Source organism: Hordeum vulgare, chromosome 3H (assembly GCF_904849725.1).
Source record: "Hordeum vulgare subsp. vulgare chromosome 3H, MorexV3_pseudomolecules_assembly, whole genome shotgun sequence".
NCBI lineage: Eukaryota > Viridiplantae > Streptophyta > Magnoliopsida > Poales > Poaceae > Hordeum > Hordeum vulgare.
In genome coordinates, this window is record NC_058520.1 from 281,270,768 (window position 1) to 281,414,946 (window position 144,179).

Below are 144,179 nucleotides of genomic sequence, written 5' to 3' on the forward strand. Positions count from 1 at the left end.
TTTGAAATTAGTTTTGACAACTTGATTTCTCGCACACGAGTCCACTAACACCACAACAATACACTGTCATGGAATCATTCTGTCTCCATACGGAAATGTCGTCCACGACACTCACGCTTATCTTGACAATTTTATGAGTAGCTATTGAAGTTATCTATGAACAACATATGTCTCCAAGTAGTCCATATCCGCGGACGCGGCTATTCGAATAGATCGTAACCCTACAGGGGTGTATTTTGTCACACACGCTTTCGCCACTTATCGCCGTGTCCACGTCATGCACCTCGGCAACCTTCAAGCGGAAGCCCAGAGAGGGAGTCGGCCACGACCGTTAACCACACCAGTACCTAGTCCAGGTTTATCGCCTATCTGAGAGTAACCCGTACGGAAGTCCGGCCGAGGTTTCCGCCATGGCCTCAAACGATGTGCGCAGGGTTCCCAAGCCCACCATCCGTGTGCCACTTGGTACACCGTGCCACTGCCTACCGCATCACGGTCCACCTCTCAGGTCAGCACCATGCACGGCCTCCAGCATTTCTATAAACACAAGAAACTACTTGCAACTCCTGGACCGAGTACTACGCGATTAATAGGCCGAGCGGGGTCATATTTCAGGGCCCAACATGTGGTAGTATCTAGACTTGGATTACATACACGGAACTCAGTTCCTATGGACGGTTCCAATGAAACAACCCGCCATGTACTCCTACACAGCCTTTCACCGGTACCTTTACCAAATCAAGTTCAACACACAACCTTTGCTCACCGAACACATTCCACATTTCTGTTCATCTCCTAGATGACAGACCATACACAACTCTAAGCATAGCATGCATAGCAGGATAAGGCACATCATAGCTCAAGCAACTACCAGGTATGCTAGGTTGCAAGGTTCGGCTATTTACTGTGACAAGGTTAAGTCATGCAAAGGAAGTGGGTTCAACTATCGTGGCAAAAGCAGTTGAAGCATTTGATCCTAAATGCAATAAATAGGTGCAGGAGCAAGAACATAGGAGTTATCGGGATGATCAAAAGGGTTGCTTGCCTTGTTGCTCAGAGCAGGAACGATATCCGTCAGACGGACATTCGGTGGAATCCGGGGTTGCGTAGCCTACCGAAATGAATGGCAACATTCAATAACAATCATATGCGATCAAAATGATGCATGAGCATGGCATGAGAATGCAAGGTGATAAGTTATTATTTTCAACATGTATTAGGTTTAGAGTTGATTTGAATCACATTCGAATAGCAATTAAAACGGGGTATTCTCGGGTACCGTTTTAATTGATTCGACCTGATGCTCAGATCAACTTGATATTAGCATGCATGAAATGTCATGTTATGGTACTGATTTGTAAGTATGACAGTGTGTGATCATTGTAATCATAATGAAATTTGAATAATCTTCCAAATTCCATTTAAAAAGTAATTATAAGAATTGAATTATTCCTTATTCCACAATTTAGGGTTGTGTAACTTTTTCAAACATAGTTGAAAATAGCATAATCAGAATCCTTGAATTTTTCTGATACTTTTTTATATATAAATTATTTTCATTGGAGTTACAATTAATTTCTATGATTTTTACAATTTTTAGCAATTTCCTGAATTAGTTTTATACTGGAAATTCTAATTATTGCATCAGACTGACGTCAGCAGGTCAGCCGACCTGTTCAGGTCAAACCTGACAGGGGGGCCCCACTGGTCAGCCTCTCTAGGACTAATCCCGCGCTGACCAGCCCTAACTGAGGTTTGACTTGGCGTTGGGCCCACTTGTCAGCGAGTGATTAGGTCACTAAGCTGCTGGGTTAGCTTGCCACGTCGACCCGCACCGGAGGGTGGTCGCCAGCGACCAGGCCCGCGGCGGAGGGCTCGCCGGAGGCGACATAGACGGCGCTGCACAGCACCAAAACGCACGCGGTTTGCAGCTACAGCATGCTCGCGAAGTGGCCGATTTGGCAGGACCATCTGGGGAGGCTAGGGTCGCCGGAAGAGGCGTCGGCGACGAGCCGGAGCGGCGGCCGAAGCTCGGCCTTCTATGAGGGGCGGTTCTAGGGCACGGGGAGGGCAGCTGGAGGGCTCGACACGCCCCTGGAGGCTCCAGGAGCTCGAATCCTAGCTCGGGCGCGTGGATCAGTCATCACAGCAACGATAGCGACATGGCCGGCGGCGAGAAGCTCTCGGCCTTGGTGGGGAACTAGGATACGATGCACGGGAGAGCGTGGGGCGAGAGGGAAAACGACGACGAGCTCACGGCGGTTCCGATGGCGCTGAAGAGGGGCTCGGGGATGCGCCGGAGGAAGCGAATCGACGGGAGAGGTCCGGCGGCCGGAGGAGGAAGACGACGGCGTTGCGAGCGTTGTAGGGCTCGAGGAAGCTTCGGCTTCTTCAAAGATGACCAGGGCGACGAGGCGGAGCTAATGGCGTGCTCTGGGAGGGAATCCTATGGCCATGGGCACGGGCAGCTCGAGCTCGAGCTCGGGTCTAATGGCGACAGCAAGGAGGAGGAGGAGATCTGGAAGGAGGAAGAGAACCGAGGCGGGGAATGGATAGGGGAGACTCTGGGGAGCTTATCCCCGTCGTCGCCAGCACGAGGCGGCGGCCAGGCAGGCACGCAGGTGCGTGGCCGCGCCGGAGGGGGCGGCAGCCACCTCCTGCTGCCTACCGGCGCGAGGGAGGGGACGAGCCAGGGATGGGCCGGGCCAGGCTTAGGCGATAGGTAAGGTTTTTTCCATTTTTTTCTGTTTTTGTTTTTCTGTTTTGCTAATTATTGTTTGGCTAATTAATTCAGCTCCAAAACAAAAAGTAAAAACTATTTTAGACCTCCTGAAATATTTGTTATAATATCCCCAACCATTTCCAAGCTTTTCAACATTTTTGGAAATTTATAGTTTCTGATTTCAAATTTAAAATTTGAAACCAGTAGCCTTTTTCATTTATTCAAAAAGCTTAAGGTGTCAAGAAAATAGTTTTCTCCAATGCTCATTTACTTTCATGATTTATCAGAAAGTTTGAACATTTCTTGAGGCCATTTTGGGTTCATTGATTTTGAACTAGTTTGAGATTTCCTTTAATTGAAATGGTGGCTAGGGTTTTGAGTTTTTCCTTTGCCACTTTGTTGCTTTTGTTGAAACTTCTTAGATGCAAATGCAAAGAAGACATGAGCACAATGCTATCTTGCTTAAGGGTTAGGGATGTGACAACTCACCCCCACTCAAAAGAATCTCGTCCCGAGATTTAGAAGTCGTCGGAAATAACGCAGGATACTCAAGTCGGAGAAGATCCTTTCTTTCCCAAGTTACCTCCTTTTCAGAATGATTTGACCATTGAACTTTAAGAAACTTGAGGTTTCGACGTCGAGTGGTACGCTCAGCTTGATCAAGAATATGCACGGGGTATTCTCAGTATGAAAGGTTATCTTGGAGATCAAGAGTTTCGTGGTCCACTTCACGGATAGGATCCGAAAAGCAACGCCTGAGTTGCGAGACGTGGAAAACATCATGAACCTTGGAAAGAAGCGGAGGAAGTTCCAACTGGTAGGCAACTTCTCCTCGTTCGGCAAGAATGCGAAAAGGACCAATGTAACGAGGAGCCAACTTGCCCTTGATACCGAAACGATGGGTACCCTTCAAAGGTGTAACCCGAAGGTAAGCCTTCTCGTCAACTTCAAAGGTCACAGCCTTATGATGACGATCATATTGGCTGTTTTGACGAGACTGGGCTGTTTTCAACTTTTCACGAATAATGCGAACCTGCTCTTCTGCATCCTGGATCATATCCGGGCCAAAGAGTTGCCTCTTTCCGGTTTCTGACCAATTAAGAGGGGTTCGACATCTTCGTCCATAGAGAACTTCAAAAGGGGCTTTGCCCAAGCTTGATTGATAACTATTGTTATAAGCGAATTCGGCAAATGGAAGGCACTTCTCCCAATTCATACCGAACGAAATAACACAAGCTCGGAGCATATCTTCTAGGATTTGATTCACTCTTTCTACTTGACCACTTGATTGAGGATGGAAAGCAGTGCTAAAAGATAAGTGAGTCCCCATGGCATTCTGAAAACTTTCCCAGAAGCGAGAAGTAAAGATACTTCCACGGTCCGAGTTAATTTCTAGGGGAACACCATGAAGAGACACTATTCAGAGATATATAACTCTGCTAGCTGGCTAGCTCTTATACTCTCACGAACAGGAAGAAAATGAGCCACTTCGGAAAGATGGTCAATGAAAACAAATATAGCATTATTTCCTTTCTTGGTCTTGGGAAATCCGGTAATGAAATCCATGCAAAATTTATCCCATTTCCATTCAGGAATAGCTAGAGGTTGAAGGGTGCCATCAGGCCTTTGATGTTCTGCCTTAACTCGACGACAAACGTCACAGTTAGCAACGAACTCAGCAATTTCTCTCTTCATCCTAGTCCACCAGAACATCTGGCGTAGGTCCTGATACATCTTAGTACTACCAGGATGAATGGTGAGAGGAGAATCATGAGCCTCCTTAAGGATTAACTGCCTTAGATGTGGGTTCTTAGGAACCACTAAACGATTCTGGAAGAACACAACACCTTGATCACTCATGGAAAATTCTTTAGCGTCGCCACTAAAAATATTCTCCTTGATCCGTCATATTCCCTTTTCACGCTTTTGGCCAGCTATAATTTGATCCTTAAGAGTGGGCTTCGCCACGAGCGTAGAAAGGAATCCTTGAGGAACAATATGAAGATTCAACTTCCGAAAGTCCTCATGGATATGTGGTTGACCTTGCTGTAGCATCAAATTGTTACAATAAGATTTGCGACTTAGTGCATCGGCCATAACATTGGCCTTCCCCGGGGTGTAAGTTATCCCTAAGTCGTAATCCGAGATCAACTCAACCCACCGTCTTTTCCTGAGATTCAAATCCGGCTCGGTGAAGATATACTTCAGACTTTGGTGATCAGTGAATATTTCGCAACGATTACCTAGAAGGTAATGTCGCCAGGTTTTTAGTGCATGGACCACAGCTGCAAGCTCAAGGTCATGTGTGGGATAATTATCCTCATGTGGACGCAACTGTCGAGATGCGTATGCGATCACATGACGATCTTGCATGAGAATGCAACCTAATCCTTGTCGCGAGGCGTCGCAATAGATAACAAAGTCCTTAGAAAACTCTGGTGGTAGCAACACAGGTGCGGAGGTGAGGCGTCTTTTCAGTTCCTGAAAACTATGCTCACACTGTGGTGTCCACTCGAACTTTTTATCCTTCTTAAGGTGTTCAGTTAGAGGCTTTGCAACCTTGGAGAAATTCTCGACGAAGCGGCGACAATAGCTCGCTAGACCAAGAAAACTCCTAACTTGCTTAAGCGATTCAGGTTGAGTCCAATCAAGGACAGCTTGAACTCTCTCGGGATTGACAGCAATACCCTTACCAGAGATTACGTGGCCTAGATAGGTCACTTCTGGTAACCAGAATTCACATTTTGAAAATTTGGCATAAAGGCGATGCTCTCGAAGTTTCATCAATACCAGCCTTAGATGCTCGGCATGTTCTTGTTCATTCTTCGAGTAGATGAGAATATCATCGACGTATACCACGACGAATTTATCCAAATACTCCATGAAGATTGAATTCATCAGACGAGAGAAGGTGGCTGGGGCATTGGTTAAACCGAAGGACATAACGGTGTACTCATATTGGCCATAACGGGTAACAAAAGCCATTTTTGGAATGTCCCCGTTCTGAATCTTGATTTGATGGTATCCCAACCTCAAATCCATTTTAGAGAAGACTGAGGATCCAGCGAGCTGATCATACAGATCGTTCATCCTGGGGAGCGGATACTTGTTCTTTATGGTGACCAGGTTAACTGGTCGGTAATCTACAACCATCCGATCCGTTCCGTCTTTCTTCTTGACGAAGAGGACGGGACAAGCCCAAGGAGAAGAGCTAGGACGAATGAAACCTTTGTTCAAAGCCTCATCTAGTTGCTTCTTAAGTTTGGCTAGCGCTAGGGGTGCCATCTTATAAGGTCTTCGGGCTATTGGGACAGTTCCCGGAACAAGATCTATCACAAACTCTACATCTCTGTCAGGTGGAATTCCTGGCAGTTCCTCTGGGAAAACATCCGGGAAGTCACGGACTACCGGAATGTCTTCAAGTTCCGGAAGAGGTTTGGCATTTAGGGAATAGAGCTGGCATTTTGCAACTCGAGTAGACACATTTACTATCTCACCCGAGGAATGGGTAAGCTGGACATTTCTAGAGTGAGTATCAATCTTGGCATAGTGAGCTGACATCCAGTCCATGCCCAAGATGATATTAATATCCGAAGATTTCAAGGCTATCAATGAGGCTAGAAAAACTAGCCTGTCTACTAGAATTTCATTGTCATAGGTTATCCTAGAGGTTTGCCATTTACTACCAGGGGTTTGGACAACCAATGGGATTGGCATATCACAAAATGACATGTTATGCAACTGTGCATAACTTTCTGAAATGAAGGAATGAGAAGACCCAGTGTCAAAGAGAACGGACGCTGGGTGATGATTAACAAGAAGCGTACCCAGCATGACGTCGGGATCCTCTGCAAATTCTTCTGCTGACACATAGTTCACATGGCCACGTCCAGGAGTTGGCTTCACATAATAAACTTTGCCCGACTTGGCCTGCCCGACGGACATTCCGGGTTGCTTGGCACCCACATTCTGAGGACACTCACGGGAATAATGCCTTGTTTCTCCACACTTGTAGCATATGACCTGGTTGGCATGTGGTACAGCATTGCTAGCTGGACCACCATAAGCTTTTGCTGGGGGGTTGGCTTGATTCGTCTGAGGCGCCACGTAGGATGGCCTCGGAGTGTATCTTGGCGGCAGAGAACTGTTTGGAACCCACAGCCTACGTTTTGGAAACGCGGAACCAGAAGATGAGCCAAAGTCATGGGAGTGCTTCCTTGTGGCTTCGAAGTCAGTATGACCAGTCTCCGCACTGATTGCTTTGTTGACCAGGGCTTGAAAACTTGCACACTCATGGAGGCGCAGGTCACGACGGAGCTCAGGGCTCAGACCCTTACGAAACCTTGCTTGCTTCTTGGCGTCAGTAGACACCTCCTCTATTGCATAGCGGGCGAGGTTACCGAACTCGCGGCTATAGGCATCCACAGACAACTTGCCCTGAGTGAAGGCACAGAACTCCTCGCTCTTTCTGTCCATCAGGCCCTCTGGAATATGGTGCAGACGAAAAGCTTCACTGAAGTCTGCCCACGTGGCCACTGGTTCAGCGGGACGCATAGCTTCAAAATTCTCCCACCACAGATTGGCGGGTCCCTCCAGGAAATACGCCGCGAAGGTCACCTTGTCGGCCTCAGACACATTCGCAGAGCGAATCTTGCGTGAGTTGCTGCACAGCCGGTCATCAGCGTCGAGGGGATCGATGGAATGATGAAACTTTGGAGGATTCAACTTCACAAAGTCATTGAGGGACACTGCAGCATTCCTAGGTTGTCGAGCCGTATTCTGCTCAATACGCTCTAGCAGTCGGTTGGTCTCCCTTTTGTTTCTTTCTGCCTCAAGCATCACTTCTACCAGAGAAGGTGGGTGAGGCAGGTCTTCCTGCGACGCTTGGCTACCCTCACCTTGCTCATGAGCAGGGGCACGGTTCAACCTGGTGAACACCATCCTCACAAACAAACTCATAGCTTAGACCAATATCATATCAATACTAGCTATGGATTAAGAATGTACTGAACACACGGAATGCGGAAATGAATATCCGAACAACATGGTAACAAGCAACCGCTATATATACACCATGGTTCATACACACCCTTGCATAACTTAGTACACCCTTAACCGAAGAGCAAACTACTGAAATTGTGAAACTACTCATCAGAGGCTTACAAGCTGCCTATACATTATTTATCTAGGCCTCCGGAATTCATTTCACATTACAACCATACTTCACAAGTCACACAGGACTGTGAACGTACGGCTACTACCATACTATCCTTCCGCTCACAGCTCAGGCATCCGCATAGAACATCTCGTAGAGATTACCTCCATGACCTGGAAGCTCAACCTGCGGATCAGGAAACACTCTAGCCTGAGATCCCTGGGATCCATAAGGACATGGATGTGGCCTTGGTCCCCTGACTGGTGGTAAGAGGGGTCCCCGAAGAGGCGTGACTCCACCTATAGCTGGCCAGTCAACGTGGGCCGGAAGATGGTTCCTAACAGGGTTCCGCATCTCCATCTCTCCGTACCCTGTCTGGACTACCGGTGCCAGCTGCGTCAAAGCCGTCCACAGACGGGCACGAGTAGCATAAAGCTCCATACGGAGAGCACGAGCATCCCTGTCTCTGTTCACTAGCATCTCAACCGTGGACTGCAGAAGTGGATCCTCCATAGAAGAATCAAAATAGACTCCACTGAGGTATCCCTCTTCACCAGACTGAGAGGCCGGAACATAGCAGAACTCTGAATTCTGCAGCAGTGCATGTCTCGCTCTCATAATAGTCAGCATTGAATAGGCAGCATCCTGTACTACCATGTCAACGGTGACCCCCAACCCATAGGACCAATGGATTGGCTTCTCAGCTCCAGGGTAGTCTGGAAATACCCTAACAGTGCAGAGGTACTGGCTCTAGTTGAAGTCTCGGTACTGTTCCTCCACTGTGTACTCGGGGTACCAGCGGTAACCGCACACCGACATCACCCTGACCAGCATGGCCGTATGACCCGGTACATCAATGCACCTGGTCAGACGTACCACCTAACGAGAAGGACGGCCAGGCATCTGTAAATAGAGAGTAATGCAAAAGCATTAGGGCTCTGAATGCAAAATTGGGCAGCATAACGGCTGTAAATGCTCAAAACAAATTTGAGACAACCCAAAATGGAATAGTGTAACCACTCAACTATCAAGTTCAACTCTCTGATCATCAAACTTACTTCCTGCTTCCTAGGAATAAAAGAAACCCAATATCTCTCGACCCGTAGTCCTATAATCTACCGATCAGAAACACGAGCCTAGGAGAAGATGAGTAACCTAGTCCTTAATTCCCGCAGAAAAGACGAGGATGACCAGAATAGAATATCTCGAGAAGAGAACAAGAGTGTTACGTTCCCTTCCACAAACAATTACCTTATATATAACTAAGAAATTCTAGACTCAACTTCGACCAGTTTGGCTTAGTAATCCTACAGTCAGTCAGGCTCTGATACCAACGCTGTCGGGACCCCGATCCTAAGCCATAGGAATCCAGCCTGTAACACATGGCATCGCTTTGTGGTCTCACGCACGGATAACTCCACGGCTGCAGCCTTACCTTAGCCGGGACCGTTTGCGTCTTTTGACTCACGTATGCGATAGTGTCGCTAGCAATCCAATGTCAAAGAACCCGGATCGACATGTCTAGTCATAAACCAAAGTGGCAGTACCGCACAAGGACAGGCATACATGACCCAACAAAGCAGGTGTCGGTCATCAGCGAATGTAGACGAGTCGTAGCAAGCTACAAGGACTCCATTACATCGCGTGACATTTTCCCAAAGGGGACAGACACAACAGCTAAGAAGGACACATGCCGGTCAACCAATGTGTCCGGAGCAGTAGCGAACTACCAAGGCTCGTTGGATCACAAAGGGGCATTTCCTTGTAAGGAGTGCTACTAAAGTTCACGACTAGGTAATCGAACCCCATACATATCAAGTACGACACACGTACGCATGGCATACCGATATGTATAGATACATCGATGGCATCACAACATAACCATAAATATACAAACTTTATTTAAGAGGCTCGGAAGAGCCACACACATAATATTACACATCAAGGGTCTCACGACCCATGATAGCAGTCATTCAATTACAAGCCAGCGGAAGAGTTATAAACTGTCTGGGTACAGACAGGGCAACTAGAAGGCACATGGCCTGACTATACTACAGAGCCGACGTAGGGCCAGATCGTAGCTGGGACACCAGCTACTCGTCGTCGTCGATGTCTACGAAGAACCCTCCATTAGGGTCATTAGCAACCTCTGCAACATTTATTAAGCAAACATGAGTACGAAGGTACTCAGCAAGACTTTAGGAGAACTAACTACTCATGCAAGGTATCAAAAGGTATTGTGGGGTTTCATGCGGAAAAGCCAGCATTTGACTCGTGGCTAGACAACTTGCATTTTGAAATTAGTTTTGACAACTTGATTTCTCACACACGAGTCCACTAACACCACAACAATACATTGTCGTGGAATCATTCCGTCTCCATACGGAAATGCCGTCCACGACACTCACGCTTATCTTGACAATTTAATGAGTAGCCATTGAAGTTATCTATGAACAACATATGTCTCCAAGTAGTCCATATCCGCGGACGCGGCTATTCGAATAGATCATAACCCTGCAGGGGTGTACTTCGTCACACATGCTTTCGCCACTTATCGCCATGTGCACGTCATGCACCTCGGCAACCTTCAAGCGGAAACCCAGCGAGGGAGTCGGCCACGACCGTTAACCACACTAGTACCTAGTCCAGGTTTATCGCCTATCTGAGAGTAACCCGTACGGAAGTCCGACCGAGGTTTCCGCCATGGCCTCAAACGATTTGCGCAGGGTTCCCAAGCCCACCATCCGGGTGCCACATGGTACACCGTGCCACTGCCTACCACATCACGGTCCACCTCTCAGGTCAGCACCATGCTCGGCCTCCAGCATTTCTATAAACACCAGAAACTACTTGCAACTCCTGGACCGAGTACTACGCGATTAATAGGCCGAGCGGGGTTATATTTCAGGGCCCAGCATGTGGTAGTATCTAGTCTTGGATTACATACACGGAACTCAGTTCCTATGGACGGTTCCAATGAAACAGCCCGCCATGTACTCCTACACAGCCTTTCACCGGTACCTTTACCAAATCAAGTTCAACACACAACCTTTGCTCACCGAACACATTCCACATTTCTGTTCATCTCCCAGATGACAGACCATACACAACTCTAAGCATAGCATGCATAGCAGGATAAGGCACATCATAGCTCAAGCAACTACCAGGTATGCTAGGTTGCAAGGTTCGGCTCTTTACTGTGACAAGGTTAAGTCATGCAAAGGAAGTGGGTTCAACTATCGTGGCAAAAGCAGTTGAAGCATTTGATCCTAAATACAATAAATAGGTGCAGGAGCAAGAACATAGGAGTTATCGGGATGATCAAAAGGGTTGCTTGCCTTGTTGCTCAGAGGAGGAACGATATCCCTCGGACGGATATTCGGTGGAATCCGGGGTTGCGGAGCCTACCGAAATGAATGGCAACATTCAATAACAATCATATGCGATCAAAATGATGCATGAGCATGGCATGAGAATGCAAGGTGATAAGTTATTATTTTCAACATGTATTAGGTTTAGAGTTGATTTGAATCACATTCGAATAGCAATTCAAACGGGGTATTCTCGGATACCGTTTTAATTGATTCGACCTGATGCTCAGATCAACTTGATGTTAGCATGCATGAAATGTCATGTTATGGTACTGATTTGTAAGTAGGACAGTGTTTGTTCATTGTAATCATAATGAAATTTGAATAATTTTCCAAATTCCATTTAAAAAGTAATTATAAGAATTGAATTATTCCTTATTCCACAATTTAGGGTTCTGTAACTTTTTCAAACATAGTTGAAAATAGCATAATTAGAATCCTTGAATTTTTCTGATACTTTTTCATATATAAATTATTTTCATTGGAGTTACAGATTAATTTCTATGATTTTTACAATTTTTAGCAATTTCCTGAATTAGTTTTATACTGGAAATTCTAATTATTGCATCAGAGTGACGTCAGCAGGTCAGCCGACCTGTTTAGGTCAAACCTGACAGGGGGGCCCCACTGGTCAGCCTCTCTGGGACTAATCCCGCGCTGACCAGCCCTAACTGAGGTTTGACTTGGCCTTGGGCCCACTTGTCAGCGAGTGATTAGGTCCCTAAGCTGCTGGGTTAGCTTGCCACGTCGACCCCCACCGGAGGGTGGTCGCCGGCGACCAGGCCCGCGGTGGAGGGCTCGCCGGAGGCGACCTAGACGGCGCTGCACAGCACCAAAACGCACGCGGTTTGCAGCTACAGCATGCTCGCGAAGTGGCCGATCTGGCAGGACCATCTGGGGAGGCTAGGGTCGTCGGAAGAGGCGTCGGCGACGAGCCGGAGCAGCGGCCGAAGCTCGGCCTTCTATGAGGGGCGGTTCTAGGGCACGAGGATGGGCAGCTGGAGGGCTCGACACGCTCCTGGAGGCTCCAGGAGCTCGAATCCTAGCTCGGGCGCGTGGATTGGTCATCACAGCGACGGCAGCGACATGGCCGGCGGCGAGAAGCTCTCGGCCTTGGTGGGGAACTAGGATACGATGCACAGGAGAGCGTGGGGCGAGAGGGAAAATGACGACGAGCTCACGGCGGTTCTGATGGCGCTGAAGAGGGGCTCAGGGATGCGCCGGAGGAAGCGAATCGACGGGAGAGGTCCGGCGGCTGGAGGTGGAGGACGACGGCGTTGCGGGCGTTGCAGGGCTCGAGTAAGCTTCGGCTTCTGCAGAGATGACCAGGGCGACGAGGCGGAGCTAATGGCGTGCTTTGGGAGGGAATCCTATGGCCAGGGGCACGGGCAGCTCGAGCTCGAGCTCGGCTCTAATGGCGGCAGCAAGGAGGAGGATGAGATCCGGAAGGAGGAAGAGAACCGAGGCAGGGAATGGATAGGGGAGGCTCTGGGTAGCTTATCCCCGTCATCGCCAGCGCGAGGCGGCGGCCAGGCAGGCACGCAGGTGCTGGCCGCGCCGGAGGGGGCGGCGGCCACCTCCTGCTGCCTATTGCCGCGAGGGAGGGGACGAGCCAGGGATGGGCCGGGCCAGGCTTAGGCGACAGGTAAGGTTTTTTCCATTTTTTTCTGTTTTTGTTTTTCTGTTTTGCTAATTATTGTTTTGCTAATTAATTCAGCTCCAAAACAAAAAGTAAAAACTATTTTAGACCTCCTGAAATATTTGTTATAATATCCCCAACCATTTCCAAGCTTTTCAACATTTTTGGAAATTTATAGTTTCTGATTTCAAATTTAAAATTTGAAACCAGTAGCCTTTTTTATTTATTCAAAAAGCTTAAGGTGTCAAGAAAATAGTTTTCTCCAATGCTCATTTACTTTCATGATTTTTCAGAAAGTTTGAACATTTCTTGAGGCCATTTTGGGTTCATTGATTTTGAACTAGTTTGAGATTTCCTTTAATTGAAATGGTGGCTAGGGTTTTGAGTTTTTTCTTTGCCACTTTGTTGCTTTTGTTGAAACTTCTTAGATGCAAATGCAAAGAATACATGAGCACAATGCTATCTTGCTTAAGGGTTAGGGATGTGACAACTCACCCCCACTCAAAAGAATCTCGTCCCGAGATTTAGAAGTCGTCGGAAATAACGCAGGATACTCAAGTCGGAGACGATCCTCTCTTTCCCAAGTTGCCTCCTTTTCAGAATGATTTGACCATTGAACTTTAAGAAACTTGAGGTTTCGACGTCAAGTGGTACGCTCAGCTTGATCAAGAATATGCACGGGCTATTCTCGGTATGAAAGGTTATCTTGGTGATCAAGCGTTTCGTGGTCCACTTCACGGATAGGATCCGAAAAGCAACGCCTGAGTTGCGAGACGTGGAAAACATCATGAACCTTGGAAAGAAGCGGAGGAAGTTCCAACTCGTAGGCAACTTCTCCTCGTTTGGCAAGAATGCGAAAGGGACCAATGTAACGAGGAACCAACTTGCCCTTGATACCGAAACGATGGGTACCCTTCAAAGGTGTAAGCCGAAGGTAAGCCTTCTCGTCAACTTCAAAGGTCACAGCCTTATGATGACGATCATATTGGCTCTTTTGACGAGACTGGGCTGTTTTCAACTTTTCACGAATAATGCGAACCTGCTCTTCTGCATCCTGGATCATATCCGGGCCAAAGAGTTGCCTCTCTCCGGTTTCGGAATGGCTCGGAATGGGAGCCGCTATAGTGTGTGTGTGCATTATAGCATACTCTAGAGCACGCCAACTGCATGCCAGGGCATGTCCACTTGCGTCTGAGCGCGACTAAAGCCGTCCATTAGACCTAGGAGTGAGTAAACAAGGTATGCATTTCCTTGGTTGCCCTCGGGGTTCCTTGAGTGAGAAGAAAAGCAGAGAGGGAGAGAAAGGGGGTGCTGTCTAGGGTTGAAAATGTGGAGTTTTACCCTTCCAAGGTTTGCTCGAGGTAAATGGTGACTACAAGAGACTATGGTAAAAATTGGAGGCCAAAGAGAAGTCATTTGGGGGCTCTATTATTGTTCTTTCGATTCCACTAGAAGGAGTTTGATCACTAGTTAGGCTAGCTCTGTTGCTCCATTGGTTTTGTAAATTAACACAATCAAATGGTGATGATAAATAAGGTTGCACACCAAATTTGGGATTTGTTGGAGAAAGTTCCAATGTAGACTTGGAAAACCTTGGAAATGGGTAGAAATGGCTTTCTAAAGATAAACCCTTGCAAATTAATTCCCACTAATGCACCACCTGGTGTGGTGACATTATTTGAGTATTAGAGAATACATAAAAAAGTTTGGGATCAATTGAAGAAACTTCACAATGCAAAACTTCCCAATTCTAGAAATTAGCAAAAGTAGTTTTGAGGGGCTTGGGGCAAGTTCATTTGTTCTCCTTGGAGACACTTGGTGTGGATGCATTATTGGAGCATTAGAACATGTCCAAAAAATTTGAGCACCGTTGGAGACACTTGGCAATGTAGAGTTGCTCAAATTTGGATCTGTACAGACGAGGTTTTTCAATATTTAGGTGAATCAAGTCATCTTGGATAGAGATGAAACTTGGCAAGATCATCACATACATCATGTGTGACTTGCTAGAATTTTCTTCGAATCTATTGAGAATATTTCTTGTATAAATATTTCATTTTCTTGAAATAGGCAGAAAGGGTTCTGAAGGGCTTTGTCCACCGTTTTGAACTTGACCATGTGTTGAAACTCTTTTATATAGAATATATATGTCCACTAAGTTTCCTTAAAGTTTCGCAAATATTTCTAAAGCAAGAAAAATAAATTTTCTTAATAAAAGATCATTTCAGGTTTCAGAAAAAGGTATTCAAATAAAATTGGAAAATAACTTTTGAAATAATAATTTTGGGGTTTTGGGAAATCTTTTTGATAATAGGACCCAAATAAAATATTTGGGGCAAAACAACTTCCCTAATTTGAGGACTTGTAGTGCAAATCCCAACTTAGGGGTTTTTGAAAGCTTCGATTAAATAAATGCTTTTGGTTAAAATAATATTTGTTAAATATAGTTTTTGGTCCTATACACATGGTATGGTCATTGGACAAAGGTTTGGGACAAGGAAATGAGTCTAGAGAGTAGGAGGGAGTTTTCTGATTTAGAACGCAAGCAAGCAATTACCAATTAGTTCAAGCATCACATCACACATAAAAAGTTTTAATTGGTCCTAATTTTTGGTCTATGTTAACTTAGCAAAGAAGGAAAAACACAAGGTGTGACAACACTCAGACAACTATGACGACAACATCAATCCGTCAGACTTCCTATGCATCTACATCATCGCGGTGCAGGCTTCCGAGGATGGGAGGAGAAGGCTCTCGCCAACTACTATCCGTTGGCATTCAAACCCAACGTGAGGGCTTGGTTGATAAACTGGCGGGAGGGGTCCATCTCCTCCTCGTCAGACCTATGCAACCAGTTCGTTGGGGGCCTACCATGGGAGCCACAAGCTTCCAAGGCATCCTAGCAATCCACACATTTCGCCCCAGCGGGACGGTGAAACCCTCCAAAAATACATCCAGAGATTCGACCGAATGCAACACAACATCCTGAACATCCACCCCACTGCGGTGATTGCTGCATTCCATATGAATGTGTGCAATCTCCGCATGAAGGAAGAGATGAGCATCAACAAGGTGTGGGATGTCGTCGAGCTTTACGCTCTAGCCGACAAGTGCACGCGGGCAAAAGAGGGAAGAAGGCTTCGAGGAGAAGACGCTGGCACGGAGGTTGACTCCATGACAACGAGGGCACGTCTGCCTCCTCGAATAAGGGATGAAAGCACAACAAGAAGTGCAAAGGGAAAGCATCGATGGCTGTCAAGAGCTCCAGAAAGCCTAACATCGGCAAGAAGGCCAAGCCCGAGGAGCCCGACAAGGATGTTGATGTTTGCTCCGGAGATGACGAGGCCGCGGTGGACGATAACACGAGCAAGCCATATTGCAAGATCCACCTCACCAAGGGCCACGACATCAATGAGTGCTGCCAACTAGAACAACTTGCTGAAAAGCGTAAGCAAGAGTCCGAAAGGCGTAACAAGGAGAAGGGCCTAGATGGTGCTGGTGGGTCCGACAAGAAAAACTGCGACGGGTAAGGTGACCGTTGCGGCAAGGCCAAGCAACAAAAAGAGAAGCACACCAGGGTCCAAGACAACCAATCAGCCAGTGATGATGATGAGGATAGAGAGGAATCCCACAGGAAGGAGTTCCAGAATGCTATGGATGGTATGTGCGTTGACGGAGGCGCATCTTTGCACTCCTCCCACATGCAGCTTAAGCAATGGGCCCGCAAAGTCAATGCACATAGAGCCAGCGGCAGAAGCAAGGAAACCTCTCATGTTGTCCAACACTCCAATCATCTTTGAAGCTGAGGACCACCTTGATCGCATCACCATGGTCGGGTGCGTGCGCTATTTGTCTCGCCAACGGTGTGCAATATCAGTGTCATGAAGATGTTGGTCAATAGTGGGGCTGGCCTGAACTTGATATCGCCAGATGTGATCAAGAGACCGTGAATCCCCGATTCAAATCTTAAACCCATGGTATCCTTCCAAGGAGTGGACAGGTGGAGATTTCAGCCAAAGAGTAAAATAACCCTTCCGGTCACATTCGTTAGGGAGCTCAATTTCACGATGGAGAAGGTCACCTTTGATGTCACCAAGATGGCGCTGCTGTACAATGGAATCATGGGCGTCCCACGCTGGCTAGATTCATGGCGGCGTCTCACCACGCCTACAACACGCTCAAGATGCTACGGCTGATGACCATCATCACCATCCGTGCAAACAAGAAAGACGAAGTCCCTTGCATCAACAACATCTACCGAGAGGTAGCCACAGTGTCCGCCGAGAAGGCACCTGCTCCTCCCAAAAGCAAGCCCAGTACCAATCTGTTATGTGCACCACTGAGCGGAGCGCACCCGTCGATAACTCGCGTGAGACCTCTGCCATTGGGGGCAAGAGAAACAAAGTGACCGTCCCCAAGACAAAGTAAGTGGCTGCATGATAGGATGATGAGGAAGATACTTCCACTATTAGTGCCACCCTCAACAACAAATAGGAACGCACGCTCGCCTCCTTCCTATGGGTGAATGTCAATGTGTTTGCATGGAAACCGTCTGACATCCCCGGTGTTCCCACGGAGGTGATCGAGCACCACCTTGGTATCTTCCCTCACGCACGCCCCCTCAAGAAGAAGGTCCAAACGTAAGATTAGGAGTGGCAAGAATTTATCGCTGAAGAAATCAAAAAGTTGGAAGCAGCAGGGCTAGTCAGGGGTGTGCTTCAGCCGACATGGCTCGTGAATCCCATGGTGGTGCACAAGGCAAGCGGGAAGTGCACGCTTTGCATTGACATCACATATGTTAACAAGGCTTGCCCGAAGGAGCCCTTCCCCTTGCCACGCATCGACCATATTGTGGATTGGACTGCCGGGTGCCACCAATTGTCGTTCCTCGACGCATACTCTGTTGATCACCAGATCTTCATGGCCAAGGAAGATGAAGAGAAAACAGCCTTCGTCACCCCTTGCGGCACATACTGATTAAGGCGCATGCCATTTGGCCAGAATAGTGCAGGATCCACGTTTGCAAGGGTCGGCCGGATAAGCCTTGGACCACAGTTGCATAGAAACATGGAAGCCTACATCGACGATATCATAGTCAAGACCAAGAATAAGGCCATGCTGGTCCACGACCAGGAGGAGACCTTTGAGAACTTGCGCAAGATCAACTTGAAGCTTAACCCCGAGAAGTGTGTGTTCGGGGCCCTATCTGGTAAGCTCCTTGGTTCTTCATATCTTCGCGTGGTATAGAAGCCACTCCCGCCAAGATTGAATCCATCGAGAAACTGGAGGCCCCGAAGCACGCTAAGGACATCCGTCGGCTGGCAGGCTCTGTCACCGCTCTTAGTAGATTCATCTCCCAGTCCACAGAATGGGCCCTGTCGTTCTTCAAAATCTTGAATAAGGAGGGACCAATTACATGGACTCCAGACGCAGAAGTAGAGCTGCAAGATGTGAAGAAGTACATGTCCTCGGCCATGGTCCTAGTAGCGCCCAAGCCTAACAAACCATTGTTATTGTATTTGGCAGCGATGAATCGGGTGCTCACTGTCGCACTAGCGGCAGAAAGGGAGGCGGAGGACGGCAAAAAAGTGACCGCTGGCCCAGTGGTCGCCAGCTCCAAGTCAACCCCAATGAGCCAAGAGCCCGACTCGGAAGTGTCACGGGCAGCAAAACAACGGGCAACACAGAAGAAGAAGGTGGTGCACCAGCCCCGTATACTTTGTGAGCTCCCTCTTGCAGGGGGCTCGGACGAGGTATTCTCAGATCCAGGAATTGCTCTTTGGCCTCCTCATGACCTCCCGCAGGCTGCATCACTACTTCCAAGTGCACCGTTTGATAGTTGTTACCTGCTTCCCACTTCAACAGATCCTAAGGAACATAGAAGCAACCAGGCGGATCATCGAGTGGGCCCTAGAGCTTGCAAATTTTGATATGAACTTCGAGAGCACAGGAACCATCAAGATGCAAGTACTGGCAAAGTTTGTTGCTGAATGGAAGCCAACACGAGATGAAGAGATCGTGGACACAACCCTTCATGGAAAGCAAACACCCCAAGGTTGGGTCATGTATTTGACGGAGCTTTCTTGCTACAAGGCACCGGTGCCAGAGTGCTGTGCATAGCACCCACCGGAGAACACCTTTAGTATGTTATCCATATGCACTTCCCCTCGGAGGTATCGACCAAAAATATGGTAGAGTAAGAGGGTTTTCTTATCACGATGCGAACGACAGCAGAACTAGGGATCAAAAAGCTAATAGTCCGAGGGGACTCACACCTGGTAGTTCGTCAAGTCAACAAGGGTTATCAAAGCCCCTTGATGGAAGCGTATGTGGATGAAGTGAGAAAGTTGGGCGAACACTTCAATGGTCTACACATGGAACATGTCCCAAGCACACAGAACGGCATCGCTGATGACATGTCGAAGCAAGAACCTCAGAAGTCGCTTGTGGAACGAGGCACCTTCATGCTCCTTCTCACTCAGCCATTAGTTACACCGTCACGATGGCAATCCAAGAAAAGGAAGATAAGTAGCGGTGACTATTTCCTGGCAGAGCCACTCGCGGCCGCCAAAAAGGTTGTCGGGGGCGATGAAGGGCTCGAACGTGAGCACCAAGCTCCGGAAGGACAAGCAATCCCCATCGTCGAAGCTAGCGCTCCCGCAGCGGAAGACACGCCTTTAGTTCATGTTGCCGATCCCCAAGCTCCGGCACGGGTGCAGCATGATGTCCGATACTTCCAGATAAGATACCTCTGTGAAGAACAAGTGGAAGCCGAAAGAGTAGCCCGACGGTCGAGCATGTACAACTTCATGGACAATGACCTGTACAGGCGGAGACCCAATGAGGTGAAATTGAGGTGCATCACCCAGGAGGAAGGACAACGGCTATTGGCAGAGATACACGAAGGAATCTATGGCTCCCACGTAGGATCACGTGCACTTGTCAGGAAGGCATTCTGGGAAGGCTTCTACTGGCCCACAGCCCTGCAAGACGCCTTGGCGATGGTGACAACATGTGAAGCATTCCAATACCACGCCAAGCAGATACACCAACCAGCACAAGCCCTTTAAATTGTACCACTCTCCTCGCCATTCTCGATCTAGGGGCTCGACATAGTCGGCCCCTCCCCCGTGCTACTCGGGGCTAGGAATTCTTATTCGTCGCCATCGACAAGTTCACAAAGTGGACCAACATGGCGATAGTAAGAAAGGTGAGGGCGCTGGCAGCAGTCAAGTTCCTTAGAGTGATTGTTTGCCATTTTGGTGTCCCAAACATGATCCTCACCGACAATGGTACGCAGTTCACCAGCAACACTTCCATGTGATATTGTCAACACATTGGCGCCAAGGTCTGCTTCGCCTCTATTGCTCACACCAAGAGCAACGGGCAAGTGGAGAGGGCAAATGTTGAAGTGCTACTGGGCCTCAAGACAAGGACTTTCGACAAGCTGAGCAAGCACGGCAGGTGCGGGATTGATGAAATCTTGGTGGTTCTTTGGTCGATCAGAACGGCACCGAATCGAGCCACTGGTGAGACACCCTTAGCCTTGGTGTACAGGTCAGAGGCGATTCTCCTCATGGAACTCTCGTATGGGTCACCAAGATTGCAAGCCTTTCTCAAGGACCAACAAGAGCGGTTACGACATGATGATGCCATGCTCTTGGAGAAAGATCGTCTCCATGTCGCACTGCGCTCCTAGGTACCAATAGGCCTTGTGCCGCTACCATAGCCACAAAGAGCTCTCCAAGATTGTCGAGGAAGGTGACCTTTTTCTCCGATGGATACAGTCCGTGAAGGGTTCAAACAAATTGACGTCAATGTGGGAAGGCCCTTACCAGGTGGTATGAGTCATCAGGCCCGGCCTAGTCTGCCTGGAGAGCGAGGATGGCTATCCGATGCAAAACTCGTGGAATATCAAGCATCTTCGCAAATTCTACCCATGAGGCGCGGTTGTTGGGCCCCCCGGAAACCACTTTTGTACAAGTTTCAGAGCAATGTGTGTAATCAGTTGTTCAAAGCCAGGCAATGACCTCGAGGGCCGTTAATAAGACTAGAGAGCATGCAACTCTTTTCTTCTTGAGTTGCATATTTACGTTATGTCCATCATGCAGATTGTTGCGGTATATTATAACCGATGTACAAACATTGCCGAACCTCTAAGGACCCGAGTACATCCTATTTTCACTTCTATATTTTTTTCTCAAAGGATAGCAGGGCACCCCGGAAGAGCGTTCCCCGCGCACAAGTCATCCCAAGGGATGAAGGAGGAGCGGGGCAGACTAAATGCGTCAGAGGCAACCACCTCACAGCAAGCAAGTTGGTGGTGGAAGGAAACGATAAGTGAAACCCTTCCTTCTATTTAAGTCACCGCCCATATGAGAAGACTTGCACGCGGTTGAGCCCTTTCCAAAATCATTGCATGCTCGGAGGGGCTGAGGGCATGCCCAACCCCCAGGGTGATTGCGGCGTGGATGACAAGTTAGTCTTGACGAGCGTAATGCCACTAAAGGAGTGCTCAGGATATATACTTAGCAGCGCCGTGCGGCAATACGACACTGACTGGCAAGTATTCCCATCACACGCTAAACATAGAAGGGGACTCGGGCACAACCTTCGCATTTGAAAGAAGGTTGATGTAAAAAAGAAGGAGAGAGAAAGAGGCAAGCCAGGCCATTGACACAATAGTAGTACCCAACATTTTTCTTTGATTTTCTTTCAGGGTTACATTGGGCGCTATTTAAGGATAAAAAGAATCCACTCTGAGGTCAGTAGCGGTGGTGGCGATGGTGTCAAGTCGGAGTATGACTTCCTATAGCGCCGCCACTGGCACCTCGGAGAAGATCTGCCACTATGATGGGGCGATCGATCCAGAAACGGCCCCGTAGAACCGGTCCATGTTTTCCATATCCCTCCATGACGCCACCCGTGCTACTTGGAGTCATCGCCCCCCTACTTAATGCCAAAGACATTGTTATCCTCATCGCTGTTGCTGGAGTGTCAGCGTCGCTGGCTCTTGAACTTTCGGTGCAACCTTCCAAGCAGACACCGCTCGCTCCGAAGAACTTCACGAAGAGGGTGGTGGAGCTGTCGAACCGGAAGTGGACGAGATGCCCAGGGCCAATCCCCCGGGAGCGGTGCGAACGACTTCCACCGTCATGTCAAGAGCATGGTGCTTCCTGGGATGAGGTCGACCACCGCCTACACAGGCCCATTGCAGCAACCGTCTGCCCAGAGCCACAAGTCACGGTATCGACTGCACTCCATGGTCCTGACAAAATGGTTCGGGAGTTGCAGTCAGCTCCGGTACTCCCGGGAGTCACCACAATGAATTCATGCACCTCTTCCCCCAAATGAATCCCCGCATGGGGTTACGGGGTAGGAGTGCCACTGCGACAACCACGGATCGACGGGGCCGCCCTAGCACGGCCCCTGGATGTCGCCTGTTCATGGGGCTAGAGCCGGCCCCCTCCGTCATTACCATGATATGCATCGGACTCTCGGGGATGCCCCTTCCAGCACCCCTGGAGCTTCGGGGCCCGTCTGTGGCCCCTCGCCATTTCGGGAGGAGGGGCACACCGAAGGAATGGAGAAGGAAGAAGATGGAAGTGCTAGGAAGCAGGGAGGAGCAAGAGGCAGTGAGTGAGTTGTGCCCTCCCTTCGGTCCTCCCCCTATTTATAGGGATGGGTGCGAGGAGAAGGGGAGGGTCGCTCCTTATGGTCCAAGACGAGCGTGCATTCACAAGCATGAGGCCCCAGCAGTCACTGTTGGGGATATTACCTGCGGTGTAACCCGCCCTAACTAGGCCTGGTCACTAAAGGGGCGACTCATACATGGTTAATGCAAGCCTTAGCCCAAGGGCCCATGCACCGGATGGCGGTTCAGGATTGATGCAGAAGATAAGCCGCCAAGGAGGTTTCCATTCTTGGAAAGCACGACAACTTAGAGATATGGAAGACCACGATCTGTAGCGTGGCTAGGACTCTTGTAAACCCTAGGGCCTCGATATGTATATCAAGGCGAGTCTGTGGAGCAGATAGGGCAGGTTGGAAATAACCGAGAGCTAGGTCAGGCGATTTACGCCCTCCTTGTAATCGAATCCATCATCAATCTGCACAAAGCAGGACATAGGCTTTTACCTCCACACGAGGGGCCGAACCTGGGTAAATCGGAGGCTCGCTTTCGCTCACCCCCTTTGAGTCTCCACAAAGGTGCGATGGCTCCTTCACTAAGTCCTTTCACGAGGACATCTGCCGTGACAAAACCACGACAGTTGGCGCCCACCATGGGGCTAGCGCACGGTGGAGTTGAGTTCTCAAAGGGAGCCCTTCCAGGGTCAGGAAGCTATGCGGTCGGCATCATGAGAAAAGCTGTCGTGGGAAATACTACATCGACAACTCGTAGTGGGGGCCTGAAGCCGATTTAGTCGAACCCGGTTACAGGGTCCCCTTCGGCAAGATCCACGTCTTCATCGCCAAGATTGGGGAACCCGTACCTAAGCGGGACACCTACACTAACATCATCGAGCCGGCCCGGTACGCCCACCCCATCACACGTCAGGACAAGAAATGACACGTCTTTGGCGATCCAGGAGGTCACCCCGTCAACTCCGATGGCGAGTCATCCATGGGCGACACAGATTCAATCCACCTTCTCTATGAGGCGCAACTTGGAGGGTTGCCACGGGCGGCAAACTACGAGGACTTTGCAGGACCCCATCGACAAGTCGCCATCTACATGGCGGAGGCGGCACCGCCTCAGCCAAACCTGGCGGGCAACAATGAGACTAGCGGCTCGTCGAAATCTCCTGTTCAAGTCATGGCGGACTTGGTGGCGGAAAACACCAAACTCATGGCAATTGTTGTAACGGTGGAGAATCAGGGAATGATCAATGCTGAAATGGCGAAGCTGTGGGTAGAGATGGCCAAGTCTGAGCGGGACGTGGGAGTGGAAGCCGCCAGGATGGCGGCACAGCAGGCCCAGATCACTGAGGAGACACAGCGGCGGAACACCGAAGGCTGGCGGCTCGAGCGACAACAGCGTGCGTCCGATGCTATTCACCAGAGGAGGCATCATGGTCGCCTCCCGGCCGATCTACATGTGACTCGCCTCTTCGACACCGCATACACTTCTGGGATGCGACCCGATCGGCCTTGGCAGGTTGCTCCAGGGGAGGGTCTGGTTCAAACGCCACCTAACCTACCACCACCTCAGCCAATAGAGGCCCACACACCTCGCTTCCATACACCACAAGGCCACTTCTCGTATCCCATGGATAATGTGCTGGCGGCAACCCGCCACTTGGAGTCCCTCCCAAACTATGGAAACTCCCCGGCCGAAGTGGATACGAGAAACGCCATCAAGATGCTCAAAACAGCGATGGTCCAACATGCGCAATAGTCGCACAGCCGTGATCGGCTACACTCTACACCCAAGGCGAGTCACACCAGGAGTCTCCATGAGGATCATCCTGCGGTGACCAGCGAGCAACTGCGTCCACCGTAGACCAACCCGCCCGGGATGCACGATACCCGAGCCCAATACATTGTGGACGCAGCATCAGCCGCCTGCCTGATGGGGACGGCGGTTGTGGAAGGTCAAGGCTATCCGGCTTATACCCAGGCCCCTCCCGCATCGATCGATACAGGCGGCAGGCAAGTTGTGGTGCCCTGTCAAATGCCTGCTCTCCGAAACAAGCGAATGCCAAAGGATTTGAAGGTACCAAGGAATGTACCGAATTACACGCCAGATCTCGAGCCAGGGTCATGGATCGAGAATAATGAGCTTGTAATGGATACGCTTGACGTGAATGAGGCGGTCTGCTCCAAGTACTTTACCATGATGCTTGAAGGAACGGCGCGCACATGGTTGAATAACCTGCCGCCTAACTCCATCAACACTTGGGGAGAGTTGAAGGAATGTTTCATCAAGAATTTCCGGGGGACTTGCAAACGACCAATGACCATCGTCGACTTACAACACTGCATCCAACGACCGGACGAGTCGGCCCATCATTGGACGCGGCGAGTTGCAAAGGTCGTTCATTCGTCAGACGGCATCTCGGTGGCTCATGCAGTACTAATTCTGGATAAAAATTGCCATTACGAGCCTTTGGTGCTAAAGCTTGGGCGACTGAAGCGTAAGGTGCAGGACATGGGCGAGTTGATGGACAGCTTGACCAGATATGCCGAGTCAGACGACACCAAGGACCCCGGCGAAGATGATGACAAGGTTAGCACCACCAGGAGAGGCGAGTCATCCAAGGGTCACTCCCAGTTCTAGGGGCGGGGCAACCACAACCACGCCGGGCAAAGTAAGAGGAGACAACAAGACAGTGTCACAGACTTTGTCGCCAATACAAACGTCGGCAACGGGAACCAACGCCAGAAGAAACATAGCTTCGGCGGGAAGAAGCCACGCAATTATCACGAGATGCTCAAAGGCCCATGCCCGCAGCATGCCACCGCCGAAGGACCATCTACCCACTCTTGGGAGGATTGCTACGTGATGCAGGAGTTCCGAGCTGAGGCGCTCAAGAAAGGCAATAGGATCAATTCGACACACCCGGGTCACAACGAAACCCGTTCGGTGGGTTCCCTAACCCAGGTCCGAGGGCGGGTCACAGCCTAATACTGGATAGTCCCAAGTTCACAACCAACAGCGGTACAACCCACAGGGCGTGTTTCAGCAACCACCCCCACAAGGAGATCCCCCGCGACAGGATGACAATAGCAGCTTTCAGAATAATCCTAAGTAGTTGAATAGTGGACATTATCATGTGTTCACCACCAGCACTTGCAAGCAGGACCAAAAGTTGAAACATAGTACTTTCAGTGTGGTTGAGCCGTCACTCCCTAGGTACCTCCATTGGTCTGAGCAGCCCATCACCTAGAGTAGGGAGGATCACCCGCCCTGAGTTGATAACCCTAGCGACTTAGCTTTGGTCGTGGCTCCCCAAGTCGGAGGTTACACCCTTTCCAAATTCCTTATGGATGGTGGCAACAGCATAAACATCTTATATTTCGATACCTTTCGAAGGATGAATTTCTCAGGGAAAGACTTGATGCCATCTTCCACAGTTTTCCATGGTATCGTTCCAGGTAAGTCGGCATACCCCGTAGGGCGGATCAAACATAACATAGCTTTTGGTACAGAGTCCAATTACAGGAGCGAGACCCTCATGTTTCAGGTGGTCAAGATCAAGAGCCCTTACCACGCATTGTTAGGAAGGCTGGCTTATGCTTTGTTCATGGCCTGCCCATGTTATGTTTACCTCAAACTCAAAATGCCTAGTCCTAGGGGGCCTATCACAATCAATGGGGACAGGAAAATAGCCCAAGAATGCGAGGAAGGAGACGCAGCTTACGCCGAGATGGCTTGCGCAACCGAGGAGCTCAAGTTTCACAAAGCCAATGTTGACCCGGCGGATATGACGCCGCTCAAGAGACCAACAATTGACTCAGAGCCGCCCCTCAAGTTTAAACCCATGGATGACACAAAGGTGATAGACTTCACGCCTAGCGACTCAACCAATCAGTTCACCATTGGAACGGGTCTGGATCCCAAATAGGAAAGCACGCTCATCGAATTCATCCATGAGAATCGGGACATCTTCGCATGGAAACCTTCAGACATGCCAGGTGTACCGAGAGAATTTGCTAAGCACCATCTTAATATTGACCCCAAAGTGAAGCATGTCCGGCAGTATGTTCGCCGGTTTAACGAGGAACGGCGCAAGGCAATCGGAGAGGAAGTCACCCGGCTTTTGGCCGCCGGGTTCATCATTGAAGTTTTCCACCCTGAATGGTTGGCTAACCCGGTCCAGGTGCTCAAAAAGAATGGCACGTTCTATATGTGTATTGACTATACAGACCTCAACAGGGCGTGTCCAAATGATCCCTTCGCCCTTCCCCGCATCTATTAAATTATTGACTCTACGGCGGGTTGCGAGCGGTTGTGTTTCTTGGATGATTACTCAGGATACCACCAGATCAAGATGGGTGAGGCCGACCAGGAGAAAACGTCCTTCGTAACACCCTTCGGAGCTTTCTGTTACGTGTCCATGTTGTTCGGGCTCAAGAGTGCGGGGGCAACTTACCAGCGTTGCATCCAGAATTGTATGCATAGCCAGATCGGACGCAATGTTCACGCCTATGTTGACGACATCGTAGTCAGGTCCCAGAAGAAGGAATCACACTTGGAGGATCTCAAACAGACTTTTGATAATTTGCGCGTATACCAGATGAGGCTTAACCATACCAAGTGTGTTTTTGGTGTTCTCGCCGAAAAGTTATTGGGTTTTCTGGTGTGAGAGCAAGGCATTGAAGCTAACCCGGATAAAATTGAAGCGATCACTTCGCTAGGCAAGACGGCCAATATCAATCAAGTTCAGCGCATGGTGGGTCGCATCGCTGCTCTAAGTCGCTTTATAAGTCGCCTTGGGTAGTAAGCCATCCCTCTTTATCAGTTACTCAAGAAAACTGATTGTTTTGTATGGACGGATGAAGCCAACGAAGCCTTTGAAGCCCTGAAGCAACAATTAGCTAAGCCGCCAGTATTGGCTGCTCCAACGGACAAGGAGCCTATGCTCTTGTAAATCGCGGCTAATTCTAAGGCAGTGAACGTGGCAGTGGTCGTCGAGCGAAAAGAAGAAGGAAAGGAATATCCGGTTTAGCGACCAGTACATTTTATCAACGAAGTCATGACTCTCTCCAAACAACGCTACCCGCATTGGCAGAAGATGGTCTTTGGGGTGTTTATGGCGAGCCGGAAGCGGAAACACTACTTTCAAGAGCATCCCATCACGATGGTCAGCTCTGCCCCCCTTGATGATATTATACAAAATCGAGAAGCGAGTGGACGGATTGCTAAGTGGGCCATCAAGTTAGGACCTCACCATGTGTGATATAGCCCTCGTACGGCCATTAAGTCTCAAGCACTAGTGGATTTGATCAACGACTGGACCGAGTTGCAAATTCCAGAAGATAGGGCTGATCACACATACTGGACCATCTATTTTGACGGTTCTAGGCAGTTGGAAGGCTCGGTGGCTGGCATGGTGTTAACTTCGCCTCAAGGTGACAAATTCTGTGGTGTCCTCCGACTCATGTTTCCATGTACCAACAATGCAGCAGAATATGCAGCTCTGCTCCATGGGTTACGACTCGCAAAAGAGATGAATCTCACCCGAGTCAGATGTTTGGGCTACTCAGATTAAGTGGCACAACAGGTTTCTGGCACTTGGGATTCCAGAGATCCCTTGATGGCGGCTTACAGGCGAGCTGTGTTGGACGTGGCAGGTCATTTTCATGGTTATAAGGTGGATCGCGTCGATCAACGACTTAATGAAGCGGCAGATGTCCTTTCACGCCTCGGTTCACAACGTAAGTTGGTTTCCCCCAATGTCTTTCTTGATGTATTACATGACCCATCGGTAAGGCTGCCTTGAGAGGAAGATTTGGCGGTGCCAGATCCAGAGTCTCAACTTGTGGCGGCTCTTCGTGCGACCCCGGAATGGGCGATTCCCTACATGGCGTATCTCACACGAGGCGAGTTACCCACGAATGAGTTGTTGGCTCGCCAAATCGTCTGTCGATGCAAGTCCATGGTCATACATAACGGCGAGTTGCATAAGCGAAGCACTTCAGGAGTATTTCAAAGGTGTGTCTCTTCCGAGGAAGGATGTATTATTCTCAATGAAATTCATGCTGGCGATTGTGGTCATCATGTCGGGTCATGCTCCTTGGATTCCAAAGCTTTTAGGCATGGGTTTTATTGGCTGATGGCTCATGCAGATGTTGAAGATATAGTTTGCTGATGTGATGGTTGCCAAAAATTTGGGCGTCACATGCACATGCCGGCTCAGGAATTACAGATGATTACAATCACATGGCCGTTTGCGGTCTGGGGGCTGGACATGGTTGGTCCCTTCAAAATGTCATCCAACAAAAAGACTCACCTATTGGTGGCGGTTAACAAGTTTACTAAGTGGGTCAAAGCAGAACCAGTTAGTAGCTGTGATGCAGACACGGCTGTCAAATTCCTAAAAAAGTTGATCTTCCGTTTCGGATATCCTCATAGTATCATTACTGATAATGGTACTAATCTATCAAAGGGTGCAATGCAAGAGTTTTGCGGAAGGGAGCATATCCGGCTTGACGTTTCTGCAGTCGCACATCCCCAGTCTAATGGACAAGCAGAAAAGGAGAATCAAGAAATATTGCGAGGAATCAAGCCCCGGCTTATGGTACCTCTGGAACGTACCCCATGGTGTTGGGTTGAAGAATTTCGCTCAGTTTTATGGAGCATCAGGACCACCCCAAATCACTCTACGGGTTTTACTCCTCTTTTCCTGGTCTATGGGGCAGTGGCAGTATTGCCAAGTGACATCAGACACGATTCACCACGAGTCGCCGCTTATGTGGATCAGGACAACGAGTTAGCACGTCGAGACTCATTGGATGCTTTGGAAGAAGAGAGAGACTTGGCTGCATCACGATCGGCGATCTATCAACAGGACTTGCGATGCTATCACAACTGACGCGTCAAGAGCCAGACTTTTCAAGAGGGCGACATAGTGCTTCGGTTGATTCAAGACCATATTGGTATGCACAAGTTATCACCACCATGGGAAGGACTGTTTGTCATCAGCAAGAATCTTCGAAACAGTGCATACTACTTGGTGGATCTTCGCCCTAATTGGCCAACGACATAGGTTGAGACAACTCGCCCCAGGAAAATCGCCCACTTGCGGCGTTACTACTCCTAGAGTCTTGGACTCCTTTAGTTTTTACAATCTCAAATCTGTAATCTTTTATTTATAATGCAATAAAGCCGGCACCCACAAACTTCGGGGTCCTTTGCCGTTTTAGCTTCTTGAAAGCACGAGTCTTTATTGTTTCATAAGCTGTCCAAACATGGACGCTATCAGTATCAATAGAGCATAAGTTGCCATGCTACACTTATTTCAAAACTGGGCACTGGTAAGCCAAAGGGGGACCAAAGTTGCCACGTTGCACGGTTCAAACATGGGCGCCTTATATGATTTTGAGAATTAAGCCGGCTTACTTGGGGGCTACTAGTTCCCAAGTCGATTTGCAGTAAGAGCGGATACGCTTATGCAATCCTATGTCTGGTTTTTTCCCTAATCATAGGTCACTTGGGGGCTTCCACTCACTGAGTTCAGCTTGAATACCCTCTTGGCTAGCAAAAATTTACCGCATTACAAATGGTTAGACTGGACTATGTGTTGGATGAGTCTCCCTATGGACCCATGTACTCTTGGTGAGTCAATCCGCTTTTTAGACCCTGAACTCGCCTTGGTTAAAACATGAAAGGTACCGGCCAAAGCCACACATGGAAAATAGAGAAACCATTGGTTCACTGAACCTGCTTTACTGAAGCTTGACTCACGCGTGATTAGCCGGTCTAAATAACTTGGGCTGTTGGAAAAGCCTTCTTGGGGTAGCACTCAGACTCGTCCTATCCTGTCGTAACTCATCGAGCCGACAAATTTTTATGACTATCTTCGTGGCACTGCCGCAAGGTTTCGTAAAACATTTTTATGACTTGCCGCGACTCACTGAGCCGGCTCCTTGTTTATAACTCGCCATGACCCACTGGCTGGTTCATCGCTTGCCGCGACTCATTGAGTCAGCGTATGATGTTTTCCCTTGTAAAGAGGTTGAAGAAACTTTTTGTCAAAACTATGACACTTCCAAATTTTAAAGCATAATGATTGGGAAAGGCGATTCATGATTCACAAAAAGGATGGCAATTCAGAACTGTCAAGCATACGGCATGGGTGGAAGATTGTTTCCCTGAAACCTAAAGACTATTAAATAGCTCACTCGGCCATACCGGGCATCATTTGTCAGTCAGAAAAAGATCAGATTGTTTTTTGGCGAACCGATTACATGCTGAGTAAAGCTCAAGTCGCCTCCGGGTCACCCTGCTTTGAAATTTCTCCATCTACGATCTGTAAGTTGCCCAGTTTCCAATTGCACTTGGACAAGGCGACAAATTCATCCTCATCGCTCAGGAAGACAGATAGATTAGTTTCAAAGTCAAAGGGTTTCTTACGCCGACGGGGAGTTAGGCTGGTAACTTCAAACGAAGGAGGAGTCACCTTTTTATTACTGTCATCATACGCAGCCTGGTATTTGTTCAAGTCTAAGCTGGCCGCTAGCTGAGTCGCCGTAGAGCATGACTCTTTCACACACCGGTGGTAATCTTCTTCAGTGAACTCTGACTCGTCAACCTTTAATTCTGGGAAACTAGCAGCTACATCCTTTGCCTTTAGCTCGGGAGCATAAGCCAGACACCAGCTTAGGGTGGTCAGTGCTCCCTTGCGGGCGGCTGATCTCTTCAGTTCTTCTACTTGAGGAGGTAATGTCGACATGCAACCCATCATATGCTTGATGGATTTTATTGGCTCCTTGTTGCCCATCACCGCCTTCATCGTCATCATGCCTCCTGTATACATCTCCTGTGTAAAGGTGTAAATCGTCTTCAGCTTCAGCATGCAGTCATTTTGGGGATTGGCGGCTCGCGGACCTACAAAGGACAACATGTGACAGTTAATATTTGCAAAATGTTTTGTGGCGATTTACAGATGAAGGGAATTGACCCTTACCAAAGATAGCTTGGGTCATGTTGGAGATGTGCTTTTTCAAGACGGAGAGTTCTTGCAGGGCAGCTTCTAGCTTCTCCTCGGCTTCTTCCGCCCGCTTCATGGTGGCGGCTTGATCAGCATGGGTTTTCTTCTCAAATTTTTGATGATCCACCTTCATTTTCTCCATGTTAGCAAGGGCCAACCGATATTTCTCTTCAGATTCAACCCGAGCATCCTCTTGTTCGGCTAAGTTTTTCTTCAAATCAGCTAAAGATGACTCGGTCCGGGCAAGGATTCATGCAAACAATTTTTGGGGAGGCAAGTTTCAGAACTGTTGCAAGCAACATCCCTGATACTTGGGGGCTAATGTATCATTCTTTTTCAAAAGTCATACAAAATTCAAGACCCGGCTCATCTTTCAAAAGATGACCCGGCCCTTGGGGGCTACAGGTTGAAGTTTTTATCTAATTCAAAGACCCGACTCATCTTTCAAAAGATGACCTGGCCCTTGGGGGCTACAGGTCCAAGTTTTTATCTAATTCAAAGACCCGGCTCATCTTTCAAAAGATGCCCCGACCCTTGGGGGCTACATGTTGATGTTTTTATCTAATTCAAGACCAGACTCATCTTTCAAAATATGACCCGGCCCTTGGGTGCTACAGGTTCAAGTTTTTATGTAATTGAAAGGCTCGGCTCATCTTTCAAAAGATGACCCGACCCTTGGGGGCTACAGGTTGAAGTTTTTATCTAATTCAAGACCCGGATCATCTTTCAAAAGATGACCTAGCCCTTGGGTGCTACAGGTTCAAGTTTTTATCTAATTCAAAGACCCGGCTGATCTTTCGAAGGATGACCCGACCCTTGGGGGCCATAGGTTGAAGTTTTTATCAAATTTAAGACGCGGCTCATCTTTCAAAAGATGACCCGGCCCTTGGGTGCTACGAACAGATATGGGTCTCCCAGATAATGCAACAAAGACAATTCATAAAACAAAACTAGTCTTTTGGAAGGCTAATGGGTGGAAATTCAAATAACAAAGGACGTACCTCATGTTTGATTCGCATCATTTTGACCAAGCTCTTCTCTATTTCGTAGCTTGTTTCTAGGCGACTTACGAAGCCAGAGTAGAGTTGCTCAAATTCAAGCTTCTCATAATTGGGAAGCTTCAGCTTGGTGATGTCTTTCTCTGCAGAAGAGTGGGTCCCTTTGTATGCATGTTTTGTTAACACCGTTGCTACAGGATTAGAGTAGCCAGTACAATTAACAACTACGGTATGTGGGTCTTGAGCCATCTTGGAAGAGCTTGGCGGGTTAACATTTTCAGTGGCCTCCTTCAGACGGCTGGAGGATCAGTCCGGACATCAGGGATGTCATCCACAAGGTCAACATCAGTCGCAGCTCGGTCTTCGTCAAGGTCTGGGGTAGAGGTTCTCATACCAAACACCTTAGTTGTTTTAGGAGCAGAAGACAAGTCGCCAGTTTTCCTCTTCTTTGCTTGTGCTCTGAGATGAAAAGACACGGAAGTTAGGAAAGGTATCATTATTGGTAAGGAAAAAGGTTAATAAAAGAACTTACCCCTATACACGAATCATTGGGGGAAGAGCTGACATTACTGAGTCGCCGGAAGAAGGAGGAGATACCTGATGGACAAGAGTTGAAGGAGCGAACGGATTGTGAATAACATTTTTCACAAGAAGGGAAAGGTGTTAACAGGAGTATACCTCACTTTGTCGCTTCCGACCAGTTGTCTTTTCGGGGAACCTGGAAACTAAGTCGCCAGAATGGCTTCGAGTATGACATTTGGGGGTATACCTCACCTTCTTCAAAAGGAAATCAGGTTCCAGATGAGCATTTCGGTGAGACATGGGAACTTCTACACAAATCTGCATGGCCGGCATAGGAGAAGAAGAAGTTGATTCAGAAGAAATGGAAATTACCTTGACGATGTCATCTTGGCTCTCATAGTCATCCTCCTACGAACAAAGGTAACGAGGCATAAGCATAAATCACAAGATAGTGATAACAAGCAAAAGGGTAAATTTTTACCTCTGATTGTTCTTCGCCGGCTCGAGACTCGCTCACGACAGATGATTCCTTGTCGGCGGCTTTTCCTTTGTTCTTATTTCTCTTCTTAGGAGGCGGTTTGGTTGTTTTCTGGAGAGTCACCTTGAGTCTTCGAGACCAAAATGCTAATCCTTTCTGATTGATGTAATGACAGTTCAGATCAGGAACATTGGAAAATGTATTGAAAGAATGAAAGGAGGCGACTTAGATTGTTACCGGTGGAGCCGGGTTGGAGAGGCAGAAAGGCTTGAGCCCAATCTTGGCGCAGTTTTCCAAGGGCTCGCTAGTTAACTTCTTGATCATTTCAACAATGTCTTCTTCGGTGAGTCTTGTATGCAAGAAATATTGGGGGTGGTTCATGCTTCCATCATACTCGCACATCAGGCCATTCCGACGACTCAAAGGAAGAATCCTCCAATCCACCCAACAACGGACTAGGTCAGCCAGTAAGACCATTATTGGTCAAAGTCCTTAGTTGGGAGAAGACGGGAATAAAGGTTGATTCTTTTTCTTCAGTAAGTTTTTCTGGCAGCTTGAAATCCATGGGTAAGCGATCCTCTCTGTAACCCGGAAGTGGGTTCTCGCCTAGAGGAGATGTGTCACGACAATAGAACCATGACTCGGCCCAGCCTTTGGGACGGTTGTGTAGAATGACAGATGGGAACCCACATTCCCGAAGTCGTTGGATGTTAACGCCCCCGAGTTCCAAGCAAGGCCCGCTGGTGAATTTGTTTGGCGGTTCAAGTAGAAGAAGTTCCAGAACAGTAGCATTGTGGGTTCTATCTGCAGATAGGGCTCAGAAAACACCTGGAATTGGCATAGGTTGCTGATGGAGTTTGGCCCCAAGTCTTGAGGGTGAACATTGAGGAAGTGCGGAGCGTCTCCGAAAAACTTTGACCCAGGAGGCTTGAAGCCTCGTTCAAGATGATCAACAAAAACGACAACCTCCCCCTCGGCAGGATGGGGAGTCGCCTCGCCTAGGGCAGTCCGCCAGCCAACAATTTCTTTGGGATCAAGATAACCCGCCGTTACATATTTATCAAGATAGGCGTCATTGCTTTTGGTTGCTAACTAGTTCCTTTTTGAGATATTTCCCATGACTACAAAAGGAAGGAACAAGGCGGTTTATTAGAAACCATGTAAGTGATAACTCGGCAGTTCGGTGATCTACAGTATGTCTACAGGGACATTATGACTCGCCATTCAGTAATCAAAGGCGTAGCTATGGGAATATTCTAACTCGCCATCGTGGAAGAATGTGAGTAGCAACACTAAAAGGGTTTTTTCCTTAGGCATATTCTCGGAAGGAGGATATACATGTTTCTAAAAAAAAGCAATAAATTACGGATCTACAGATGGACCAAATTGAAAAGATAATGCCTATCGAAATTACGAAAGCTATGAATGCAAAAATGCGACAGGGATGGCATCTGGATCTATGAAGTAAACATCAAATGGTCGGGAGATGCGGTGAAACTACCGTGATTTACTACTACGAAGGATCTACCATAAGCATGTTGACGGATCCAAGATAGAGGGGAGATGTTCATCGCATTCGGAGGCTGACCTAGAAGAACATGGGGTTCGAGGTCTAACCCTAATGGAGGAAGGGTGTTTACCTGAGAGAGGAGGATGATGCCAGGAGATGGATGCAAAAGATCCGCGACGGAGACCAGGCCTTCGATTGGCCCGGAGACGGCCGGACTACAGTGGCTAGCGACGGAGCTTCGGGAACGGCGAGAAGGCCGAAGCGCAGGTGCGAGGAAGAAGAAGCTGGGGGTAGGTGACAGCGCCCCCACTCCCCCCTGTGGTTATTTAAAGGCCAGGCGCTGGAAACGAAATGTCAGGCGTGGGAATAGAGGCATTAGACACTACTGAAATTCAGAAATTTGCCATCTGCCACAGCGGACGGCAAAGGGGGGAACCACGGACGACAAAGGCTTTGCCGTCGGTCTGCAAACGGCAAACTAGACGGTAAAAAAGAAGAGGTTCTTTGCCGTCTGCTTTTGTAAAGAGGACGGCAAAGAATCTTTTCCATGAGGGGGTAGACGACAAATTAACTAGGACGACATATCTACAACAGCGTCGTTAAGTGTTAACGGCAGGCCTCCTCTCTTTGCCGGCTGCCATCCCCCCTTTGCCATGTGGGGGCAGACGGCAAAGAGGGGAGAGAGAGGGGGCTGATTCACCCCTTTGCCGTCTGCCTACCCCCCCTTTGCCATGTGGGGGCAGACGACAAAGACGGGAGAGAGAGGGGCAGATTCCCCCTTTGCCGTCTGCCTACACCCCTTTGCCATGTGGGGGCAGACGACAAAGAGGGGAGAGAGAGGGGGCAGATTCCACCGTTTGCCGTCTGCCATCCCACCTTTACCATGTGGGGGCAGACGGCAAAGGGGGGAACCAGCCATATTTTAAATTATTTTTTATTATATCCAACATTTTTAACAATAATCACGATATATATATAGATATATATATTTGACATAAATAAATTTCTTTTCGTACTCATAACCATATTAAAATAACTCTCATCCATAGTGCATACATATTATGCAAGTTGCATCCGTACCAAACCATATATTACACGAGTTTCATCCACATGCATACAATGTTTCATATATATCCATATACTACAATAGTTTCAATGCAAGCCATGGTACAAGAAATCATCTTCAAGCATTCCATCAATATAATCCAAGCTTCCCGTGAAGTGAAGGTAATCTGCAAAATGAAAAATAAGAAAGTTAGAAGAATAATACTAGACGAAGAAGTGTATAGGTTATTATAGAGAGAAATTAGCTAAGTATAGAACATTTAGGAGCTAACTAAACTAATTCTGTCATTTAGGTGGAACCCTAGCTAACTATAGGTCGTTTCGGAGCTAACTTAGGTAAAATAGGTCATTCCGGAGCAAACTATGCTTATTAAGCCATTTTGGATATAGCTAGGCTAATTATAGGCCATTTAATACCTAAGTTAGGGGGAATAGGTCATCTTGCAGCTACGTAAGCCTTATTATGTCATTTAGGACATAACTTAGCTAACAGTAGGTCATTTTTTATTAAATAGGTCAATTTGGAGCTAACTAAGCTAATTATGTCATTTCATAGGATAATTAGCCAATTTAGCCTTTCATGGATGAGTCTAAGCTACTTAGAAGAAGAGAAAGAGAAGAAGAAGTAAAAGAAGGAGGAGGAGCAGGAGGAGGAGAAGGAGAAGGAAGAGGAGAAGAAGAAGAAAAGAAGAAGGAGAGGCGAAGGAGGAAGAAGGAGGAAGAAGAAGGAGAAGGAGGAGCTCCTTCTCCTTCTTCTCCTCCTTCTTCTCCTTCTTCTTATCCTCCTCCTTCTCCTTCTTCTTCTTCTCTTCTTCTTCTCTTCTTCTTCTTCCTCCTTCCTTTCATTTTTCCTCTTTCTTGTGCTCTTGTCCCCTTCTTCGGTCCAAATTGGCTAAGAATGCCTTTTTGGAGCTAATTATGTCATTTCGAGGATAATTAGCTAGTATAGGTCATGTTTTATTAAATAGACCATTTCGGAGCTAACTAAGCTAATTATGTCATTTAGGTGGAACCCTAGCTAACTATACGTCGTTTTGGAGCTAACTTAGGTAAAATAGGTCATTCCGGAGCAAACTATGCTTATTAAGCCATTTTGGATCTATCTAGGCTTATTATAGGCCATTTAATACCTAAGTTAGGGGGAATAGGTCATCTTGCAGCTACGTAAGCCTTATTATGTCATTTAGGAGAGAACTTAGCTAACTGTAGGTCATCCTTTATTAAATAGGTCATTTTGGAGCTAACTAAGCTAATTATGTCATTTCATAGGATAATTAGCCAATTTAGCCTTTCTTGGATGAGTCTAAGCTACGTAGAAGAAGACAAAGAGAAGAAGAAGTAAAAGTAGGAGGAGGAGGAGGAGGAGGAGAATGAGAAGGAAGAGGAGAAGAAGAAGAAAAGAAGAAGGAGAAGGAGAAGGAGGAAGAAGGAGGAAGAAGAAGGAGAAGGAGGAGCTCCTTCTCCTTCTTCTCCTCCTTCATCTCCTTCTTCTTTTCCTCCTCCCTCTCCTTCTTCTGCTTCTGCTCTTCTTCTTCTTCCTTCCTTTAATTTTTCCTCTTTCTTCTCCTCTTGTCCCCTTCTTTGGGCTAAATTGGCTTAGAATGCCTTTTTGGAGCTAATTATGTCATTTCGAGGATAATTAGCTAAGTATAGGTCATGTTTTATTAAATAGACCATTTAGGAGCTAACTAAGCTAATTATGTCATCTAGGTGGAACCCTAGCTAACTATAGGTCGTTTCGGAGCTAACTTGGGTAAAATAGGTCATTCCGGAGCAAACTATGCTTATTAAGCCATTTAGGATCTTGCTAGGCTAATTATAGGCCATTTAATACCTAAGTTAGGGGGAATAGGACATCTTGCAGCTACGTAAGCCTTATTATGTCATTTAGGAGAGAACTTAGCTATTTGTAGGTCATTTTTTAATTAAATAGGTCATTTTGGAGCTAACTAAGCTAATTATGTCATTTCGTAGGATAATTAGCCAATTTAGCCTTTCTTGGATGAGTCTAAGCTACGTAGAAGAAGAGAAAGAGAAGAAGAAGTAAAAGACGGAGGAGGAGGAGGAGGAGGAGGAGAAGGAGAAGGAAGAGGAGAAGAAGAAGAAAATAAGAAGGAGAAGGAGAACGAGGAAGAAGGAGGAAGAAGAAGTAGAAGGAGGAGCTCCTTCTCCTTCTTCTCCTCCTTCTTCTCCGTCTTATCCTCCTCCCTCTCCTTCTTCTTCTTCTCCTCTTCTTCTTCTTCCTTCCATTCATTTTTCCTCTTTCTTCTCCTCTTGTCCCCTTCTTCGGGCTAAATTGGCTAAGAATTCCTTTTTGGAACTAATTATGTCATTTCGAGGATAATTAACTAAGTATAGGTCATGTTTTATGAAATAGACCATTTAGGAGCTAACTAAGCTAATTATGTCATCTAGGTGGAAGCCTAGCTAACTATAGGTCGTTTCGGAGCTAACTTGGGTAAAATACGTCATTCCGGAGCAAACTATGCTTATTAAGCCATTTTGGATCTAGCTAGGCTAATTATAGGTCATTTAATACCTAAGTTAGGGGGAATAGGTCATCTTGAAGCTACATAAGCCTTATTATGTCATTTAGGAGAGAACTTAGTTAACTATAGGTCATTTTTTATTAAATAGGTCATTTTGGAGCTAACTAAGCTAATTATGTCATTTCGTATGATAATTAGCCAATTTAGCCTTTCTTGGATGAGTCTAAGCTACGTAGAAGAAGAGAAAGATAAGAAGAAGTAAAATAAGGAGGAGGAGGTGGAGGAGGAGAAGGAGAAGAAAGAGGAGAAGAAGCAGAAAAGAAGAAAAGAAGAAGGAGAAGGAGAAGGAGGAAGAAGAAGGAGAAGGAGGAGCTCCTTCTCCTTCTTCTCCTCCTTCTTCTCCTTCTTCTTATCCTCGTCCTTCTCCTCCTTCTTCTTCTCTTCTTCTTCTTCTTCCTTCCTTTCATTTTTCCTCTTTCTTCTCCTCTTGTCCCCTTCTTCGGGCTAAATTGGCTAAGAATGCCTTTTTGGAGCTAATTATGTCATTTCGAGGATTATTAGCTAAGTATAGGTCATGTTTTATGAAATATACCATTTAGGACCTAACTAAGCTAATTATGTCATCTAGGTGGAACCCTATCTAACTTTAGGTCGTTTCGGAGCTAACTTGGGTAAAATAGGTCATTCCGGAGCAAACTATGCTTATTAAGCCATTTTTGATCTAGCTAGGCTAATTATAGGCCATTTAATACCTAAGTTAGGGGGAATAGGTCATCTTGCAGCTACGTAAGCCTTATTATGTCATTTAGGAGAGAACTTAGCTAACTGTAGGTCATTTGTTTATTAAATAGGTCATTTTGGAGCTAACTAAGCTAATTATGTCATTTCGTAGGATAATTAGCCAATTTAGCCTTTCTTGGATGAGTCTAAGCTACGTAGAAGAAGAGAAAGAGAAGAAGAAGTAAAAGAAGGAGTAGGAGGAGGAGGAGAAGGAGAAGGAAGAGGAGAAGAAGAAGAACAGAAGAAGGAGAAGGAGAAGGAGGAAGAAGAAGGAGAAGGAGGAGCTCCTTCTCCTTGTTCTCCTCCTGCTTCTCCTTCTTCTTATCTGCCTCCTTCTCCTTCTTCTTCTTCTCCTCTTCTTCTCTTCTTCTTCTTCTTCCCTCTGTTCATTTTTTCTTTCTTCTCCTCTTGTCCCCTTCTTCGGGATAAATTGGCTTAGAATGCCTTTTTGCAGCTAATTATGTCATTTCGAGGATAATTAGCTAAGTATAGGTCATGTTTTATTAAATAGACCATTTAGGAGCTAACTAAGCTAATCATGTCATTTCGGTGGAACCCTACCTAACTATACGTCGTTTCGGAGCTAACTTGGGTAAAATAGGTCATTCCGGAGCAAACTATGCTTATTAAGCCATTTTGGATCTAGCTAGGCTAATTATAGGCCATTTAATACCTAAGTTAGGGGGAATAGGTCATCTTACAGCTACGTAACCTTATTATGTCATTTAGGAGAGAACTTTGCTAAATGTAGGTCATTTTTTATTAAGTAGGTCATTTTGGAGCTAACTAAGCTAATTATGTCATTTCTTATGATAATTAGCCAATTTAGCTTTTCTCGGATGAGTCTAAGCTACGTAGAAGAAGAGAAAGAGAAGAAGAAGTAAAAGAAGGAGGAGGAGGTGGAGGGGGAGGAGAATGAGAAGGAAGAGGAGAAAAAGAAGAAACGAAGAAAAGAAGAAGGAGAAGGAGAAGGAGGAAGAAGGAGGAAGAAGAAGGAGAAGGGGGAGCTCCTTCTCCTTCTTCTCCTCCTTCTGCTCCTTCTTCCTATCCTCCTCCTTCTCCTTCTTCTTCTTCTCTTATTCTTCTGCTTCCTTCCTTTCATTTTCCTCTTTCTTCTCCTCTTGTCCCCTTCTTCGGGCTAAATTGGCTAAGAATGCCTTTTTGGAACTAATTATGTCATTTCGAGGATAATTAACTAAGTATAGGTCATGTTTTATGATATAGACCATTTAGGAGCTAACTAAGCTAATTATGTCATCTAGGTAGAACCCTAGCTAACTATAGGTCGTTTCGGAGCTAACTTGGGTAAAATAGGTCATTCCGGAGCAAACTATGCTTATTAAGCCATTTTGGATCTAGCTAGGCTAATTATAGGCCATTTAATACCTAAGTTAGGGGGAATAGGTCATCTTGAAGCTACATAAGCCTTATTATGTCATTTAGGAGAGAACTTAGTTAACTATAGGTCATTTTTTATTAAATACATCATTTTGGAGCTAACTAAGCTAATTATGTCATTTCGTATGATAATGAGCCAATTTAGCCTTTCTTGGATGAGTCTAAGCTACGTAGAAGAAGAGAAAGAGAAGAAGAAGTAAAGTAAGGAGGAGGAGGAGGAGGAGAAGGAGAAGGAAGAGGAGAAGAAGAAGAAAAGAAGAACAGAACAAGGAGAAGGAGAAGGAGGAAGAAGAAGGAGAAGGAGGAGCTCCTTCTCCTTCTTCTCCTCCTTCTTCTCCTTCTTCTTATCCTCGTCCTTCTCATCCTTCTTCTTCGCTTCTTCTTCTTCTTCCTTCCTTTCATTTTTCCACTTTCTTCTCCTCTTGTCCCCTTCTTCGGGCTAAATTGGCTAAGAATGCCTTTTTGGAGCTAATTATGTCATTTCGAGGATTATTAGCTAAGTATAGGTTATGTTTTATGAAATATACCATTTAGGAGCTAACTAAGCTAATTATGTCATGTAGGTGGAACCCTAGCTAACTTTAGGTCGTTTCGGAGCTAACTTGGGTAAAATAGGTCATTCCGGAGCAAACTATGCTTATTAAGCCATTTTGGATCTAGCTAGCCTAATTATAAGCCATTTAATACCTAAGTTAGGGGGAATAGGTCATCTTGCAGCTACGTAATCCTTATTATGTCATTTAGGAGAGAACTTAGCTAACTGTAGGTCATTTTTTATTAAATAGGTCATTTTGGAGCTAACTAAGCTAATTATGTCATTTTGTAGGATAATTAGCCAATTTAGCCTTTCTTGGATGAGTCTAAGCTACGTAGAAGAAGAGAAAGAGAAGAAGAAGTAAAAGAAGGAGTAGGAGGAGGAGGAGAAGGAGAAGGAAGAGGAGAAGAAGAAGAATAGAAGAAGGAGAAGGAGAAGGAGGAAGAAGAAGGAGAAGGAGGAGCTCCTTCTCCTTGTTCTCCTCCTGCTTCTCCTTCTTCTTATCTGCCTCCTTCTCCTTCTTCTTCTTCTCCTCTTCTTCTCTTCTTCTTCTTCTTCCCTCTGTTCATTTTTCTCTTTCTTCTCCTCTTGTCCCCTTCTTTGGGCTAAATTGGCTTAGAATGCCTTTTTGGAGCTAATTATGTCATTTCGAGGATAATTAGCTAAGTATAGGTCATGTTTTATTAAATAGACCATTTAGGAGCTAACTAAGCTAATTATGTCATTTCGGTGGAACCCTACCTAACTATACGTCGTTTCGGAGCTAACTTGCGTAAAATAGGTCATTCCGGAGCAAACTATGCTTATTAAGCCATTTTGGATCTAGCTAGGCTAATTATAGGCCATTTAATACCTAAGTTAGGGGGAATAGGTCATCTTACAGCTACGTAAGCCTTATTATGTCATCTAGGAGAGAACTTAGCTAAATGTAGGTCATTTTTTATTAAGTAGGTCATTTTGGAGCTCACTAAGCTAATTATGTCATTTCTTATGATCATTAGCCAATTTAGCCTTTCTCGGATGAGTCTAAGCTACATGGAAGAAGAGAAAGAGAAGAAGAAGTAAAAGAAGGAGGAGGAGGTGGAGGGGGAGGAGAATGAGAAGGAAGAGGAGAAAAAGAAGAAACGAAGAAAAGAAGAAGGAGAAGGAGAAGGAGGAAGAAGGAGGAAGAAGAAGGAGAAGGGGGAGCTCCTTCTCCTTCTTCTCCTCCTTCTTCTCCTTCTTCTTATCCTCCTCCTTCTCCTTCTTCTCTTCTCTTATTCTTCCTCTTCCTTCCTTTCATTTTCCTCTTTCTTCTCCTCTTGTCCCCTTCTTCGGGGTAAATTGGCTAAGAATGCCTTTTTGGAACTAATTATGTCATTTCGAGGATAATTAACTAAGTATAGGTCATGTTTTATGATATAGACCATTTAGGAGCTAAATAAGCTAATTATGTCATCTAGGTAGAACCCTAGCTAACTATAGGTCGTTTCGGAGCTAACTTGGGTAAAATAGGTCATTCCGGAGCAAACTATGCTTATTAAGCCATTTTGGATCTAGCTAGGCTAATTATAGGCCATTTAATACCTAAGTTAGGGGGAATAGGTCATCTTGAAGCTACATAAGCCTTATTATGTCATTTAGGAGAGAACATAGTTAACTATAGGTCATTTTTTATTAAATACATCATTTTGGAGCTAACTAAGCTAATTATGTCATTTCGTATGATAATTAGCCAATTTAGCCTTTCTTGGATGAGTCTAAGCTACGTAGAAGTAGAGAAAGCGACGAAGAAGTAAAGTAAGGAGGAGGAGGAGGAGGAGGAGGAGAAGGAGAAGTAAGAGGATAAGAAGAAGAAAAGAAGAAAAGAAGAAGGAGAAGGAGAAGGAAGAAGAAGAAGGAGAAGGAGGAGCTCCTTCTCCTTCTTCTCCTCCTTCTTCTCCTTCTTCTTATCCTCGTCCTTCTCCTCCTTCTTCTTCTCTTCTTCTTCTTCTTCCTTCCTTTCATTTTCCTCTTTCTTCTCCTCTTGTCCCCTTCTTCGGGCTAAATTGGCTAAGAATGCCTTTTTGGAGCTAATTATGTCATTTCGAGGATTATTAGCTAAGTATAGGTCATGTTTTATGAAATATACCATTTAGGAGCTAACTAAGCTAATTATGTCATCTAGGTGGAACCCTAGCTAACTTTAGGTCGTTTCGGAGCTAACTTGGGTAAAATAGGTCATTCCAGAGCAAACTATGCTTATTAAGCCATTTTGGATCTAGCTAGCCTAATTATAAGCCATTTAATACCTAAGTTAGGGGGAATAGGTCATCTTGCAGCTACGTAATCCATATTATGTCATTTAGGAGAGAACTTAGCTAACTGTAGGTCATTTTTTTATTAAATAGGTCATTTTGGAGCTAACTAAGCTAATTATGTCATTTCGTAGGATAATTAGCCAATTTAGCCTTTCTTGGCTGAGTCTAAGCTACGTAGAAGAAGAGAAAGAGAAGAAGAAGTAAAAGAAGGAGGAGGAGGAGGAGGAGAAGGAGAAGGAAGAGCAGAAGAAGAAGCACAGAAGAAGGAGAAGGAGAAGGAGGAAGAAGAAGGAGAAGGAGGAGCTCCTTCTCCTTGTTCTCCTCCTTCTTCTCCTTCTTCTTATCTGCCTCCTTCTCCTTCTTATTCTTCTCCTCTTCTTCTCTTCTTATTCTTCTTCCTTCCTTTCATTTTTCTCTTTCTTCTCCTCTTGTCCCCTTCTTCGGACTAAATTGGCTTAGAATGCCTTTTCGGAGCTAATTATGTCATTTCGAGGATAATTAGCTAAGTATAGGTCATGTTTTATTAAATAGACCATTTAGGAGCTAACTAAGCTAATTATCTCATTTCGGTGGAACCCTAGCTAACTATACGTCGTTTCCGAGCTAACTTGGGTAAAATAGGTCATTCCGGAGCAAACTATGCTTATTAAGCCATTTTGGATCTAGCTAGGCTAATTATAGGCCATTTAATACCTAAGTTAGGGGGAATAGGTCATCTTACAGCTACGTAAGCCTTATTATGTCATTTAGGAGAGAACTTAGCTAAATGTAGGTCATTTTTTATTAAATAGGTCATTTTGGAGCTAACTAAGCTAATTATGTCATTTTGTAGGATAATTAGCCAATTTAGCCTTTCTCGGATGAGTCTAAGCTACGTAGAAGAAGAGAAAGAGAAGAAGAAGTAAAAGAAGGAGGAGGAGGAGGAGAAGGAGAAGGAAGAGGAGAAGAAGAAGAAAAGAAGAAGGAGAAGGAGAAGGAGGAACAAGAAGGAGAAGGAGGAGCTCCTTCTCCTTGTTCATCTCCTTCTTGTTATCCTCCTCCCTCTCCTCGTTCCTCTCCTTCTTCTTATCCTCCTCCCTCTCCTGCTTCTTCTTCTCCTCTTCTTGTTCTTCCTTCCTTTCATTTCTCCTCTTTCTTCTCCTCTTGTCCCCTTCTTCGGGCTAAATTGGCTTCGAATGCCTTTTTGGAGCTAATTATGTCATTTCGAGGATAATTAGCTAAGTATAGGTCATGTTTTATTAAATAGACCATTTAGGAGCTAACTTAGTTAATTATTTCATCAAGGTGGAACCCTAGCTAACTATTGGTCGTTTCGGAGCTAACTTGGGTAAAATAGGTCATTCCAGAGCACACTATGCTTATTAAGCCATTTTGGATCTAGCTAGGCTAATTATGGGCCATTTAATACCTAAGTTAGGGGGAATAGGTCGTCTTGCAGCTACGTAAGCCTTATTGTGTCATTTAGGAGAGAACTTAGCTAACTGTAGGTCATTTTTTATTAAATTCGTCATTTTGGATCTAACTAAGCTAATTATGTCATTTCGTAGGATAATTAGCCAATTTAGCCTTTCTTGGATGAGTCTAAGCTACATAGAAGAAGAGAAAGAGAAGAAGAAGTAAAAGAAGGAGGAGGAGGACGAGGAGGAGGAGGAGAAGGAGAAGGAAGAGGAGAAGAAGAAGAAAACAAGAAAGAGAAGGAGAAGGAGGAACAAGGACGAAGAAGAAGGAGAAGGAGGAGCTCCTTCTCCTTCTTCTCCTCCTTCTTCTCCTTCTTCTTATCCACCTCCCTCTCCTTCTTCTTCTTCTCCTCTTCTTGTTCTTCCTTCCTTTCATTTTTCCTCTTTCTTCTCCTCTTGTCCCCTTCTTCGGGCTAAATTGGCTTAGAATGCCTTTTTGGAGCTAATTATATCATTTCGAGGATAATTAGCTAACTATAGGTCATGTTTTATTAAATAGACCATTTAGGAGCTAAGTAAGCTAATTATGTCATCTAGGTGGAATCCTAGCTAACTATAGGTCGTTTTGGAGCTAACTTGGGTAAAATAGGTCATTCCGGAGCAAACTTTGCTTATTAAGCCATTTTGGATCTAGCTAGGCTAATTATAGGCCATTTAATACCTAAGTTAGGGGGAATAGGTCATCTTGAAGCTACATAAGCCTTATTATGTCATTTAGGAGAGAACTTAGTTAACTATAGGTCATTTTTTATTAAATAGTTCATTTTGGAGCTAACTAAGCTAATTATGTCATTTCGTAGGATAATTGGCCAATTTAGCCTTTCTTGGATGAGTCTAAGCTACGTAGAAGAAGAGAAAGAGAAGAAGAAGTAAAATAAGGAGGAGGAGGAGGAGGAGAAGGAGAAGGAATAGGAGAAGAAGAAGAAAAGAAGAAAAGAAGAAGGAGAAGGAGAAGGGGGAAGAAGGAGGAAGAAGAAGGAGAAGGAGGAGCTCCTTCTTGTCCTCCTTCTTCTCCTTCTTCTTATCCTACTCCTTCTTCTTCTTCTTCTTCTCTTCTTCTTATTCTTCCTTCCTTTCATTTTTCCTCTTTCTTCTCCTCTTGTCCCCTTCTTCGGGCTAAATTGGCTAAGAATGCCTTTTTGGAGCTAATTATGTCATTTCAAGGATTATTAGCTAAGTATAGGTCATGTTTTATGAAATATACCATTTAGGAGCTAACTAAGCTAATTATGTCATCTAGGTGGAACCGTAGCTAACTTTAGGTCGTTTCGGAGCTAACTTGGGTAAAATAGGTCATTCCGGAGCAAACTATGCTTATTAAGCCATTTTGGATCTAGCTAGGCTAAATATAGGCCATTTAATACCTAAGTTAGGGGGAATAGGTCATCTTGCAGCTACGTAAGCCTTATTATGTCATTTAGGAGGGAACTTAGATAACTGTAGGTCATTTTTTATTAAATAGGTCATTTTGGAGCTAACTAAGCTAATTATGTCATTTCGGAGGATAATTAGCCAATTTAGCCTTTCTTGGATGAGTCTAAGCTACGTAGAAGAATAGAAAGAGAAGAAGAAGTAAAAGAAGGAGGAGGAGGAGGAGGAGAAGGAGAAGGAAGAGGAGAAGAAGAAGCACAGAAGAAGGAGAAGGAGAAGGAGGAAGAAGAAGGAGAAGGAGGAGCTCCTTCTCCTTGTTCTCCTCCTTCTTCTCCTTCTTCTTATCTGCCTCCTTCTCCTTCTTCTTCTCCTCCTCTTCTTCTCTTCTTCTTCTTCTTCCTTCCTTTCATTTTTCTATTTCTTCTCCTCTTGTCCCCTTCTTCGGGCTAAATTGGCTTAGAATGCCTTTTTGGAGCTAATTATGTCATTTCGAGGATAATTAGCTAATTATAGGTCATGTTTTATCAAATAGACCATTTAGGATCTAACTAAGCTAATTATGTCATCTAGGTGGAACCTTAGCTAACTTTAGGTCGTTTCGGAGCTAACTTGGGTAAAATAGGTCATTCCGGAGCAAACTATGCTTATTAAGACATTTTGGATCTAGCTAGGATAATCATACGCCATTTAATACCTAAGTTAGGGGGAATAGGTCATCTTGCAGCTACGTAAGCCTTATTATATCATTAAGGAGAGAACTTAGCTAACAGTAGGCCATTTTTTTATTAAATAGGTCATTTTGGAGCTAACTAAGCTAATTATGTCATTTAATAGGATAATTAGCCAATTTAGCCTTTCTTGGATGAGTCTAAGCTACGGAGAAGAAGAGAAAGAGAAGAAGAAGTAAAAGAAGGAGGAGGAGGAGGAGGAGGAGGAGGAGAAGGAGAAGGAAGAGGAGAAGAAGAAGAAAAGAAGAAGGAGAAGGAGAAGGAGGAAGGAGGAAGAAGAAATAAAAGGAGGAGCTCCTTCTCCTTCTTCTCTTCCTTCTTCTCCTTCTTCTTATCCTCCTCCTTCTCCTCCTTCTTCTTCTCTTCTTCGTCTCTTCCTCTTATTCTTCCTTCCTTTCATTTTCTCTTTCTTCTCCTCTTGTCCCCTTCTTCGGGCTAAATTGGCTAAGAATGCCTTTTTGGAGCTAATTATGTCATTTCGAGGAATATTAGCTAAGTATAGGTCATGTTTTATTAAATAGACCATATAGGAGCTAACTAAGATAATTATGTCATTTAGGTGGAACCCTAGCTAACTATACGTAGTTTCGGAGCTAACTTGGGTAAAATAGGTCATTCCTGAGCAAACTATGCTTTTTAAGCCATTTTGGATCTAGCTAGGCTAATTATAGGCCATTTAATACCTAAGTTAGGGGAAATAGGTCATCTTGCAGCCACGTAAGCCTTATTATGTCATTTAGGAGACAACTTAGCTAAATGTAGGTCATTTTTTATTAAATAGGTCATTTTGGAGCTAACTAAGCTAATTATGTCATTTCGTAGGATAATTAGCCAATTTAGCCTTTCTTGGATGAGTCTAAGCTACGTAGAATAAGCGAAAGAGAAGAAGAAGTAAAAGAAGAAGGAGGAGGAGGAGGAGAAGGAGAAGGAGAAGGAAGAGGAGAAGAAGAAGAAAACAAGAAGGAGAAGGAGAAGGAGGAAGAAGAAGGAGAAGGAGGAGCTCCTTCTCCTTCTTCTCCTCCTTCTTCTCCTCCTTCTTATCCTCCTCCCTCTCCTCGTTCTTCTCCTTCTTCTCATCATCCTCCATCTCCTTCTACTTCTTCTCCTCTTCTTCTTCTTCCTTCCTTTCATTTTTCCTCTTTCTTCCCCTCTTGTCCCCTTCTTTGGGCTAAATTGGCTTAGAATGCCTTTTTGGAGCTAATTATGTCATTTCGAGGATAATTAGCTAAGTATAGGTCATGTTTTATTAAATAGACCATTTAGGAGCTAACTAAGCTAATTATGTCATCTAGGTGGAACCTTAGCTAACTGTAGGTCGTTCCGGAGCTAACTTGGGTAAAATAGGTCATTCCGGAGCAAACTTTGCATATTAAGCCATTTTGGATCTAGCTAGGCTAATTATAGGCCATTTAATAACTAAGTTAGGGGGAATAGGTCATCTTGAAGCTACATAAGCCTTATTATGTCATTTAGGAGAGAACTTAGTTAACTATAGGTCATTTTTTATTAAATAGGTCATTTTGGAGCTAACTAAGCTAATTATGTCATTTCGTAGGATAATTGGCCAATTTAGCCTTTCTTGGATGAGTCTAAGCTACGTAGAAGAAGGGAAAGAGAAGAAGAAGTAAAATAAGGAGGAGGAGGAGGAGGAGGAGAAGGAGAAGGAATAGGAGAAGAAGAAGAAAAGAAGAAAAGAAGAAGGAGAAGGAGAAGGGGGAAGAAGGAGGAAGAAGAAGGAGAAGGAGGAGCTCCTTCTTGTCCTCCTTCTTCTCCTTCTTCTTATCCTCCTCCTTCTCCTTCTTCTTCTTCTCTTCTTCTTATTCTTCCTTCCTTTCATTTTTCCTCTTTCTTCTCCTCTTGTCCCCTTCTTTGGGCTAAATTGGCTAAGAATGCCTGTTTGGAGCTAATTATGTCATTTCAAGGATTATTAGCTAAGTATAGGTCATGTTTTATGAAATATACCATTTAGGAGCTAACTAAGCTAATTATGTCATCTAGGTGGAACCCTAGCTAACTTTAGGTCGTTTCGGAGCTAACTTGGGTAAAATAGGTCATTCCGGAGCAAACTATGCTTATTAAGCCATTTTGGATCTATCTAGGCTAAATATAGGCCATTTAATACCTAAGTTAGGGGGAATAGGTCATCTTGCAGCTACGTAAGCCTTATTATGTCATTTAGGAGGGAACTTACATAACTGTAGGTCATTTTTTATTAAATAGGTCATTTTGGAGCTAACTAAGCTAATTATGTCATTTCGTAGGATAATTAGCCAATTTAGCCTTTCTTGGATGAGTCTAAGCTACGTAGAAGAATAGAAAGAGAAGAAGAAGTAAAAGAAGGAGGAGGAGGAGGAGGAGAAGGAGAAGGAAGAGGAGAAGAAGAAGCACAGAAGAAGGAGAAGGAGAAGGAGGAAGAAGAAGGAGAAAGAGGAGCTCCTTCTCCTTGTTCTCCTCCTTCTTCTCCTTCTTCTTATCTGCCTCCTTCTCCTTCTTCTTCTCCTCCTCTTCTTCTCTTCTTCTTCTTCTTCCTTCCTTTCATTTTTCTATTTCTTCTCCTCTTGTCCCCTTCTTCGGGCTAAATTGGCTTAGAATGCCTTTTTGGAGCTAATTTTGTCATTTCGAGGATAATTAGCTAAGTATAGGTCATGTTTTATCAAATAGACCATTTAGGAGCTAACTAAGCTAATTATGTCATCTAGGTGGAACCCTAGCTAACTTTAGGTCGTTTCGGAGCTAACTTGGGTAAAATAGGTCATTCTGGAGCAAACTATGCTTATTAAGACATTTTGGATCTAGCTAGGCTAATTATACGCCATTTAATACCTAAGTTAGGGGGAATAGGTCATCTTGCAGCTACGTAAGCCTTATTATATCATTAAGGAGAGAACTTAGCTAACTGTAGGCCATTTTTTTATTAAATAGGTCATTTTGGAGCTAACTAAGCTAATTATGTCATTTAATAGGATAATTAGCCAATTTAGCCTTTCTTGGATGAGTCTAAGCTACGGAGAAGAAGAGAAAGAGAAGAAGAAGTAAAAGAAGGAGGAGGAGGAGGAGGAGGAGGAGGAGGAGAAGGAGAAGGAAGAGGAGAAGAAGAAGAAAAGAAGAAGGAGAAGGAGAAGGAGGAAGGAGGAAGAAGAAATAGAAGGAGGAGCTCCTTCTCCTTCTTCTCTTCCTTCTTCTCCTTCTTCTTATCCTCCTCCTTCTCCTCCTTCTTCTTCTCTTCTTCGTCTCTTCTTCTTATTCTTCCTTCCTTTCATTTTCTCTTTCTTCTCCTCTTGTCCCCTTCTTCGGGCTAAATTGGCTAAGAATGCCTTTTTGGAGCTAATTATGTCATTTCGAGGAATATTAGCTAAGTATAGGTCATGTTTTATTAAATAGACCATATAGGAGCTAACTAAGATAATTATGTCATTTAGGTGGAACCCTAGCTAACTATACGTAGTTTCGGAGCTAACTTGGGTAAAATAGGTCATTCCTGAGCAAACTATGCTTTTTAAGCCATTTTGGATCTAGCTAGGCTAATTATAGGCCATTTAATACCTAAGTTAGGGGAAATAGGTAATCTTGCAGCCACGTAAGCCTTATTATGTCATTTAGGAGACAACTTAGCTAAATGTAGGTCATTTTTAATTAAATAGGTCATTTTGGAGCTAACTAAGCTAATTATGTCATTTCGTAGGATAATTAGCCAATTTAGCCTTTCTTGGATGAGTCTAAGCTACGTAGAAGAAGAGAAAGAGAAGAAGAAGTAAAAGAAGGAGGAGGAGGAGGAGGAGAAGGAGAAGGAAGAGGAGAAGAAGAAGAAAACAAGAAGGAGAAGGAGAAGGAGGAAGAAGGAGGAAGAAGAAGGAGAAGGAGGAGCTCCTTCTCCTTCTTCTCCTCCTTCTTCTCCTTCTTCTTATCCTCCTCCCTCTCCTCGTTCTTCTCCTTCTTCTCATCATCCTCCATCTCCTTCTTCTTCTTCTCCTCTTCTTCTTCTTCCTTCCTTTCATTTTTCCTCTTTCTTCCCCTCTTGTCCCCTTCTTTGGGCTAAATTGGCTTAGAATGCCTTTTTGGAGCTAATTATGTCATTTCGAGGATAATTAGCTAAGTATAGGTCATGTTTTATTAAATAGACCATTTAGGAGCTAACTAAGCTAATTATGTCATCTAGGTGGAACCTTAGCTAACTATAGGTCGTTTCGGAGCTAACTTGGGTAAAATAGGTCATTCCGGAGCAAATTATGCTTATTAAGCCATTTTGGATCTAGCTACGCTAATTATAGGCCATTTAATACCTAAGTTAGGGGAAATAGGTCATCTTGCAGCTACGTAAGCCTTATTATGTCATTTACGAGAGAACTTAGCTACCTGTAGGTCATTTTTTATTAAATTCGTCATTTTGGAGCTAACTAAGCTAATTATGTCATTTTGTAGGATAATTAGCCAATTTAGCCTTTCTTGGATGAGTCTAAGCTATGTAGAAGAAGAGAAAGAGCAGAAGAAGTAAAAGAAGGAGGAGGAGGAGGAGAAGGAGAAGGAAGATGAGAAGAAGAAGAAAAGAAGAAGGAGAAGGAGAAGGAGGACGAAGGAGGAAGAAGAAGGAGAAGGAGGAGCTCCTTCTCCTTCTTCTCCTCCTTCTTCTCCTTCTTCTTATCCTCCTCCCTCTCCTTCTTCTTCATCTCCTCTTCTTCTTCTTCCTTCCTTTCATTTTTCCTCTTTCTTCTCCTCTTGTCCCCTTCTTCGGGCTAAATTGGCTTAGAATGCCTTTTTGGAGCTAATTGTATCATTTCGAGGATAATTAGCTAAGTATAGGTCATGTTTTACTAAATAGACCATTTAGGAGCTAACTAAGCTAATTATGTCATCTAGGTGTAACCCTAGCTAACTATAGGTCGTTTCGGAGCTAACTTGGGTAAAATAGGTCATTCCGGAGCAAACTATGCTTATTAAGCCATTTTGGATCTAGCTAGGCTAAGGCCATTTAATACCTAAGTTAGGGGGAATAGGTCATCTTGAAGCTACATAAGCCTTATTATGTCATTTAGGATAGAACTTAGTTAACTATAGGTCATTTTTTATTAAATAGGTCATTTTGGAGCTAACTAAGCTAATTATGTCATTTCGTATGATAATTAGCCAATTTAGCCTTTCTTGGATGAGTCTAAGATACGTACAAGAAGAGAAAGAGAAGAAGAAGTAGAAGAAGGAGGATGAGGAGGAGGAGGAGGAGAAGGAGAAGGAAGAGGAGAAGAAGAAGAAAAGAAGAAGGAGAAGGAGAAGGAGGAAGAAGGAGGAAGAAGAAGGAGAAGGAGGAGCTCCTTCTCCTTCTTCTCCTCCTGCTTCTCCTTCTTCTTATCCTCCTCCTTCTCCTTCTTCTTACCCTCCTCCTTCTCCTTCTTCTTCTCTTCTTCTTCTTCTTCCTTCCTTTCATTTTTCCTCTTTCTTCTCCTCTTGTCCCCTTCTTCGGGCTAAATTGGCTAAGAATGCCTTTTTGGAGCTAATTATGTCATTTCGAGGATTATTAGCTAAGTATAGGTCATGTTTTATGAAATAGACGATTTAGGAGCTAACCAAGCTAATTATGTCATCTAGGTGGAACCCTAGCTAACTATAGGTCGTTTTGGAGCTAACTTGGGTAAAATAGGTCATTCCGGAGAAAACTATGCTTATTAAGCCATTTTGGATGTAGCTAGGCTAATTATAGGCCATTTAATACCTAAGTTAGGGGGAATAGATCATTTTGGAGCTAACTAAGCTAATTATGTCATTTCATAGGATAATTAGCCAATTTAGCCTTTCTTGGATGAGTCTAAGCTATGTAGAAGAAGAGAAAGAGAAGAAGAAGTAAAAGGAGGAGGCGGAGGAGGAGGAGGAGAAGGAGAAGGAAGAGGAGAAGAAGAAGAAAAGAAGATGGAGAAGGAGAAGGAGGAAGAAGAAGGAGAAGGAGCTCCTCCTTCTTCTCCTTCTTCTTATGCTCCTCCCTCTCCTTCTTCTTCTTGTCCTCTTCTTCTTCTTCCTTCCTTTCATTTTTCCTCTTTCTTCTCCTCTTGTCCCCTTCTTTGGGCTAAATTGGCTTAGAATGCCTTTTTGGAGCTAATTATGTCATTTCGAGGATGATTAGCTAAGTATAGGTCATGTTTTATTAAAAAGACCATTTAGGAGCTAACTAAGCTAATTATGTCATTTCGTAGGATAATTAGCCAATTTTTCATTTCTTGGAGCTAACTAAGCTAATTATGTCATTTATATGGAAGTCTAGCTATTTTTTATTAAAACACTAGAAATAACATACCATTATCGTCATCACAGCAGTGAAGCACGGTGGCTCTGGCTTGTTTCACGTGGAGAAAGCTGCCCTGGAGAAGGCTCGACTGTAGAAGGGTCGTGCGATGCGTTTCTGGAGATATTATGCACCAAACATCGTTTGCAATGTGTAGTTAGCATGAGGATACTCTTAAGATCACTGCACTGAAATAAAACTAACCGTCCCCGCCACGTTAATGACTGGCATCGACAGAGGGACTTGGTCGTTCTTCTCGCACATAGACTGTACATTTGGTTTCGACAAGTCAAACTTTTTATTTATTAATGAAACGGATATTCAAATGCAAGATTTGAAATGACATGAAGAAGAAACTTACCACGCAGAGCTCGTATATGGCCCTGTTAGACGCATCATTCCATGCCCTCTCCGCCTTCACCAATGCAGTCGTCCTCTCCTCCAGCTCCCTAATTTCCTTATCCTTCTCCGCCATAGCCGCCTGCATTGCCTCTCTCTCTTTCTGAATAGCAGCCTGCAACACAACTCATTGTTAGCAATGTAATCATATTGGTTCCAACGCACAACATAATGCGGAAAGATAGTTGAGTCCATTAAACTAACCTCGATGGCGAGCTCGACTGGCCGTGGACGACGTGTTATCTCCGGACAAGAGCTCGTTTGGCGTGCCTTTATCTGCCGGAGAGTGCTAGGACAACGTATAAGGCCGTCTCCAATGGCGATCGAGCCATGGGGCCTCCCGTTGCCAGCTATCATCACCAGCTCTGGATCAATAGGCCCCTCGCTCGGGTTAAAGTCCTCCCCTTTCCTCGCCTTCCCGTGATCTCTGTACTTCATGAGCTTGTGGTGGGAGGAGATGTTGGTGAAGTTTTCTGGATGCTCGAGGTCAGACTCAGAGAATGCCTTGACCTTCTTGTACGAGGCAGTATGGGCCATCGCATACAGGTCCTACATCTGTGGCGCCTCCGTCTTATTGTGACGCGCCTAAAAGAGAGAGAGACAGGAAAATTGTATTAGTAAAGGGCTCAAGATAGCATTAAGAATGAATTGCATGAGGCATGAAGCAAACCACATACCCAGTTCTCACCAAATTGGATTAAGTTGACGCTCCCTTGATGGTGTGGCACGCCAACCGTTTTGCCACGCCTTTCTTTAGCCTTGTTGTGGCTGGCCTCCCACGTTTCGAAGCACCACTGATCCACCAAGGCCTCCCAACAATCCATCTTATCCACACACCATCTCGGGGGCACCTAAGTTAATAAAGAGAAATTTGAGCACGTAAGAACCAAATCAAGGAAACTAACTACAAAGCCTTAATAATATGTAATTACCTTCATGTAATGCTCCTTCTCCATCTTAGCATCACGGCACTTTGCCTTGTCAATCCCAATATGCCGCGTGGCATAGTAGTCTCGAACAGCCTGCACCCGAGCCTCGTGCCGAAAGTTTTGAAGTGGGCCGCGACATTCGGTTTCGATAACCTTTGCCGCGTCCTCCTCGTATCCCTCCTCACACCTCTAGTTGGTCTGCAAACGAGACAACACCGATTAGTACAATAAATATCTATGGTTGATTTATAATGGTGTGAAGGAGAAATTACCCAGAACTTTCGGATCACCATGTCCGCCCTCGTGTCGCACAAAACACCATCGATCTCCACCTCCGGCGGGGCCGGGGCAACCAAGTGGTGCTCCCTAGGCATTCCTACCTCCCGCTCCCGACCGGGCAACGTAACAAACCCTGGGAAGTTTTTACGGCAAAGAACACCAAGGACGCTGTTGGGCTGGCGGACACCCTTGGCAACAATCCAACCCCTACATTATGACAAATTAAAGCCAAAACATTAGATATTTGAGAAAACGCGAAGGAAAAAGGTTAAATAAGAGTAAATTAACTTACTTGTCCCCATTTGCCCTAATTGACCAGCTCTGCTCGGGGGTCGCTGCACGAGCGGCAGCCCCGAACTACCACGCTGGTAGACGGTAGCCCCCTCACCCAGCTCCTCGTCGCTACCAGCATCCCACTGGGTCTCTTGGGACGTACCCTCATCCATGCTTTGCTCCGAAGTCGCCTGGAAGGAAGCCTCTGGGACACGAGTCTCGTGGGTCGAAGGCTCGTCGACCTGAGGCGTGTCGACCCGAGACTCGTGAACCGGAGACCGTGTAGCCTCCACCTCAGACGAATCCACCCTAGAAGTCCTGTGCTCATGTGAATCAGCTTTGGGTGGTGGCGGAGACCGTGTAGCCGCCACCTCAGAAGGCGTGGCAGCCACCTCCCTAGCTCTCCCGTGGCCACGTGTACCTTTAGTATAAAATAAATACGAACATGAGTAATAAAATCTATATAAATACCAATATGCATACAACATGAGTACAACATAAATACCAACATGAATACAACGTGTACCTTTAGTGCCTCTCGGCTTCGCGGGGGGTCGACCTCCTCTCACGGGGGGCGCTCCTTGCATAGTAGAGAGCAACACTCTCCGAAGAGGCGAGGCAGGAATGGAAGTACCCATCCCATCACCCGCTGACGAAGAAGGAGCCGCGGAGTGCTTTCGACCCTTTCCCACCATCTTTCAACACCTATCATGACAGAGAGTAAATGAAATTAGTACAACATAAATACCAACAGGACTAATAAAATGTATATAATTTAAGTGTATCAACGTCATAAATACCAACATGACTAATAAAAATTTAATACCTAACATGAACTCAAAATTAATATATAGTATAATAGTTGAATACCTGACATGAACTAATAACAATCGTGCTCGTTTATATATGCTTCGGGGTCAATAAATGCATCATGATCATCACTATCATCAATAAATGCATCATCATCATCACTATCACGAAGAACATGTGGAAGGCCACCATTATGTAATCAGTCAAGAAGTGACAGGTCATCCGCAGCAGTAACCTCTTCTTCTTCCAGCTCTTCCTGTTCGGGCTCAGGGGTTAAGACGGATTCACTGTCGCTATCTACTTCAATGTTCTAGGGTGAAGTAGAGCGGTTCTTGAAACGTTTCTTGGACATACGTGTTTCTTGGAAGAATTCTCCTTCATATGTGTCTGGGTTAATGTGAGGTTTGTAATCCTCTTCATTGAGGGCAGGTGGTCTAAAATGTGGTGGCACTTCATAAACGACATCCCAACCTTTCAGATTTGGATCAGTTTGGCAGGCCCACGGTAGATAGAAAACGTGTGTCGCCTATTGAGCGGTAATATAGACATCGGGAATATCTAAGTGGGTGTTTTGGTTGATTTCGACTAGTCCTATATGTTGATGAGTCCTTCTAGTCTCCCTCGGCTCAAACCAATAACATTTGAAGACTACGACGGTCGGTGGGTTTTCACCATTGAATAGAAGTTCATAAATTGCTTCAACTCTTCCATAATACTCGGTGTCTCCTTCGCCGATCGCAGAGACAGAACAATTTGTAGAGTTTAGGTCGGGCATAGATAGCTCTTTGCCAAAGGTACGAAAGTGATACCCGTTGATGTTGTATTTGTTAAATGAACAGACCTTATAGTCAAAACCATTAGCGACTTGTCTCAACTCGGCGTCCATAGACTCTGCATCAGCCTACAAGTTTAATACGAAAGAATGGATGCATTAGCCGCAAAATAGACCAAGAAATCAAATGGGCCCTTAATGGTAATTAATTACCCTTTGTTTGAACCAAGAGATGAAACCAGGATAGTCGCCTTCATGCTTTGCGAGAAGCTCATACTCTTCGACGGAATCCTTTTCGATGACTGCTCCATCCGAGAATTCTGCAACGTATCGACTATATCAAATATCCGGGAATAAGAGTAGTTCAAAGCAATTAGAAGTTGCAGAACAATAAATTACCGAGAACTTACTCGATGTACTCCTGTACTTCTGTTAGGTTGGTGAAGATATACAATGAAATGGTCCGCCATTCTTCGACATCCAACGATTTCCCTTTCGAAGCACCGGATGGTGCGAGCTTACCTTTGAATAGGTTGAGGTTCGATCGAACTTTTTTTCAATCGCCATCATTGTACAAAGGCTTCGGGTTATGCAAATGATGATTTTTGGCTTCGTAGTGTGCCGTGACGAAGTTTGCTGCCTCCTCAGTAATGAATGCATCAGCCATCGATGCTTCAATTCTACGTTTATTTTTACACTTAGCTCGAAGCTTCTTCTGCATCCCCTCAGTTGAGTAGCACCATCGATTTTGAATGGCCCCCCCATTCTTGCCTCGGTCGGGAGATGCAAAATAAAATGTTGCTTTGGATTAAAGAAGTCCGGTGGAAAGATCTTTTCTAATTTGCAGATCAACTCCGGCGCCAACTCTTCCATTTCATCTAGCACGCCAGGCTATAGTCCTTTCGCACAAAGAGAATGGAAGAAATAGCTCAGCTCTGCCAGTACTAGCCATTCATCCTCAGGGAAAAAGCCACGCAACATCACCCGCATTACCCGCTCAATCCATATGTGCCAATCATGACTCTTGAGCCCAAATATTTTCAATTGCTCAAGACTCGCTCCCCTCTTTAGATTCGCAGCATACCCATCGGGGAACATCAACCTCATTTTCACCCACAATAGCATTTCCCTCATAGCTGACCTTTCAAGATTGAACCATGCCTTTGGCTTCGCTATGCTTTGCTTTCCTTTCCGTTGTCGCATGTTTTGCAACGGTCTATCACATAGAGCCTCCAGGTCGATTCTAGCCTTAGGATTATCTTTTGACTTCCCCTCTATGCCGAACAATGTACCAAAAATGGCCTCCGCAATATTCTTTTCAGTGTGCATCACGTCAATGTTGTGTGGGCAAAGGAGGTCTTTGAAGTAAGCCAGATCCCATAAGCATGACTTGTGAGTCTAGGTGTGTTTCGTATTATACCCTTTGAAGTATCCTGGACGCAAAGGATCAGGCTCGAGAGCGTTTAACTGATCAAGGGTCTGTTGGCTTGTCAACGCAGCTGGTGCAGTGTTTTTGACAACTCTACCTTTGATGAAATTCTTCTTGTCTTTTCCGAACTTATGGTCAGGATCCAGGAATTGTCTATGCATGTTGAAGCAAGAATACTTGCGACCAGCCTGCAGCAGACGGAACTGAAGAGCTGCCTTGCATGTGGTGCACGGGAACCTTCCATGCACACACCAGCCAGCGAATAGCGCAAACGCCGGATAATCATGCGTCGAGTACATGTACCACACATGCATTTTCAAATTTGTTTTGGTAGCCGCGTCGTAGGTCTTGATCCCATTATCCCAGGCTTCTTGCAACTCATCCTTAAGCGCCTGCATGTACACATTCAAATACAGGCCAACAACTGTATTGTGCTGCCGTCATACCATACACATTGAACCCATCCGTGTTGATGGCAACTCTAGGTTGCCTTGGATCTTCCGATTTATCCTTATGTAATGCATCGAAGTGCCTCCACACAAAACCATCTGAAGTGTGTACCAGCATCTTGTTCCCATCCGCATCTAGTTCGGTTCTTTTGCCCAATTTGTGCCATGTCATCTGTCTGTCAGTCTCTTCGACCATGAAAAGACGTTGAAGTCTTGGTATGATTGGCAGATACCGAAGAAGACTAATGGGGATTTTGGTCTGATTCTTCTCACCCATGCTGTTGTCTACCACAATATACGTGGAAGAATTGCAAATGGGTCAATAGTTCAAGGCCGCATACTCAAGCCTAAATAAGGCATATCTATTCTCACAGGAATGTATCTTCTCATAGGGCATCTTAAGTACACGGAGGATTTTCTCTGACTGGTACAGGTTTGCAGGCAGTACATGGCCTTTGGGTAGAAAGCGTCCAAATATCGTAATCATCGCGTCGTAGCATTCTCTGCCTAGGTTGAATTGAGCCTTCAGAGCCATTACTTGCACGATGGCATCCAGCTGACAAAGCTCAGTCTGCTCGTGGAGAGGACGTTTTGAAGACTCCAACATTTCATAGAAGGCCTTTGCAGATTCCTCCATCTCATCGTCCGAATCCCGAGCATCATCAAAGTCTTGCACCATGTCTTCAATTCCGGTACCATGCTCGTCGGTGCGACGACGAATCACCTCAACTCTGGCACGTTGGTCGAACTCACCATGAAAAGTCCACACCGTATAATTAGGCGTAAAACCCCACTTCTGCAGGTGTTTACCCATTTCAAACTCTGTCTACTTTTTCCAGTTGTCGCAGTTGGGACAGGGGCACCATGTTTTTTGCTGGCCATTTGCAAATGCGGCTCTCACAACCCCCTGGTTTTTGTTAACCATTCATGGGTCATGTCTTTCGGACTAGGGTGACCAGTGTACATCCAAGCACGATCACTCATGTTGCCTAGCTACCTATGGGGGCACAAGAAATAAATATATAATTCATCGTATATATTCATACGCTAATCAAGTTTGTCAGTTTTATTACGTCCATGCAACCTACATGCTAATAGGTAAAGATAGGTCCTAATCCCACCCGAGTATGTGTAGACTGGGTTCATTTTCCTATAAAAGGAGGTCCATTGCCACCGACTAAAGGGTTGACACCCACATTTAGTCACACAAGTAGTAGGCCCTCAAACATCCTTGCTGGGCCGCTGCGCTCTTGTACTCTTCCTGCCTAATAAACAACTACCACGAACATGACGTAGAGTTTTACGCTTCCGAGTGGCCCAAACCTGTATAAATCGCTTGCGCGCGACCTTGCCGACTAATGCCCTGCATGCACCGAGATCCCCCTACGGATCCATAAAAGTGGCCTCCTAGATCCCATAGATTGTCGCACGTCTGCTCCCCTGACAAAAGGATAGGCATCAAAGTACTCTTATATGAAGCAAGCGCTCCCAAGGACAGATGGGAATCTCTATCTAGTCATGTTCATCATGTTGAGTTGATTCCCATTTGTTACTTTGATAATTTGATATGTGGGTGGACCGGCATTAAGCTGTTGTTCTCACTTGAACAAGCAACCCACTTATGATTACCCCCTCTCGCAAGCATCCGCAATTAAGAAAGAAGAATTAAGATAAATCCACCCATAACCTGAAACGTGTGGATCCAAATTAGCCCCTTATGAAATAACACACAAACTAGGGTTTAAGCTTCTATCACTCTAGCAACCCATAATCTACATATTACTCCACAATTCCTTCCCTTGGGCCCATAACATGGTGAAGTGTCGTGTAGTCGACGTTTACACAACACCGCTAAGAGAAGCAACAACCTACATATCATCAAAATATCGAATGAATATCAACTTCCCATGATCACTAAAAATAAGACTTCTCACATGTCCTCAAGAACAAAAGTAACTAATCACACATCATCAACATGTTCAAGATAGAGGTGTAATAATTATGACTAAGGATCTGAATATATGATCTTCCACCAAATAAACCAACTAGCATCAACTTCAAGATGTAATCAACACTAGAATTAAACCAGAGGTACCAATCTGAAGTTTTGGACAAAGATTGAATACAAGACATGGACTAGGGTTTGAGTTGAGATGGTGCTGGTGAAGATGTTGATGAAGATTGGTCCTCCCACTGTGCGGACCCTGACTTATAAGTCATGATCACAAAATGCACGTGTATAGTGATCCCGAAGACCAGTGCTCACCGAACACACAGAAGTTGAATAACAAGAGTCTTATTTCCATACATACCATCTGATACATATAGAGACCATTAAGATCGAGTCTTACATAGATAGGGACTCCAAGGCCAACACATCAAACATAACTAGCATCGGAAATCTTGATTGAAAGTGTGAACCTAAGCCATCTGCCTTAAACCTACACGCATTCTGACTGGGAAGCGTCCTAGTTCGTGTTTTCATATTCAATGAACTCTTCTCCGTATTCCTACTCTTCCAAGCCTCGCCAATTAAATAACTAGTGGCAAGCCAATGAGTACTTTGAATGTACTCGCAGACCAACCCATGATGTGGAACAAAGCAATAACAATGCATGATATAGCACTAAGTAGGTAAGTTTGCGAAAAAGTATTTTTGAGTGCAATGACACTATTAGTCTTAAAAAACAAGCATCAACTTGTCGTGGATATCTATATGAACAAGATATAAACTATCATCATAAGACGGGGTTGATCGTCCCATGTTTAATTCCCATAACAAGTTGTCTGACTTAGCTCAAGTATCATCTTCCTCATATCATCATATTTTACACATACTCACACACACACACTCATTTAGTTTATGCAAAAAATATGGACGTAGCCCAAAAGAGATCATCCAAACCGTGGACATGGCTATTTGAATAGTTTACACTCTGCAGAGGTTGCGTGTTGTACCCACAAGACTCGGGGAGCTACCCTGTCATCCATGACTCGCGGTATATTACATACCCGAGGTAAGCACCCGAACAATGCCTTTCCCCTGATGATGCTAAGCAAAGAGTCCACTTGATTGGTACCCAGCCCTCATGGTGTACATCATACAAGCCTCGCTCTAGATCATATCATCCATGAGGGGACCAATGGTGTCCCTGCTACCTGTGAAAATAGCTAATAGTCGCCCTACGTGGCACGACCCTGTCACAAGAGCGACCACGCCATTGTCACCGCTAGTAATGTAGGATCTCTGCTAACATCGATCAAGGTAATCAACAAATTCCTGTCCCATAAGGGGTATTGTGGTCGCACATGTAAGGTTGGAATAACGGTCGCAACTTACACCTAGCCATTTTCGAAATCACACACAAAAAAATTTCTCGGCGACCCACTTCTTTCCCAAGTGTTCAACCATCTCATCACGATCTCCCTCGGGCATCAGTGTCACCCGAAGGGGTATTGGAAAAGCCATCGAAATCATTTATTTCATGGTCACCATGCATAGACCCATCTCATTTGCGTAGCAAGTACTAGCATCCTAACTACTTCTCACCCGCCCAAACCTCATAGGTGGTAGGGTCATGCTCATGTGCAAGTATCAACGAGGGGTTTCTTGGAGATAACCCACCAAGGTTGTCACCGAGTCATCATGAATCAAATGCAACAAAATATAGTGGTATATGTCATGCAAAATAAATGGTTTCTTAGACATGGTCAAAGGGTTGCTTGCCTTGCTCAACAAAGTCTCCGGGGTCTTCAAAATCTTCTCGTCCAAGTCCTTCGTCAGCAACGCAATCTATCGTTGCAATATTAATGGGCAAAAATAAGAACACCACAAAAACAGGAAAAATAATTTGCTTAGAAAAATGTCACCCCATTTTCGTAAAATACTAGGGTGATTGTAGGTATTGTAAAAATAGCTAGGTTTTATTTTTGAAGTGTAAAAATTTGTGAAAAACATTTTAATAGAATGTTAAAAATTTTAAAACTAGATTTTAAAATAAAAATGCGTATAAAATTTCTATAAAAATTACACAAGTGATGTTATTAAATACTACAGAATATTACAATATTTGTGGTGAAAGAATAAATGGATTTGGATGCTTTTTGTCTTATATGGAATTTTTGCAAAGAAGAAAGAATTGGAAAAAGAAAAGGAAAGGAGGGGGTCTCAGTGCAGGCCAGAGGCGCAGCATGTGGGCCGACCCAAAGAAATCAGCCCAGGTGGGCGAGGGCGCACGCGTGACACGTTTTGATTTAAACGTGCATGGGGGCCCTGTCTGGCAGCGAGAGAGATAAAGGGCGGGGAAAGGCCGACGCACGGGTCCCACTACGCGGTCATCTTCTACCTCCCAATCGGGGCAAGGGGAAGTGTATCGGTGATGATTCTGGCGATGGAGAGAGGTGCAAGCGGCCAGAACGAATCCAGGAGGGCCCGCCATTTGGGTGGACGTTGAAGGGAGGCCGGAGGTGCCGTGGCTTGCTGGCGACGATCACCCGTGGCGGAGGAGCTTCGGGAGGTAGCCGTCGGAGTGGATTCGTGCAGCAAAGCAATGGGAAAAGAGAGGGGGAGGCATTAGCAATGAGCGGAGGGGAAAGAGAGAGAGGCACACGAGCCTTTATATAGGGGTGGTTGCGGTGCAACGAAAGCTTGGTGCGCCAGCGAGCTCGGGGTAGAGGCCAGAGGGCACGGGGGCTCGAGGGTAGGCGTATGGAACGTTCATGGACATGGTGTACGTCCAGGGGAGGGAAGGAAGAGAGAGAGGAGGCGTGCATGTGTGGGTTTGTTGGTTTGCCGAAATGGGCGGCGTCGGGCATGCGTCGGGGATGGTTGTTGGAGAGATAGCAAGGAGGGGGCCGACAGAGAAGATAGTCGCGGATGCCCACATGCCTTGAGTGTCGCAAGGGAATGGGTCAAGGCGGTCTTTGGCATGGGCTAGAGGGTGGCTAAAGTGCGGCTGGGCACTGCAGCATGCTACAGAGCACCCGGATATCATGCCACAGCAGCTAGCGACGACTTTTGCACGGCTAATCGTATCTAGGGGGTCCAGAGGGAATTAAACAAGTGGGAAAAGGCTTTGGATGCTTTGGAGGTTCAACAGAGAGAGAGAGAGGAGTGGAGAGAGAGATGAGATCTTGTTGTCCGGAAGGGGAAATGGGGGGTTTTACCCCATCAATAATTGAGCCGAAGCCGTGGGAACGGTACTGGGGGGTGAAGGACCACGAGAAGAAGGTGTGGTAGAAATTTGAAGTGAAGGAGATGAGAAAAAGTAGAGAAAGTAGCAACTTTACCAAACTACCAGAATGTGTTTGATGATTGTTTGGGCAAGTCACCGTTACCCAATTGTTGTAATATTTAACAAATTGAATTGTTGTAAAAACCAAGAGTGTTCACCAAGTTTCAACTCATTTGAGCAAAGTTGGTAATGTAAACATGAAAATCCTCAAAAATAGACAGAATTAGATTCCCACATATGCACAACTCAGTGTAGCATCCTTATTTGGGGTCTAGATCACCTTTGTTAATTTGAGGTCATTTGGATAAATTTCGCAATAAAAAGAGGCACAAATTTGCCTCTCCACAGGGAGGGTTTTGGGCCTCTTAGGTGCACCAATTCAACTTGGATGGAGATGAATTTTTTCAGGTTCACCACATATATCATGTGTGCCTTGCTAGAATTTTCCTAGAATTTATGGAGAATATTTCAAAAGCTTGAAATAGGCAGAAAGGGTTTTGTTGGGTTTTGTCCAATATTTTGAACATGAAAATGTGTTGAACCTCATATGTATGGAAAATATATTTCGAGTGAGTTTCCCTAAATTTTCTTAAAGATTTCTAAAGCAAGGAAATAAATAAAAATCCCTCAAAATATCATTTCTGGCCTCAGAAAAAAGTGTGTAAATAAAATAGGAAAATAACTTTTAAAATAAATAATTTGTGGTTTTGGGAAGTATTTTTGATAATATAATGCAAATAAAATCTTTGGGGAAAAACATCCCTCCCAAATTAAGGACTTGTAGTACAAATCCCTATTGAGGGGTTTTGAAATTTAAAATAAATAAATGCCCTTTTGTTAAGATAACATTTTTATAAAAGTAGTTTCTGGTCCTATTCACATGGCGTGGTCAGTGGGCAAGGATTTGGGGTGAAGGAGAGAAGTTTTAGAGAGAAGAATTATTTTGGTGAATTTAAACAAAATCAACCACACAAGCATGTTGCAATCTAATCAATCATCACAAACACTCAAAAAGTTTTAATTGGTTCCAAAGTTTTCAAGGACATAATGTGGCAAAGTGGTAAAACACAGGGTGTGATAGACTACCTCCCCTTACAAGAATCTTGTCCCTCAGATTGCAAGGCTAAGCGCTAAAAAGATAAGGGAACTCGGATGTAAGGTGGCATCGGTGTGGTTGCTCCACTAGACCTTGAAGTACTTGATGGTGGGGCTTTGGGTGCAATGCTCGGCTTCATCCAAGATGTAGATTGGTCTCTCACAATAAATGATGTAGATTGGGCTCGATGATCGATGTCCTTGTAGAGGTATGGACGGTTGGGAACTTGGAGGAATTTTCGGAGTTGTGACACGTGGAAAACGTTGTGGACATCCGAAGCCTCGGAAGGTAGCTCTAGCTGGTAAGCAACTTCTCCTCGTTTGTCCGAGATCCTGAAGGGGCGATGTATATTGGTGGGAGCTTTCCCTTGACATCGAAGGGCTTCATTCCCTTGAGAGGCATGACTCGGAGGTAGACATAGTCCTCAACACGGAAACTCATGTCTCGGTGGTGTGAGTCGGCGTAGCTCTTTTGTCTAGACTTGGCGGCCTTCATGCGTTCCCTGACAAGTTGGACCTGCTCCTCCGCTTCACGGAGAATATCTGGCCCAAAGATTAGCCCTTCCTTGGATTTTCACCAGTTGAGGGGAGTGCGACACTTACGTCCATACAACACCTCCAATGCAGCCATCTGCAAACTCACTCCGTTTGGCCGCCCAGGTGGGGGTGAAAACTGGTGCTGAAGGAGATCTTGGTTCCTAAGGCTTCTTGGAACCTATTCCAGAACCTAGAGATAAACTGGGTCCCTTGGTCTGATACGATCTCCTTAGGAACTCCGTGAAGACTCACAATCTGGTTGATGTAGAGGTTGGCCACCTGGTTGCGAGTGTAGGTCGTCTTGACGGGAATGAAGTGGGCTACCTTGGTCAGGTGATCGACAATGACCCAAAAGGAATCATCTCCATTGCTTGATCTGGGTAGACCTGTGATGAAATCCATCCCAACCTTGTCCCACTTCCATTCTGGCACCTTGAGGGGTTGTAACAGTCCAGCGGGTCGCTGATGTTCAACTTTGACCCTCTGGCATATGTCACACTTAGCGACATAAGAAGCTCTTTCCCTCTTCATGTCGTGCCACCATAACCTTGTCTTGAGGTCTTTACACATCTTGGTTCCTCCAGGATGGGTGGAGTATGGAGTGTCGTGTGATTCTTACAAGATCATGTTCTTGAGATCAACTTTGTTGGGCACGCAAATGCGATTTCCAAACCATACAACTCCTTGTTCATCCACTGAGAATCCTAGGATTTGTCGTTATGGATCTTCTTCTTGATGCCTTCGATGCTCTCGTGTCCCTTCTGAGCTTCCTTGGTATCGTCCATCAACGCAGGCTTTGCTTCGAGGTTGTCTAGAAATCCCGGTGCGACTAGCTCCAATACGAAGCTTTCAAGCTCCTCATACAAGGCGGGTAGCCTTTCCTTGACCATAGCTTTCAAGGAAAAAGCCTTTCTACTCAAGGCATCAGCTACCACATTGGCCTTTTTGGGGTGGTATTGAACACTGAGGTCATAATCTTTGATCAACTCCAAACATCTTCATTGTCTCATGTTCCATCCCTTTTGAGTGAAAATATGTTTCAAACTCTTGTGGTCTGTGTATATCTCAGATCGCTTACTGAGAAGGTAATGTCGTTATGTCTTCAAGGCATGAACTACCGCTGCCAGCTCCAGATCATGAGTGGCATAGTTCTCTTCATGAGGGCGTAGCTGCCTGGACAAAAAGGATATGACTCTGCCTTCTTGCATCAGAACAGCACCAAGCCTAGTCCTTTCTGCATCACAATATATCACAAATTCCTTGTGAATATCGAGGGTGTCCAAAACTGGGGCCGTTAACAATCTCTTCATGAGCTCCTCGAAGCACTCTTCACACTTCGACGTCCATTCGAACTTCTTGTCCTTCTTCAAGAGCTACGTCATTGCTCGGGCGATACTTGAGAATCCTTCAACGAACTTGCGGTAGTATCTCACGAGTTCGAGGAAGCTCACGACTTCCTTCACATTGGTTGGAGGCTGCCACTTCGTCGCGGCTTCAATCTTGGCTGGATCTACCAACAATCCTTCTGATGTCATCACATGACCCAAGAATCCAACTTCATGCTGCCAGAATTCACACTTACTAAATTTGGCATAAAGTTGGTGCTCTCGAAGTTTGTCCAGGACCAACCTCCAATGTTGCTCATGTTCTTCTTTAGAATTGGAGAAGACGAGTATGTCGCCGATGGAGATAGCGACAAACTGGTCCAAATACTCCATGAAGACTTTGTTCATGAGGTACCTGAAGTAGGCTGGGGCATTGGTTAACCCAAATGACATGACTGTGCACTCGTACAGGCCATACCTAGTTACAAATGCTGTCTTCGAAATATCTTCAGGTCCGATCTTCAGTTGGTAGTACCCAGACCTGAGGTCGATCTTGGAGAACACTTTGGCACCATTTAAATAATCGAACAGGTCTTCAATATTGGGGAGTGGATAATTGTTCTTTATCATGAATTCACTGAGATAACGGTAACCAATGCAAAGTCTAATTGTTCCGTCCCTCTTGGATACATATAGAACAGGCGATCCCCAAGCAGAGGCACTAGGGCAAATAAATCCTTTCCTGAGCTGCTCATCCGGTTGTCTCTTCAACACAGCCAATTCTTCGGACCCCATCCTACAGGGCTTCTTATAGATGGGTCTTGCTCCGGGCATTAGCTCAATAATGAACTTGATGTCTCGGTCATGGGGATTCCCGGGCAGTTCATCAGGAAAGACGTCCGGGTACTCACATACCACTCGCACTTGGTCCAACTAAATTCCTGAGAGGCAATTAACCTGAGGGGCATGAGAGGAGGCGGGGTTGGGAACATACTTAACTTCAACTCCCTTTTTTGTTAGTCACGGTAACATCCCTCTTGGAATAGTCAAACAATCCTTGGTGCTTGGTCAACCAATCCATGCCAAGGATCACATCCAAGCCTTGCGACTTCATGATGATAAGATCTGCCAGGAAGTCAACACCATTGATGTTAATCCCAACTCCTTTACATCCTATCTTAGACCTTAATATTGCACCCGGGGTTTGTACCATCACCAGACTACCCAAAGGTGTGGGCTCCATACCACTCTTTTGGACAAACTTGTGAGTAACAAAAGAATGCGAATCACCACAATCAAAGAGAACTGTTGCTAGGGTTGAGTTGACATGGAACGTATCGAGTATAACATCCGGGTCTTCCTAGGCTTCCTCGGCGGTGATGTGGTCCACACGAGATTTACCATAGTTGGGTTGGTTGTGGGGAGCGGGGTTCTTGGGTGGCTCCCCATGGCCTTATCCTTGATTTGGTGCATTGGGGCACGGCGAATCGGGCTTATTGTTGGGGCACGTCCTCGAGAAATTCCCAGGCTGACCACAACCAAAACAGGTGACTTAACGTAAGTTGTTGTTGTTGGCACCACTGTTGTTGGGATTGTTGTATGTTGTCCTAGGGTTGGCATACTGCTCAGGCTGGTAGCTTGGATGAGGTGGAGGGGGCTTGACTTGCTAAGGCTGAGAAGTTGGTTTTTCTAGGGTTGACTGCCAGTGGTGAGGCTTCTGGTTGCTGGAACTGCCCTTGTGGATCATCTTGTGCTTGCGAGTGTCCTTCATGGCATGACGCCGGTATTCAAGCATTATAGCCTTAGGACACTCGCATGGCTTATCCTACCCTAGGGGTTCTCGGATTCAAGTGGTGGACTGCTCGGTCTTGTACTCACAGTCCTTTGCGTATTCCTCTTGATTATAGTTTGTACGGGCAACGTCTCGCGTAGAGGGGGTCGGAGGGCGAAGAGGTTCATCACGATAACATTTCGCCCGTGGAACAGTGAAGATCCCACGATACTCCTTCTTGCTCATGGGATGACGTTGTGTGGGTGCATCTGTGGCTGGGGGTACTCCTCCTCTGTATGTGATAGCTGGTTGTCCCTCGGGCTCCATCCCTCTTGATCTTGTGTGGCTTCGCCTTGGCCAATCAAAGTAGTTCACGAGTGCGGTCAAGTTCCTCATGGAGCTTCACATACTCCTTAATTAGAATGTGAGCTAGACTGTCGACGGAGAGGCTGAAGTAGGTATGGAATCTGAGTGGTGTTCCATCCTACGGGGATGGGTTCAGTGTCCAGGTCTCGCCAATATCATCCTTCCGGAATGGAAAATGGTGAGTAGTCGGCTCATCAGCCATCTCTCGAACGATGTCTGGAAGGTGGACGAGTGCCTTCCGTGAAGTTGTCTCAACTGCTAGCGCCAAGGTCTCCATCCGTGGTCCTTCAAAGAACCAACTCGTCAGGGAGTAGTTTGCCTTCATGACCACATCAACTTGGTACTCCTTCGTGATGACATCAACCAAGTGCTCGTTGTAGAGGAAAACAGGTGATTGGATGAACTTGCACTTCTCCAGGCTGTCCTCAAGGAGTAGGGAAAATTTGGATGCTGGAAGGTTTCCGGGTACAATGGCCATCTACAATGTTCAAGGGTAGGGTGTCAATAATGCCTTGACATAGATTGGAAGTGGTAAGAAGTGCAGAAAGTCGAAAGTATAAACACTAGGTGTAGTTTTGGAAAGGGGTTCATCCTATCTGGCATCCATGCTACTAAGGCTTCCTACAGTCAACCTAGCTGTGATACCAGCTCTGTGGGGACCCTGTCTTATAAGTCCTGATCACCGAATGCACGTGTATAGTGATCCAAGAGATCAATACTCACTGAATGCACAGAAGTTGAATAACAAGAGTCTTATATCCATATATACCGTCTGATACAAATAGAAACCATTAAGATCAAGTCTTACATAGATAGGGCCTTGAAGGCCAACATACCTAAACATAACTAGCGGCGGAAATCTTGATTGAAAGCGTGAACCTGATCCATTTGCCTTAAACCTACACGCATTCTGACTAGGAACGTCCTAGTTTGCGTTTTCATCTTCAACGAACCCTTCTCTATATTCCTGCTCTTCCAAGCCTGGCCAATTGAATAACCAGTGGCAAGCCAATGAATACTTTGAATGTACTCGCAAGCAACCCATGATGTGAAATAAGGCAATAACAATGCATGATATAGCACTAAGTAGGTCAGTTTGCGAAAAGCTAATTTTGTGTGCAATGACATTATCAATCTTAAAAAAGCATGCCTCAACTTGTTGTGGATATCCATATGAACTAGATATAAATTGTCATCATAAGTCCGGGTTGCACGTCCCATGTTCAATTCCCATAGCAAGTTGTCTGACTTAGCTCAAGTATCATCTTGGTCATATCATCATCTTTTCCACATACTCACACACACACTCATTTGGTTTATGCGAAAACATTTGGACGCAGCCCAAGAGCGGTCATCCAACTGTCCTTGACCGTGGACATGGCTATTTGAATAGTTTACATTCTGTAGATGTTGCCGTTGTACCCACAAGACTCGGGGAGCTACCGTGTCATCCATGACTCGCGGTATATTACATACCCAAGGTACGCACCCGAACAATGCCTTTCCCCTGAAGATGCTAAACAAGGATGCCACTCGATTGGTACCCAGCCCACATGATGTACATCATACGAGGCTCGCTCTAGATCGTATTAACCATGAGGGGACCAATGGTGTCCCTGGTGCGCGTGAAAACAGCTCATGGTGGCCCTACCTAGAACGACCCCATTACAAGAGTGACCACGCCACTAGTAATGCATGCTCTCTGCTAGCATCGATCAAGGTACTGAACAAATTCCCATCCCATAACGGGTATTGTGGTCGCACATGTAAGGTTGGAGTAACGGTCTCAACTTACACCAATCTATTTTTGAAACCACACACAATTTTTTTTTCCGGTGACCCACTTCTTTCCCAAGTGGTCATCCATCTCATCACCATGTCCCTCGGGCATCAGTGTCAGTCGACGGGGTTTTCGAAAAGCCTTCGAAATCATTTCTTTCATGGTCACCATGCATAGACCCAACCCATTTGCGTAGCCAATACTAGCATCCTAACTACTCCCTCTGTACCACAATATTTGTTGTTGGGGAGAACTAAACTAGTTCTCCCCAACAACAAATATTATGGAATAGAGGGAGTACTTCCCACCGACACAACCATCTGAGGTGGTAGGGTCATGCTCATGTGCAATTATGAACAAGGGGTTTCTTGGAGACAACACACCAAGGTGGTGACCGACTCATCATGAATCAAATGCAACAAAATATAGTGCTATATGTCATGCAAAAAAAATGATTTCTTAGACATGGTCAAAGGGCTGCTTTCCTTGCTCAACAAAGTCTCCTGGGTATTCAAAATCTTCTGATCCAAGTCCTTTGTCAACAACGCAATCTATCGTTGCAGTATTAACAAGCAAAAACAATAACACCACAAAAACAGGAAAAATAATTTGCTCAGAAAAATGTCACCCCATTTTTGTAATATACTAGGGTGATTGTAGGTATTGTAAAAATAGCTAGGTTTTATTTTGAATTGTAAAAAGTTGTGAATAACATTTTAACAAAAGGTTAATATATTTAAAACTAGGTTTTAAAATAAAATCGTGTATAAAAGTTTTTGTAAGAATTACACAATTGATGTTATTAAATACTAGACAATAGTACAATATTTGTGGTGAATGAATAAATGGATTTGGATGCATTGTGGCTGGTGTGGAATTTTGCAAAGCAGAAATAATTAGAAAAAATAAAGGAAAAGAGTGGGGCCTCAATGCGGGCGAGAGGCGCCAGCAACTCAGCCGACCCAGAGAAATCAGCCCAGGTGGGCAATGGCGCGCGCGCGGAAGGTTTTTATTTAAACCTGCACAAAGGTCGTGTCTGCCAGCGAGAGAGAGATGGCGGGGAGAAGCTGAAGCACGGGTGCCACCTCGCAGTCGTTTGCTACCTCCCGACAGGGGCAAGGGGAAGTTTACCGGCAACAATTCCGGCAAAGGCGAGAAGAGCTAGCGGCGGGAACGGATCCAGGAGGGAACCGCCATCCGGGTGGAGTTTGAAGGGAGGCCGAAGGTGTCGTGGCTTGCCGGCGACGATCACCCGTGGTGGCGGAGCTTTGGGAGGTAGCCGCAGGAGTGGATTCCTGCAGCAAATCAACGGGAAAAGAGAAGGTGAGGCATCAACAATGAGCTACAGTTCCAGAGGGAGAGAGAGATAGGCTGGAGTAGGATCACACCGTGAGATTCGATATCGGCCGAAGCGGTGGCCCCTAGTTCAATTCCGAGCATAGAGAGAGGGAAGTGGAGAGGGGGTGGTGCAGGGGAACACTAGGTCATGAGAGAGCGGAAGGGAAGGAGAGAGAGGCACAGGGGCCTTTATATAGGGGTGCTCGTGGTGCAACGAATGCTTGGTGCGCCAGAGGGCACTGGGGCTCAAGGGGAGGCGTGTGAGGTGTTCCTAGGCATGGTCTACTTCCAGCGGAATGAAGGAAGAGAGAGGGGAGGCACGCGCGTGTGGGTTTCCCGGTTGGCCGAAAGGCGCAGCGTCGGGCACACGTGAGGGGTGGCCAGGGAGTAGGGGCCGATAGGGGAGATAGTCGTTGATGCCCACGCGCCGCAACTCGCGCGAGGGAATGGCTCTAGGCGTTCGGCGGCATCAGGCAGAGGGCGGCTATAGTGTGACTGTGCATTGTAGCATGTTCGAGAGCGCCCGAATTGCATGCCACGGCACGCCAACGATGACTTTTGCATGACCAGTCGTGTTGAGTGGTTCCAGGGGGAATTAAACAAGTGGGCAAAGGTTTTGGATGCTCTAGACGTTTGACATAAAGAGAGAGAGGAGTGGAGAGAGAGATGAGATCTTGCTGTCTAGAATGGGAAATGGGGGTTTTACCCCATCAATACTTGAGCTGAGGTCATAGTAAAGTTACTCACGGGTGAAGGATCACCAAAAGAAGGTGTGGTAGAATTTGAAGTGAAGGAGATGAGAAGAAGTGGATAAAGTAACAACTTCCCCGAACTACCAGAAGGTGTTTGATTATTGTTTGGGCAAGTCACCTTTACCCAATTGTTGTGAAAGTTAACATGATTGAATTGCAGTAAAAATCAAGAGCATTCTCCAAGTTTCACCTCATTTGAGCAAAGTTGGTAATGTAAACATGAAAATCCTAAAAAATAGAATGAATCATATTCCTATTGACTTTTGTGACAAAATCAATTTCCGCAAATGCACAACTTGGTATAGCATCCTTATTTGAGGTCTAGATCACCTGTGTAAAATTTGAGGTCATTTGGATAAGCTTGGCAATGAAAAATTTCTCAAATTTGGTTCTCGACACGGAGGGTTTTGGGGTTCTTAGGTGAACCAAATAAACTTAGATTGAGATGAAATTTTGTAGGGTCACCAAATATAGCATGCGTGCCTTGCTTAAAATTTCCTGGAATTTATTGAGAATATTTCCTTTGGGAATAATTCGAAAGCTTGAAATAGGCAGAAAGGGTTTTGAGGGGTTTTCTCCAATATTTTGAAGATCACCTTGTGTTGAACCTCATATGTATGGAAAATATGTGTCCACTAAGTTTCCCTAAATTTTCTTAAATATTTCTAAAGCAAGAAAGTAATTGTTTGCCCTCAAAATATCATTTCTAGCCTCAGGAAAGGTGTTTAAATAAAATGGGGAAACAAATTTTAAAATGATATTTTTTGGTTTTGGGAAGTATTTTTGATAATAGAATCCAAATAAAATCTTTGGGGTAAAACATCCCTCCTAAATTAAGGACTTGTAGTACAAATCCCAATTAAGAGGTTGTGAACTTTAAATGAAAAAATGCCCTTTTGTGGAGATAACATTTTTATAAAAGTTGTTACTGGTCCTATACACATGGCATGCTCAAGGAGAGAAGTTTGAGAGAGAAGAATTATTTTGGTGAATTGAAACAAAATTAACCACACAAGCATGTTGCAATCAAATCAATCATCACAAACACTCGAAAAGTTTTAATTGGTTCCAAATTTTGAAAGGACATAATGTGGCAAAGTGGTACAAACACAGGGTGTGACACCCACGAAGGAGGGAGCATTGGTGATGACGATGGCTTTGATCTGCCCCTCCCGGAGGGAAGTTTCCCCGATAAAATCACTCTATCACAGAGAAAAAGGGCATCCGCACAGGTTTCCATTTCGTGACGGCGGCGCTTCATCATGAAAGTCTCTTCTTAATTTACTTAGGTGAAAACATACCTTACAGCAGAAGAGGGAGCCGGACACTTAAGAGGGACCCACAAGCTAATAGGGCGCGCCCAGGTGGTGGGCGCGCCCTGTTCGTTTGTGGCCAAAAGCTGGCCCGCTCTGGTATATTTTTTGGTCCATAAATTCTCATATATTCCACATACATACTCCGTGAAGTTTCTTGTCATTTGGAGTCCATTGAATTTTGACCCTTTTTTTTGGTTTTCAGGTCCAGAATTCCAGTGCCCAGTAATTTCCCTCTTTGTGATGTACCTTGTAAATTCAAAGAGAAAAGATAAGAATTGTATCATAATGTGGAATAATAACCTAGAATAATATAAATATCAATAAGAGTTCCTTATGCAAAATGGACGTATCAATCTTGCACAGATTTGCAAATGTTTCTTCGAAGTCTTGAATCAAGTTTGCTTCGTCTGTTGGAAATATGCCCTAGAGGCAATAATAAAATGGTTATTATCATATTTCCTTGTTCATGATAATCGTCTATTGTTCATGCTATAATTGTATTAACAGGAAACAGTAATACATGTGTGAATAAATAGATCAAATGTGTCCCTAGCAAGCCTCTAGTTGGCTAGCTCGTTAATCAATAGATGATCATGGTTTCCTGATCATGGGCATTAGATGTCATTGATAACGGGATCACATCATTGGGAGAATGATGTGATGGACAAGACCCAATCCATGCATAGCACTAGATCGTATTGTTCGTATGCTAAAGCTTTTCTAATGTCAAGTATCTTTTCCTTCGACCGTGAGATTGTGCAACTCCCGGATACCGTAGGAGTGCTTTGGGTGTATCAAACGTCACAACGTAACTGGGTGACTATAAGGTGCACTACGGGTACCTCCGAAAGTGTCTGTTGGGTTGGTACGAATCGAGATCGGGATTTGTCACTCCGTGTGACGGAGAGGTATCTCTGGGCCCACTTGGTAGAACATCATCATGAGCTCAATGTGACTAAGGAGTTGGTCACACGATGACGTGCTACGGAACGATTAAAGAGACTTACCGGTAACGAGATTGAACAAGGTACAGGTATACTGACGACCGAATCTCGGGCAAGTTCCATACCGACAGACAAAGGGAATCGTATACGGGATTGATTGAATCCTTGACATCATGGTTCATCCGATGAGATCATCGTGGAGCAAGTGGGAGCCACCATGGGTATCCAGACCCCGCTGATGGTTATTGGCCAGAGAGGTGTCTCGGTCATGTCTGCCTGTCTCCCGAACCCGTAGGGTCTACACACTTAAGGTTCGATGACGCTAGGGTTATAGGGAATTGTTATACGAGGTTACCGAAAGTTGTTCGGAGTCCCGGATGAGATCCCGGACGTCACGAGGAGCTCCGGAATGGTCCGAAGGTAAAGATTGATATATAGTACGGATGGTTTCGGATACCGGAAGTGTTTCGGGCATCACCGGTAACGTACCGGGAACACCGGGACCACCAGAGGTGGCCCCGGGGGACCACCGAAGGGGGGCAACGACCCCGGGAGATAAGGTGGGCCAAGTGGGGGTGGGAACCAGCCCCTAGGTGGGCTGGTGCGCCTCCCCACTCAGCCCATAGCGCAAGGGAGAGAAAAGGGGGGGCAAACCCTAGGCCAGGTGGGCCTAAGGCCCACCAGATGGTGCGCCCACCCCTCCTCCCCCTTCTGGCCGTCGCACCTCCCATCTGGGGTGGCTGCCGCACCCCCTAGTGTGGGAAACCTAGGGGTGGCACCCCCCTCTCCCCTTCCCCTATATATATCGGGCACTTTTGGCCATTGAGACACACGGTTTTTCCTCACTCTCGGCGCAGCCCCGCTCCTCTCCCTCCTCCTCTCTGCCGGTGTTTGGGGAAGCCTTGCCGGGAGACCTCGTCTCTCCATCGACACCAGGCCGTCGTGCTGCTGGAGTTCTTCCCCAACATCTCCCTCCTCCTTGCTGGATCAAGGTGCGGGAGACGTCACCGGGCTGCACGTGTGTTGAACGCGGAGGTGCCGTAGTTCGGCACTAGATCGGAATCGATGCGAGTACGACTCCATCAACCGCGTTCTAGCAACGCTTCCACTCAGCGATCTTCAAAGGTATGAAGATGCTCTTACCCCTCTCTCATTGCTCGTCTCTCCATAGGAAGATCTGAATATGCGTAGGAAAATTTTGAATTTATGCTACGTTCCCCAACAGTGGCATCCGAGCCAGGTTTTCTATGCGTAGATTCTATGCACGAGTAGAACACAAAAGTTGTGGGCGATGATTTGTCAATTTGCTTGCCTCTACTAGTCTTATTCTTTTCCGGCGGTATTGTGGGATGAAGTGGCCCGGACCGACTTTACACGTACACTTACGTGAGACTGGTTCCACCGACAGACATGCACATCGTGCATAAAGGTGGCTAGCGGGTGTCTGTCTCTCCTACTCTAGTCAGATTGGATTTGATGAAAAGGGTCCTTATGAAGGGTAAATAGCTTTGGCATATCATCGTTGTGGCTGTCACGTAGGTAAGAAGGCGTTCTTGCTAGAAACCCAAATCAGCCACGTAAAACATGCAACAACAATTAGAGGACGTCTAACTTGTTTTTGCAGGGTTTGACATGTGATGTGATATGGCCAAAGTTGTGATGTTGCATGTATGATGTATGAGATGATCATGTTATTGTAATAGGTTTCACGACTTGCATGTCGATGAGTATGACAACCGGCAAGAGCCATAGGAGTTGTCTTAATTTATTGTATGAGATGCAACGCCATGTGCTTACTACTTTTACTTCATTGCTAACGGTTAGCTATAGTAGTATTGATAGTAGTAGTTGGAGTGACGACTTCACGGACACAAGATGATAGAGATCATGATGATGGAGATCATGGTGTCACGCCGGTGACGATGATGATCATGTGATGCCTGAAGATGATGATAATGGCCATATCATGTCACTATATGATTGCATTGTGATGTTTATCATGTTTTACATCTTATTGCTTAGAACGACGGTAGCATAATAAGATGATCCCTCTTAAAATTTCGAGAACGTATTCCCCTAAGTGTGCACCGTTGCGAAGGTTCGTAGTCTCGAAGCACCACGTGATGATCGGGTGTGATAGATTCTAACGTTCGCATACAATGGGTGTAAGCCAGATTTACACACGCGAAACACCTAGGTTGACTCGACGAGCTTAGCATGTACATACATGACCTCGAATACAAGAGACCAAAAGGTCGAACATGAGTCGTATGGTTGAATACGATCAGCATGAAGTTGCTCACCATGGTGACTAGTCCGTCTCACGTGATGATCGGACACGGGTTAGTCAACATGGATCATGTAACACTTAGATGACTAGAGGGATGTCGATTTAAGTGGGAGTTCATACTTAATTTGATTAAATGAACTTAATTGTCATGAACTTAGTCCAAAAAGTTGTCTTTATAAATATTGTAGATGTCCAACGTCAACCTCAATTTCAACGCATTCCTAGAGAAAAACAAGCTGAAAGATGATGGTAGCAACTATGCGGACTAGGTTCGCAACTTGAAGCTCATCCTTGAAGCAGCTAAAAAGGCTTATGTCCTTAATGCGCCCCTAGGTGACCCTCCCGCTCCCGCAGCAGCCCAGGACATTCTGAACGTCTGGCAAACGCGGAGTGATGACTACTCTCTAGTCACGTGTGGCATGTTATACAGTTTAGAAACGGGGCTCCAAAGGCGTTTTGAGCAACACGGGGCATATGAGATGTTCCAGGAGCTGAAGCTAGTTTTTCAAGCTCATGCCCGTGTCGAGAGATATGAAGTATCCGACAAGTTCTTTAGCTGTAAGATGGAGGAGAACAGTTCTGTCAGTGAGCACATACTCAAAATGTCTGGGTTACACGGTCGTCTGACTTCACTTGGAGTCGAACTTCCGGATGATGCTATAATTGACAGAATCCTCCAGTCTCTCCCACCAAGCTACAAAGGCTTTGTGCTTAACTACAACATGCAAGGGATGGAGAAGACCATTCCCGAGTTGTACTCGATGCTCAAGTCTGCAGAAGTAGAAATCAAGAAGGAGCATCAAGTGTTGATGGTCAACAAGACCACTAGTTTCAAGAAAGGCAGGGGTAAGAAGAACTTCAAGAAAGACGGCAAAGCTGTTGCCGTGCCCGGTAAGTCAGATGCCGGGAAGAAGAAGAACGGACCCAAGCCTGAGACTGAGTGCTTCTATTGCAAGGGAAAGGGTCACTAGAAGCGGAACTGCCCCAAATACTTAGCGGACAAGAAGGCCGGCAACGTTAAAGGTATATGTGATATACATGTTATTGATGTGTACCTTACCAGCGCTCGTAGTAGCTCCTGGGTATTTGATACCGGTGTTGTTGCTCACATTTGCAACTCAAAGCAGGAACTGCGGAATAAGCGGAGACTGGCCAAGGACGAGGTGACGATGCGCGTCGGGAATGGTTCAAAGGTCGATGTGATCGCCGTCGGCACGCTACATCTACATCTACCGTCGGGATTAGTTTTAAACCTTAATAATTGTTATTTAGTACCAGCTTTAAGCATGAACATTGTATCTGGGTCTTGCTTAATGCGAGACAGCTACTCATTTAAGTCAGAGAATAATGGTTGTTCTATTTATATGAGTGATATGTTTTATGGTCATTCTCCGCTGGTGAATGGTTTATTCTTCATGAATCTCGATCATGATGTTACACATATTCATAGTGTGAGTACCAAAAGATGCAACGTTGATAATGATAGTCCCACATACTTGTGGCACTGCCGCCTTGGTCATATCGGCGTTAAGCGCATGAAGAAGCTCCATACTGATGGACTATTAGAGTCTCTTGACTTTGAATCATTTGACACATGCGAACCGTGCCTCATGGGCAAGATGACTAAGACTCCATTCTCAGGAATAATGGAGAGAGCAACCGACTTATTGGAAATAATACATACTGATGTGTGTGGTCCAACGAACGTTGAAGCTCGCGGTGGTTATCGTTATGTTCTCACTCTCACCGATGATTTGAGTAGGTATGGGTATATCTACTTGATGAAGCACAAATCTGAGACGTTTGAAAAGTTCAAGGAATTTCAGAGTGAGATTGAGAATCAACGTGACAGAAAAATTAAATGTCTACGATCTGATCGTGGAGGAGAATATTTGAGTCACGAATTTGGCACACACCTAAGGAAGTGTGGAATCGTTTCACAACTGACGCCGTTTGGCACACCGCAGCGCAACGGAGTGTCTGAACGTCGTAATGGCACTTTATTAGATATGGTACAATCTATGATGTCTCTTACCGACTTACCGCTATCATTTTGGGGATACGCATTAGAAACTGCTGCATTCACTTTAAATAGGGCAACGTCTAAATCCGTTGAGACGACACCGTATAAACTATGGTTTGGCAAGAAACCTAAGTTTTCGTTTCTTAAAGTTTGGGGCTGCGATGCTTATGTGAAGAAACTTCAACCAGAAAAGCTCGAACCCAAAGCGGAGAAATGCGTATTCATAGGATACCCTAAGGAAACTATTGGGTATACCTTCTATCTTAGATCCGAAGGTAAAACCTTTGTTGCCAAGAACGGATCCTTTCTAGAGAAAGAGTTTCTCTCGAAAGAAGTAAGTGGGAAGAAAGGTAGAACTTGATGAGGTAATTACACCCCCTCTCGAACAGGATAGTAGCGCAACGCGGGAAGCTGTTCCTGTGGCGCCTACACCGACTGAAGAGGAAGTTAATGATGATGATCATGAAGCTTCGGATCAAGTTACTACTGAACCGCGAAGGTCCACAAGGGCACGCTCCGCACCAGAGTGGTACGGCAACCCTGTGATGGAAATCATGTTGTTAGACAACGGTGAACCTTCGAACTATGAAGAAGCAATGGCGGGCCCGGATTCCAACACATTGCTTGAGGCTATGAAATCCGAGATAGGATCCATATATGAGAACAAAGAATGGACTTTGGTGGACTTGCCCGATGACCGGCGAGCCATAGAAAATAAATGGATCTTCAAGAAGAAGACTGATGCAAACGGTAATGTAACCGTTTACAAAGCTCGACTTGTCGCTAAGGGTTTTTGACAAATTGAAGGAGTTGACTACGAACAGACTTTCTCTCCCGTAGCGAAGCTGAAATCAGTCCGAATCATGTTAGCAATTGCCGCCTTTTATGATTATGAAATTTGGAAAATGGACGTCAAAACATCGTTCCTTAACGGGAACCTTAAGGAAGAGTTGTATATGATGCAACCAGAAGGTTTTGTCGACCCTAAGGGTGCTAACAAAGTGTGCAAGCTCCAGCGCTCCATCTATGGGCTGGTGCAAGCATCTCGGAGTTGGAACATTCGCTTTAATGAGGTGATTAAAGCGTTTGGGTTCATACAGGTTTACGGACAAGCCTGCCTGTACAAGAAAGTGAGTGGGAGCTCTGTAGCTTTCCTCATACTATATGTGGATGACATATTATTGATGGGGAATAATATAGAGATGTTGGAGAGCATAAAGGCCTATTTGAACAAGAGTTTTTCAATGAAGGACCTTGGAGAAGCTGCATACATATTAGGCATCAAGATCTATAGAGATAGATCGAGACGCCTCATAGGTCTTTCGCAAAGTACATACCTTGACAAGATATTGAAGAAGTTCAATATGGAAAACTCAAAGAAAGGGTTCTTCCCAGTTTTGCAAGGTATGAGATTGAGTAAGACTCAGTCGCCGACCACGACAGCAGATAGAGAGAAGATGAGTTATGTCCCCTACGCTTCAGCCGTGGGCTCTCTAATGTATGCCATGCTGTGTACCAGACCTGATATAAACCTTGCCATAAGTTTGGTAGGGAGGTACCAAAGTAATCCCGGTACAGAACACTGGACAGCGGTCAAGAATATCCTTAAGTACCTAAAAAGGACTAAGGAGATGTTTCTCGTTAATGGAGGTGACGAAGAGCTCGTCGTAAAGGGTTACGTCGACGCTAGCTTCGACACAGATCTGGATGACTCTAAGTCACAGACCGGATACGTATATGTGTTGAATGGTGGGGCAGTGAGCTGGTGCAGCAGCAAGCAAGAAGTCATGGCAGCATCTACATGTGAAGCAGAGTACATAGCTGCTTCAGAAGCGGCTCATGAAGGAATTTGGATGAAGGAGCTCATCACCGACCTTGGAGTGGTTCCAAGCGCGTCGGGTCCTATGACACTCTTCTGTGATAACACTGGAGCCACTGCCATAGCAAAGGAGCCCAGGTTTCACCGGAAGACGAAGCACATCAAACGCCACTACAACTCCATCCAGGACCATGTCCAGAGTGGAGTGATATATATTTGTAAAGTACACATGGATCTGAATGTTACAGACCCGTTGACTAAACCTCTTCCACGAGCAAAACATGATCAACACCATAATGCTATGGGTGTTCGATACATCACAATGTAACTACATTATTGACTCTAGTGCAAGTGGGAGACTGTTGGAAATATGCCCTAGAGGCAATAATAAAATGGTTATTATCATATTTCCTTTCTCATAATAATCGTCTATTGTTCATGCTATAATTGTATTAACAGGAAACAGTAATACATGTGTGAATAAATAGATCAAATGTGTCCCTAGCAAGCCTCTAGTTGGCTAGCTCGTTAATCAATAGATGATCATGGTTTCCTGATCATGGGCATTAGATGTCATTGATAACGGGATCAAATCATTGGGAGAATGATGTGATGGACAAGACCCAATCCTAAGCATAGCACTAGATCGTATTGTTCGTATGCTAAAGCTTTTATAATGTCAAGTATCTCTTCCTTCGACCGTGAGATTGTGCAACTCCCGGATACCGTAGGAGTGCTTTGGGTGTATCAAACGTCACAACGTAACTGGGTGACTATAAAGGTGCACTACGGGTACCTCCGAAAGTGTCTGTTGGGTTGGTACGAATCGAGATCGGGATTTTTCACTCCGTGTGACGGAGAGGTATCTCTGGGCCAACTCGGTAGAACATCATCATGATCTCAATGTGACTAAGGAGTTGGTCACACGATGACGTGCTACGGAACGAGTAAAGAGACTTACCGGTAACGAGATTGAACAATGTATAGGTATACCGACGATCGAATCTCGGGCAAGTTCCATACCGACAGATAAAGGGAATAGTATACGGGATTGATTGAATCCTTGACATCGTGGTTCATCCGATGAGATCATCGTGGATCAAGTGGGAGCCACCATGGGTGTCCAGACCCCGCTGATGGTTATTGGCCAGAGAGGTGTCTCAGTCATGTCTACCTGTCTCCCGAACCCGTAGGGTCTACAGACTTAAGGTTTGATGACGCTAGGGTTAGAGGGAATTGTTATACGAGGTTACCGAAAGTTGTTCGGAGTCCCGGATGAGATCCCGGACGTCACGAGGAGCTCCGGAATGGTCCGGAGGTAAAGATTGATATATAGGACGGATGGTTTCGGATACCGGAAGTGTTTTGGGCATCACCGGTAACGTACCGGGACCACCGGGACCACCAGAGGTCGCCCCGAGGGACCACCGAAGGGGGGCAACGACCCCGGGAGATAAGGTGGGCCATGTGGGGGTGGGAACCAGCCCCTAGGTGGGCTGGTGCGCCTCCCCACTCAGCCCATAGCGCAAGGGAGTGAAAAGGGGCGGCAAACCCTAGGCCAGGTGGGCCTAAGGCCCACCAGATGGTGCGCCCACCCCTCCTGCCCCTTCTGGCCGCCGCACCTCCCATCTGGGGGGCTGCCGCACCCCCTAGGTTGGGAACCCTAGGGGTGGCATCCCCTCTCCCCTTCCCCTATATATATCGGGCACTTTTGGCCATTGAGACACACGGTTTTTCCTCTCTCTCGGCGCAGCCCCGCTCCTCTCCCTCGTCCTCTCTTCCGGTGCTTGGCGAAGCCCTGCCGGGAGACCTCTTCTCTCCATCGACACCACGCCGTCGTGCTGTTGGAGTTCTTCCCCAACCTCTCCCTCCTCCTTGCTGGATCAAGGTGCGGGAGACGTCACCGGGCTCCACGTGTGTTGAACGCGGAGGTGCCGTAGTTCGGCACTAGATCGGAATCGCTGCGAGTATGACTCCATCAACCGCGTTCTAGCAACGCTTCCGCTCAGCGATCTTCAAAGGTATGAAGATGCTCTTACCCCTCTCTCGTTGCTGGTCTCTCCATAGGAAGATCTGAATATGCGTAGGGAAATTTTGAATTTATGCTACGTTCCCCAACACCGTCCTTGGTCTCAATCAATATATCTTCCATATAGGCTTCCACATTTCTATCCACCTAAGGTTCAAAACAAATCCGGAATAGCCGTGCAAATGTTGAACTTGCACTCTTCAATCTGAAAGGCATGCATTTTAAGCAGTATGTGCCACATGGAGTAATAAATGCGGTCTTCTCCTCATCGTCCTTAGCCATACAGATGTACTAATAACTAGAGTATACATGAAGAAAGAGAGGAGATCACAACTGGCACTTGAGTCAACAATCTGGTCAATGTACGGGAAAGGAAAAGGGTCTTTTGGACAAGATTTATTAAGATGTGGGGCCTGTCTCATAAATCGTGATCATCGAATGCACATGTATAGTGATCCCAGAGATCAATGCTCATTGAACACACAGAAGCTGAATAACAAGAGTCTTACATCCATGAATACCATCTGATACAAATAAAGACCATTCAGGTGAAGTCTAACATAGATAGGGCCTCGAAGGCCAACACACGAAACATAGCTAGCAGCGGAAATCTTGAATGGAAGCTTGAACCCATGCCATCTGCCTTATCCCTACATGCAATCTGACTAGGAAACGTCCTTGGTCGTCAGCAACAAAATCTTCACGATACTCCTGTTCTTCCATGCCTGACCAATTAAATAAGAAGTGGCAATGAGTACTTTGAATGTACTCTCAAGCAACCCATGTTTGGAACAAGATAGCAACAATGCATAATATAGCACTAATAGATAAGTAGCAGAAGGCTAATTTTGAAGTGCAATGACATGATCAATATCTTATGGAGGCATGCATCATGAGGTAATCGATATCCATATGAACAAGTTACAGATATCAATATAAACAGGGGTAGAACATCTCATGTTCCATCATCATGTCAGATCATTCGACTTAGCTCAAGTATCCTCTTTCTCACACCCACACACACACACACACAGTTTTCTAACAATGGACGTAGACCAAGAGCGGTCATCCAACTGTCCTTTACGACGGACACGACTATTCGAATAGTCTTACACTCTGCAGAGGTTGCACACTTTACCCACAAGACTCGAGAAACTTCCTTTTCAAGCCACGACTCGTGCTATTGATCATACCCAAGGTAAGTACTCGAACAATGCCTTTCCCATGGTGATACTAACAAAGAGTCAACTCGTTCGCACATAACCAGCATGATGTACATCACAAGTAACATCCATGCAGGGATCAACGGTGTGCCTACTGTTTGTAAAAACAGCCCATGGTCGTCCTTTCCTGCAGAACCTCATATCAAGATGACCACGTCACTCCCGCCACTATTAATGCAGGCTCTCTGCTAGTACTGACCACAGTAATCAACAAAGCCCCGTCTCATAAGGGGTATCGTGGTCGTACATGTAAGGTTGAAGTCACGGTCGCAACTTAAACCAATCCGTTTTTGAAAACAACAAACTCACTTGCCCCGGTACTCCACTTCTTTCTCAAGTGGTTACCTAGCTCAATCATCATCTCCCTCGGGAATTAGTGTCACCTGACGGGGTTTAAAGTCATTGTCAAGGGGATGCTTTCCTAGCTCAACAAACTCTCTGGGGTCATCAAAATCTTCTGGTCCAACACCTTCGTTAAGAACACAATCTATTGTTGCAATAATAATGGGAAAAATAAGACCACGACAACAACAGGAAAAATACAACACTCAGATAAATGTCAATTCAATTTTGTAAAAACCTAGGGTGATTATTAGTGTTGTAAAAATTATTACTATCTGGTTTGAAATGCAAAAGGTGGTCAAAAGTATTTACACATAGATTTTTTTAATTTAAAACAAGGTTTTAAATATGAACATTGTAGAAAACACTTTCCAAGAATTGCACAAGTGGCATATTCAAATAGGACGGAATGTTACAAGAATTGTAAAGTTGGAATTTTTGAATTTGTACAATTATCAAATTCTATGGGATTTTTGGAAAACAAACAGAAAACAAAATGGGGAAATGGCACTATGTCATTGGGCCAAAAGCGGCTGGCCAAGCCAAGCCAGCCACAACAAATGGCCCACACAAACCAAGCGCGCGCGCCTGCCTAGGTTTAAACCCAACACGCAGGACCCGGTGTAAGTGCATCTAGTGTCCCTTAGTGATTCTTGTGTAGTGAAGACTTATAGGTTAAGGGCATAATATGTTTGTAAGTATACACATGTTCTATAAGTCCTTGAGGAGTTTGAGATAATAGAAGAATGCCGACCTCTAAAAATGAATGTCTTCAACTGAAGGCTTTGATACTTCCGTGAAGATTATGAAAGTGGGGAAATTGGTATCCTTGAAGATATTGATGAAAGGACTTTGAAGCGTGAAGCCTTTTGTTTTCATAGTTTCATTTCCTTTCTTTTGAGTCATAGGAACATTGTATAATTAAAGGGGGTCGAGGTAACATTAAGGAGATGTTTCCAAGTGATGCTCATCTGAAATCCTACACATACCCAATCCTTCGAGTGAAGCCTTTGGAAATCTTTTATAGTTTAGTCAATTTCTTCAGTCACAGAGACGAAGATCTTCTCGTCTGTGAGCAAATTTCTCTAACTGAGAAGTTAGGATTTCGCTAGTGGAATTCGCTACAAGAATCAGGTTATTTGCCATCTGCCATGGCACATGGCAAAGGACCATCCCGCTGATGGCAAAGGTCTTTGCCATCTACCGGCAGATGGCAACAGTTTTGCGGTTGCTCGCGCTTGCAATGTGTTTCTTCGCCATCTGCGAGCTGACAGCGGACGACAAAGAAACTTTGCCATCAGATAGCAGATGGCAAAGAACGTTGACGAAAAGTATGTACGTTATCACCGTTAGGTGTCTAATGGCATACTTTGTCATCTGCTTGTCCGAAGCCCTTTGTCGTCTGCCTACCCAAGACCTTTGCCATCTGCTTGTGCCAAGCCCTTTGCCATCTGTTTCTCCCAAGCCCTTTGCCATCAACTTGTCCCAAACCCTTTGCCATCTGCCTGTCCCAAGCTCTTTGCCATCAACCTGCCCAAGCCCTTTGCCATCTACCTGGCCCAAGCCCTTTGCCATCAGCCTGTCCCAAGCCTTTCCCATCAGCTGGCAGATGGCAAAGAGCATGTATTGCACCATTTATGTCTATTTTCTTTTATTTTCCTACCTTTTCACACCACAAAATATATATATATATATATATACATATATATATATATAATTTCAAACATCTTCAACACATATATTTCACAGCACATATATTTCCAACATCATCGTGAAATGTTTGACAAGGTAAAGAACACATAGGCTAGCACAATACATAGTTTCCAATAATTCATCCATATATACATACATAAGTTTCCGATTGTTCGTCAATGCAAATGAAAAAAACCGAACACTAGCAATGCATCAATGCCACTTCCATGAGGTGAATCAAGACTGTAAAAATGAGAGTAATTAAGAAAGTTAGAACAAGAAAAAGAAGAAGACTAAAAGAATAAGAAGTAAAAGAATAAGAAGAAGAATAAAAAATAAGAAGTAAAATAAGAAGAAGAATAGAATAATAATAATAATAATAATGATGATAATAATAAGAATAAGAGGGAGTAGAAGATGGAAAAATTAAAGAATAGAAAAAGGAAGAATAAGAATATATTTCCTTCTTCTTTCTTCTATCTTTTTATCATTTTCCTTCTCATTCTTCTTGTTTTTATTCTTTCTTCTTCTATTCTTTCTTCTTCTCCTCTTCCTTGTTTTTCTTCTACTTATTCCTTATTTGTGTCATTGTAGAGCTAACTTAGATAATTATGTCATGTTTAAGCCAACTAAAATTATTATGTCATTTTGGAGGAAAATAGGGTAAGTATTGTGTTGGGGAACGTTGCAAGGGAAACAAAAAATTTCCTACAGACACGCAATACCTATCCATGGTCATGATCATGTACGAGAGGGGAGAGTGAATCTACATACCCTTGTAGATCGCTAAGAAGAAGCGTATATAACGCGGTTGATGTAGTGGAACATCTTCGCGATCCAAATCGCACCCCGATCCGCGATCTCATCACGATCCATCCCGCAATCTCATCATGATCCTTCCCAATCTAGCGCCAAACGGACGACACCTCCGCGTTCAGCACACATATGGCTCGATGACGTCTCCTCCTTCTTGATCCAGCAAGAGAGGAAGGAGAAGTAGATGGCATCTCAAGCAGCACGATGGCATGATGGAGATGATGGTGGAGCAGTGACAGCAGGGCTTCGCCAAGCGCTACCGGAACCGATCTGAGGAGAAAACGAAGTTCATCCCCTCCCTCTCCCCCACTATATATAGGAGGCTAGGCGGAGGGTTGGGTCGCAGCCCTAGCCCCTCCTCCAAGGAGGGGGCGTGGACCTAGGGAGGTTTCCTCCCTCCCCAAGCACCTAGGAGGTGCCTTCCCCTTTAGGCACTCTTCCCTCCCAACCACATGGGTCCTTGGGGGCTGGCCCAACAAGTCTTGGACGCCCCCTGACATCCCATGCATGTCGTAGAGGCTGGAGGGACCCTTCCGGACTCCTTCGAAACACTCTGGAACCTTCCGGAACCCTCTGGTACAATACCGGTAAAACCCGAAACATTTCTGGTAGCCAAAATAGGACTTCCCATATATAAATCTTTACCTCCGGAACATTCCGCAACTCCTCGTGATGTTCGGGATCTCATCTGCAACTCCGAACAACATTCTATCACCAACATACATATCCCAATACTACTCTAGCTTCACCGGACGTTAAGTGTGCATACCCTGCGGGTTCGAGGAGTATGCAGACATGACCGAGACACCTCTACGGTCAATAACCAATAGCGGGACCTGGATACCCATGTTGGTTCCTACATATTCTATGAAGATCTTTGTCGGTCGAACAACAATGTCAAGGATTCAACCAATCCCGTATGCAGTTCCCTTTGTCCATCGGTATGTTACTTGCCCGAGATTTGATCGTCGGTATCTCCATACCTACTTTAATCTTGTTAGAGGCAAGTCTCTTTACTCGTTCCGTAATATAAGATCCCGTGACTAACTGCTTAGTCATATTGCTTGGAAGGCTTATTATGATGTGGTATTACAGAGTTGGCCCCGAAAAACCTCTCCGTCACACGGAGTGACAAATCCCAGTATTGATCCATGCCAACCCAATAGACACCTTCAAAGATACCTGTAGAGCACCTTTATAGTCACCCATTTACGTTGTGACATTTTATACCAACAAGGTATTCCTCCGGTATCTAGGAGTTGCATGATCTCATGGTCATAGGAACAGATACATTGACATGCAGAAAACTGTAGCAATAAACTGACACGATCATATCCTATGTTCATAGTTTGGGTCTTGTCCATCACATAATTCTCCTAATGATGTGATCCCGTTATCAAGCGACAACACTTGTGTATGGCCAGGAAACCTTGACCATCTTTGATCAACGAGCTAGTCAACAAGAGGCTCACTAGGGATAATGTGTTGTCTATGTATCCACACATGTATTTGCGTTTCCAATCAATACAGTCCTAGCATGGACAATAAACGATTATCATGAACAAGTAAATATAATATAACCAATTTATTATTGCCTCTAGGGCATATTTCCAATATTCTTCCACTTGCACTAGAGTCAATCATCCAGTTCACATCACTATGTGATTGTAATGAATCTAACACCCATACAGTTCTGTGGTTCGATCATGTCTTTCTTGTGAGAGAGGTTTTTAGTCAACATGTCTAAACCTTTCAAACCCGTGTGTGTTTTACAAATCTCTATTTCATTCTATAGATGATGCTACCAAGCGCCATTTGGAACCATTCCAAATGACTGCTCCACTATACGAATCCGGTTTACTTCTCAATGTCATCCAAATTAGTGTCAAAGCTTGCATCGTCGTAGCCCTTTACGACGAACTCTTTTATCACCTCCATAATCGAGAAAAATTCCTTAGTCCACTAGTTACTAAGGATAACTTTTGAGCGCTATCTAGCAATCCACTCCTGGATCAATTTCGTACCCCTTGACAGATTCATGGCAAGGCACAAATCAGGTGCGGTACATAGCATAGCATACTATAGAGCCTATGGCTAATGCATAGGGGACAACCTTCGTCCTGTATCTTTCTTCTTCCGTGGTCGGGTTTTGAGTATTACTCAAATTCACAACTTACAACACAACTAAGAAATCCTTCTTTGCTGATCTATTTTGATCTCCTTCAAAAACTTGTCAGGGCATGCATTTTATTGGAAATTCTAGTAAGCGTTTTGATCTATCTCTATAGATCTTGACGCTCAATATTCAAGTAGCTATATCCAGGTGTTCCTTTGAAAAACTCCTTTCAAACAACCCTCTATGCTTCCGAGAAATTCTACATTATTTGCGATCAACAATATTTCAATCACATATTCTAATCAGAAATTCTATAGTGCTCCCGCTAACTTCTTTGGAAATACAAGTTTCTCATAAACTTTGTATAAAATCAAAAACTTTGATCATCTCATCAAACCATATATTCCAACTTCGAGATGGTTGCTCAAGTCCATAGAAGGATCGCTGGAGCTTGCATACTTGTTAGCATCCTTAGGATTGACAAAACCTTCTCATTGTATCACATACAACCTTTCCTCAATGAAACGGTCGAGGAAACAATGTTTTGACATCCTATCTACAAGATTTCATAAGTAATGCAACAACGGCTAACATAATTCCAACAGACTTTTAGCATCGTTACGAGTGAGAAAGTCTCATCATAGTCCTGTCTTTGAACTTGTCGGAAACACCTTTGTGACAAGTTGAGCTTTCTTAATGGTGAACTTTCACCATCATCGTATGTCTTCCTATTAAAGATCGATATGTACTTAATAGTCTTACTGTTGGGAAATGTACTAATTTCAAAAATTTCCCTACGCCAAACAAGGATCTATCTATGGAGTAACCAGCAACGAGTGATGGGGTAGAGCATCTTCATACCTTTGAAGATCGCTAAGCGGAAGCGTTACTAGAACGCGGTTGATGGAGTCGTACTCGCAGCGATTCAAATCACGGTCGGTTCCGATCTATGTGTCGAATCATGGCACCTCCATGTTCAACACACATACAACCTGGTGACGTCTCCCACGCCTTGATCCAGCAAGGAGGAGGGATAGGTTGAGGGAGAGCTCCAGCAGCACAATGGCATGGTGGCGGTGGAGCTACGAGGTATTTCGACAAGGCTTCGCCAAGCACCACGGAAGAGGAGGAGTAGGGCTGCGCCTAGAGAGAGGTTTCATGTCTCTCAAATCAGCCAAAAGCTCCACTATATATAGGGGGAGAGGGAGGGGGCGTACCCCTTAGGGTTTCCACCCCAAGGAGTGAGGCAGCCTATCTGGCGTGGGAGGTGGCGGCCATGGAAAGTGAGAGGGGGGTGCCGCACCCCAGATGGGCCTTAGGCCCATTTGCACTAGGGTTCCCCCCGCCTTACCTCTCTTGATGCGCCTTGGGCCTAGGTGAGAGGCGCACCAGACCACTATGGGATGGTTCCCTTCCACCTTTTGGCCCATGCTAGCCTTTGGGGCTGTTGACCCCTCCTGGTGGACCCCCGGAACCCTTCCGGTGGGCCCGATACATTATCGGTGACGCCTGGAATATTTCCTGTGTCCAAAACCGCTCATCCTATTTATCAATATTTACCTCTAGACCATTCCAGAGCTCCTCATGACGTCCGGGATGTCATCCGGGACTCCTGACAACCTTCGGTAACCACGTACACTATTCCCCAATAACCCTGGCGTCATCAAACCTTAAGTGTGTAGACACTATGGGTTCGGGAGACGTGCAGACATGACCGAGACATCTCTCTGGCCAATAACCAATAGTGGGGACTGGATATCCATGTTGGTTACCACATGTTCCATGATGATCTCATCGGATGAACCACGATGTCAAGGATTCAATCAATCCCGTATGCAATTCCCTTTGTCGATCGGTATGATACTTGCCCGAGATTCGATCGTCGGTATCCCTATACCTTGTCCAATCTCGTTACTGAAAAGTCTATTTACTCGTTTGGTAACACATCATCCTGTGGCTAACCCCTTAGTCATAGTGAGCTCAATATGATGATGGATTACCAAGTGGGCCCAGAGATATCTCTCCATCACACGAGTGACAAATCCAGATCTTGATTCGTACAACTCAACACACACTTTCGGAGATACCCGTAGTGCACCTTTATAATCACCCAGTTATGTTGTGACGTTTGGTACACACAAAGCACTCCTACTGTATCCGTGACTTGCATAATCTCACGGTCTAAGGAAATGATACTTGACATTAGAAAAGCTTTAGCACACGAACAACACGATCTAGTGTTAGGCTTAGGATTGAGTCTTGTCCATCACATCATTCCCCAGTGATGTGATCCCATTATCAATGACATCCAATGTCCATGATCAAGAAACCATGATCATCTATTGATGAATGAGCTATCCAACTAGAGGCTCACTAGGGACACATTGTGATCTATATATTCACAGATGTATTACGGTTTCCGGTTAATACAATTATAGTATGAATAATAGAAAATTATCATGAACTAGGAAATATAATAATAACCAATTTATTATTGCCTCTAGGGCATATTTCCAAAAGTCTCCCACTTGCACTAGAGTCAATAATCTAGTTCACATCACTATGTCATTGCAATGAATCCAACACCCATATAGTTTTGATGTTCGATCATGTCTTCCTTGTGAGAGAGGTATATTAGTCAATGGGTCTGAACCTTTCAGATCCGTGTGTGCTTCTTTATGTCTTCATATAGATAGTGGTACCATGCACCATTTGGAAATATTCCAAATGACTGCTCCACTATACGAATCCGGTTTACTACTCATAGTCATCCGGATTAGTGACAAAGCTTGCATCAACGTAACCGCTTTACAACAAACTCTTTAATCACCTCCATAATCGAGAAAAAGTCCTTAGTCCACTAGTTACTAAGGATATCTTTGACCGTTGTCCAGTGATATATTCCTGGAGCACTCTTGTACCCCTTGACTAACTCATGGCAAGGCACGCTTTAGGTGCAATACACAGCATAGCATACTTATAGAGCGTACGACTGATGCATAGGGGACGACATTCATCCTTTCTCTTTCTTCTGCCATGGTCTGGCTTTTGAGTCTTACTCAAAAATTTACACCTTATAACACAACCAAGAACTCCTTCTTTTGCCGATCTATTTTGAACACTTTCAGAAATTGTCAAGGCGTCCATTTTGTTGAAAGTCCTATTAAGCACTTTGATCTATCTCCATAGATCTTGATGCTCAATTTTCAAGTAGCTCATCTAGGTTTTCCTTTGTAAAACTCCTTTCAAACAACCCTTTATGCTTTCCAGAATTTCTACATTACTTTCGATCAACAATATGTCAACCACATATATTCATCAAAAATTCTATAGTTCTCCCACTCACTTCTTTGGAAATACAAGTTTCTCATAAATTTAGTATAAAATCAGAAAACTTTGATCATCTCATCAAAGTGTATATTCCAACTCCGATATGCTTGCTCGAGTCCATAGAAGCATTGCTGGTGCTTTGCATACTTGTTAGCATCCTTTAGGATCGACAAAATCTTCTTGTTGTATCACATCCAACCTTTCCTCAAGGAAACCATCAAGGAAACAATATTTTGACATCCTATCTGCAAGTTTTTATAAATGATGTGGCAACTGCTAACATAATTCCAATAGACTTTCCGCATCGCTACGATTGAGAAAGTCTCATCGTAGCCAACTCTTTGAACTTTGTCGGAAACACCTTTGCGACAAGTCGAGCTTTCTTAATGGTGACTTTTCACCATCATCGTTTGTCTTCCTTTTAAAGATCCATTCACACTTAATAGTCTTATGACCATCAAGTGGTTCTTCCAAAGTCTATACTTTGATTTCATACATGGATCCTCTCTCGGATTTCATGGCCTCCAGCCATTTGTCGGAATCCGGTCCCACCATCGTTCCTCCATATCTCGTAGGTTCATTGTTGTTCAACAACATGACCTCTAAGACAGGATTACCATACCACTCTATAGTAGTATGCGTCCTTGTCCACCTACGAGATTTTGGTAGTGACTTGATCCAAAACTTTATGATCACTATCATAAGCTTCCACTTCAATTGGTGTAGGCGCCACAGGAACAACTTCCCGTGCCCTGTCATACACTGGTTGAAGTGATGGTTCAATAACCTCATCAAGTATCCAACATACTCCCAGTCAGCTCTTTCGAGAGAAACCTTTCCTTGAGAAAGGACCCGTTTCTAGAAACATACACTTGTGCTTCCGGATCTGAGATAGGATGTATACCCAACTGTTTTGGGTGTCCTATGGATATGTATTTATCCGCCTTGGGTTCGAGCTTATCAAGTTGAAGCTCTTTCACATAAGCATCACAGCCCCAAACTTTTAAGAAATGACATCTTAGGTTTGTCTAAACCATAGTTCATACGATGTCATCCCAACGGAATTACGTGGTGCCCTATTTAAAGTGAATGTGGTTGTCTCTAATGCCTAAAACATAAACCATAGTGGCAATTTGATAAGAAATATCATAGTATGCACTATATCTAATAGCGTAGGACTATGACATACGGACACACCATCAGACTATGGTGTTCCAGGTGGCATGAGTTGTGAAACATTTTTCACGTGAAACAATTTTCACATTGTCTTAAATGTTCACCAAACTCGTAACTCGGATATATATGTTTACCTCCATGATCAGATCATAGACATATTATCCTCTTGTCACGATAATCTTCAACTTCACTCTGAAATTACTTGAACCTTTCAATAATTCAGATTTATGTTTCATCAAGTAAATACACTAGTATCTACTCAAATCATTTGTGAAGTAAGAACAAAATGATATCCACTGCGTGCCTCGGTACTCATTGGACTGTATACATCAAAATGTATTACTTACAACAAGTTACTTTCTTGTTCCATCTCGCAGGAAAACGAGGTCTTCAGTCATCTTTCCCATGTGGTATGATTTGCATGTCTCAAGTGATTCAAAAATCAAGTGAGTCCAAACGGTCCATCTGGGAGTTTCTTCATGCATTTATACCAACATGCATGGTTTGCATGTCTCAAACGTTTCAAAAATGAGTGAGTACAAAGAGCCATCACCATGGAGCTGCTTCATGCAATTTATACCAATATGACTAAGTAGCAGTGCCACAAGTAAGTGGAACTATCATTACTACTTTGTATCTTTTGGCAACAAGATTATGAACATGTGTATCACTCCGATCGAGATTCAATAAACCGGTCATTTTAGGTGCATGTCCATTGAAGGTATTATTCAAGTAAACAGAATAACCATTATTCTTTTTAGATGAATAATCATATTGCCATTAACATAATCCAATCATGTCTATGCTCAACGCAAACACCAAATAACAAATATTTAGGTTTAACACTAATCTCGATGGTAGAGGGAGCGTGCGATGTTTGATCATATCAACCTTGGAAACACTTCCAACACACATCGTCACCTTGCCTTTATCTAGTCTCCGTTTAATACGTAGCTTTCATTTCGAGTTGCTCACACTTAGCAATCGAACCGGTATCTAATACCCTCATGCTACTAGGAGTACTAGTAAAGTACACACCAATATCATTTATATCCAATATTGTTCTGTTGACTTTGCCATCCTTCTTATCTACCAAGTATCTAGGGTAGTTCCTCTTCAATGACTATTCCCCTCATTACAGAAGCACTTAGTCTCGGGTTTGAGTTCAACCTTGGGTCTTTTCACTAGAGGAGCAACTGGTTTGCCGTTTAATGAAGTATCCCTTCATGCCCTTCTTGAAACTAGCGGTTTTAAAAACCATCAACAATTAATGCTCCTTTTCGATTTCTACTTTCGCGTTGTCAAACATCGCGAATGGCTCAAGTATCATCATATCCATCCTTGGTATGTTATAGTTCATCACGAAGCTCTAGTAGCTTGGTGTCAGTGACTTTGGATAACTATCACTGTCTTATCAGAAAGATCAACTCCCACTCGATTCAAGCGACTGTAGTACTCAGACAATCTGAGCACATGCTCAACGATTGAGCTCTTCTCCTTTACTTTGCACACAAAGAATCTTGTCGGAGGTCTCAAACCTCTCAACAAGAGCACAAGCATGAAATCCCAATTTCATCTCTTGGATCATCACGTATGTCCCGCGACGTTCGAAACGTCTTTAACGCCTCAATTCTAATTCGTTCATGCAATATGCACTAAACTATCATGTAGTTATCAAAAACGTGTATGTCGGATGTTCGCAACATCCATATATCACGCTTTGGGTTCAACACACCGAGCGGTGCATTAAGAACATAAGCCTTCTGCTTAGCAATGAGTACAATCCTCAGTTAACGGACCGAGTCCGCATAATTGCTACTTCTATCTTTCAACCATATTTTCTCTAGGAACGTATCAAATACTTCAGAGTTATAGCGTAAGTTACAACATAATTTGCAAAGACCTATTTGACTATGTCCATGATAATTAAGTTCATCCGATGAACTCCCACTTAGAGCGACATCCCTCTAGTCATCCAAGTGTTACACGATCCACGTGGACTAGCCCGTCTCCGATCGATCATCACGTGAGACAGACTAGTGATCGATGGTGAGCATCTCTATGCTGATCATATCAACCATACAACTCCTGTTCGACCTTTCGGTCTCCCATATTCGAGTCCATGTCTGTACATGCTAGGCTCGTCGAGTCAACTTAAGTGTTCTATGTGTGTAAACTGGTTTACACCCGTTGTATGCGAACGTTAGAATCTATCACACCCGATCGTCACGTGGTGCTTTGAGACAACAATATTTCGCAACAGTGCACACTTCGGGGAATACATATCTCGAAATTTTATGAGGGATCATCTTATCTTTGCTACCGCCATTCTAAGCAATAAGATGTAAAACATGATAAACATCACACGCAATCATATAGTGACATGATATGACCAATATCATCTTGCTCCTTGGATCTCCATCTTCACGGCACCATGATCATCATCATCACCTGCATGAGACCATGATCTCCATCATTTTGTCTCAGTGAAGTCGTCGCGTGAACTATTACTTGTACTACTATAGCTAACCGTTAGTGATAAAGTAAAGTAATCAACAAGGCATTGCATCTCATACAGTAAATTAAGACAACTCCTATGGCTCCTGCCGGTTGTCATACTCATCGACATGCAAGTCGTGAATCCTATTACAAGAACATGATCAATCTCATACATCACATATGTAACATCACATCCTTTTGTCCATATTACATCACATAGCTTACCCTGCAAAAACAAGTTAGACGTCCTCTAATTGTTGTTGCAAGTTATATGTCGCTTATTTGGGTTTCTAGCAAGAACGTTTCTTACCTACGTGATAGCCACAACATTGATATGCCAATGCTATTTACCCTTCATAAGGACCCTCTTCATCGAATCCGATCTGACTAAAGTGGGAGAGACAGACGTCCGCTAGCCACCTTATGCAACCAGACTCACGTAAGAGTATGTCTAAAGTTGGTCCGGTCCGCTTCATCCCACGATGCCGTGGAATCAAGATAAAACTAGTAACGGCAAGCAAATGACAAAATCAGCGCCTAGAACTTTTGTGTTCTACTCGTGCATAGAATCTACTCATAGAACCTTGCCTCGGATGCCACTGTTGGGAAAGGTAGTAATTTCAAAAATTTCCCTACGCCAAACAAGGATCTATCTATGGAGAAACCAGAAACAAGTGATGGGGTAGAGCATCTTCATACCTTTGAAGATCGCTAAAGCGTTACTAGAACGTGGTCGATGGAGTCATACTCGCAGCGATTCAGATCGCGGTCGGTTCCGATCTATGTGCCGAATCAAGGCAACTCCGCATTGAACATACCTTTGCAGATCCAGCAAGGAGGGAGAGGTTGAGGGAGAGCTCCGGCAGCACGACGGCGTGGTGGCAGTGGAGCTGCGAGGTATTCCGACAGGGCTTCGGCAAGCACCGCGGAAGAGGAGCAAGAGGAGGAGCAGGGCTGCACCGAGCGAGAAATTTCGTGTCTCTCAAATCACCCAAAAGCTCCACTATATATAGGGGGAGAGGGAGGGGCGCACCCCTTAGGGTTCCCACCCCCAAGGGGTGCGGCAGCCCCATCTGGCGTGGGAGGTGGCTGCCAGGGCAAGGGAGAGGGGGTGGCGCACCCCAGATCGGCCTTAGGCCCATTTGCAGTAGGATTTCCCCCCCCCCTTCCCTCTCTTGTTGTGCCTTGGGCCTAGCTGTGAGGCGCACAAGCCCACTCTGGGCAGGTTCCCTTCCACCTTTTGGCCCATGCTAGCCTTTGGGGCTGGTGGCCCCTCCCGGTGGACCCCCGGAACCCTTCTGGTGGTCCCGGTACGTTACTGGTGATGCCCAAAAGATTTCTGGTGTCCAAAACCCCTCATCCTATATATCAATATTTACCTCCGGACCATTCTGGAGCTCCTCGTGATGTTCGGGTTCTCATCCAGGACTCCGAACAAAGTTCGGTAACCATGTATACTTTTTCCCTATAACCCTGGCATCATCGAACCTTAAGTGTGTAGAACCTACGGGTTCAGGAGACGTGCATACATGACCAAGACATCTCTCCATACAATAACCAACAACGTGGTATGGTTATCCATGTTGGTTCCCACATGTTCCACAATGATCTCACCGAATGAACCACGATGTCAAGGATTCATTCAATCCTGTATAAAATTCCCTTTGTCGGTCGGTATGATACTTGCCCGAGATTCGATCGTCGGTATCCCTATACCTTGTTCAATGTCGTTAACGGCAAGTCTCTTTACTCGTTCCGTAAGACATCATCCCATGGCTAACCCCTTAGTCACACTGATCTCAATGTGACGATGGATTACCGAGTGGTCCCAGAGATACCTCTCCGTCACATGGAGTGACAAATCCCGGTCTCGATTCGTACAACTCAACAAACACTTTCGGAGATACCCGTAGTGCACCTTTATAATAACCCAGTTACGTTGTGACGTTTGGTACACCCAAAGCACACCTACGGTATCCGAGAGTTGCACAATCTCACGGTCTAAGGAAATTATACTTGACATTAGAAAAGCTTTAGAAGACGACCAACACGATCTACTGCTATGCTTAGGGTTGGGTCTTGTCCATCACATCATTCCCCAATGATGTGATCCCGTTATCAATGACATCCAATGTCCATGATCAAGAAACCATGATCATCTATTGATCAACGAGCTAGCCAACTAGAGGCTCACGAGGGACACATTGTGATCTATATATTCACATTGTATTACGGTTTCCGGTTAATACAATTATAGCATGAATAATAGACAATTATCATGAACTAGGAAATATAATAATAACCAATTTATTATTGCCTCTAGGGAATATTTCCAACACTTACTACCATCAAGTAGTTCTTCCAAAGTCTACACTTTGTTTTCATACATGGATCCTCTCTAGGATTTCATGGCCTCCGGCCATTTGTCGGAACCCGTGCCCACCATCACTTCTCCATAGTTCGTATTGTTGTCCAACAACATGACCTCCAAGACAGGGTTACCGTACCACTATGGAGCACTACGTGACCTGGTCGACCTACTATGTTTGTAGTAACCTGATCGGAAGCTTCACTATCACTATCATCAGCTTCCACTTCAATTGGTGTAGGCGACACAGGAACAACTTCCTGCGCCCTGCTACACATTGGTTAAAGCGACGGTTCAATAACCTCATCAAGTTTCCACCATCCTCCTACTCAATTCTTTCTAGAGAAACCTTTTCTCGAGAAAGGACCCGTTTCTAGAAACAAACACTTTGCTTCCGGATCTGAGATATGAGATATACTCAACTATTTTGGGTATCCTATGAAGATGCATCTATTCGCTTTGGGTTCGAGCTTATCAGTGTGAAACTTTTTTACATAAGCGTTGCAGCCCCAAACTTTTAAGAAACGACAGCTTAGGTTTCTCCAAACTATAGTTCATAGAGTGTCATCTCAACGGAATTACGTGGTGCCCTATTTAAAGTGAATGCGGTTGTCTCTAATGCGTAACCCAACAACAATAGTGGTAATTTGATAAGATATATCATTAGTATGCACCATATCCAATAGGGCGCGACTATGACATTTGGACACACCATCACACTATGGTGTTCCAGGTGGCGTTAGTTGTGAAACGTTTTCCACATTGTATTAATTGTGTACCAAACTCGCAACTCAGATATTCATCTCTACAATCATATCGTAGACATTTTATCCTCTTGTCACGATGATCTTCAACTTCACTCTGAAATTACTTGAACCTTTCAATAATTCAGACGTGTGTTTTATCAAGCAAATATACTAGTATCTCAAATGATTTGTGAAGTAAGAACATAACGATATCCATTCCGTGCCTCAGCACTCATTGGACCGCATAAATCAAAAATGTATTACTTCTAATAAGTTACTTTCTTGTTCCATCTCACTGGAAAACGAGGCCTTCAGTCATCTTGCCCTTGTGGTATGACTTTCATGTCTCAGGTGATTCAAAATCAAGTGAGTCCAAATGATCCATCTGCATGGAGTTTCTTCATGCGTTTATACCAATAGACATGGTTCACATGCCTCAAACCTTTCAAAAATGAGTGAGTCCAAAGACCCATCAGCATGGAGCTTCTTCATGCGTTTTATACCAATATAACTCAAATGGCAGTGCACAAGAAAGTGGTACTATCATTACTACTTTGTATCTTTTGGCATCAATATTATGAACATGTGTATCACTACGATCGGGATTTAATAAACAATTCATATTAGGTGCAAGACCAGTGAAGGTATTATTCAAATAAACAGAGTAACCATTATTCTCTTTAAATGAATAACCATATTGCGATAAACACAATCTAATCATGTCTATGCTCAACGCAAACACCAAATTACAATTATTTTGGTTTAACACTAATCTCTATGGTAGAGGGAGCGTGCGATTTTTGATCACATCAACCTTGGAAACACTTACAACACATATCAGCACCTTGTCTTTAGCTAGTCTTCGTTTGTTCCGTAGCTTTTATTTCGAGTTACAAACACTTAGCAACCGGACCGGTATCTAATACTGTGGTCCTCTTTAGTGACTATTCCCCTCATTACAGAAGCACTTAGTCTCGGGTTTGGGTTCAAGATTGGGTCTCTTCACTAGAGCAGCAACTGGTTTGCCATTTCATGATGTATCCCTTCTTGCCCTTGCCCTTCTTGAAACTAGTAGTTTTACTAACCATCCACAATTGATGCTATTTTTTGATTTCTACTTTCACGCTGTCAAACATCATGAATAGATCAAGGATCATCATATCTATCCCTCATATTTAATAGTTCATCACGAAGCTCTAGTAGCTTGTTGGCCATGACTATGGAGAACCATCACTATCTCATCTTGAAGATTAACTCCCACTCGATTCAAGCGATTGTAGCACTCACAAATCTGAGCACATGCTCAACGATTGATCTTTTATCCCATACTTTGTAGACAATGAATCTTGTCGGAGGTCTCATACCTCTTAGCAAGGGCATGAGCCTGAAATCCCAATTTCATCCCTTGGAACATCTCGTATGCCCCGCGATGTTCGAAATGTCTTCAATGCCTCAGTTCTAAGCCTTTTAAGCATTATGCACTCAACTATCATGTAGTCATGAAAAACGTGTATGTCAGATGTTTGCAACATCTACAGACGACGCTCGAGGTTTAGCACACCGAGCGGTGCATTGAGGACATAAGCCTTCTGTGCAGCAATGAGGACAACCCTCAGTTTACGGACCTAGTCTGCATAATTGCTACTATCATCTTTCAACTATTTTTTTCTCTAGGAACATATTAAAACCAGTATAGCTACAACGCAAGCTACAACATAATTTGCAAATACGTTTTCACTATGTTCATGGTAATGAGTTCAATTGGTCATATTACTTAAGAACTCCCACTCAAATTGACATCCCTCTAGTCATTCGAGTGACACATGATCCAAATTCACTAATTCAAGTCCGATCATCACGTGAGTTGAGTTTAGTTTCAATGGTGAACATGTCCATGTTGATCATATCAACTATATGATTCATGCTTGACCTTTCGGTCTATTGTGTTCCGAGGCCATATCTATACATGCTAGGCTCATCAAGTTTAACCCGAGCGTTCTGAGTGTGCAATTGTTTTGCACCCGTTGTATGTGAACATTGAGTCTAACACACCTGATCATCACATGATGTCTCAAAATGATGAACTGTCGCAACGGTGAACAGTCGGGGAGAACACACTTTTATCTTGAAATTTTAGTGAGGGATCAACTTATAATGCTCCCTCGTCCTAAGCAAAATAAGGTGCATAAAAGGATTAACATCACATGCAAATCATAAGTGACATGGTATGGCCATGAACTTATGCTTCTTGGTCTCCATCACCAAAGCACTAGCATGATCACCATCATCACTGGCGCCGCACCATGATCTCCATCATTGCGCTGCCATCAAGGTTGTCGCGCTATCAGTGTTGTTACTACTAAAGCTACTTCCTAGCGATATAGCAAGAGCATCTACAAGCGCAAAATAAATTTAAACACAACCCTATGGCTCCTGCCGGTCGACGTAGCATAGACGTTCAAGTCGATATTTAACTATTACAACATGATCATCTCATACATCCAATATATCATATCACGTCATTAGCCATATCACATCACAAGCATACCGGGCAAAAACAAGTTAGACGTCCTCTAATTTGTTGTTGCATGTTTTACTTGGCTGCTATGGGTATCTAGTATGATCGCATCTTACTTACGCAAAGACACAACGATGATATGCAAATTGCTATTTAACCTTCTCCAAGGACCACCTCGGTCATATCCAATTCAACTCAAGTTGAAGAAACAGACACCCGCCAGTCATCTTTATGCAACAAGTTGCATGTGAGTTGATGAAACCGGTCTCTCATAAGCGTACAAGTAAAGTTTGTCTGGGCCACTTTTATCCAACAATGCCGCCGAATCAAGAAAAGACGAAGGAGAGCACCAAATTGTACATCAACACCCGCGAACTCTTTTATGTTCTACTCGAGATATCCTCTATGCATGAACCTAGCTCATGATGCCACTGTTGGGGAATGTTGCAAGGGAAACAAAAAAATTCTACGCGCACGCAATACCTATCCATGGTTATCATCATCTACGAGTGGGGAGAGTGAATCTACATACCCTTGTAGATCGCTAAGCGGAAGCGTATATAACGTGGTTGATGTAGTGGAACATCTTTGAGATCCAAATAGTAGCCCGTCCAGCGATCTCATCACGATCAGTCCCGCGATCTCATCACGATCGTTGCCGATCTAGTGTCGAACGAATGACACCTCCACGTTCAGCACACGTACGGCTCGATGAAGTCTCCTCCTTCTTGATCCAGCAAGAGAGGAATGAGAAGTAAATGGGATCCCAGCCACCACGATGGCATGGTGGAGGCGATGGTGGAGCCATGCCAGCAGGGCTTCGCCAAGCGCTACCAGAACCGATCTGAGGAGAAAATGGAGTTCAACCCTCCCTCTCCCCCACTATAAATAGGATGCTAGGAGGAGGGTTCGGTCGCAGCCCTAGCCCCTCCTCCAAGGAGGGGCGTGGGCCTAGGGAGGTTTCCTCCCTCCCCAAGGCACCTAGGAGGTGCCTTCCCCTTTATTCTCTTCCCCCCCAACCGCATGAGCCCTTGGGCGTTGGCCCAACAAGGCTTGGACGCCCCCTTACATCCCATGCACGTCCTAGGGTCTAGAGAGACCCTTCCGGACTCCTCCAGAACCGTCTGAAAGTTCTGGAACATTCGAGAAGCTTCCCGGTACCTTACTGATAAAACCCAAAACTTTTCTCGTAGCCAATATAGGACTTCCATTATATAAATATTTACCTTCGGTCAATTTCAGAGCTCTTCGTGACATCCGGGATCTCATCCGGGACTCCGAACAACATTCTTTCACCAACATGCATATCCCAATACTACCCTAGCGTCACCGAACGTTAAGTGTGCAGACCCTGCATGTTCGAGAACTATGCAAACATGCCCGAGACACATCTACGGTTAATAACCAATAGCGGAACCTGGATACCCATATTGATTCCTACATATTTTACGAAGATCATTATCGGTCAAACCACGATGTCAAGGATTCAATTAATTCCATATGCAGTTCCCTTTGTCCATTGGTATGTTACTTTCCCGAGATTTGATCGTGGGTATCTCCATACCTAGTTCAATCTGTTACACGCAAGTCTCTTTACTCGTTCCATAATACAAGATCCCGTGACTACCTCCTTAGTCACATTGCTTGCAAGGCTTATTGCAATGTTTTATTACCGAGTGGGCCCCGAGATACCTCTCCGTCACACGGGGTGACAAATCCTAGTCTTGATGCATGCCAACCCAACAAAAACCTTTGGAAATACCTATAGAGCACCTCTATAGTCACCCAGTAATGTTGTGGCGTTATATACACACAAGGTATTCCTCCAGTGTCCGGGAGTTGCATGATCTCATGGTCATAGGAACAAATACATTGTTCATAGCTTGGGTTTTGTCCATCACATCATTCTCCTAATGATGTGATCCCGTTATCAAGTGACAACACTTGTTTATGGCCAGGAAACCTTGACCATCTTTGATCAACGAGCTAGTGAACTAGAGGCTCACTAGGGACAGTGCGTTGTCTATGTATCCACACATGTATTTGAGTTTCCAATCAATACAATTCTAGCATGGATAATAAACTATTATCATGAAGAAGGAAATATAATAATAACCAATTTATTATTGCCTCTAGGGCATATTTGCAACATATTGGCCATTATTAAGCTAACTTAGGTAATTATGCCATATTTGAGCTAACTAAGCTTATTATGTCATTTTGGAGGAAAAGAAGCTAAGTATATGACATTTATGAGCTAACTAAGATTATTACGCTATTTTTGACCTAACTAAGATAATTATGTCAGAAATGAAATAAATAAGCTAATTATGTCATTTTCGAGTATAATTAGCTAAGTATGTCTTTCTTTAAAAAAATGAGCCATGTAAGTGGCATATTAGGGCTAACTAGCACGTACGAAGCTAAGAATGCATTTGTTAAGCAAAACAGTAGAGAGAACTTACCATCCTCGTCATCACGGAGGTGAAGCACCGGGGTTGTTCGGGTCGGTTTCACCTTGAGAAGGATGCTCTGGAAACGGGTTGTGCGATGCGCTTGTGGACTTATGATGGACCGTAGATCATTTGCAATGTCTCATTAACATGTTGACACTCAAATGTTAAGACTAAAAACTAATGACCATTCAAATGAAACTCACCGCTCCCGCCGCGATAATGAATGTCATCGACGGAGGGGTGTGACTAGTCTTCTCGCACATAGGCTACACATTTAGTTTTGACAAGTCGGTCATATTAGTTAGTAATGAAGCAAACATTACATGCATGATTTGACTAAGATGAAGAAGATACTTACCACTAAGAGCTCGTACATGGCCCGGTGATACGCCTCATTCCATTCCCTCTCCTCCTCCAACAATTGAGCCATGTTCTGCTTCGTGGCCAGTTGCTGCTCCTGGTTCCTCGCCCTCTCTCTCTCTCTGAATAACAGCCTTCAACAACACTCCTCGTTAGCATTGTAATCATTAATGGCCTCACACACAATGTAATGTAGGAAAGATAGTTGAGTCCGTATAAGTAACCTCGATGGCGAGATCGACTGACCCTGGACGAGGCCTTATCTCAGGATAGGAGCTCGTTGGACGCGTCTTGATCTTCCGGAGAGGGAGAGGACAACGTATCAGTCCATCTCCCATGGTTAGTGAGCCATGCGACCTCCCGCCACCAGATATCATCACGAGCTCTGTATCAAAAGGTTGTTGGCTTGGGTTAAAGTCCACCCCTTTCCTCTTCTTCCCCTCGTCCTTGTATCTCACAAGCTTCTGGTGGGAGGAGATGTTGCTGAACTTCTCTGGATGATCGAGGTCGGACTCAGAGAATGCCTTGGCCTTCTTGTAGGAGACAGTATGGGCCATGCCATAGAGGTCGTACAAATGTGACACCTCCATCTTGTTGTGATGCGCCTAAAAGAGAGAAACAAAGTATTAGTAAAGATCTCAAGCTAGCATGAAGAATGAATTGCGTGAATCATGAAGATAACCACATACCTAATTCCGCCTGAACTTATATAAGTTGGTGCTGCCTTGATGGTGTGGCAAACCAACCATTTGGGCACGTCAGTCCTTCGCATTATCGTGGATGGCTGACTTCTGGTCTGTGCACCATTCATCCACCAACGCCTCCCAACAATCCATCTTATCCGCACACCATATCGGGGGCACCTAAGTTAGTAAATTGAAATTTGAGCGCTACGCCTATGATTCAAATCAAGGAAACTAAGTACCAGGCATTAAGAATAGGTAATTAACTTCATGTAAATGCTTATTCAAATACTTATCGCGGCACGACGTCTTGTCCTTCTTAATAGCATGCATGGTGTAGTAGTATCGAACAGCCTATACCCGAACCTCGTGGCGTAGATTCTGTAATAGGTGCTTGAAGTAGGCATCAATAATAGTTGCATCGGCCTCCTCGTATCCCTCCTCACACGTGTTGAAGGTCTGCAATCAAACAAGACAACACTTAGTAGTACAATAACTATCTATTTTTATTTTTTAGTTGTGTAAAGGAGAAATCACCAAAAAGTTATTGATCACCATGTCGGCCCTCGTGTGGCACAAGACATCGTCGATCACCTCCTCCGGCGAGGCCTGGGTAGCCTTGTAGTGGTTCCAGCTCCATCCAACCTCTGGAAGCTGTCCCTCACCAGGCAACTTGACAAACCTCGGAAATTTTGCCGTTAAAGCACATCAAGGACAGTGTTTGGCTAGCGGACTACATTGTCGTGATGCCAACCCGTGCAGTATGACAAGGCCAACACATTAGATATTTGAAAAAATGTGAAGGTAAAAGGTACAAAAAGAGTAAATGCACTTACATCTCCGCATTAGGCCTAATCATTGGCCTGTGATCGTGGGTCGTTGGCAGAGAAGGGAGCCGTGTACCACCACGCTCGTACACTTTCACCCCCTCAACCACCTCGCCCTCACTATGAGTAGACGGGAGCCATGTACCACCAACATGGCCACCCGGCCCCTCACGCAGATCAGGCCACGCATCCCAGCCGGACATCTCCTGGGACGTAGCCCCTGTATCTGGAGTCTTGCGGGCCGAAGTCACTAGGACCGGAGTTGCCTGGGATGTAGCCCCTAGGATAGGAGTCTCGTGGGCCGCAACCTGTGCGATGGGAGTCATCTCACACGTAGCCCGTGAGACTGGAGTCTCATGAACCGCAGCCTGTGGGACCGTAGTCTTGTGGGCCGAAGGCCCGTCTACCAGATGGTCATGGTCCGGAATCCCCATAGCCTCCACCTCAAACGGTTCCATCCTAGTAGTCATGTGCTCGGGTGAATGAGCTGGGGGTGGCGGTGACGAAGGCGAGCAGCCTGCCTACCGTACCTCTCCTGCAGGCATGTCATGTAGCTCTCTGCTTCTACTCTGCCCAACCTCCTCCCGTGATGGGCAACAACGCCGACGAAGAAGTGCCCGTGGTTGTCCCCATACTGTCTGCCAACATTCTAAAGAGAGATTGGGGTGGAATGTAAGTACCCCTCCTGCAGGTCACCAACGAAGTACCGACACAACAATCTCGACCCGCTCCCACCATCTTTCAACGCCTGCCATGACAAAGATTAAAAGAAATTAGTACAACATAAAAAATAAGTTTATATGTGTCTGGGTTAATGTGAGTTTCATATCTCACATCAATAATAATATGTACATATATAATTTATGTTTGGATCCATACAAACTAATAATAGTCTTGATTATCCATATATGCTCCGGGATCAATAAATGCATCATCATCATCACTATCATGCATGTCGTCGTGAATGAAGTCCTCATCGGGTTCGGCGGCATCAACATGTGAAAGGCCTTTCTGTAATCGGTCAAGCATTGACAAGTCATCCGCAGGAGTAACCTCTTCTAGTTCCATTTCTTCTTGTTCCAGCTCAAGGGTGAAGTCGGATTCACTGTCGTTGTCAACTTCCATGTGTTTGGGGTGAAGTTGAACAATTCTTGAAAGGTTTTTTGGAAAGACGTGTTTCTTGGAAGCATTCTCCTTCATATGTGTCTGGGTTAATGTGAGGTTCATAATCGTCTTCATTGGGGGGGGGTCTATCATGTGGCGGCACATCATAAACGACATCCCAACCATTCAAATTCTTATGAGTTTGGCAGGCCCACGGTAGATAGAAAACTTGGGTTGCCTGTTGAGCCGTAATATAGACATCAGGAACATCTAAATGGGTTCTTTGTTTGATTTCGACTAGCCCTATATGTTCATGAGTCCTTCTAGTCTCCTTCGGCTGGAACCAATAACATTTGAAGACTACGACGTTCGGTGGGTTTTGACCATAAAATTGAAGTTCATAAATTTCTTCAACTCTTCCATAATACTCGGTACCTGCTTCGCCGATAGCAGAGACACCATAATTTGTAGATTTTTAGCCGGGCATAGATACTCTTTGCCAAAGGTACGAATTTCTCAAATGAGTGGACCTTATAGTGAAAACCATTAGCAACTTGTCTCAGTTCAGTGTCCATGGACTCTCTTTTTTTGACCGAACAGTGCAAGGGCAAAGCCCCCACAGCCACAAACCTTTATTAAAAAGAAATTACAATATGTACATGGTTACCTGGGTAACCGAAAGTAACGTAAAAGGGGAAGGAGCCTATCCTAAAAAGTTGTCTATATTTAAGGTGGTAAGAAAAAGACCCATTTCAGCAGGTCCTCTTTGAACTTAGCCTTGATCCTATGTGCCATAAGGGACATGTCAGTTATAAATCCTGTCTTCCAGGTAGAAAATCTAGGCCGAACATTCCGGAATACCTTGGCATTTCTGACTAGCCAAATATGCCAACATGCAATGAAGACCATCTCAGAGAAAAAAAAGGTGCTGGAAGGAACTTTTAGCATGGGAGACAGCAGTTGCCATATCATTTGTATCACCCTAGTCAATTTGCAAATAATTCCAAATTCTCCTGCTGAAGAGGCGGGTGAAGAATAGATGATCCCTATCTTCTCTTACTTGTGCATGAAAAATTCTACAATTGACCCCATCATCCATGTGCCAATGCCTTCTTTCTTCCATGATCACCATCGAGGCAAAGACCTTGATCTTCAATGTGCAAGAACTGGCCCATATCATATTCAGCACAGGGTTAAAAGTTTGGTTCCTATGCACATGGGAGTAGAGAGCCTTTGGGGTATAAGGTTTAGATGTTTCCATCCAAGCCCACACATCATACTAGCTTGAACTGGGTTGAAAATCCTGGAAGGAAGCTTGAAGTGTGGACAGCTCCAAGTAAGCCTACTCAGAGAGAGGCAATCTGAACCAGGGGGAGAGATCCTTAGTCTTTGGTCCATCTTTGACCATGGTCCAATGATCCTTGACATATGTAAATAGTCTAGGAAATCTTTCTTTGAGAGGAATAACTGAGTTGCCAATGTTCCATTTGTCATGCCAAAACAGGACAATATCTCCTTGCTTGACTTGCACCCAAGTGACCTCCCTAAAGTTGTCCAATAACTTGAGAATACTATTCCACCAATATGATCCACATGGCTCAGTTCCTTGTGTTACTCGGTTATGGTAGTAAGTGTTCCAGATCAGCTGAACCCAAGGCAGATCCATTCTGTTAAGAAACTTGTTGGCATGTTTCAAGAGCAGAGCTGCATTTCGTAGACCCAGGTTTAGAATACCCAATACACCCTTGTTCTTTGGTCTGCATATCAATTCCCAAGCAGCCAGAGATGGTGAATGCTCCTTTCCATTCCTTCTCCAGAAACATTTCCTCTGAATCCTTTCCAACTGCTTGAGAATTCCTGGAGGGATAGAAAGACTACGGAGGAATTTTTTTGGCAAAGAGGATAGAAAGACTGCCATAGACTCAGAATTAGTCTACAAGTTCAATACAAAAGGATTGTTGCACTAGCCAAAAATTAAAAAAAAATGAAATGGTCCATTAATGGTAATTACCATTTTTTGAACTAAGAGATGAAACTGGGATAGCCGCTTCCATGCTTTGCCAGAAGCTCATACTCTTTGATCGAATACTTTTCAATCACCGCACCATCCGATAATTTGTCGACAAATCAACTATATCAAATATCCGAGAATAAGAGCAGTTCAAATGAATTAGAAGTTGCGAAACAATGTACCGAGAACTTACTCGATGTACGACCGCTCTTCTGTTAGGTTGTTGAAGATATATAACTAAATGGTCCGCCATTCTTTGATATCCAACGTTATTGATTTCGAAGCACCACCTGGTGTGAGCTTCCCTTTGAATAAGCTGAGGTTGGATTCACCTTTTTAGGGTCGCCATCATTGTACCGAGGCTTCACATTATGCAAGTGATGATTTTTGGCTTCGTAGTGTGCTGTCAGGAAGTTTGCCACCTCCTCAGTAATGAATGCCTCAGTGATCGATGCTTCAATTCGACGTTTATTTTTACATTTAGCTCGAAGCATCTTCTGCATCCTGTCAGTTGCAAAGCACCAACGATTTTGCACGGGCCCACCCAATCTTGCCTCAGTCGGTAGATGTAAAATCAAATGCTGCATTGGATTAAAGAATCCCGATGGAAACATCTTCTCTAACTTTCAGAGCAACTCTGGCGCCAACTCCTCCATGTTATCTAACACGCCAGGTGACAGTTGTTTCGCGCAAAGAACACGGAAGAAATTGCTCAGTCCCGCCAGTACTAGCCATTCATCCTCAAGAATAAAGCCATGTAACATCACCAGCATTACCCGCTCAAGCTATATGTGCCAATCATGACTCTTGAGACCAAAGATTTTTATTTTTTCAAGACTCCCTCCCCTCTTTAGATTGGCTGCATACCCATCGGGGAACATCAAGTGCATTTTGACCCACAAGATAATTCCCCTCATAACTGGCCTTCCAAGATTGAACCGGGCCTTTGGCTTCGACCAGTTCTGCTTTCCATTTGATTCTCACATGTTTTGTAAATGTATATGACATAGTGTCTCTTGATCGACTCTAGCCATACAATTATCCTTTGACTTCCCATCTATGCCGAACAATGTACCCAAAATGGCCTCTCTGATATTCTTTTCAGTGTGCATCATGTTGATGTTGTGTGGAAGAAGGAGGTCTTTCAAGTAAGGCAGATCCCACAATCATGGCTTGTGAGTCCAGGCGTGTTCTGAATTATACCCCTTGAAATACCCTGGATGCTCTGGATTAGGATTAAGGGCGTTTAACTGATCCAGGATCTGTTGGCCTATCAACAGAGGTGGTGCCAAGGTTTTGCCAACTTTACCTTTGGTAAAGTTCTCTTGTCTTTTCTGAACTGATGGTAAGGATCCAGGAATTGTCTATGCAAGTCAAAGCAAGAATACTTTCCACCCGCCTGGAACCAATGAAACTGAAGAGCAGCCTTGCAGGTGGCGCACGGGAACCTTCCATCCACACACCATCCAGAGAATATCACATATGCCGGCAAGTCATGCATCGAGTACATGTACCACACACGCATTTTGCAGTTTTCTTTTCTAGTGGCATCATATGTCTTGACCCCATTATTCCAAGGTTCTTGCAATTCATCCTTAAGCGGCTGGATGTACACATTCATATTCTTCCCGGGATAGTTGGGCCCTCGAATTATCAACGTAAGAATATGTTCTTTCTTTGCATAATCTGCCCGGGGAGGAGATTCAGTGTAATGACAAATACAGTCCAACAACTATATTGGGTTGCCGTCATACCAAAGGGATTAAACCCATCCGTGGAGACGCAGACTCAAGCATGCCTTGGATCTGCCACTTTATCCTGATGTAATCCATCGAAATCTTTCCATGCTTCCACATCTGATGTGTGACCACCATCTTATTCACATCCGCATCTAGGTCGGTTCGTTTTCCCAATTTGTGCCATGTCATCTATCTTTGTGTCTCTTCGACCATGAAAGGACGTTGAAGCCTTGGTATGATTAGCATATACCAAAGAACATTAACTGCAATTTTGGTCTGCCTTTTCTCACCCATGCTATTGTCTACCACAAGATACGTGCAAGACTTGCAAATGGGACAATACTCCAAGTGTACATACACCTTCCTAAATAAGACACATACTTTCTCACATACATTTATCTTCTCATAGGGCACCTTAAGTACACAAAGTATTTTGTCCGACACGTACAGGTTTGCAGGCATGACATGACCTTTGCGTAGAAAGCATCCAAATAGTGTCATCATCGCATTGTAACATTCTCTTCCCAAGATGAACTGAGCCTCCAAAGCCATTACTTGTGCAATGGCATCCATCTGACAAAGCTCAATGTGCTCGTGGAGAGGATGTTTTGCAGACTCCAACATTTCATAGAAGGCCTTTGCAGATTCCTCCATGTCATCGTCCGAATCCCGAGCATCATCAAAGTCTTGCACCATGTCTTCGATCCTGGTACCATGCTCGTCGGTGCGACAAGGAACCACCTCGGTTCTAGTGCGTTGTCTATACTCACCATGAAATGTCCACACCATATAATTAGGCTTAAAACCCCTCCTCTGCAGGTGTTTAATCATTTCAGCCTCTGTCCTCTTTTGATAGTTGTCGCATCGAGGATAGGGGCACCAGTTTATTTCCTTACCATTTGCAAATTCGGCTTTCACAAACTCCCTGGTTTTTATAAACCATTCTTTGGTCATCTCTTTTTGGCTAGTGTGACTGATGTACATCCATGAACGATCACTCATCTTTCCTAGCTGCTAAACACAAAAGACTAGTGATATTTAATCATCCGTAAGGTTGCCGTTTAACCTGTCAAGAAATGATATTTGAATGAAATAATAGACTAGAAGACCCTTCAAACCTTGGCATGAATACAAACATGGCAAATGACTTTAAATATCAGTTTAGGTTCTAAATCTAGAGTTTAGACTTTGCTATAATTTTATATCACTCTGCACATGGGAAAGTTATTACCTATATCATTTCCACATGTTGTTGCAAGAAAGTGGTGAATCTGAAGTATCCATGATATGAGATCAGTGTGCCCAAACAATTATAGATATCACCCTTGTAGTAGTATGATTGAAGAGCTTATCTGAGATGACCCCTTTTGTGTGAATTATGTTTCTCTATTTTCCTTGGTTAATTAATATTGGCTTCACCTTTGAAGACTTATGGTGGATCAGATGAAGAACAGAAACTTGAAGCAATAACTCTAAGGTATGTATATATACACACATCAAACAGAAAAGATTGGGACACGTTTGTTTTAATTGCAAGGTCCAACTCAAGTTGTCATACTGATGAGGAAGGACAAACCATCTAAGCATAAAACTGTAAAATTTCTTGAATGTTTGTACTTTTTGCTCATCACTGTGTTCACCCATGAGTTTTCAGTTCATCTATAATTTTAGGAAGACAAGGTTGGTGGCTGCGGCGGTTTAGGACTTTTGGGTTTTGATAAATGTAGTATCCCTTGGGCGCTGCAATTGGCATTCTTAGGTTAGCATGTATACATCCGGTGCATGCGACTTCCTTCGGAACTGTAGACTTGGGTGTTAATATGATCTATGCGATGCATTTGTTTGGCGGCTCAATTCTAAATGGTCCTTGGTGACGAGTTTATATTATTTTTTTAGGTGTGGAGTTAAATAAATTGTTGTCAGCTATGCGATGCATTTGTTTGGTGGCTCAATTCTAAATGGTCCTCGATGACGAGTTTATATTATTTATTTAAGTGTGAAGTTTAAAAAAATTGTTGTGAGCAATTAAATGTGGTTCACATGTATCATAGCATATTGTCCTACTTAAGATGTATGTATATCATATATCTTGATAACAATAGTTAACATGTTGTCATATCCAACTAGGGACATCAAAGGTTGTTCTTTAACTCAATAGTTATCAGGGGACAATAAAGAGTCTGTTTAAAAATGTTCATCTTAAATTTTCAGTTTTCATGGACTTTTGTAGTTGAATGCAATTTATTTTACGAGTTGCAATCCTGTAAGAATCCATGGACGTGGACAGAAACAGAGTTAGATTGAGAGATCAAGCACTGTATCAGCCAATTATATAGTAGTGTATTGACCAGATAAACCAAGTACGGCTCTACCATTTAGTTAGATCAGTTTCTGCAATTCATATTTAATTTGTATGGCTGGTAGGAGGAGCTTGCATAGTCCCATATTACACACTGGTGATGAGTCAACAACAATTTGCAGCCTCATGTATTATCTCGGTTCGATCTTGCTGCTGTCAGGTAGTGCAAACTATGAGAAACAATTTCGTTTTATACTCAAATGATTTATCTATGGACTATGTGGTTATAGTTTGGCAATTCTGGATTTCATAGCTTTTCCGAATTTTCCAGGACTAGCACATCCTCTTTTTGCAGTCTTTGTTTATTAATATTGTGTGCTTGATCATATTTTTGCACATTTATAAATCATAACATCTCAACATTATAATGGGAAGGCACACTCTAATTTTGGATTCGAGAATCTGGATAACATTTTTGTTATCTTAGTTTACTGCAGAATCATGATAATTTGCTTAGTATGATGTTTTACATTCAAGATACTTATGTCATCCCAGTTATTTTGTCTAATGGTCCGTAGCTAGATTATTGTAGGTCTGTGTTAGAGGAAGTAACCCGCAAAAAAGGGGTAGAGACAATAAAATAATATAGTCACTGGAATAGATTTTGGTGACTTAGAAGTGCACTCTTGAGATGTATGAATTTTTCAGTTAAGACCAAGCTGGGAGTAAAACAATGTGGGAAGCAAAAAAATACACTTACCAGTAGGAGAAATCTGCTAGAGTTATTCAAATACCATTGTTATCTGCATTTATGTATGGTTTAAAAATTATTATACTGAATGGTAATGCTTCTAACCACGAGGAAAAATAGCAGAACATATACTTAAACATCGAGTAAATTTGAACCCTGTCAGAGTTGACGTGTAAGCAGTTGGATCAACTTTTGATTGTAGTATGATCATTCTGTTATTTTTCTTACCTCGCCATCTTAGTCATGAGATTGTGCATGCCTTTGGGGACACCGACTAGTAAGTCGAGATCGCTGTGCCCGGTGATCCCAAGGATCAATGCTCACTGAACACAGATACTGAATAACAGAGTCTTACATCCAAATACTAAATATTACATCAAATGACCGAAGGGTCAGGTTCCCAAGCAGGGCCTAAGGCCTATTAAAATAGGTACACTGGGTAGCGGAGACTCATAAGGGCTAAGCGGGTTCCCATGCCATCAAGCCTACACCGACGGGCATTCTGACTTGGAAGCGTCCTAGATTGCAGGTCCGTCTCCGAAGACGTTCTCATTGCCAAACTCCGGTCCTTCCATGTCTGGTCAATAATATAACTAGTGGCAAGCCAATGAGTACTTTGAATGTACTCGCAAACAGGCCATGATATGAACAAAGAAAGTGAAGTACAACAATAACATGCAGCTTTGATGATATGCAACTTGGTGGGATGGTCATGTATATGCATCAAACTAGAGAATTACTCTTGAAGAAAAGGGTAACAAATATGAACATATCTGCTAAGGGCTGAACCATCCAGGTTCACCCTTTTTGCCAAGTCATCGAACTTGGTCATAACCTGAATGTATCAGCTGAGGGCTAAACCATCCGGTTTCACCTTTTATGCCAAGTCACCGAACTTGGTCATATTATTATTATTATCCATAACAACACCTTTTTAACACCACACACACACTCACACTTGGTTTATGCGGAAACGCTGGACGTAGTTTAAGCAGGATTACCCAACTGTCCTTGACCCTGGACACGGCTATTCGAATAGTTTGATACTCTACAGAGGTAGTACGCTGGACCCACGAGATCCGGGAAACTTCCGTGTCATTCACGACTCGCGGTATATCACATATACCCGAGGTAAGTACCCGATCATTATCTTTCCCCTGACGATACTAGACAAAGAGGTCCACTCGATTGGTACCCAACCCACATGTTGTACGTCTTACGAGCACCGACTCTGGACAGTATCAACCATGCGGGGACCAACGGTGTGCCTGGAACTCATAAAAATGGCATAGTCGCCCTTCCTGGCACGACCCCGTCACTAGAGTGACGACAATCACTCCCGCCACTAGTAATGTGGTTCTTTGCTAGTACCGACCAGAGTAATCAACAAAGCCCCGTCCCATAAAGGGGTAACGTGGTCGTACTGGGAAGGTTGGGACGGTCGACACATCATAAATCTAATCCCATTTCCGAAACCTTACTCACACAAAACACCGGGTGCATCACTTCACCAAAAGTGACCACCAACTCATCATCACCCTCGGGCATTAGTGGCACCCGACGAGGTTTTCATAAACCTTTGATTTCACTCATGGTCATGCTCATGCAATGGTTCTCTAACTCTACTAGTCAACATGACAGTAGCATGATCCTCATAGATGGTAGGGTCAAGCTCATCATACTTGTGCTCCGAGGAGCCATATGTATAACATCACCATCATGCAAGTGCTTCGAAGAAGCCTTCGGTACCATCACACCAATGATGAACCGGCACTATGATCACATGCAATGGAGAAGTACTTGCTATTCTAGCATGCATCAATTTATATGCTCAAGGCATGGTCAAAGGGCTGCTTGCCTTGGTCAGCTAGGTATCCGGGGTCTTCGAGGTCTTCCGCTCTGAATCCTTCGTCACTCGGAAATTCTATCGTCGAGAATAGAGTAAATAAGAAATAGCTCACACAAAAACAGATCACAAATCACTTTTATAAATGTGGCAAAACTTGGTTAAATTCAGGTTGTTAATTTGAAAAATATCTTCTCTTAGTTGTTACTAGCTAAGCATTTTTAATAATGACTAAACAGGGGAAACTATTGCCTTTAATGCCTTTATATTATTATAAAACAGATTCTGGTTTTGAAAAATGTCAACAATGGCAGAATCAAACACTACTCATTTTTAGAAAAATATCAGTGGAAGAATTATATTTTTCCACTAGATAGTTATTTTGATAAAAATCATTTTAGTCTCTATTTTAAAAATAAAAGAAAAAGGCCAAAGCCTGGCCTGGGAAGCAGGCCGACCCAGCCAGCCAGCAGGCTGCCAAGCGCGAGCGCGCCAGGTTTGAACCTGACATGCGGGCCCCTGGGGTCAGTGGTTGTGGCTGCGCGCGGGGCGGCTCCAGGACGCCGACAGGTGGAGCCCACCTATCGGGTTCTTCCCCTACCTCGGCCAGGGAGGAAGAGATGAACTCCGGCGAGGCTACCGTCGTCCTTGGGCCTAGCTAAGGGCAGGAATGGCTTCAGCGTGCCTCCGCCTACGTGCAGGTGGTCGGGACAGCGCCGGAGAGGCTCAGAGTTGCCGGCGACGAGGTGGCCATGGCGGAGGGGTTTCGGGACGTGGTTGAACTGGTAGCTAGGGGCACAGAATCGCTCGGGGCAGTTGGGGGAAAGGTTCCTGGTGTCGAGGGGAGTGCTGTGGTGGGTCGAGTGTCGCAGGAGCCGGTGTGTAGCTGGAGATCGACCGGAGCTCCGAGGCGGAGGGGCCTCGGTCCATCTCGAGCACCGGGGCTCTACGAGCTCGATTGGGTGGCTAGGGAGGAGCTAGTGGTCGTGCAGAGGTTGTTGCAGGGGTGCTGAGGCGCCGGGGAGGCCTATTTTCAGGCTCGCGACGGTGAGATGACTCGGTGCGCCGGTGACTCACCGTGGGGCGTGTGCGTGCAGAGTGAGGAGCTGGCTGCGAAACCACGGTCTCCGGACATGGTTTCGGACACTCAGAAGCATCGGCTCCAGAGGGAGAAAGCTTGGGGTCGAGCTGCAGTGTCTGTGCATGCTCGGCCGAGTCGGGTGCGAGTAGGCACGCGTCGCCCAAGCTCTAGCGGGAGAGGAGGGTCCCTGGTGGCTGCTTTACACAGAGGAGTTGTCTGGGGAGGTCTTGGACACTTCGGGGGAGGTTGGAACCGGCCGGGAGCATCGTCCCCTTATCGGTGGCTCCCTGTAGCGCGTCCAGAGCGTAGTTTTGGCATGCCACGGCATGTTGGCGCACTCTGGGGCACTTTAGACGTGTCCCTCATGTCCTGGGTGTTGCTGGGAGTGTTTCTAGCCGTTGTGTGCTAGTGAGAGCACTGGCTGGTCAAGGGGGACATGTTTCACTAGTGCTGTTAGCCCTGATCTGTGTCACAAATTGGGGTTCTTGTCACTTGTGCTTTGAACTAGGGAGGGGCGAGTTGACTGGGTGTTTAGGTTGATCCGAGGCACTAATACCCCAAGTTTGAGGCTTTGACATTGGGTAAAACAGTGGCTAGGTGGGTTTTTACCTTCCAGTCAGAAGGTCTTCGACAGTGGTTTGGAGTGCTTCCATTCCACCACTGGAACTGCAACTTAACAGGTTTGGTCTTGGGGTTAAAGTAGGGGTTTCCACCAATTTTCACCTCCATTGAACAAGTTTAGCTTTGTAAACTTGAAAATGCATCAACGTGGCCAGATCTGTCCTCTCCAAAGGGAGTGTGACTAAACAGAGTCTTGCAAATCTCATTTTTGGTGTGGAGTCCTCATTTGAGGTGCCAAACACCCCTGCAAAGTTTCAGCGCCATAGGAAAAACTTCGCTATGTAGAGTTGTTCCAAATCTATTCTGGACAGAGAGGGTTTTAAGCTCATTTGGTGACCTTCCTCACCTTGGATCAAGGTGAGATTTTATGTGGGCACCAAATATGGCTTGGGGAGGCTCCTGTAATTTAATGGGATTTTATTGAGAGTATTTCCTTTGGAAATCTCTAAAAAGGTTAAAACAGACAGGAATGGTTTTCAGGGTTTTATTCAAATAATTATAATATAAAATAGGGTTGAAAATCTTATATATGGAAAATATATGTCCTTCTGAGTTTCCATGATTTTACTCAGAATTTTCTGAGGCAGAGAAGTATTTTTCCTTGTGGGAATATCATTCCTTGCCTTAGAAACAGACATGTATTTAAAATAGAAAAATAATGTTTTAAATCATTAAATAATGTTTTTGGTAAATAATAATAGTATTTGAGTTCACGTCACCAACTTTGGTTGGGAGTGCTACTAGGCATCATGAGCTAGTAGTGTAACCCAAGCAAGGTAGAGGTGATCTCGTGTCAAAGAGAAGAGTTTTGGAAATTCGTTTAAAAATAAATAAATTTATCATGGGTTTTGGATCAACAAGCAAACAAGCATACACTCATACAAGGCATTCATAGCATTCATAGCATCATTAGAAAAAGTTTTAACAAGCTCTGATTTTTGCAACTTAAAACATTGGTGGTGAAAAACGGGGTGTGACAATGCCCCTAAAGGAAAAGGGAGGTTAACTGCCCAGATCAACTTTGATTTTTGTTCTTGCATGGCGATCATGTCATTTTACTTACCTTCCAACTTCGTTCATGAAATTAAGTCAATTTGTCTTATTATCCTCATGTGTTTGGATATGAAATTCTGGAACTTAGACAATGTGCTACAAATCTTGCTCAATAGGTATTAAGACATGGTCACTTTATAGGTATTAAGAAAACACATGATACCTTATATATAATAGTTTCAAAGAAATCGTGTCATCTATGCTTTTGAGACGGAATTGATTTCAACACATCTCTCTATTCATGCTTTGGGAGGAGATCTCAGTTAAGTTCTCTTTTCATATACTTAATTGTATTATTATATGCGCCCTTGGTGCTTGAATTGAGATTTATTTGGTATGCTCTTCAGGTCCATGCATGACAATCAGTTCAGCCAACTTAGCTGTTATTTTGTAAAATGAAAGGAGGAAACCTAAAGTTTATATTGTATCCTTTTAAATTAAATTGATAGAAGTAATTTGTGCTTGGAAGAAGGAACTAGCCATTTTGTGCAACGTGAAAGCATAATTATGTTTATTTCTGCACATCTTCTTCCAAACTTCTTATCTGCCGCATACATATAGTTATAATGATGTTCAATTCACTTTTTTCATCAATTCTCAGTTCTACTAGGTTGTGTGGTCGTGTATTTCTATACATATTTTCTGATCGTATTGCAGGCTTTTCTAAAAAACTTATATGTGCATGTTGTTGTTTCGATGAGTGAGAACAGTGGACACGGGTCTATAACTTTTTCTGTCACCGAGGAAACAAATGGAGGAGTATCTACATTTTTCTTCCTTGGTATCATGTATCCATACATATGATTAAGAGTTCGTAAAATATCTTTCTCAGAAAAAGATGTTGCATTGTTAATGACCATAGGAGGATGTGTTTGATACTTAACACATGTGTCCGTTATAAAAAATTTCTCATGTCCAGCAATCGTAGAGGCATTCTTCCATGATCTGGTATCCATCCATATACTAAAGGCTGCCTTCTTGCAGGTATTTGCACTATTTTTAGAGGGAAGTTATAGAGACTGAGTGAAAAAATCCATGAAATGGACGAGTCTATCACAAAAACAAACCAGGTACCTAGGCTATATCAAAGTACAAAGCAAATAGAGGATAACTAGGCTGCCTCGCTAGGGAAGTACCTTGACATGTAAACAAGAGATATGATAGTAGTAATGGTTGATAAGTTCATTCTCTTAAGTTTGGTTGATGCAAACTTCAACTTGCAGTTTTTCAGCCTAATATATCACAAGTGAGGAGCAGTGAACTGTATAGTCCATTAGCTACGGTTGATCGGGAACTGCATAAGCTTCTGTTTCTACTTCTAATTTGTAATGATTGTACCAGCAAATGAATGCCAAAGTTGTTGTCTACTTTTGCACAGTCAAATCTAAGTAACAACATAAAATGACTTCTACACGACCAGCTCGACCGAAGTACCACTAGCATCCGTCCTTTTAGTTCAAATTAGGAAGAACAAAAACATCCTACATGCATGCATTGTCCCCAATACGGGCAGTGCTGAGAGAGAGAGACTCACCTGAGGAGTGGGTAGAGCTTCAGGGGAGGGGCGGAAAGCGGTGGTGGCGTCACAGGCGCATGGAGGGGCCCGGCAGCGCAGTGGTGGGCGGCGCAGGCGCAGGGAGGGGGCAGCCGCGGGGGAGGGGCCCGGCTGCGCGGTGATGGGAGGTACAAGCGCGGGAGGAGGGAGCCACGGGGGAGGGGCCGGCATTAGGTGTTTTTGATTCCATCACGATGACCATGCTTTTGCCATGTTACAATTACGCCTAAGTGCCTATTCCATTGCAAGTAGTTTGTTACTTCGAAATTTCATCACAGGGAAATTCCTCAGTGACGAATTCATAAAAAATGCCTATTTGCCCACCCCCCCCCTCTAGTTGATATAACTTACTTTCAATTGGTATGAGAGCAAGGTACTCCCTTGTTATGCACGATTTTGGTTTAACCACCTGGGGTTTTAGTTATGATGACCGCATGTATGATCAAGCTCAATGCCGGTTCTCCTACCTTCGAAGGGGTGGACTATCCATACTAGAAGAACAAGATGCGCACGCATCTTGAAGCAATTGACAATGATCTGTGATACATTGTGGAAAATGGTGTTCTCAGTGTATCTGAAGCTATCAACTTGCTGGTGTGAAGATATTCAAGCAGCTCGATTCTCAAGCGAAGAATATAATATGTGGCTATATGAGCAAAGGCCAGTATGGCAAAGTGAGTTCTTTGGGATCGACAAAACTCATCTAGGACAGGTTACCCAAAGTCAATGAAGGAATCTCTACTCAACGTGACTCTCGGGTTGATGTTCTTCGTAATCTCTTCAATCGCTTCAAAAGACTTGATAATGAAAATTGTCACAAAACCCTCGATAGCATCACTGATATCTCTAATGAGCTACATGCTATTGGAGCCACTAACATCACCGACCATGAGGTGAAACTGTTGAGATCTCTTGATTCCTCATTCGATACACTGGTTTGATGATTCAAGAGCGTGGAGATTACAAGTCACTAGTTCCTGCTGATATTGTTGAGATACTCAATACTCATGAATTCCAACAATCTAAGAAGAGATATCTCGCGCGCTTAAGGCACAGGTTGTTTCCTCATCTAAAGAAGAAGAATCTGATTGCAGCCTTGGTGATCCTGAAGAACTTGGTCAGGAACTTGCGATGCTATTAAGGAAATTCCAGAAGTTCTCGAGACGAGGTCGGTTTAAAAAATCTTCAAGAATAGATATGAGGAAATCAAAATCTTCATCTAAGGACTACAACATAAGAACCTATCATAAATGCAAGAAGTCTGGTTACTACATTGCTGATTTTCCTTGCTGGCTAAAGGGATCAAAGAAGAAGAAGTACAAGGATGAAAGTTGAGATGGCTCCAAGAAAAAGAAGAAATCTTCAAAATCATCATCATCAAAGACCTCATCGCACAAGAAGAATAGTTTCAGAAAGGCTCCGGCTCTTATTCGCAAGGAAATGGAATCTGAGGAAGAATCTGAGGAATGTGATGAAGAGGAAGGATCTAAAGGAGGAGTCAGAGTGTGGTGTGGCAATTCTAGCCCTTGCTACCCCATTCGTCACCAAATCCATCTTGAGCCTTGAAGAAAATGCCTACGTCAACAACACTCAGGACTATGGTGAAGACTTTTATCCCACTTAGTGCTTCATGGCAAAAAGTACCAAGGTACCAAAACACACTTCCTCTTCTAACTCGAGTGAAAGTGAAGCTATTGATTATCACAAACCTAGTTACTACAAACTTGCTAATATTTCCACTAAGCAATAGAATGCTCTTCAAAAGCTTCAGAAACTACTTGAAAAAAGTGATGACCTATTGAATGAGGAAATGGATTGAACTCAAATTCTGACTAATGATATTCAAAGTCTTCAGTCTACATTTCATAGTCTTCAAGAACGTCATGACACTATCTTGGCTGATCATGAGAAGCTTTCTTATGAATTTCTTCAAAGAAAGCAAGATCTAGAGAAACTAAGAGCGTCTGATGATGATCTTCGAAGTGAAAATTATTCTTTGCTTTCTCAACAGATCAGTTCCGCTTAGGAAGAATTCATTCCACCATGCATGAAATGCATCGAACGTGAATCTACTAACTCTTCACCTGAAAGTTCAAATGATTCTATTGCTAGAAATTCTTCAACCGTATCTATATTCAAAAATTCCTCACTAGAGGAACCCATAAATGCCACTCACGAAAATGCGGGATTGAAGGAAATGTATGTGACAAGCATATACAAAAGTCACAAAGGGCATCAAACCCTTTGCGATGTGCTCAAAAGGCGTATTACGAAGAGAAACCCTTTGCGATTTGAGAGGAAATTAAATGCTGATGGATCATACTAGAAACGTGAGCAGTATCCCAAAACCTCATGGATTGCTACAAAAGGACCTCGTGGAGATCCATCTACGTTATCTGGCTTTACATGTGAAACTTCATATTCCTCTGATGAGTCACTTGACTCCAACCATAAACTATTCAAAAATCAAAATGGTGAAGTATTTGCTAGATATGTTGGAACTAACTGTAGGAATAGACCACCTTGAGGAAAATCTAGGATCCCAGAAGCAACTTCGAAAATCTTCAGGTGAATGTCCTCATGACACCGCCCATGAAGAACAGGAACCCCAGATCAAATTCCTCAAGTGGACCAAAGTCTTCACGGCGACCAAATTCCTCATATGGTCAAAATTTTGCGCATGCTCGTTCTAATGCTTGTGTTATGCAGGGAAACTACAATGGTCATGAATATGTGCATTATTCCTCAAATCATTATGTTCATAAATTCTCGAAGAATTCCTCTGCATATGCATTCGAATACACTAACCATATGCTCTGAAGCAAAGTGCATTAGCTTCAATGCCTAAGTTTTCATATGGTGCTTGCAGAATGATGAACTCCTTACCACCCCTTTAGATGTGGGTGGTGAAGAAATTGAACTAACCATATACACACGTAAGGTCTCCAGGCGAACCTAATCGTGTGAACAATTTGTTGGAGACCTGAGGAAATGCTTCAAAGGACTCAAGATATTCATGATGAAATGATATTGATTTCACTCGTCCTCATGTTATCTTAACTCTACACTATTGATGAAATTCAAGTCTGAGGAGTTTGACATCATATGATTCACTCTTAAGCATATGAGATGGTAAGATGTACTAATTCATCTGCAGGATGACATCGCTAAAGCCACTGACTAGGTTTTCGATAGTGGATGTACTCATCACATAATTGGTGACAAGAGTATGTTGATGTACATTCCATTAACTACATCGCCACTAAAGCATATCACCTACAGAGACAAAGGAAAAAACAACATATTGGATCATGGTTGGGTTGCTATCTGTCACACCCTGTTTTTACCTCACTTCAACTATATTTCCAAAATCTGAGTTTATTATTTTTTTCCAAAACCAATGTTGTGAGTGCCATGATTGTCATTGTGTGCTTGTATGCTTGAGTGAGTGGATTGAAAACCCATATTTTTATAACATGATTATTCCCAAAGTTTCTTTTTCTTATTTTGACTATTTTAAAACCTTACTTGGGTTTGCACTACAAGTCCCTGATGACAAGGGTGTGCCTTTACCCAAAGATGGTAATATGGTTTTAGAACTATTTTAACTATCCAATATGATAAGATAATTGTTTTTCAAATTATTTTACTATATTATATGCATGTCCATTTCTGAAGCCAGGAATGATATTTCTGTATTAAAAATTACATTTCTGCCTTCGAAAAATCAGAGAAACTTTGGAGATACTCAGAGGACATATATTTTCCATACATAAGATTTTCAACCCCTATTTATATTCATAATATTTGAGAAAACCCTTGAAAATCAACTCTGTCTGTTTTGACCTTTTGAAATATTTCCAAAGGAAATATTTCCAATAAATTCCTATAACATTCCAGCAACCTTCCCAAGCTTTATTTGGTGGCCACACCAAGTTTCATGTCATTCCGAGGTGGTTTGGTTCAGTAAATAATCCTAAAACCCTCTCTGTCCAGAATCAAGTTGGAACTTCTCGACATTGCAAAGTTTATCCAAATGGGTTGAAATTTTGTAAGAGTGTTCAACACCCCAAATAAGGAGTCTCTGCCAAAAATGGGATTTGCAGAGGGTAATATACCCATATTCTCTTTGGAAGGGACATATCTGCCCATTTGGGGGTGATTTCAAGTGTGCTTTGCCAAACTTGTCCAATGAAGCTCAAATTTGGTGGAGCATCCTATTTTTGCATCTAACTCAATCCTGTTAACTTTCATCCCCAATGTTGAAGCATAGCTACCCCAAACACATGTCGAACACCTTCTGCCAGATTAGTAAAACAGCTCCTACCGCACTCCACACCCATACACTTTCCTTCAAACTCATAGACCAAAAAGCCAGCACCACTCCCCAACTGCAGGTGAGTGCCCCTCCTTGCATCCGTACAGAAGAGCCAAAAACCCCATTCTAATTTTTCGTTCAAGTCTCGCATCACTACAGGAATCAAACTCTTTGCCGTCTGCCCTAACGGATAGCAAAGAGGTGATCCACCGACGGCAAAGGTCTTTGTCGTCAGTCTCTTGTCGGCAACGTTTCTACGACTAATTTCTACGGCATATCACCTTCTTTGCCGTTAGTCTTCTTGAAGCAGACGGCAAAGACCTTTGCCGTCAGTCTCTAGCTCCGAGAAGACGGCACACATGCGTAGACGGTAGCCGACATGCAACGCCTCAATTAGGGCTAACGGAGGCTATGCTGTCTGCCTCCCTCCCTCTCTGTGTCGTTTGACTCCCTCCCTCTGTGTGTCATTTGCCTCCCTCCCTCTCTTTGTCGTCTTGCTCCCTCCTTCTCTGTGTCATCAACATCCTTTCGACTCTTTGTCATCTGCCTCCCTCCCTCTCTTTGCCATCTGCTTCTATGGGCTAGCGCATAGTTGGGCCAGCACAGGAATCATCCCTTTGTTGTTAGCCTCCCTCCATCTGTGTCGTCAGCCTCCCAAGGGAGCGGACGGCAAACAGACTATATGGGACAGCTGCTGCTGCCCCAGGTTGCATAGCTGGGTGCCACGTGGAACCTTTGTCGTCTTCTGCCTGATGGCAAAGGCCTTTGCCATCAGCTGGCAGACGGCAAAGAACCCATATTGTCACAGTTTTTTTGTTTATTTCACAACACATATACATATACATAGCACATATAATTCATAGCACATATATAGGTCACAACACATATACATATACATAGCACATCTAATTCATAGCACATATATAGGTCACAACACATATTGCTAGCACAAAGTTTCATCCATATATATACATATTCATATAGTTCCACATATACTATTCATCCATATATACATATACATATAATTCCACATTGTTCATCAACTCAAATGAAAACTAGAACTAAAGCAGTCCATCAATGCCAGCTTCCATGCATGTAGTACATCCAATCTGCAAAATAGGAATAAGAAAGTCAAAAGAAGAAGAACAACAACATATATATGACAAATAAGCTAAATTGAAGAATAAATAGAAGAATAAATAAGAGAAGAAGAAGGAGAAGAAAAACAAGAAGAAGAAGAAGGAGGAGGAGGAGGAGAAGGAGAAGGAGAAGGAAGAGGAGAAGAAGAAGAAAAGAAGAAGAGAAGAAGGAGGTCTCCTCCTTCTCCTTCTTCTCTTCTTCTTCTCTCCTCCTTCTTCTCCTTCTTCTTCTCCTTCTTCTTCTCTTCTTCTTCTCCTCCTCCTTCTCCTCCTCCTTCTCCTTCTCCTTCTCCTTCTCTTCTTCTTCTCTTCTTCTTCTTCTTCTTCCTTCTTTTCATTTCTCCACTTCTCCTCTTCTTGGAGCTAAATTAGCTAACTATGTCTTTTCGGATCGAAATGGGATAATTATGTCATTTTAGAGGAAAACAAGCTAAGTATATAATATTCATGAGCTAACCAAGGTTCTTATGCCATTTTGAGCTTATTATGGCTTTTTGGACATAAATTAGTCATTTTAATGAGCTAACCAAGGTTCTTATGATGTATTTACCTAACTAAGATAATTATGTCATTTTAGAGGATAATTAGCTAAGTATGTCTTTGTTGGGGAAAATAAGCTAAATTTAAGAAGAAAGAGAAGAAGCAAGAAGAGAAGAAGGAGAAGAAAAAGAAAAAGAAGAAGAAGAAGGAGGAGGAGGAGAAGGAGAAGGAGGAGGAGAAGAAGAAGAAAAGAAGAAGAAAAGAAGAAGAGAAGAAGAAGAGAAGAAGAAGGAGAAGAAGAAGGAGAAGAAGCAGGAGAGAAGAAGAAGGAGAAGAAGGAGGGATCCTTCTCCTTCTTCTCCTCCTTCTCCTTCTGCTCTTCTTCTTCTCTTCTTCTTCTCCTCCTTCTTCTTTTTCTTCTCCTTCTCCTTCTCTTCTTCTTCTCTTCTTCTTATTCTTCCTTCTTTTCATTTCGCCTATTCTTGGAGCTAAATTAGCTAACTATGTCTTTTTGGAGGTAAATGGGCTAATTAGGTCATTTTCGAGGAAAACAAGCTAAGTATATAATATTGATAAGCTAACCAAGGTTCTTATGCCATTTTGAGCTTATTATATATTTTTGGAGCTAAAATAGTCATTTAATGAGCTAACCAAGGTTTGTATTATGTTTTTACCTAACTAAGATAATTACGTCATTTTGGAGGATAATTAGCTATATATGTCTTTGTTGGGGGAAAATAAGCTAAACTGAAGAAGAAAGAGAAGAAGCAAGAAGAGAAGAAGGAGAAGAAAAAGAAGAAGAAGGAGGAGGAGGAGGAGAAGGACACAGAGGAGGAGAAGAAGAAGAAAAGAAGAAGAGAAGAAGAAGAGAAGAAGAAGAGAAGAAGAAGGAGAAGAAGAAGGAGAAGAAGCAGGAGAGAAGAAGAAGGAGAAGAAGGAGGGATCCTTCTCCTTCTTATCCTCCTTCTCCTTCTGCTCTTCTTCTTCTCTTCTTCTTCTCCTCCTTCTTCTTTTTCTTCTCCATCTCCTTCTCTTCTTCTTCTCTTCTTCTTATTCTTCCTTCTTTTCATTTCGCCTATTCTTGGAGCTAAATTAGCTAACTATGTCTTTTTGGAGGTAAATGGGCTAATTAGGTCATTTTCGAGGAAAACAAGCTAAGTATATAATATTAATAAGCTAACCAAGGTTCTTATGCCATTTTGAGCTTATTATATATTTTTGGAGCTAAAATAGTCATTTAATGAGCTAACCAAGGTTTGTATTATGTTTTTACCTAACTAAGCTAATTACGTCATTTTGGAGGATAATTAGCTATATATGTCTTTGTTGGGGGAAAATAAGCTAAACTGAAGAAGAAAGAGAAGAAGCAAGAAGAGAAGAAGGAGAAGAAAAAGAAGAAGAAGGAGGAGGAGGAGGAGAAGGACACAGAGGAGGAGAAGAAGAAGAAAAGAAGAAGAGAAGAATAAGGAGAAGAAGAAGGACAAGAAGGAGGAGAGAAGAAGAAGGAGAAGAAGAAGCAGAAGGAGGGCTCCTTCTCCTTCTCCTTCTTCTCTTCTTATTCTCTTCTTCTTCTCCTGCTCCTTCTTCTTTTTCTCCTTCTCCTTCTCTTCTTATTCTCTTCTTCTTCTTCTTCCTTCTTTTCATTTCTCCTCTTCTCCTCTTCTTGGAGCTAAATTAGCTAACTATGTCTTTTTGGAGCTAAATGGGTTAATTATGTCATTTTAGAGGAAAACAAGCTAAGTATATAATATTAATGAGCTAACCAAGGTTCTTATGCCATTTTGAGCTTATTATGTCTTTTTGGAGCTAAATTAGTCAATTTCATGAGATAACCAAGGTTCTTCTGATGTTTTAACCTAACTAAGCTAATTATGTCCTTTTGGAGGATAGTTAGCTAAGTATGTCTTTGTTGTGGAAAATAAGCTAAATTGAAGAAGAAAGAGAAGAAGCAAGAAGAGTAGAAGGAGAACAAAAAGAAGAAGAAGGAGGAGGAGGAGGAGAAGGAGATGGAGGAGGAGAAGAAGAAGAAAAGAAGAAGAAAAGAAGAAGAGAAGAAGAAGGACAAGAAGAAGGAGAAGAAGGAGAAGAAGAACGAGAAGGAGGGCTCCTTCTCCTTCTTATCCTCCTTCTCCTTCTTCTCTTCTTCTTCTCTTCTTCTTCTCCTCCTTATTCTTCTTCTTCTCCTTCTCCTGCTCCTTCTCTTCTTCTCTTCTTCTTCTTCTTCTTCCTTATTTTCATTTCTCTTCTTCTCCTCTTCTTGGAGCTAAATTAGCTAACTATGTCTTTTTGGAGTTAAATGGGCTAATTATGTCATTTTAGAGGAAAACAAGCTAAGTATATAATATTAATGATCTAACCAAGGTTCTTATGATGTTTTTATATAACTAAGCTAATTATATCATTTTGGAGGATAATTAGCAAATTATGTCTTTGTTGGGGAAAATAAGCTATGTAGAAGAAGAAAGAGAAGAAGAAAGAATTGAAGAAGAAGGACAATAAAAACAAGAAGAAGGAGAGAAGAAGAAAAGGTTCATTTTGACCCTCCTACAACCAATGAAACTGAAGAGTTTCCTTGCATGTGGGGCACGGGAACCTTCCATGCACACACCATCCAAAGAATAGTGCATACGCTGGCATGTCATGCATAGAGTACATGTACCACACATGCATTTTGAACTTTTCTTTTCTAGCGGCATCGTATGTCTTGACCCTATTATCCCAAGCTTCTTGCAATTCATCCTTAAGCGGTTGCATGTACACATTCGTATTGACCCACAAGATAATTTCCCTCATAGCTGGCCTTCCAAGATTGAACCAGGCCTTTGGCTTCGACCACTTGTGCTTTCTTTGCCTTCTCACATGTTTTGTAACACTCAGTGACATAGTGTCTCTTGATCGACTCTAGGCTTAGTATTATCCTTTGTCTTCCCATCTATGTCGAACAATGTACCAAAAATAGCCTCTCCGATATTCTTTTCAGTGTGCATCATGTCGATATTGTGTGGAAGAAGGAGGTCTTTGAAGTAAGGCAGATCCCACAAGCATGGCTTGTGAGTCCAAGCGTGTTTTGAATTATACCCGTTGAAATACCCTGGACGCTCTGGATCAGGCTCGAGGGTGTTTAACTGATCCAGGATCTGTTGGCCTATCAACGTAGGTGGTGCCAAGTTTTTGACAACTTTACCTTTGGTAAAGTTCTTGTTGTGTTTTTTGAACTGATGGTCATGATCCAGGAACTGTCTATGCAAGTCAAAGCAAGAATGCTTTCGACCCTCCTGCAACGAATGAAACTGAAGAGCTGCCTTGCATGTGGGGCACGGGAACCTTCCATGCACACACCATCCAGAGAATAGCGCATACGCCGGCAAGTCATGCATAGAGTACATGTACCACACATGCATTTTGAAATTTTCTTTCCTAGCGGCATCGTATTTCTTGAATTCATTATCCCAAGCTTCTTGCAATTCATCCTTAAGCGGCTGTATGTACACATTCATATTCTTCCCCGGATAATTGCGCCCAGGAATTATCAACGTCAGAAATATGTTCTTTCTTTGCATAATCTGCCCCCGGGGGGGGGGAGATTGAATGGAATGACAAATATAGGCCAACTACTGTATTGGGTTGCCATCAAGCCGAAGGGATTAAAAGCATCCCTGGCGATGCAGAGTCGAGGATTCCTTGGATCTACCACTTTATCCTGATGCAATCCATCAAAATGTTTTCACGCTTCCCCATCCGATGTGTGTACCGCCATCTTAGTCCCGTCCGCATCTAGTTCGGTTCTATTGCCCATTTTGTGCCATGTCATCTGTCCGGCTGTCTATTTGACCATGAAAAGACGTTGAAACCTTGGTATGATTGGCATATACTGAAGAACACTAACTGCGATTTTGGTCTGCCTTTTCTCACCCATACCGTTGTCTACCACAAGATACGTGCAAGACTCACAATTGGGACAATAGTCCAAGTGTGCATACTCCTTCCTAAATAAGGCACATCCTTTCTCTCATGCATCTATCTTCTCATAGCGCATCTTAAGTACACGAAGTATTTTGTCCGACTGGTATAGGTTTGCAGGCATGACATGGCTTTTCGGTAGAAAGCGTCCAAATAGTGTCATCATCACATCGTACCATTCTCTTCCCAAGTTGAACTGAGCCTTCAGAGCCATTACTTGTTCAATGGCATCCAGCTGATAAAGCTCAGTGTGCTCGTGGAGAGGACGTTCTGAAGACTCCAATATTTCATAGAAGGCCTTTGCTGATTCCTCCATCTCATCTTCTGAATACCAAGAATCATCAAAGTGTTGCACCATGTCTTCGATCCCGGTACCATGCTCGTCGGTGCGACGACGAACCACCTCAGCTCTGGTGCGTTGTATAGACTCACCATGAAATGTCCAATCTGTATAATTAGGCTTAAAGCCCCTCCTATGCATGTGTTTCATCATTTTAGCCTCTGTCCTCTTTTTATAGTTGTCGCATTAAGGACAAGGGCACCAGTTTGTTTCCTGGCCATTTGCAAACGCGGCTTTCACAAACTCCTTGGTTTTTAGAAACTATTCTTTCGTCATCTCTTTCTGACTAGGGTGATCGGTGTACATCCACGCACGATCACTCATCTTGCCTAGCTACTAAACACCCAAGAAATAAATTTATATATAATTCAGCATATATATTCATTAGTTAATCAAGTTCGTCAGTTTTATTACGTCCGTGCAACCTACATGCTAATAGGTAAAGATAGGTCCTAATCCCACCCGAGTATGTGCAGATTGGATTCGTTTTCCCATAATCTACTCCGGATCCAATGCAAAATTTTGGCAGCACCTCCCCGCTGTTCTCCTGATACACGTCTCGGCAATAAACAGACATGATGTGTATCCGGAGAACAACAGGGAGGCACTGACGAAATTAGGCATCGGATCCGGAACAAATCATATGGGAAAACGAACCCAATCTACACATACTGGGGATGTACATGGAAGAATCACGGTTGTAATTATATGCAAATGCATGCATATTTGTAACTGTAACCCTTTCGAATATGAGACACATACTGGTCATGCATACTGATAAATTAATTTAATTACCTATATCTAGCAAGTTTCATCCGCAGACCGACCCACATTAGATGAAGGGGCGAGTTGGAGATGACATTTGTACTCACCCACGAGTGCAGGGGCGGAGCTCGTAGAACGGAAGTCTTCGCACAACAGACCTCATAGCGACGAGACAACTATCACATGTAAATCCACCCGATCAACACAAATATTTTGTATTCATTAATAAAATCAAAAAATATACGACATAACATAAATATATGACCTATATAGATGTCATCTAGGGTTCCAATAAAAAAAATTTCATGCCAGGGTGTCGTCGAGATGTCATGTCGGGGAGTCATGTCGGGGTTTCGAGGCATCGTGTCGGGTGTCACGGGTGTCGTCAAGATGTCATGTCGGTGTGACAACTACTGTTGCAATCTGTTTTGGCGTCCGCACCATGGTCTACTCTAAGCCACTCACCGTTGAACCTTCGAGATCCATCGGCGTTCTTGTGGGTATAGATGCGATGGTGGCCGGCGTGGGAATTGTTCAACCTCCTTTGCCTCATCTCATCCAACAACGCTCATCCACTCAATTCTTCTTCCCCACCAGTGCCACCGGTGCCTCAACTGGAGCCTCACCGAGCTGTTGTAGTATCGTCGGTGCTGCAGTGGAATATCACCAGTGCCTCAAGGGGGTGGTCCCAGCAGCACCGACCTCATGGGGGCGGTTGCAGCAGCAACATTGTTGCAACCTCTGAGCTCGATGGCGTCGTAGCCATGGCAGGTGCGTGACAAGCTCACCGACGTTTCCTAATGTTGTGGCTAGTGCAGGCATAGGAGGCGGCCGGAGGGCTCTACACGGGCAACTACTAACCTAACAACTAACCTAACGCAAAGTAGGTAATTAACAACTAACCTAACTAACCTAATTAACAGTAGGTAATTACCACTAACAACTAACATAATTACCAGTAACAACTAACCTAATTACCACTAACAACTAACGACTAACAACTAACATAATTACCAGTAACAACTAACCTAATTACCACTAACAACTAACGACTAACAACTAACCTAACTACGAGTAGGTAAACACTAACAACCAACCCAACTAACCTAACTAACCTAACTAACCTAATTAACACATTAAACAAAAAAAGGAAACAAATAAGGACTCACGGGAAGGGGGCGGCCGTCCGATGAGGACGGCGCAGGGAGGACGGCCGTAGAGGAGGGGGTGCAGGGAGGAGGCGGTGCGCTGGGATGAAGGGGCCGGTAGTGGTGGAGGAGGGGCGGCGTGATAGTGAAGAGGGGGTCGTGGGGAGGAGGATGCTGCGGCGGTGGAGGAGAGAGCCGTGGTGGCGGTGGGGGCAGTGGTGGAGAAGGGACGAGCTACGGCGATGGTGGTGGAGGAGGATGTCCCGAGGAGGAGGAGGGGCGTGGTGGAGGAGGGGCGCAGGGAGGGGGTGGGCGCGGTGGTGGCGCAGGGAGGAGGAGGGCGCGGCAGCGGTGGTGATTTCGGGGGTGAGAGAGGAGTGAGGGGTGGGGCGTGGTGGTGGCGCAGTGAGGAGGAGGGCACGGCGGTGCAGGGAGGAGGAGGTCGCGACGGCGCACGGAGGAGGAGGGTGCGGCGGTGGTGGTGGTTTCGGGGGTGAGACAGAGGGGTCTGGGGTGGGGCGCGACGACCGTTAGGGGAGAGAGGGGTGTGGGGTGGGGGTGACGGCCGTTAGGCCGCATCCTTTTTGCCGTCTGCCCCCTGATGACACATAGGGAAAAAGCAGACGGCAAGGAAAGAGGTCGTTAGGGGGGAGAGAGGGGATGCAGGGTGGGCCACCCGTGCTCTTTGTCGTCTGCGTGAATGCTCTTTGTCGTCACCTAGCAGACAGCAAAGAGCTGGTTGATGGAAAATAGTATCTTTGCCATCAGCCTGCTCTTTGCCGTCTGGTTTTTGGTAGCCGATGGCAAAGAGCTCTTTTCCATCACTCGAGGGTCTTTTCCATCAGCCAGCAGATGACAAAGAAGCAGCAGATGGCAAAACCCCTTTAATCACTTCCCTTGACCAGCAGGGAGCCTCTTGGCTCTCAAAAAGGCTAAGTATCACCAGACCAAGCCCTAGGATACGCCAAACACGACCAAGTCACCCCAGAGCGTGCCAACATGTCGTGGCATGCCAAAACTATGCTCTGGGCATGCTACAGGACGCACCCGAGGCAAAGGTGGCCACCCCCGGCCGGTTCAAGCCTCCCCCCATTGCCCATTCGCGTCCATGACAATCCCTCTGCATCAGGGCAACCTCATGGCCCCTCCTCCCTCGCTTTGTTGACCGTAGCGATGCGTGCCCGCGCGCACCAGATTTGGCCAGAAGACCGCGGCCACGCATGCACGCTCCTCCTCGCTTTCTCTCCCTCTCAGTGAGTCACAGGGGTCCTAAACCACATCCGCAATACCGTGGTTTCGACCCCGAGCTCTCATTGCCCCTCCTGTGAGCTACGGTGAAACCGCCGACGCTTGCCGCTCGGTGCACCGTTGAGGGCCTATAAATAGGCCTTCCCCCTCACTCCAGCACCCTCATCCCACTCCTCAAGCGACTATATTGAGCCCCTAGCCACTCCATTCGAGCACAACGAGTTCCAGTGCTCGAGATTAACCGAGGCCCCGCTGCTTCGGAGCTTCGTTGATCTCAGGTTACAGGCCAGCTCCAATGCCCCTTTCTTATCCTTCCCAACTGTAGTGAGCTCAGGAAGCTTTTCCCCCACTTCCCCGAGGTAATCCCTGCCCGTAGCACTCAGTTCATCAACCTCCGGAATTGGCTCCGCCACAGCCACCTCGTCGCCGGTGAACCAGGACCCCCCCTGTCGTCCATTCGACCACCAACAGCTAGGCGACGATGTGATGGTTCCATTCCTGCTATCAGTTGGGCTCAAGGGCGTCGGTATCACTGCCGGCGTGCCTCCCCTCCCCTCTGTCCAGAGGTGGAAGACGGCCCCTAGAGGTTTGCCCCACCTATCAGTGGATCTTCTCTCTCTGCCTCTCTCTTCTCTACCGCTGACAGCACGGGCCCGCGCCTTAGGTTTGAACATGGCAACACGCGCGCCTGGGCTAGCTGGCTAGCTGGCCAGCTGGGCCGGCCCAAGCCACAAGCCGAGCCAGGTCTGAGCTAAGGCCTTTTTTCTTTTTCTGTTTAATCTTGTTTTCAAGGATTTTCGTAGAAATTGTTATCCAATATGATTTAGTTATTCTTCCACCACAATTATTCTAAAAATGAGTAGAATTTAATAGAGCCATTGCACAATTTTTTAAGACAACTTTTCTATTTAGTAATAATTAAAAAGGCTATTTTGAATACTTTAGCTCGTGTTAAAATGATTTTTAAAAATATTATTTTCACCAAAACAAGAGACAAATATTTTGAAAATAGTAATGTAGATTTATTAGGATAGAGCAACATTTTTAAAGTGAGTTTGTGCTCTGTTTTTGTGTGAGCTACTTATTATTTATTATTTACTACAATGATAGATACCACATTTGACGAAGGAGTTGGACTTGAAGACCCCGAAGACCCCGGATACTTAGCTGATCAAGGCAAGCAACCCTTTGACCATGTTTGAGAATATGTTATATTGCATGCTAGTATTGCAAATATTCCCATTGCATATGATCATGAATATTCGGTAAATCATCGATACGATGTTTCCAATGGCTCTCCGGAGCACTTGCATTTGAGCATAATCCTACCACCTATGAGGGTCACGCTAATATGGGTCACGCTAATATTATGTTCACATGTAGTCAGTAGAGCTAAGCATAGTAGAAGTATGAGCATGGTGATGATAAATATCAAAGGTTTAAGAAAACCCCGTCGGGTGCCACTGATGCCCGAGGGTGATGATGATTTAGGTGGCCATTTATGAAGAAGTGGTGCATCGGGTGTATTTTGGTATGAGTGGTTTCGGAAATGGGAATAGATTAATGATGTATCGACCGTCCCAACCTGACATGTGCAACCATGTTACCCGTTATGGGAAGGGGCTTTGTTGATTACTTTGGTCGGTGCTAACAAAGAGCCACATTACTAGTGGGGGAGTAATATGTGGTCACTCTCGTGATGGGGTCATACCAGGTACGTCGACTATGCCGTTTTTACTTGTTCCAGGCACCCCGTTGTTCCCCGCATGGATGGTACTGTACAGAGTTGGTGCTCGTAAGACGTACATCATGTCGACTCGGTACCAATCAAGTGGAATTCTTTGTCTTGTATCATGAGGGGAAACGCATTGATCGGGTACTTACCTCGGGTATTTTATTGTCGGGACCCCGATCCTAAGCCATAGGAATCCAGCCTGTAACACATCGCATCCGTTTGTGGTCTCACACACGGTTAACTCCACGGCTGCAGCCTTACCTTAGCCGGGACCGTTTGCGTCTTTTGACTCACGTATGTGATAGTGTCGCTAGCAATCCAATGTCAAAGAACCCGGATCGACATGTCTAGTCATAAACCAAAGTGGCAGTACCGCACAAGGACAGGCATACATGACCCAACAAAGCAGGTGTCGGTCATCAGCGAATGTAGACGAGTCGTAGCAAGCTACAAGGACTCCCTTACATCGCGTGACATTTCCCCAAAGAGGACAGACACAGCAGCTAAGAAGGACACATGCCGGTCAACCAATGTGTCCGGAGCAGTAGCGAACTACCAAGGCTCGTTGGATCACAAAGGGGCATTTCCTTGTAAGGAGTGCTACTAAAGTTCATGACTAGGTAATCGAACCCCATACATATCAAGCATGACACACGTACGCATGGCATACCAATATGTATAGATACATCGATGGCATCACAACATAACCATAAACATACAAGCTTTATTTAAGAGGCTCGGAAGAGCCACACACATAATATTACACATTAAGGGTCTCACGACCCATAATAGCAGTCATTCGGTTACAAGCCAGCGGAAGAGTTATAAACTGTCTGAGTACAGACAGTGCAACTAGAAGGCACATGGCCTGACTATACTACAAATCCAACGTAGGGCCAGATCGTAGCTGGGATACCAGCTACTCGTCGTCGTCGATGTCTACGAAGAACCCTCCATTAGGGTCATTAGCAACCTCTGCAACATTTATTAAGCAAACATGAGTACGAAGGTACTCAGCAAGACTTTAGGACAACTAACTACTCATGCAAGGTATCAAAAGGTATTGTGGGGTTTCATGCGGAAAGCCAGCATTTGACTCGTGGCTAGACAACTTGCATTTTTAAATAATTTTGACAACTTGACTTCTCGCACACGAGTCCACTAACACCACAACAATACACTATCGTGGAATCATTCCGTCTCCGTACGGAGATGCCGTCCACGACACTCACGCTTATCTTGGCAATTTTATGAGTAGCCATTGAAATTATCTATGAACAACATATGTCTCCAAGTAGTCCATATCCGCGGACGCGGCTATTCGAATAGATCATAACCATCCAGGGGTGTACTTCGTCACACACGCTCTCGCCACTTATCGCCATGTGCACGTCATACACCTCGGCAACCTTCAAGCGGAAGCCCAGCGAGGGAGTCGGCCATGACCGTTAACCACACTAGTACCTAGTCCAGGTTTATCGCCTATCTGAGAGTAACCCGTACGGAAGTCCGGCCGAGGTTTCCGCCACGGCCTCAAACGATGTGCGCAGGGTTCCCAAGCCCACCATCCGGGTGCCACTTGGTACACCGTGCCATTCCCTACCGCATCATGGCCCACCTCTCAGGTCAGCACCATGCACGGCATCCAGCATTACTATAAACACCAGAAACTACTTGCAACTCCTGGACCGAGTACCACGCCATTAATAGGCCGAGCGGGGTCATATTTCAGGGCCCAGCATGTGGTAGTATCTAGTATTGGATTACATACACGGAACTCAGTTCCTATGGACGGTTCCAATGAAACAACCCGCCATGTACTCCTACACAGCCTTTCACCGGTACCTTTACCAAATCAAGTTCAACACACAACCTTTGCTCACCGAACACATTTCCACAATTATGTTCATCTCCTAGATGACAGACCATACACAACTCTAAGCATAGCATGCATAGCAAGATGAGGCACATCATAGCTCAAGCAACTACCAGGTATGCTAGGTTGCAAGGTTCGGCTATTTACTGTGAGAAGGTTAGGTCATGCAAAGGAAGTGGGTTCAACTATCGTGGCAAAAGCAGTTGAAGCATTTGATCTTAATGCAATAAATAGGTGCAGGAGCAAGAACATGGGATTTATCGGGATGATCAAAAGGGTTGCTTGCCTTGTTGTTTAGAGGAGGGACGATATCCGTCAGACGGATATTCGGTGGAATCCGGGGGTGCGGAGCCTACCGAAATGAATGGCAACATTCAATAACAATCATATGCAATCAAAATGATGCATGAGCATGGCATGAGAGTGCAAGGTGATAATTTATTATAATCAACATGTATTAGGTTTAGAGTTGATTTGAATCACATTCGAATATCAATTCAAACGGGGTATTCTCGGATACCGGTTTAATTGATTCGACCTGATGCTCAGATCAACTTGATGTTAGCATGCATGAGATGTCATGTTAATGTACTGATTTGTAATTAGGACAGTGTGTGATCATGGCATTCATAATGAAATTTGAATATTTTCCAAATTCCATTTAAAAAGCAATTATAAGAATTGAATTATTCCTTATTCTATATGTTAGGGTCCTGTAACTTTTTCAAACATGGTTGAAAATAGCATATTCGGAATCCTTGAATTTTTCTGATACTTTTTCATATATAAATTATTTTCATTGGAGTTACAGATTAATTTCCATGACTTTTACAAGTTTTAGCAATTTCCTGGAATTATTTCTATACTGGAAATTCTCTTTATTGCATCAACATGACATCAGCAGGTCCATCTTGCCGTTGAAAGTCAAACCTGACCAGTGGGACCCACTGGTCAGTCTCTCTGGTCAATTTTAGATTAAGTTTAAACTTAATTAACTGATTAACTTTGCTGGACCCACATGTCAGTGACTGATTAACTTATTTGATTTATTTTTATTAGATTTAAACTTGCCAGAGGCTGGCCCCACCAGTCAGTGGCTCAGTCCAGCCGAGATCCACCGGAGGCGAGGTCGTCCTCGCCGGCAGGGAGCCTCCGGCGAGCACCAGCACGATGGAGGGGCTCGGAAACGGCGCACATGGGGCCAAGAGCTGCGCGGAGAGAAGCAGAAGAACGGCACACCTCCCGCAGCTCCATTTCTGCACTTAGATGGGGCTGAACTGGCCGGGGATGACGCCGGCGACGAGCTTGGCGGCGGCCAAGGCTCGGGCGTCATCTGGGTCTTTGATTCAGAGGGGACTATGCTCGGTTCTTAGCTCCTACAACATCTATGCGTCGACCTGAAGCTGCTGGTGCCCTCGGAAGGACGAGCTGATCATCGGAGGGCTACCGGCGACGAGCTGCATTGGCGGTCCTCGTCGGGCTCCGGTGAAACTAGGGCTAGAGGAGGGGATCGACGGGGAAAACTTAGGGGAAAATACCGCATGCTCACGAGGAGTGCAGAGCAGGGCTTAGACGGCTCGGGGAAGGCCTGGGGGCGACGAATCAAGCAGAGCTCGCCGGCGGCCGGAGGTTGAAGACGACGGTGCCGCGGGCGTTGCAGGGCTCGGGGTGGCTTCGGCTTCTGCAGGGAGGACAAGACCGACGAGGCAGAGCTAACGGCGTGCTCTGAGAGGGGATCCTATGGCTAGGGGCACGGGCAGCTCGAGCTTTGCTTGGCTCCAATGGCGGCAGGAGGGGGAGGAGAGATCCGAGAGGAGGGGAAGGAACCGACGCTAGGAATGGATAGGGGTGGCCTCGGGGAGCTTATCCCCGGCCTTGCCAGCGCGAGGCGGCGGCCAGGCAGGCGCACAGGTGCGTGTCCGCGCCGGAGAAGGCGGCGGCCACCTCCTGCTCCTACTGGCGCGAGGGAGGAGACGACTCGGGGAGATGGGCCGGGCCAGGCTAGGCGACAGGTAAGAGTTTCCCATTTTTTTTCTATTTTTTTTCTGTTTTAGCTACTTCAATATTTTGCTATTTATTTCAGCTCCAAAACAGAAAGTAAAAACTATTTTAGACACACCTGAATATTAGTTATAATATTCCCAACCATTTCCAAAGTTTTCAACATTTTTGAATGTTTGTAGTTTCTGATTTGAAATTTAAAATTTGAAACCAGTGGCTTTTTGCATTAATTTAAAATGCTTAAAGTGTCAAGAAAATAGTTTTCTCCAATGCTCATTTACTTTCATGATTTATCAGAAAATTTGAACATTTCTTGAGGCCATTTTGGGTTCATTGATTTCAACTAGTTTGAGATTTCCTTTATTTAAAGTAGTGGCTAGGGTTTTGAGTTTTTCCTTTGCCACTTTCTTGTTCTTGTTGAAACTTCTTAGATGTAAAATGCAAAGAAGACATGAGCACAAGACTAACTTGCTTAAGGTGTCAGGGATGTGACAACTCACCCCCACTCAAAAGAATCTCGTTCCAAGATTTAGAAGTCATCGGGAATAACGCAGGATACTCAAGTCGGAGACGAACCTCTCTTTCCCAAGTTGCCTCCTTTCCAGAATGACTTGACGATTGAACTTTAAGAAACTTGACGTTTCGACGTCGAATGGTACGCTCAGCTTGATCAAGAATACACACGGGGTATTCTCGGTATGAAAGGTTATCTTGGAGATCAAGCGTTTCGTGGTCCACTTCACGGATAGGATCCGAAAAGCAACGCCTGAGTTGCGAGACGTGGAAAACATCATGAACCTTGGAAAGATGCGGAGGAAGTTCCAACTGGTAGGCAACTTCTCCTCGTTTGGCAAGAATGCGAAAAGGACCAATGTAACGAGGAGCCAATTTGCCCTTGATACCGAATCGATGGGTACCCTTCAAAGGTGTAACCCGAAGGTAAGCCTTCTCGTCAACTTCAAAGGTCACAGCCTTATGATGACGATCATAATGGCTCTTTTGACGAGACTGGGCTGTTTTCAACTTTTCACGAATAATGCGAACCTGCTCTTCTGCATCCTGGATCATATCCGGGCCAAAGAGTTGCATCTCTCCGGTTTCTGACCAATTTAGAGGTGTTCGACATCTTCGTCCATAGAGAACTTCAAAAGGTGCTTTGCCCAAGCTTGATTGGTAACTATTGTTATAAGCGAATTCGGTGAACGGAAGACACTTCTCCCAATTCATCCCGAACGATATAACACAAGCTCGGAGCATATCTTCTAGAATTTGATTCACTCATTCTACTTGACCACTTGATTGGGGTTGGAAAGCAGTGCTAAAAGATAGGTGAGTCCCCATGGCATTCTGAAAACTTTCCCAGAAGCAAGAAGTAAAGATACTTCCACGGTCCGAGTTAATCTCCAGGGGAACACCATGAAGAGACACTATTCGAGAGATATATAACTCTGCTAGCTGGCTAGCTGTTATACTCTCACGAACAGGAAGAAAATGAGCCACTTTGGAAAGACGGTCAATGACCACAAAGATAGCATTATTCCCTTTCTTGGTCTTGGGAAATCCGGTAATGAAATCCATGCTAACTTTATCCCATTTCCATTCAGGAATAGCTAGAGGTTGAAGGGTTCCAGCAGGCCTTTGATGTTCTGCCTTAACTCGACGACAAACGTCGCAGTTAGCAACGAACTCAGCAATTTCTCTCTTCATCCTAGTCCACCAGAACCTCTGGCGTAGGTCCTGATACATCTTAGTACTACCAGGATGAATGGTGAGAGGAGAATCGTGAGCCTCCTTAAGGATTAACTGCCTTAGATGTGGGTTCTTAGGAACCACTAAACGATTCTGGAAGAACACAACACCTTGATCGTTCATGGAAAATTCTTTAGTGTTTCCGCTAAAAATATTCTCCTTGATCCGTGATATACTCACGCTTTTTGCCAGCTATGATTTGATCTCTAAGGGTAGGCTTCGCCACCAGTGTAGAAAGGAATTCTTGAGGAACAATATGAAGATTCAACTTCCGAAAGTCCTCATAGAGATGTGGTTGACCTTGTTGTAGCATCAAATTCTTACAATAAGATTTACGACTTAGCGCATCGGCCATAACATTGGCCTTCCCCGGGGTGTAAGTTATCCCTAAGTCGTAATCCGAGATCAACTCAACCCACCGTCTTTGCCTGAGATTCAAATCCGGTTGGGTGAAGATATATTTCAGACTTTGGTGATCAGTGAATATTTCGCAACGATTACCCAGAAGGTAATGTCGCCAGGTTTTCAGTGCATGGACCACAGCTGCAAGCTTAAGGTCATGTGTGGGATAATTATCCTCATGTGGACGCAACTGTCGAGATGCGTATGCGATCACATGACGATCTTGCATGAGAATGCAACCTAATCCTTGTCGCGAGGCGTCGCAATAGATAACAAATTCCTTAGAAAAATCTGGTGGTAGCAACACAGGTGCGGAAGTCAGGCGTCTTTTCAGTTCCTGAAAACTATGCTCACACTGTGGTGTCCACTCGAACTTTTTATCTTTCCTGAGGAGTTCAGTTAGAGGCTTTGCAACCTTGCAGAAATTCTCGACAAAGCGGCGACAATAGCTCGCTAGACCAAGAAAACTCCTAACTTGCTTAACCGATTCAGGTTGAGTCCAATCAAGGACAGCTTGAACTCTCTTGGGATTGACAGCAATACCCTTACCAGAGATTACGTGTCCTAGATAGGTCACTTCTGGTAACCAGAATTCACATTTTGAAAATTTGGCATAAAGGCGATGCTCTCGAAGTTTCATCAATACCAGCCTTAGATGCTCGGCATGTTCTTGTTCATTCTTCGAGTAGATGAGAATATCATCGAGGTATACCACGACGAATTTATCCAAATACTCCATGAAGATTGAGTTCATCAGTCGAGAGAATGTGGCTGGGGCATTGGTTAACCCGAAGGACATGACGGTGTACTCATATTGGCCATAACGAGTAACAAAAGCCGTTTTTGGAATGTCCCCGTTCTTATTCTTAATTTGATGGTATCCCAACCTCAAATCCATTTTGGAGAAGACTGAGGATCCAGCGAGCTGATCGTACAGATCGTTGATCCTGGGGAGCGGATACTTGTTCTTTATGGTGACCAGATTAACTGGTCGGTAATCTACAACCATCCGATCTGTTCCGTCTTTCTTCTTGACGAAGAGGACGGGACAAGCCCAAGGAGAAGAGCTAGGACAAATGAAACCCTTGTTCAAGGCCTCATCTAATTGCTTCTTAAGTTCGGCTAGCTCCAGGGGTGCCATCTTATATGGTCTTCTGGCTATTGCTACAGTTCCTGGAACAAGATCTATTACAAACTCTACATCTCTGTCAGGTGGAATTCCTGGCAGTTCCTCTGGAAAAACATCCGGCAAGTCACGGACTACCGGAATGTCTTCAAGTTCCGGAAGAGGGTTGGCATTTAAGGAATAGAGTTGGCATTTGGCAACTCGAGTGGAGACAATTACTAGCTCACCCGAGGGATGGGTAGGCTGGACATTTCTAGAATGAGTATCAATCTTGGCATAGTGAGCTGACATCCAGTCCATGCCCAAGATGATATTAATATCCGAAGATTTCAATGCTATCAATGAGGCTAGAAAAACTAGCCTATCTACTAGAATTTCGTTGTCATAGGTTATCCTAGAGGTTTTCCATTTACTACCAGGGGTTTGGACAACCAATGGGACTGGCATATCACAAAAGGACATGTTATGCAACTGCGCATAACTTTCTGAAATGAAGGAATGAGAAGACCCAGTGTCAAAGAGAACAGACGCTGGGTGATGATTAACAAGAAGCGTACCCAGCATGACGTCGGGATCCTCTGCAGCTTCTTCTGCTGACACGTAGTTCAGACGGCCACGTGCCGGAGTTGGCTTCACATAAAAAGCTTTGCCCGACCTGGCTTGCCCGACGGACTTTCTGGGTTGCTTGGCACCCACATTCCGAGGACACTCACGGGAATAGTGCCCTGGTTCTCCACACTTGTAGCATATCACTTGGTTGGCACGTGGTGCAGCATTGCTAGCTGGACCACCATAAGCTTTTGCTGGAGGGTTGGCCTGATTCGTCGGAGGCGCCACGTAGGATGGCCTCGGAGTGTATATTGGCGGCAGGGAACTATTCGGAACCCACAGCCTGCGTTTTGGAAACGCGGAACCAGAAGACGAGCCAAAGTCACGGGAGTGCTTCCTTGTGGCCTCGAAGTCAGTATGACCAGTCTCCGCACTAATCGCCTTGTTGACCAGGGCCTAAAAGTTTGCACACTCATGGAGGCGCAGGTCATGACGGAGCTCAGGGCTCAGACCCTTACGGAATCTTGCTTGCTTCCTGGCGTCGGTAGACACCTCCTGTGTTGCATAGCGGGCGAGATTACCGAACTCGCGGCTATAAGCATCCACAGACAACTTGCCCTGAGTGAAGGCACAGAACTCCTCTCTCTTTCTATCCATCAGGCCCTCTGGAATATGGTGCAGACGAAAAGCTGCGCTGAAGTCTGCCCATGTGGCCACTGGTTCAGCGGGACGCATAGCTTCAAAGTTCTCCCAC